The sequence below is a fragment of the Gorilla gorilla genome, chromosome 1, assembly GCF_029281585.2.
Source record: "Gorilla gorilla gorilla isolate KB3781 chromosome 1, NHGRI_mGorGor1-v2.1_pri, whole genome shotgun sequence".
NCBI lineage: Eukaryota > Metazoa > Chordata > Mammalia > Primates > Hominidae > Gorilla > Gorilla gorilla.
The window spans coordinates 49,961,311-50,084,129 of NC_073224.2; the positions used below are offsets into that span (position 1 = coordinate 49,961,311).

General features: G+C 46.6%; 2 protein-coding genes and 1 pseudogene across 2 annotated transcripts; 2 read left to right on the forward strand and 1 right to left on the reverse strand.

The window, feature by feature from the left end:
* Nucleotides 1–24,789: 24,789 nt before the first annotated feature.
* Nucleotides 24,790–29,853, forward strand: IL10 (interleukin 10). The gene is made up of 5 exons (XM_004028289.4): nucleotides 24,790–25,178; nucleotides 26,038–26,097; nucleotides 26,394–26,546; nucleotides 27,559–27,624; nucleotides 28,725–29,853. The coding sequence occupies exons 1-5, from the start codon at nucleotides 25,014–25,016 to the stop codon at nucleotides 28,815–28,817; spliced, it is 537 nt and encodes a 178-aa protein (XP_004028338.1). The 5' UTR covers nucleotides 24,790–25,013; the 3' UTR covers nucleotides 28,818–29,853.
* Nucleotides 29,854–62,828: 32,975 nt separating this feature from the next.
* On the reverse strand, nucleotides 62,829–112,176 carry MAPKAPK2 (MAPK activated protein kinase 2). The gene is made up of 10 exons (XM_031014283.3): nucleotides 111,572–112,176; nucleotides 68,249–68,388; nucleotides 67,999–68,063; nucleotides 67,623–67,702; nucleotides 67,002–67,128; nucleotides 66,337–66,412; nucleotides 65,838–65,962; nucleotides 65,379–65,464; nucleotides 65,185–65,265; nucleotides 62,829–64,529 (listed from the first exon to the last, which is right to left on the reverse strand). Exons 1-10 carry the CDS (start codon nucleotides 111,848–111,850, stop codon nucleotides 64,386–64,388), a joined length of 1,203 nt encoding a protein of 400 aa, XP_030870143.1. The 5' UTR covers nucleotides 111,851–112,176; the 3' UTR covers nucleotides 62,829–64,385.
* On the forward strand, nucleotides 100,838–105,438 carry LOC134758563 (small ribosomal subunit protein uS11-like; annotated as a pseudogene).
* Nucleotides 112,177–122,819: the final 10,643 nt, after the last annotated feature.

Consider the following 122,819-nt stretch of genomic DNA (forward strand, 5'->3'; position numbering starts at 1 on the left):
CATGTGTCACTTAACAGTGGGGATATGTTCTGAGAGATGCCTTATTAGGCGGTTTTGTCATTGTGCAAACATCATAGAGTGTATTTACACAATAAGATAGGCCATACAGTAAGGCCTATTGCTCCTAGGCTACAAACCTGTACAGCATGATGCTGTACTGAATACTGCAGGCAATTGTAACATGACGGTAGGTTATTTGTGTATCTAAACATATCTAAACATAGAAAAGGTATAGTAAAATACAGCATCATAATCTTATGAGACCACCATCATATATGTGGTCCATTATTGACAGAAACACCATTACTTGGTGTATGGCTGTAATCCTACAGGAACTCATGGGGGAAAAACAATGGTAAGTGAAAATTAACATAGTACAAGCCACCGGCCTCGTAAAGAATGGAGGATTGTGATGGCTAATTTATGGTCAACTTGACTGAATCACAGCATGTTCAGATGTCTGGTTAAGCATGATTTCTGGGTGTGCCTGTGAGAATGTTTCTGGAAGAGATCAGCATTTGAAGTTGTGGACCAAGTGAAGCAGATTGCCCCTGCCAGTGTAAGTGGGCATGGTCTGATCTACGAAGCGTTCCAGTAGAACAAAAAAGTGGGGGAAAGGAGAATTCCCCTTTTCTGCCTGACTGCTTGGACTGAAACATCCATCTTCTCCTGCCTGGGAGCTTCTGGTTCTTAGGCCTTCAGACCTGAACTAGAATCTAGACCACGGGACTCTCCAACTGGCCTTCGAACTATACCATCGGCTTTTCTGGGTCTCCAGCTGCAGACAGGTGATCATGGGGCTTCTCAGCCTCCATAATCACGTGAGCCGTACCTTATACCTTATAATAAATCATACACACACACACACACACACACACACATATATATATTTATATTGGTTCTGTTTCTCCGGAAAATCCTCATACAAAAATGAACTGAATTAATCAAAGAAGCCTTCTTCTTGGGGAAGGTGAGTTTTAAGGCTGTTAATAGAAGGAATAAAAAGAAGGGAGTCTTTGATTCAGACACAACTGATGGAACAAGAGTGGGCTATGGGGGATAACTTGAGGGCAGGCTCTGATCCAGGAGCAGGAAGGTAAACAGTTATCCATGTGTAGTATGTAGAGGCTGTAAGAAGCTCATAGCAAATCGCCCCCAAGTCTTGGGTCTGTCTGCCCATCCATAGAATGAGGAAGAAGGTAGACTAGCTAGTCTCTACAGCTCCTTCCAACTCCAGCATTCTACAGTTCACAATCCTAAAAGAGTGGGAAGGAGTCAAATGGTGAGTTGGCTTGGGTTGAGTAGAAAACAGATGGTCAGTAGGAGAGGAGTAGGCCAGGCTCTTGAGGCATCCAATCTAAGAGTAATTTAAGCATATCTGCTTGGGCTGAGCAAACTCAAACCTCATCCCTGACCAAACATCATCCAGGACTAGTTCTTATAAAGCAGCCTCAGAGCCAAAGGCAACTTGTGTATATGACAGAATACACCCAGCTGGATGCAAAGAGACTGAAATGTTCAAGAAGGTGGGCTAGGTCTAGAAAAGTGCTGCAGCTTCAAGGTGACATATCTGTCCCCTTTCACAACAGACTACTGCCCTCAGACTGTTGTCAGGCTGAACTGTACCAGCTTTGGTGGCCAGGTGTTACTCTACTTCCCAATTCTCCAGCTGGCCCTTGTGTCTGGATCTAGACTGGCCCCTATGCCTAAGCTTTTTGTGTGGAGAATGAAAGGCCCTGAAAGACACCTGGGCCAGAGCATAACAGCCAAGGTTGCTTTAGCTGGCGTGGGGAAATGGAGGAAGTGTTTGGGTGATCTGCCAGGCACAAAGCAGTTTTGGGACCCCACATCCTGCCCTGAAGGATGCACTCACTGACCCTTTTCCCTGAGATTCCAATATTTTCCATCCCACAGCACTTTTGCCAATTCACATGAGTGCCATGGGCAGAAATAGGTATGGAAAGTGGGGAGCATAGCAGGATTCCAGCTTGACAAAGCACCGGGCTTGGTACAGGTCACAAAACGTGGTCCAGGGAAATCCCCAAACAGAAGTGCCCCAGATGGTTTCCCCATTACTTTGGGTAACTTTCCATTGCCACACACCCACCCCTACCCACCTCGCAGGTCTCTTCTAAAGAACCTATTGCTCACCTTGTGACTTGTCAGGCATGAGAATCAAAAGAAGCAATGAGCCCAGTTCCTGAACTTGAGAAGCTAAAATCTACGTGAGAAGATGAAACTTACACCCATGCTACAAGTAGGGAGGACCCAACAGGAGGACCCGGGGCCAACCATAGTATAAGAGCTCAGAGAGGGGGTGTCGACGTGAGCTGGAACAGAGGGAAGAGGCTTCTCAAAGGAGGGACACGGGGTCATGGGAATCAGTGAATGTGTGGGAGGCAGGGCAGGAGTCATGGAACAGGTGACAGATAATGAAGTGTAAGATGTGACGGACCACAGACAGAAATAGAGTGAAATAAACCACCACGTATTGAGTGCCTACTGTATGCCGTGCCAGGAACTTTCCATCTGTTATTTCATTTTGTCCTCCCAATAAGAGCGGCAGTATCTTTATTCCCAAGTTGCAGGTGGGGAAACTGAAAGGTTCATATGAATTTAGAGTTGTTCTGGTGGCCAATGAGAAGTCTCTCCCAGTGACCAAACTGGGGAATAACTTGAAGGTGATGGTGATGAAATGAGATTGGCCTTGCCATGGTGTCCAAGGTACTAGAGAACATTGCCCATCCACCACCTGAAGAGCCATGACCCAGGAGCCCCTAGATGTCTTTGGAACATTAAGTGGTGGTCTCTAACTTAGGGATCTGCCCTCTTGACTCAGGTGCAGTAACACTAGCCTTAGCCCAGGCTTCCACCCACACCTCCCTGTCCCCACTCTCCTTCCCCTGCTACTCAGCCCCTCTTTCTTGTCAACAGGCACACTCCTCCCTAGCCCTTTGACCAGATGATGCCATTAATCACTACCAACAGTTAAGGAAGCCACCGAGGTGTTATAACAAGCACTCGAACTATGACTGTGACTAATCGAGTGGTGTTAGAGGTTCAGAAAGCATTAATAATTATTATAATTTTTTTTTCTGCCTTGTGTTTTTTTCTGTTGTTTGAGGTTCCAGGCATAAAATGGAGGGTGAAAGGAAGGCCCAACCTTTCTGGAGTTGAGAGGATGTGCCATTTTGTTCAGCCTCCCAACCAGCCTTGCAGTGGGCAAGGGGACTGCCTGCTGCAGCCTCTTTGACTCTCCGAGCAGCACCTTGACGGAGGTCTGAGCGATGCAGGGTGAGTCAGGCCGGCTGGGGGAATCGGAGGCATTCGACCAGAGTGCGACTGCCAGGCCGCACAGTCGGGGAATCCCTCAAGGGAACCAGGGGCCCATGCTGACCAAATCCAGCCCGTAGGAAAGCCCTGTCTTGCTACATGACCCCTGATTCATGGCTTTCCCCTCCTGGGGCCCAGCTCACATGCTGCCCCTAAAGCAGCCATCACCAGCTGCCTTACATTATTTTTAAAACTGTTACCCCCGAAGTCCTCAGAGAACCAACTCCCTGAGATGAAGAGACTGAAATGTATGAAGCTATAAAAGTCATCGGCAGAAGTCCCCGTCAGGATTTAGCTCCAGGTATAAACCTCTGAGGATGGGGCTGACCAACCCTGAGGATTGTCAGTGGCTTGCGTGGGTGTCCCACAAGCGCATTCATGCACTCAGATGCAAATCCTTCTAACTCTAATGGATCCTGAAAGCCCTTCATTCCACAGTCATTAAAATGCAAACCATTCTTGGGGCAAGGGAACTAATATTTATTGTGGTACCTTTGTGCCAGGGACCACGAAGTACTTCATTTCAGCTAATTATATGCCAATTAGTTCCCCATAGCTCTGTTAAGGGACAGCAGAGTGTGGCCTCTGCAGCCACACTGCCCAGGATTCAATCCTGGTTCTGACACTTATCAGCTGTGTAGGCCTGGATTGGGCACATCACCTCTCTGAACTCAGTTTCCTCACCTATAAGATGGGCTTAAGAGAGGTACATACATCTAGCCAGGCATAGTGGCTCACTTCTGTAATCCCAGCATTTTAGGAGGCTGAGGCGGGTGGATCATGAGGTCAGGAGATCGAGACCATCCTGGCCAACATGGTGAAACCCTGTCTCTACTAAAAATACAAAAATTAGCTGGGCGTGGTGGCATGCACCTCTAATCCCAGCTACTCGGGAGGCTGAGGCAGGAGAATCACTTGAACCCAGGAAGCGGAGTTTGCAGTGAGCCAAGATCATGCAATTCCACCCCAGCATGTGCGACAGAGCAAGACTCCATCTCAGAAAAAAAAAGGCGGGGTGGGGGGATTGTGAATGTGCTAAACCACAAAGGGTCAATCAGAGCATCATGTTTTTGTCATTACACAATTTTTTCTAGGGTGGCCCTGTCAGGGAGCATCCATCATTGCTCATAAATACAGCCTTTAATGGAGGGGCAGAGGGGTATGAGGCCGTGCCAGGTTGGGAAAGGGAAGAAAAAGATGGTTAAGGAATTTAGGTCTGCCCCTGACTCAGGACCACTCAGCAATGTTCACTCAGGAAGTGGGTGGGCAGTTGGTTTGCTTGTATACTATTTCCAGGGTAGACTTTTTATGCTGTTCCCCAGGCTTTCTCAGAATCTTGGAACCAAGAGAAGGCATCTCAGACTCAGCCTTCAGAAGCCACAAATATTACCAGGATGGGGCAATTCCAGAGAAGTGGGCATCTGCCCGTGAGTGGCACTGCCCATCTTAAATGTTGGGAAAGGCAGAAGAGATGATAAATCCAACCAGCCTGGGAAGACCCAGGGCCTCCCCACCCACACTTAAATGCACACACACACACACACATGCACAGGACCAGGAACGTTCCAATTTACTTAGACACCCTGACTGGGATATTACCAGTGAAAACTACAAGTCTTTTTCTGGGAGGGTGAGAGGTGCAGTTACAACCTATTTTTAAAAGTGTTCAGTTGGCCAGTTACCTTTAAGAAAACGGGGCTTTTACAGGGGGAGGAGAAAGGAGCCTCTGATGAGGGTGAAGTTCTTGGTGAAGGAAACCACACTGAGGCTTTGAAAGCCAAAACGCTAGTGAGAGGGCACTGGGGCTGGGCATGGGGCACAGGAAGCTTTGGGACTGAGCACAGTGTGCAGAGAGCCAAAGTCAAAACCTAGGGACTGGGCGCGGTGGCTCATGCCTGTAATCCCAGCACTTTGGGAGGCCAAGGCAGGCAGATCACTTGAGGCCAGGAGTTCGAGACCAGCCTGGCCAACATGGTGAAACCCCATCTCTACTAAAAATACAAAAATTAGCTGGGCATGGTGGCCGACGCCTGTGATCCCAGCTGCTCGGGAGGCTGAGACAGAAGAACCGCTTGAACCCAGTAGGTGGAGGTTGCAGTGAGCCAAGATCATGCCATTGTACTCCAGCCTGGTCAACAAGACCGAAACTCCATCTAAAAAAAAAAAAAAACAAAAAACCTAAGGACCTCCTGGTCATACCCAGCAGCAGAGCTGCTGGGAATTTGCCCAGCTCCATCTTGATAATGAATGACTTTCCAATTAGTCCTCTCTGTCTAACTCTACAGTTGTCCCTTGAAACAATCTCTTTCTTACCAAGAAGGGAAAGGAAAAGGTCACTCTGGCATTCTGACTGGTATCTGTTTATTGGTGGATACAACATACACGGTCCATCTTCGTATCTTGATCAGCAAATGAGGTGGTAAAACTGACCAGATGTGGGAAAGCCCCTCTGCCTAGAAATGCCTTACACACACAGGCACCGCACAACAGAGAATAACTTAGCAAAACGGAATGAAGAAAGATATCAAAGGTCATCTATCATGTCATCCTCAACTTTCTGGAATCTGTGCTAAGAGAAACAGCTATGGAATCGAGGCTCTTGCCTCCGTCCTGCCTGCACTGCCTTAGGTTGAGGCATGTGCTAAGCAGATTCTGGAGATGGTGAAAACCCTAACAACTTTCCAGCACCTCTAACTGCTTCTGCCTCAGCTAATCTGGTCCTGGGCAGTGGGGGGCAATGGGGGAAGGGGATGAGGTGTCAGAGGCCCGGACAAGTTCGTAAACCCCCAGACACCTGCCAGAGCCTTAAACTTGCGTCAGAGTCTGTCTCCACCAAAATGAAAGAAACCAAGAGTGCCACAACCAAATCACAGTAGCCGGAGTGGAAAATATAGCTCTGACACAGGCCGTTGGCTCTGGGGAAAATTCTGCCGATGAACCATACTGAGACTCAACGTTGTTTATCTTCTATAGTTGCCGAGCTTGGGTTTTTACATTTTACATTTTTTCCCTCTTTTTCTACCTGGGAGGTGCTGGGTATTTTCCTTCCCCTGCAGTAGATGGGGAAGGAATGACCATAAGCAGGCCACAATCAGAGACAGAAACAGAACATGCCATGGGGCTCAGTTTTTTTTCTGGGATACTGAGAGGATAGCACAATGAGAGGACCGTGCCCTGATGACATTTTTCAGCCTTTTAAAAATTATTGGAAGAACCACAGTGAGATACCACCTTACTCCAGCCAGAATGGCCATTATTAAAAAGTCAAGAAACAATAGATGCCGGTGTGGAAGTGGTGAAAAGGGAACGCTTATACACTGCTGGTAGGAATGTATATTAGTACAACCTTTATGGAAAAGAGTATGGAGATTTTTCAAAAAACTAAAAGCACATTTACCACTCAATCCTGCAATCCCACTACGGGGTATCTACTTAAAGGAAAAGAAGTCACTATATATATCAAAAAGACAACTAACTGCACATATATGTTTACTGCAGCACAATTCACAATTGGAAAGATATGGAACTAACCGAAGTGTCCACCAACAAATTAGTGAAAAAAAAATGAGATCATATCCTTTGCAGCGACATGAAAGGAGCTGAAGGCCATTATCCTTAGCAAACTAACACAGGAACAGAAAACCAATTGCCACATGTTCTCACTTGTGAGTCGGAGCTCATTGATGAGAACACATGGACACATAGAGGGGAACAACATACACTGGGCCTATTGGAGGGTGGGAGGGGGGAAAGGATCAGGAAAAATAATTAATGGGTACTAGGCTTAATACCCATTAGTTATTAGTAAGACAACAAACCCCCATGACACAAGGTTACCTATGTAACAAACCTGCACATGCATCCCGAGCTTAAAAGTCGAAAAAAACTACTGAAACATAAAAAAAGAAAATATGGCATATATACACCATGGAGTACCACTCAGCCATAAAAAAGTATAAAATAATGTCTTTTGCAGCAACTTGGATGGAACTGGAGGCCATTATTCTAGGTGATATAATTCAGGAATCAAAAACCAAACACCCATGTTCTCACTTACAAGTGGGAGCTAAGCTATGGATTCATAAAGGCATAAGGGGTGGTATAATGGTCACTGGATCCTCAGAAGGGCAGGGGATAAGGGATTTAAAATTACCTGTTGGGTACAATGTTTAGCAGTTTCCAAAAAGGGAACTTCAGTGAGAAGGTTCCATAGTGTCTAATGACCCTAATGGTCAGCGCATCTTCTTCAGTTCAACAAAGATCTCTCGTACTGTACTATAAGCCCAGAGCAACCTTCATGGAATGCCAGGACTTCAGATCATCAAATCACTTTCCAGTCAGTCCTCTCTATCTAACCCTACAGCTGTTCCTTGAAACAATCTCTTTCTTTCCAAGGCGGAAATGGAAAAGGTCACTCTGGCATTCTGACTGGTATCTGATTATTGGTGGAAACAACAGACACTATCCATCTTTTATATCTTGATCAGCAGATGAGGTGGTAAAACTGACCAGACCCAGGAAAGCTCCTCTGCCTAGAAATGCCTTACACACACAGGCACCACACAGCAGAGAATAACTTAGCAAAAAGGAATGAAGAAAGATCTCAAGGGTCATCTATCATGTCATCCTCAACTTTCTGGAATCTGTGCTAAGAGAAACCGCTATGGAATCAAGGCTCTTGCCTCCATCCTGCCTGCACTGCCTTAGGTTGAGACATGTGCTAAGCAGATTCTGGAGATGGTGAAAACCCTAATGCTTTTCTAGCACCTCCAACTGCTTCTGCCTCAACTAATCTGGTCCTGGGGCAGTGAGGGGCAATGAGGGAACGGGATGAGGTGTCAGAGGCCTGGATGAGGTGCACTAAAATCCTAGATTTCACCACTGTACAGTTCATCCATGTAACCAAAAATCACTTGTACCTCTAAAGCTGCTGAGATAAAAAAAAAAAAGTTAATTATTAGCGTCACATTATTTGTCTCTGCATGGAGATATGGGTAAAGGAATGAACTGATTATCAGGAGACTTGAGCCTTATTTTGCGCTACTATAAAATAGATTTAATGATTGGATCAAATATTTAGATTGTTGTAAAACTTAAAACGAAACAATATGAAGTGTCTTGTATATAGTAAGACATCAAAGAGCAATAGGGGAAACCAACTAAGACAGGTAGTAGTTTGCCACTGGCCTTGCCTGGGGTCTAGGGCTTGGGTCAGGACATGTCTTAGTCTATAGCATATGGTGGGCACACAGTATACAGTATCAGATAGCTGGCATCAGTTAGTCATAGAACAGCTGCAAAGAGTCACACACGCACACACATGTGAGCACACTCACACAACAGATAAGATTGCTCAAGCCACCTCCGGGATCGTGAAGATGAATAAGAGGTCTGCAGACCCGTGTGTTTCCCCAACCATGTCACAAGGAAGGAAGGTCCACAGGGTCCCCAGGAACTCTGGGCAGAGGGGGATTTTAGAAGGAAGCTTGCTGAAAAACACGGATTCCCATGGCTATGAATGTGGCTGGTGGAAAGGAAAGCGAGACCTGACAGGGCTGCACCACATGGTGCAGTGGAAAGGATAACGCAGCCCAGGAAAAGATTGTGTAGCTTGGTGGTTTGTGGCATGGCTGGAGAGGAGAAACTCCTGGATCCTAGTCCTACTGCTGGTTCTGAGAAAAGCCACCAGAGCCTCCCTTCTTGAGTCAAAGACAAGACCACAGAGGGGCTCTTTCATGCATTTAGCTATTTTATGGCTTTAAAGTATTTCAACCTATTGACAAATCTCTTTGATCCTCTGTAAAGCAGGAGAAAGAACTGAGGAGTCTCTCCATTTCACAGAGACAGAAATCAAGACTCACTGAAGGTGGAAGACATCTCCACAGTCACACAGAGGAAAGACCGAAACCCAGGCCTCCTTTTCCCGGACCTAGGTCTTTACCATTTGAGAATCGTAAACCTGTGCCTTAGTCAAAATGGGCAAAATATTCACACCAAGCTAGACTGCATCTCCTCTCTATCTCTGGCATATATAAAACATGTGTCCAGTCCACAGGGATGAAATACACACAATACACCCACACATATGCATATGTGCACACATGCATCCATGCAGGCAAAGACATCTCACAACTCTAAGGCAGGGTACACAAAGTACTGCCAAGGATGGTCATAAGCACTGGAGGATTTTTTTAAAAATGAAATCTCAGTGGAGTCAGGTTGTTAAAGGAAGGCTCATGGAAGAGGCAGTGCTGAATTGAAAGAATTCTGTTGGTGAAAAGGAGGGGTGGTCATTGCAGGCCAGTGAAGCCATGAGTGGAAGTAAGGACGTGGGAGAGCACAGGGCATATTCTGACAATAGTGAGAGCCCCTGTGTTTTGGTCAGAGATCTTGTGGAGAGAACCTGTGGGAAGGAAAGCTGTGAAGGCATTTGGGAGTGCAAATGTCAAGCTAGGTTGGGCTGTGTTCTGAAAGCCCTGGGCTTTGTGAGAGTGGAGTTTTGCTGATAAAATGAGTGCTTTGAAAAGTGAACCTGGCTTGGTGGTTTGGAAAAACTAAGACTTTAAGAATGCGTTCTGTTCTCTGGTGGCTTGGGGGCTGGAGAACAGAATTTAACATGTTAATTTGTTGTTCTCAGAATGTTGATGGCAGTAACTACAGCTGAATAAACCTCCATGTGGCCTTTAGCTCAGCTAGGCTGGGAAGTACTGGGGAGAAGGGTGAGGTCAATATGAAGAGCTCAGCACCCCTTGCACCATTTTCACAGGCCCGCACCTTGGTTACAGTGGCACTAGCAGCCTCAACCTCAATTTTCCCACCACTGCAGCCAATAGAGAAGCAAGTTCTGGCTCAACGTGGGCTGCTGCAACTCAGTCTCTCCTCCTCCCCTCCTGTTTACTCTAAAGCCCTCTGATTTTACCTGAAATGAAACAGCAGCCCCAGCTATGGTCACAGCGACCAGAAGCTCCTGCGTCCCACTCCACCAAGAACCTTGCCTTGTAGTCCCCAGCCAACCCTCACTCACACAGAAAGGACTGTGGGGACACTAACTCTCCCTCCACTTGCACCAGTCTTTGGATGTTCAGTCATTTCAGGAAGCCCAGAAGAGAAAGAGAAATTGTGGTGATATCAACAGTCATAGCTGTCCTGATAGTACTGGCCGTAGTAGCTGTAGTAGTCTCAGTACAGTTACAGTCATTGCAGAGTAAGCAATGGCTTGTCAGGTAAAAGTCATTGAGTGCTTGCTATAAACCGTGCACTATGACAAGCATTTTTCCCATTTTTTTCTCATAGCCAGCAGGTAAGTATCATTATGTTTTCCATCTTACAGATATGATAGGGTATCCTTGGTAAAGATGTACATGGGATTCTGGATTCCAATGGCAGAGCTTTGGTGAGGCCAGCTTGCTCATGATACCCTCTAAGGATGTCCTATATCCCTCCCCTTTCACTTCCCCACCCCAAGTCCCCGTCACCACCCCTCCCTAACACACAGTTTACATCCTGTGACCCCTTTGACCAGATATATGTTTATACACTTTGGTGCAGGTAGCTTTCCAATTTTGCACAGATGTCTGTAAGTCACTTTTTTGGAACCTGGAGCAACATCTCTGTAGAAACTCTACTTATAAATGTTGATTGATTCGCAGCCTACAAAGCAGGGGTTACACTATAAATAGCACCAAACTTAGTTCAGGTTCTTGGGAGCTGGGGGTCTATGAGATTTACAAAGGACAGCTTCTTTCTCCTACTGGACATATGAACAGCCTCAGGCAACATCTGAAATAGTCGAGGTCGTCTTGGGTCAACTTCTGTCACACTCTGCTCCCTCTCCCCGGCTGCCCTCTCTGGAGGTCCCTCTGCACTTTCCCCTCTGAGGGGCTGTAAGCCCTCCATTGAAATGCTAACCTTCTGCCCTGCTTAACCACATGCTCCCAGATGACCTACTCTCCTCCCCACCTGTCCCAGCTCACAGATCAGCCCCACAGGAACTCAGCTTCCAGGATTAGAACCACCCAGGGATTTCAGTGTCATTTTCATGGCTTCTTTCCCACCACTGTATTTGACCTCCTGATTCTCTAGAAGTTGCTGGTGATTTCGTAAAGGATTTCTCACAAGCAGGGTTAAGGAAGTGACAGTGGTTGCCACTCAAGTCCATAGAAAACAGACACTTCTAAATTGGGGGTGGTGTATGTATTCTTTTGCATTATCTACATGTTTGTGTTCCGTGGGTCTTCAGTCTACCTGAAGTCTACCTGCATGGACCCTCCTTCAAGGATCCAAGAATCTGCTGATCCAGAGCCTGCATGACCCGAGTATTCATCCACAGTGGTTTTCACAGGGGTCAGATATCCTGTTTCTAGCACTGGCCATTCCTCCCTGCCTGCTCGCCTTTTCCCATGGGATACAATGGAGGCATTGGGGGACTTTAATACTTCAAAGCCCATAGCAGCTGGCAACTCCTGGGACTGAACCAGTACCCAGACTGGCCTCACTGTGCTCTGCCATGGGAATCCAGGATCCCATGGTCACCTCTCTCAAGGGAATTTATTATCTGAGTCCCATGTCAGGAGCCAAGTACACCAAGAACACTTCCTCCTCGGCATAGGCCTGCGTCGCGCAGGCATCAACGCAACACAGACATTTTACTGCGTGGTGCAGATAATTGCTTGAGAACGCAAAGTTCTTTCTGAAAGAGATGTGAAGCGCTTTCTAGGGCTTTCCAGTAATCTTCTTTTCTCCCTGAAACAGTCAATGTGAGAAATCCACTTCCGGAAGGTGACCACCTCCCTTCCACACCCCCGCCGCCCCCAAGGCCATGCTCTTGAGGAAAAGGCAGCATCACGTCCTCCCCTACCAAGTGGAGGCTCTTCTGATTTCCACTGCTCTCAGCAGGCCTGACTCACAATGAAACTGCAACCTCAAAGTGCTGGGGGCCAGGATTGCGAGAAGGAAATACAGGTGAACACACGCAAAAGCTGCCGGAGGAAAAGGTTTTGTTTCTCTTACAGAATGGCACTTCCAGGGCTGGGCAGAAGCTATGAGCTAGAAGAGGCTGACAGGGCCTGGTCTTGTGCTGACCTGGTGGATTTGGAAAGGAAGGAAAATATGTATCAGAACCACTCATGTTCGCTCGCTCCTGCCGAGGGGAACAGAAGGGGCAGGCTGGGAGGAGAGATAGGGGAATCACAAAATTTAAGGGCATTAGCTTTGGAAGTCTTCTTAGAAAAACAACTCTGGCAAGCCCTTGGATTATTGATGCAGAAAGCAAGGCCAAGGGATGAAAAGGAACTTGTTTGGGATCTCATAGTAGAAGGTCCAGGGCTGGAAACTAGGCCTCCTAAATGCCTGAGCCAGTCAGTCTTTCTACTATGAGACTGACTTCTCTGTCTCCCTGTAACATCCTCAGAATGTTGGAGTTGAAATTGGTCTGTTCCAAGTCTTCAGATCCACGAAGAGACATACTTAGCTTTTAGCAGCTGAGTATTCCCAAGGAAAAACATCAACCACTACACTTCAGGTGGGCTGACTACTTGCTGTATGTCAAGTATTCATCCAAGCATTGTGTACAGTCACTCATTCCGCCCTTGCAACACTACGACAGCACCAGTTATCACCTCCAATTGTATATAGATACTGCTGCACAGGGAGGCTCAGAAACTTGCCCAAGGTCACACAGAAGGGAAAGGGCAGAGCTGGGTTGCAAACCCAGTCTGATCCAGGGCCCGCACACTTAACCACTATGCTCTGCTGCAAAGACAAGCCCAAAGACAGAGCACATCTTGGGGTTTCCAATAACAGAACACTTGGACCCAGGGTAGGGCTGGGGGTTGAGCAAAGTGGGGAAGGCAGTTCCAGCCTTTGCTGTCAGAGGTATATAAGGTCTGCCGCATAAGAGAGGCTCAAGTGCACAACCCTTAGCCGCTTTCGTGAAACCAGTTGACTACGTGATACCAATTTATATCCAACCCACTGCTTGAGGCACCTGAATTCAAGGTTCTTGCTGGGAACAGTCTCAGATCACCCAAAAGCCAAGGTACAAACAGATTCTCCTTAATTACTTGAAAGAATAATACTGTTTAGAAAGTATTCCCTGTATTTTAAGTATTTTAATCTTAAGAAGAATACTTTTAAAATCATCAAAAGAGTATCAGAACCTTGTTGGGCCTCCTTAAACTATTTTGAACTACATCTGAAGGTCGAGACAACTTAGGGCCTCTGGAGTTCTTAGTCCAGCACCCTGGGAAAAAGAGTTTCTTTTTCCCCTCCTTCTATAGATGGTCTCCCACAATCAGGTGGGCAACCAGGGATTGAGCTTTAATATGACCACACAATGTCTGACCCAGTTCCTAAAAGGGTGCCCTCCTTATAAAATGATTTCTAAGTTCACCAGAGCACTTAGAGCTCACCTACTGTGTGTGCCAGGCAAATTTGCATGGGATGAGAAGAGAGTGGCAAGCCAATGATATTGATTTAATTGGATAAATTCTGGCCAGCGGGGCTAGGAAATGTCTGTTTTTATTTTCAATGTTGTTCTAAAAACTGAGAAAGCACAAGAGTTGCCAAAGACTAAGCAGGGTTTTTAATGCCCCTTAGAATTAAAGAGGAGGGAGAGAGGAGAATAAAAGGCAGAAGAAGAAAGCAGAGCCCAAAATAAGCCTGCAGTACAGCCTGTCCAACAGCTCTGTGCCCCTTGACCACACCCAGCCTCTAGAACCTAGTCCTAGGCCTGGGGCCCCTTGGAGAAGGGGTTTACAGTAATGACAGGTCACTGGCAAATCAATCCCAGAACTCCCATGGGTTTTGACTTGAAACCACAAACACCGCTTGTGAGGCACTGTAGCTTCCGTGACATGTGAGAGGCTCACAGGAGCTGCTAAACTGAAAGACCACCCTGGCTATTTGGAAACTCTGAATAAAGAAGACAGCAGTGGGCTTCTCCCTTGTCTACCCAAGCCAGGTGCCCTGTGGGTACATCCTCTGCACCTGCCTCTGAGGCCACACTTTGATCATTCTCCTCCTACTTGTCCTCACCCAGAGATTTCTGTGAAACACTTACAGCATTCATTCTCTAAGGATGGTCTGAGAAACCCTGAGAGGTCTTCCCTTTTCCAGGGGAAAATTCTTATGCTCCAACTAAAACGGCATATTACAACAGACCGCATGTAGGAGCAGTTGTGAGGATCCTGCTTCTATCAAGCCAGAGAGTTAAAAAGCCTTGGAAAAAAATGCAAAACAATGCCACTCTTCTCACTAAATGTGTTTTGGTTTGGAAAATAGTTACATCTCATTTAAAAATGCCATGTTAACATGTAAGGGTTTATTATTGTTTATGACTTTAAAAAGATGTCATAGGATGTATGTTTAAAAATTTCTCAGTTTTACTTTCTAATATGATAAATGTTTACATATATATGTATATATAACCACATACATATATGTATATATAACCACATACATATATGTATATATAACCATATACATCTATATGTATGTATAACTATATACATATATATGTATAACTATATACATATATATGTACGTATAACTATATACATATATATGTATAACTATCTACATATATATGTATGTATAACTATCTACATATATATGTATGTATAACTATCTACATATATATGTATGTATAACTATCTACATATATATGTATGTATAACTATCTACATATATATGTATGTATAACTATCTACATATATATGTATGTATAACTATCTACATATATATGTATGTATAACTACATATATATGTATGTATAACTATCTACATATATATGTATGTATAACTATCTACATATATATGTATGTATAACTATCTACATATATATGTATGTATAACTATCTACATATATATGTATGTATAACTATCTACATATATATGTATGTATAACTATCTACATATATGTATGTATAACTATCTACATATATATGTATGTATAACTATCTACATATATATGTATGTATAACTATCTACATATATATGTATGTATAACTATCTACATATATATGTATGTATAACTATCTACATATATATGTATGTATAACTATCTACATATATATGTATGTATAACTATCTACATATATATGTATGTATAACTATCTACATATATATGTATGTATAACTATCTACATATATATGTATGTATAACTATCTACATATATATGTATGTATAACTATCTACATATATATGTATGTATAACTATCTACATATATATGTATGTATAACTATATACATATATATGTATGTATAACTATATACATATATATGTATATATAACTCACATAAGTGAAAGCTCTTTGGGGGTCCTCAATAACTTTGAAGAGTGTAAAAGGGTCCTGGATCCACATAGTTTGCCAACAGTTGACTTAGGGAACCGGGTGCAAGGCTGGACGCAGTTGCTCGCACCCACTCCCTTTCCCTTCTTCCTTAGTCTATGAGCTAAGAGGGGCACATGTAAATGACAGTCATAGTGGAAGTAGCATGAATCCAGGGTGGGAGGAAGCACCTGCATCTTCACGTGTGATGCAGCTGTGCATCCAAAATGCACAAAACACACGGAGTATGGGGAGGATTGAGAGTCAGTGGCACGTTTTAGAAGGAAGGACCAGAATGGGCAAGATGATGCCCTTCTGAGCAAAGTGCTCAACTTTCTCCTCTCTCTCTTTTTTTCTTTTTTTTTTTGAGACAGAGTCTTGCTCTGTCGCCCAGGCTGGAGCACAGTGGCGCGATCTCTGCTCACTGCAGCCTCAGCCTCCTGGATTCAAGCGATTCTCCTGCCTCAGCCTCACCACGCCCAGCTAATTTTTGTATTTTTAGTAGAGACAGGGTTTTACCATGTTGGCCAGGCTGGTCTTGAACTACTGACCTAGTGATCCGCCCATCTCGGCCTCCCAAAGTGCTGGGATTACAGGCGTGAGCCACCGCGCCTGGCCCCTCTCCTCTCTTTTATAAGGTTTCTGGAAGGTGTTGCTCCTGTAGGGGTACTGCAGTGGGAAGGCAGGCCAAACTATGCTTTATAACACTGTGACACTCATGGATCAGAGACAAAATAGAAACACCATTCTGTCTGAAAATACTCCAAGGCTCGAAATCTTCCCCTAAGACAAAAATATCTAAGCCACCCTCACTATCATTCCCAATTCCTAAACTTAAGGTACCCAAGGAGTACAAAATAGATTCATAACTGTTTAATGGGTGGAAACTTATTGTCATAGACTTTCAACTTCTTACCACCACAACCTCACACACTGCACACATCTTAGACAGCTGCCCCTAATTGTTGCTGCACGCCCAGAGAACCCAGAGTGATTTGATACTTACGTGAGTAAAGGAATTAGGTACTGATCTGAAAAAGAATTGCATTCAGATTCTACCTTTGCCATTAACTACCTCTAGGACCTGAGAAAGTCTTCTTCTCTAGGCCTCTGTTTGCCCATTTATAAAATAAGACACGTGAATTTGATAATGTCTAAGACCCCCTCCTCTTCTGACGTCCATATAGAATTTTAACATTCCAGCAGCCATGGAGGAGTTAACATCTGCCTGGAAGAGCACTAATTAGTAATAAGATCAATTCTTTTAAAAACTGGAAAAGCTATAATGGGTATAGGCATATAGTTTGTAAGGACAGTGGTTTCTTCAGATGAATCCATTCTCTACTTCTACTTTATAAGAGATGGAAGAACAGACATATAGCCATGTAGCACTACAAAAAGTTTAGGAAGCACATGCTCAGCCGCCCAGTCAGCCAACAAATATTTAGTGAGAACCTTGGATGTGCCCAGAACCATGCTGAGTACTGAGCAAACAACACTCATCAAAAACAGATACAGGCCCTGCCCTCGGGGTGGTCACAGTCTAACAGGAGAGACAGAGGTCAATCAAATGATCACATAGCCACATGTCTAATTACAAACTGACATAAATACTATAGAGGGGTGGGAGTAAGGTGTTCTGAGAAGATACACCCAGGGGGCCTGACCTAGACTGGGGAATGATGAACTCATTTGAGGAAGGAACATCTGAGCTGAGAGCTGAAGGATGAAGACAGGAGGAGAGCAGGAAGGGAGAACTAAATGTGCAAAGGCCCTGTGATAGGAGAGAGAGGGGATAAATCACTGGGCATAGTGGCTGGTGCAATGTAAGCCCAGCCACTTGGAGGCTGAGGCAAGAGGATTACTTGAGCCTAGGAGTTCAAAAACAGCCTGGGCAACATAGCAAGACCCTGTCTCTTTAAAAAAAAAAAAAGAAAGAGAGAGAGAGCATGCGGATCATTTGAAAAAAAAGAAGAAGAAAGTCAATGAGGCTGGAGTGCAGAGGGAAGTAGAAAGTGAAGAGTGCCGCAAGTTGAAGCAGAAGAGATAGGCAGTGTCAGATGATAAAGGAAGTTATAGAAAACATTAGAATATGAGTCCTTATTTGACCAAGAGAGGGAAAGTGGGAAGCCATGGAAGGGTTCAAGTAGTAACACAGTCATGATCAGATTGGTGCTTGGAAATAGTTATTCTCGCTACAACTTAGAGAACGGTCTAGAGAATGGATATTAGAATAACAATTTGGCATTTATTTTGGAGTCCAGGAGAGATAAGACAGTGTTGGGGTGATTAGACCCAACACTAGGCCATGGGGGCTACAAAGTCCAGCAGAGTCAAAGGAATGAGAAAAGACAAGTTAAGGGTGCATAAAATGGGTCCAGTGGGCCAACACTGGTATGGAGGCTGCAAAGGTCCCCAGCTCTGGGAGCCCACACTATTTATTGGTGATCAAACAAAGAAGCAGGTGGTGAGGACGTGGGGGTAAACAGGTGAGGGCGTGAGGATGTGGGGGTAGAAAGGTAGTGGTGCATCAAGCATAGCTGTGATGGTTTAGCATTTTCTTTGACACATATAGAATATGCTCTGCTGCTCGAGATAATGGAGAGCATGTTTACGAGCCTGGGAGAGCAACCAACAAGTCTGTGCACATTCCATCCAAGCCACGAGGGATTTTATGCCCTGGGCTTAGATTTGTGGTGCAGCAGGGCAGCCTTCTACCCTTTGGCACAGAGCTTGGTGTTCCAAAGGCCACGAGCGGTTTTAGACCCTGGACCCCGGACATCTCCCAAGACTCTTTTATATTATGACAGACAAGCCAGTCCTGCCTCAGCTCTTCTACCAACAGATAGTAGCTTGAACCAGACAGTCATTGCTGGTGATGATGGAAATGGAGACAAGTCAGTAGATTAGAGAAATGTTTATGAAGAAAAATCTGGAGGTTCTGGTGATAGATTGAACATAGATTGGCAAGGAAGAGGGAGGGACCAACAAATCATTTCTAGAGTTAATTGATAGTTCCATTTACTGAGCGAGGGTGCACTGGATGAAGGTGAAACCAGAGAGAGATGATTTTACTCTCAGATACAGAATCAACTACATAAATTGGCAGGGGAAGACAGTACAAAATAAAAATGTGGAACCCCCTGCTCAACAGTTATTGAGAATTTCAAGATGGTGGTAGCAGAGCAAGGGGAGGACTTTTTTAGTCATGGGACCCTGTGTGACTGCAGAAGTCACTTATCTACAAACCCAGCCCTGCTTGGATATGTTGGGTTGGAGGTGCCAGCCATCCAGTGGAGACTGGAGCAAACTAAAGCCCACCAGAGGGATAGTCCTGGAGCTAAAAGAATCCATTTGTGCCCCACACTCAGGAGCCCACTAGTTATCCTAGGTAGTCATGCAGACAGAGCAGAAACAACTGTGGTCCTCTGGGTGGCCAAGGCTCCAACACCTGGTGTCCTGGTCCCTGATAAGCCAAATTTCTCATATGAGAAGTTACAGAGCACAGTGTCCATCCCCTAAGGAAAATCCAAATTGCCTGATTTGGTGCCACAGTTGCACAAAGGGGAATTCCACATTGGCTGCCCAAAGATCAGCCCTTCCGCTCATCTGTGGTTTGCAGTGTCTGCCGGCCATGATCCTCGGAAGGGCGCTTAATCCGGTTTGCATAACCCTTGTTCCATTCCACCTAAGGGCCAGCCCCAGCCCGGGCTCCTCTTAAACTTCTGGCCCACCAGGCGTTTATTCTGAAGTACCCCAGACACTATCAAAGCCAATGTCAGGAGAGCCCAGAGGAATACAGTGCTCACAGACTCCTGTCTCCTTGCACCCCAAACTGGCCACACTTCGGGTGTGTGATAGGCATTGGGGTCTGTTGCAGCACAGCTTCTGAGGAAGCCTCTGTCCTAGGAGCTGAGGAAGGTTATTCAAGGGAATACTAGAAATTTCAAGCTGGCAAAGCTATTTTACACACTAAATGTCCTGGATAAGAAGAAATGAAACTCCCGTTATCAGCCTTAAAAAATAACTACTAATGGCAAACAGCAGTCAAGCCCGGAGGGGCTTCTTCATCAGGACAGTTGTCACCCATCCCCAAGATGGGCACAGTCTCACCTTCTCTGCCTGCATCGTCAACCTGCCTGCTCTCTGCCGGCTGACCCTGTTGCCCAACAAGTTGTCTAAACCCAGAGTCCAGCAAGCCCGGATCCCTGAACCTTCCCTCTGCAGCTCCAGAGCCACCCTCACAAGGCTGCTAGCCTGCTCCCCACTCTTGGGTTTGAGCTGCAGAATTGCAGTAAGGCATGGGGTAACTACACCAAGAAGGCTGCCATTTTGCTTAGCATGAGAGTAGCTGGGAGGCAGATTCTTTTTTTTTTTTTTTTGAGACGGAGTCTCGCTCTGTCGCCCAGGCTGGAGTGCAGTGACGTGATCTCGGCTCACTGCAACCTCCGCCTCCCGGGTTCACGCCACTCTTCTGCCTCAGCCTCCCAAGTAGCTGGGACTACAGGCGCCCACCACCACACCTGGCTAAATTTTTTTTTTTTTTTTTTTTTTTTTTTTTGAGACAGAGTCTTGCTCTGTCGCCCAGGCTGGAGTGCAGTGGTGCGATCTCGGCTCACTGCAAGCTCCGCCTCCCAGGTTCACGCCATTCTCCTGCCTCAGCCTCCCGAGTAGCTGGGACTACAGGCACCTGCCACCACGCCCGGCTAATTTTTTCTGTTTTTAGTAGAGACAGGGTTTCACCGTGTTAGCCAGGGTGGTCTCGATCTCCTGACCTCGTGATCCGCCCACCTCGGCCTCCCAAAGTGTTGGGATTACAGGCGTGAGCCACTGTGCCCGACAAGGGAGGCAGATTCTTTTTTTTTTTTTTTTTTTTTTTTTTTTTGTAGTTGCAAGATTTAATACAGTGAAAACAGAGCTCCCATACAAAGGGAAGGGACCCGAAGAGGGTAGCCATTGCCGGCTTGAATGCCCGGGTTTATGTCCCGATCATTGTCCCTCCCACTGTGCTCTCAGGCGATAGATGATTGGCTATTTCTTTACCTCCTGTTTTTGCCTAATTAGCATTTTAGTGAGCTCTCTTTACCACCTGATTGGTCGGGTGTGAGCTAAGTTGCAAGCCCGGTGTTTAAAGGTGGATGCGGTCGCCTTCCCAGCTAGGCTTAGGGATTCTTAGTTGGTCTAGGAAATCCAGCTAGTCCTGTCTTTCAGTCCCCGCTCTCAACAGGAAAACCCAAGTGCTGTTGGGGAGGTTGGCCGATGACTGCTCTAATGGGAGGCAGATTCTTTATAAGATCTTGTAAACTGTAGAATGCACCCTCCAAAATCTATTTGCATAAGCACACACACACACACACACACACACACACACACACACACACACCAGCAGTTCTTGCCTGCCCAGATTCCTCTGCAGCTAAAGTGATGGAACTTACTGGGCGGAGCTTCCTAAAAAGATTATTAGGGTCTCCTGGGTTGGTGTGCCTTTAAACCTTTGGACTTTACCACCTCCTATCTCTCCTATCTCCTTGCAACAAAGGTTAGGAGAACAAGAATGCAGAAAAAACGGGTCCTGGATGACATCTGAGTGCCTGTTTTGGGCTTCTTGATGAGTGAGACAGAAAATAAAATAAAATCCCCTCTTTTAAAAGCCATGCTTACTCAGGTTTTCCTTCATTTGCAGCTAAATACAGAAATGAGAGAATATTTTGGAGCAGGGATGGAAGAAGAGAGGTATTCCCCTTCCCACAACCTTCTGATTTCCCAGTACATCCCCCACTGGAAAAATTCATTTAAAATCAGTGTAATAAGCATTGATTAGATGCCTACTATGCATCTGGGCTTGAGGGCAAACCGGACTCAGGCCTTTTGGCCTCAAGAAGCTCACAGTGTGAGAGTGGCATTTGTGTCCTTTTGAAATTCACAAGACTAAATTTTGCCCAGGCTGACATTCTATCCATCCATAGGTGCCTGCCTTCTCACTTCCCTCTCTTCATGGGCTCTTGCCTTGTACCAAAATCCAAACCCAAATCTCCTCACATGTGAGTGTTGGCATTCATGTCTCAGACATGACCTATGGGCTTGGGACTTTTCCCCGTGGACCCCAGTGACTTTTCAGATGAACAGGTATCTTCAAAAACTTGAGAAATAGGAGTCCTGTTTGTTGTTCTTGTTGCTTTGTCAATATAAGGGCACAGGGTCTTTATTCAAATGTTCATATCTATCTCTTGACAGCAGTACTATGAGACATATTGATGGAGAAGCTGTTATCTCCATATGCTAAATGAGGACTTGCACCAGGGAACTTGCCTATGGTTCTCTCCAACCACTTAAATTCTGAAATTTTGAAATGAGAGTGGACAGTAATTTCAAATCAATGGGGAAAGAATCAAATCTTCAGCAAATAGCTTGAGATAATTAGCTACACATTTCAGAACAAATAAAGAAGTCAGATCCGGGCTGGGCACAGTGGCTCATGCCTGTAATCTCAGCACTCTGGGAGGCCAAGGCGGGCAGATCATAAGGTCAGGAGATCGAGACCATCCTGGTTAACACAGTGAAACCCCGTCTCTAATAAAAATACAAAAAAAAAAAAAAAATTAGCCGGGCGTGGTGGCGAGCGCCTGTAGTCCCAACTACTCAGGACGCTGAGGCGGGAGAATGGCTTGAACTTGGGAGGCAGAGCTTGCAGTGAGCTGAGATCATGCCACTGCACTCCAGCCTGGGCAACAGAGCGAGACTCTGTCTCAAAAAAAAAAAAAAAAAGAAGTCAGATCCTAACCTCAACCCTATTTAACAGATTATAGATGAAAGAAAGGTACAAATGGCTTTTACATACCTCCCTTCTCCCTGACATTTTGTATGTGTGTGTGTGTGTGTGTGTATTTACACACACATCTCATATAAGAAAATTGAAGGGAGGCTGCCTGCCTCCCTGAGTCGCTCTCCCTCTCCTTCTGAATGCTTACCTGTGCCCAGACCACCTCCTTAGCCTCGCACCCTCCAGGCTTACGGGGCACTCTTCTATGCCCATCCCAAGTATAGCTGATACCTTCCAAGGGCCAGACTTGGTGCTAAGTACCAAGTACGCAAAGATTAATAAAACAATGTCCTGTTTCAGGGAGCTCAAAGCTGATTCGGCAAGGCATGGTGTGTACATGAATGACAACCACGTAGGGTTGTAGGTTTCCTAGTGAGGTAAGCACAAGGCATGATGGGAAACAAAGGAGCCTCACCCAGAGTTCCGAACCCCTGGCCTGCCTGGTGTCCATGCTGAGTCCACTTCTGGAACACCCAGCTCAGAGAGGGGGTTAGCCCTGCAGGCTAACACAGACACAGCCCAGAAAACCCAGGAGCCGAGGGGGAAGGAGAAAGGTGCAAGCAGGGGAAACCCAGGTCCTGGTCCCCTTCTCTCTGCTTCCTGGCAGCAGAACTCAGACAGAACCCTTAAGCCAATATAAGTCTGGCAGGACCAGTAAGTTGTGAGTTAGCTCCATACTAGTTTCTAGCAGGCTCTTTCTCACTTCCTGATTCTTAGGTTTCTACACTGACACTCCCTGAAGAGTTGGGAAGAGACACCACAGTCCCCTGACCCTGATCCATAGGTCACACAGCAGGGACATCCACAGGGTGGGTGTGGGCCCTCTCATCCCTCCCTCCCACTCACTCCACGCTGGCTGGGCCCCAAGGCGTTTGCACCCCTTGCAGTGAGTGGCCTTCTCTAGTGCAGCAAGCTCAGAACCTGCTGCCACTGGAGTTGTCCCATTGCTGATGCAGAAAGGTGAAGAACTAGCAGAACACTGGAAATGCCCTCCATCTGGGTCCATGGCTACTTAAGCTCAATGCTCCCTGGCAGGCAGGAGGACAGGTGCTATTGCCCTGTTGGGACAGATGAAAAACAGACACAGGGAGGATGAGTGATTTGCCCTGACTATAGAGTGGCAGGGCCAAGGCAGAGCCCAGGCCTCCTGCACCTAGGTCAGTATTCCTCCCAGTTACAGTCTAAACTGGAATGGCAGGCAAAGCCCCTGTGGAAGGGGAAGGTGAAGGCTCAATCAAAGGATCCCCAGAGACTTTCCAGATATCTGAAGAAGTCCTGATGTCACTGCCCCGGTCCTTCCCCAGGTAGAGCAACACTCCTCGCCGCAACCCAACTGGCTCCCCTTACCTTCTACACACACACACACACACACACACACAAATCCAAGACAACACTACTAAGGCTTCTTTGGGAAGGGGAAGTAGGGATAGGTAAGAGGAAAGTAAGGGACCTCCTATCCAGCCTCCATGGAATCCTGACTTCTTTTCCTTGTTATTTCAACTTCTTCCGCCCCATCTTTTAAACTTTAGACTCCAGCCACAGAAGCTTACAACTAAAAGAAACTCTAAGGCCAATTTAATCCAAGGTTTCATTCTATGTGCTGGAGATGGTGTACAGTAGGGTGAGGAAACCAAATTCTCAGTTGGCACTGGTGTACCCTTGTACAGGTGATGTAACATCTCTGTGCCTCAGTTTGCTCACTATAAAATAGAGATGGTAGGGGTCATGGTGAGCACTACCTGACTAGCATATAAGAAGCTTTCAGCCAGTGCAGACTACTCTTACCCACTTCCCCCAAGCACAGTTGGGGTGGGGGACAGCTGAAGAGGTGGAAACATGTGCCTGAGAATCCTAATGAAATCGGGGTAAAGGAGCCTGGAACACATCCTGTGACCCTGCCTGTCCTGTAGGAAGCCAGTCTCTGGAAAGTAAAATGGAAGGGCTGCTTGGGAACTTTGAGGATATTTAGTTCACCCCCTCATTTTTACTTGGGGAAACTAAGGCCCAGAGACCTAAGGTGACTGCCTAAGTTAGCAAGGAAAAGTCTTGGGTATTCATCCCAGGTTGGGGGGACCCAATTATTTCTCAATCCCATTGTATTCTGGAATGGGCAATTTGTCCACGTCACTGTGACCTAGGAACACGCGAATGGGAACCCACAGCTGTGGGCCTCTGCGCACAGAACAGCTGTTCTCCCCAGGAAATCAACTTTTTTTAATTGAGAAGCTAAAAAATTATTCTAAGAGAGGTAGCCCATCCTAAAAATAGCTGTAATGCAGAAGTTCATGTTCAACCAATCATTTTTGCTTACGATGCAAAAATTGAAAACTAAGTTTATTAGAGAGGTTAGAGAAGGAGGAGCTCTAAGCAGAAAAAATCCTGTGCCGGGAAACCTTGATTGTGGCTTTTTAATGAATGAAGAGGCCTCCCTGAGCTTACAATATAAAAGGGGGACAGAGAGGTGAAGGTCTACACATCAGGGGCTTGCTCTTGCAAAACCAAACCACAAGACAGACTTGCAAAAGAAGGCATGCACAGCTCAGCACTGCTCTGTTGCCTGGTCCTCCTGACTGGGGTGAGGGCCAGCCCGGGCCACGGCACCCAGTCTGAGAACAGCTGCACCCACTTCCCAGGCAACTTGCCTAACATGCTTCGAGATCTCCGAGATGCCTTCAGCAGAGTGAAGACTTTCTTTGTGAGTATGATTCCTTCCTGTCCTTTCTCTCTTCCTGGGACTGCCTGAACTAGACATTCTCCTGGAACTATAAGAACCCTCCTCCTGCGCCTCCACCTCCATCCCCAACACCTATTCCCCCAAACTTAAATTCTTAAGAGAATCCTAGATCAAGCCATGGGTTTGGTGAGTTAAGCTAAGCCAGATGATACAGTAAATGTGCAGGAAAAGCTGCCTTATAAAGTAAATGCGTTCTCTCTCGTGCTGAGAAACTTATAAGATCCTGCTGGCGCTCTATACTTTATTGGCTAGGAGAAGTAAAGAAAGGTCTGATTCGAGGTGAAGATGCTCCCCATGCCTTGCAGCAGGGAAATTTAAATTGCCTCTGCTTAGAGCGTTTCCAGACCTGAAAGACCAGTGGTTTAGGGAAGCACTCTACATGAGGGAAACCTGCATTAGAAGGAGCTTCTTAATCCCTGGGATCTTTCCAAGCTAAACTGGATGTCTACAGTGGGGAGAAAGAAAAGCAGAGAACAGGACATGAGAGGGGGCTCAAGGCCCCGAAGGGTTGACATAGGTGTCCCTTAAAGCCAAATGTAGCTCCGCAGAAAGAAGACCAGGACTGAGTCAAGCTTCTGCTTTCCCTTCAAAATCGGCCAGATTTTTTAAATAACTTGACTCTGAGGAGGAGGACCTGATTTAAGTGATGGTCCCATCACTGTTGAATCCTCTGTTTTTAAAACTCCCCTTTTGATTTTTTTGGGCCAGAGCCAATTTGATTTAAAAAAAAAAAAATCTCTAAATGAAAGGGCGTCAAAAAGACCGCATTTCAGTTATTTCCCCAAACCTCAAGTTCATTCTCCTTTTGTTCTTCCTGCAGCAAATGAAGGATCAGCTGGACAACTTGTTGTTAAAGGAGTCCTTGCTGGAGGACTTTAAGGTGAGAGCAGGGGCGGGGTGCTGGGGGAGTGTGCAGCATGATTAAGGGAAGGGAGGCTCTGCTTCCTGATTGCAGGGAATTGGGTCTGTTTCCTTCGCTTTGAAAAGGAGAAGTGGGAAGATGTTAACTCAGCACATCCAGCAGCCAGAGGGTTTACAAAGGGCTCAGTCCCTTGGGGGAGGCTTCTGGTGAAGGAGGATCGCTAGAACCAAGCTGTCCTCTTAAGCTAGTTGCAGCAGCCCCTCCTCCCAGCCACCTCCGCCAATCTCTCACTCACCTTTGGCTCCTGCCCTTAGGGTTACCTGGGTTGCCAAGCCTTGTCTGAGATGATCCAGTTTTACCTGGAGGAGGTGATGCCCCAAGCTGAGAACCAAGACCCAGACATCAAGGCGCATGTGAACTCCCTCGGGGAGAATCTGAAGACCCTCAGGCTGAGGCTACGGCGCTGTGTAAGTAGCAGATCAGTTCTTTCCCTTGCAGCTGCCCCCAGAATACCATCTCCTACAGACCAGCAGGGACACTCACATCCACAGACACAGCAAAGACACAGACTGGCAGAGCTAGCTGTAAATGAGGAAAGACTCCTGGAGTCAGATCTCTTGCTCATTTCTCTTTGAGCAGGCGTTGGGGGTGGCTGCTAGGCATTTACATGTGAAATTTGCAAACAGCTTTCCTGTTATTTGTGAGTCATTTGTGGGTTATTAACTACTCCCCTCTCTCTTCATAAAAGGAGCCTAGAGCTTCAGTCAGGCCTCCACTGCCTCTTTGTAACTAGACCCTGGGCTAGGAGCTAAGGTTCCCAAGCAGAGGAAACATCATTCACCTCTTTTAATCTCAATGTTTTGAAAGCAAAGCTCTAAGAAGGGCCCAATTGACTGACAGGATTTCCCCTGACATTTTAGAAGGGACAAGGGGGCTATTCATCCCCAGGCTAGTGTCTATGAGTAATTCCTCCAGGTAATTTATTTCTCCAACTGAAATGATGCCGTCACTACTAATGGTTTCCCCTGTTCTGTCACCAATATTGGAAAATCAGTTGGTGTCTATTTGTAGGACAAGGCTATGTGAAGGGTTTGGTCCCAGTAGCTTCCCTCCTCAGATGCTTAGAAGTGTTCCTCGGTGGCTGTGACTAACGGGGAGGGACAGGATAGAGAGGCAGAAAAGGACAGGCTGAAGAATGCCTCGCTCAGCACTGCAGGAGATACTGTAGAGTTCTGGGGGAGGAAGGAATCCCAAGACCTGGGTTGTCATCCAAGCCTTGCAAACATCTTGGAGTGAGTCCTGGAGAAATACATTTAACTCCCAGGGCCATGGAACCAGGGCTCAGTTCTCTCTGGGAGCTGTGAGGCGAGGCATTTGGATAAATCTGGCCTCCTCATGATGCCACCAGCTTGTCCCCCAAGTGTGATGGACATGGAGCTGGGAGCCAGGATCACCAACACTTTCTCTTTTCTTCCACAGCATCGATTTCTTCCCTGTGAAAACAAGAGCAAGGCCGTGGAGCAGGTGAAGAATGCCTTTAATAAGGTGAGCTTGGATGGTGGCAGAGAGGGTCTGCAGAGCACAACCCATGCCCACTCCCCAACCCCAAAGCATGGAAGGTGGTGGGGACTCAATAGGCCCCATTCTTCATTGGAGAGAGTGTGGGAACCTGACAGATGGTATGACCTGCTCAGCCAGTGAGGAGCTGCTGCCTTGATTGTATTTGTTTTCTGTTAAGTGTCTTTGGGGGTTTCTAAATGACTGCTCGCTGCCTTTGCAGGCTTGCGGGTTAGGCTGGCCGGCCAGCCTGTGAACACAGTGAGCTGTGTGCTGGGGAGAGTGACAAAGGAAACAGAAAGTACAGAAAGTAGCTTGTTGGGAATCTAGGCTGAACCCACACGTGCAGGAAGCTGGCACATAAATGTGCACATACAAATACACCTGGGGGTTCAGCACAGACTCCCCAGAACTCAGAATGAGCAGGAAGCTGGATTCTCACTTAACCTGGAGTTGGTTCAAGCCTGCTTTCCATCTGCCCTTCGCACCTGCCGAGGTGCCTGAGAATGTCAGTTCCCAAACGAAATGGGGTTTCACACTTCCAACTGTGCGTGAACTTTTTCAGTCTGATTTCCCAGAAACCATGCGGCCTATGTCCTCCTCGTGGGCTGGGGACAGACACTGCACAGAGTGCCAACATCAGGGGGTGTGAATTTCTCATAGTAGGTCAGGGTGGCAGGGCAGGGCCTGCTCAGTGTGTTGGTGGGAGAACACAGACATTTAAAAGGCTCCCTCCTCTCCTCTCACCATCTTGCTTTCAAAGTGCTTCCTCTAATGTCTTTTCATCAAACTCTGCATAATCATCATGTGAATACGTGACCTTTAAAATTGTTGAAAAGGCATCATTTTGAAGACAGTGCTTTGCAAAATGAATGCTCCCCTTGCTAGGGGGAGGCCTGGAGGAGATGAAGGTCAATGCACAGCCTTTCCCAAGGCAGCTAGGCCTATCCTCTGGTTTACTTCCCAGCGTGAGGGAGAACAAGCAGCCTCTGCACTCAAGGTCATGCCCATCCATGAGCATGGGGGAGGGGAGCCTATTTAGTCCCCAGAAGGGATTTTAACTGAATGTTTCTTATCTCTCTGCACAGCTCCAAGAGAAAGGCGTCTACAAAGCCATGAGTGAGTTTGACATCTTCATCAACTACATAGAAGCCTACATGACAATGAAGATACGAAACTGAGACATCAGGGTGGCGACTCTATAGACTGTAGGACATAAATTAGAGGTCTCCAAAGTCGGATCTGGGGCTCTGGGATAGCTGACCCAGCCCCTTGAGAAACCTTATTGTACCTCTCTCATAGAATATTTATTACCTCTGATACCTCAACCCCCATTTCTATTTATTTACTGAGCTTCTCTGTGAACGATTTAGAAAGAAGCCCAATATTATAATTTTTTTTCAATATTTATTATTTTCACCTGTTTTTAAGCTGTTTCCATAGGGTGACACACTATGGTATTTGAGTGTTTTAAGATAAATTATAAGTTACATAAGGGAGAAAAAAAAAATGTTCTTTGGGGAGCCAACAGAAGCTTCCATTCCAAGCCTGACCATGCTTTCTAGCTGTTGAGCTGTTTTCCCTGACCTCCCTCTAATTTATCTTGTCTCTGGGCTTGGGGCTTCCTAACTGCTACAAATACTCTTAGGAAGAGAAACCAGGGAGCCCCTTTGATGATTAATTCACCTTCCAGTGTCTCGGAGGGATTCCCCTAACCTCATTCCCCAGCCACTTCATTCTTGAAAGCTGTGGCCAGCTTGTTATTTATAACAACCTAAATTTGGTTCTAGGCTGGGCGCGGTGGCTCACGCCTGTAATCCCAGCACTTTGGGAGGCTGAGGCGGGTGGATCACTTGAGGTCAGGAGTTCCTAACCAGCCTGGTCAACATGGTGAAACCCCGTCTCTACTAAAAATACAAAAATTAGCCGGGCATGGTGGCGCGCACCTGTAATCCCAGCTACTTGGGAGGCTGAGGCAAGAGAATTGCTTGAACCCAGGAGGCGGAAGTTGCAGTGAGCTGATATCATGCCCCTGTACTCCAGCCTGGGTGACAGAGCAAGACTCTGTCTCAAAAAATAAAAATAAAAATAAATTTGGTTCTAATAGAACTCAGTTTTAACTAGAATTTATTCAATTCCTCTGGGAATGTTACATTGTTTGTCTGTCTTCATAGCAGATTTTAATTTTGAATAAATAAATGTATCTTATTCACATCATGTTCTGGTGTCAGTTGACTCTTGTCTGACTAAAATTGTTCTCTCAAAGCTCCCAAGACAAAAGAGAGTGGGTGAATGAATTCTGCATTTCAGAGAAAGGAAGCCAGCTACCCCCTCCCAGGAGAGAGGGAAGGCTCCAAACCTGATCAGAGAAAAAGCTATTCTCACTGCAAAAGCCAATAGCAAAGACACCATGGTCTTCCCACAACTCAATCCTTTAAAGATTTGTTCCTAAATCCTTAAAGATCATGCTGATTTTCAAGGCTAACGGGGAGATTCTGTAGGTACCAAAATTAGAAAGGTAAACAGGGGAAGGTTTTTTGGATGTTGTTTTTGTTTTTGTTGTTGCTTTTCGAGACGGAGTCTCGCCCTGTCTCCAGGCTGGAGTGCAATGGCATGATCTCGGCTCACTGCAACCTCCGCCTTCCAGGTTCAAGTGATTCTCCTGCCTCATCCTCCCAAGTAGCTGGGACTACAGGCATGTGCCACCACGCCCGGCTAATTTTTTGCATTTTTAGTACAGATGGGGTTTCACCATGTTGGCCAGGCTGGTTAGGAACTCCTGACCTCAAGTGATCCGCTTGCCTCAGTCTCCCAAAGTGCTGGGATTACAGGCGTGAGCCACCACACCCGGCCAGGGGAAGTTTTTAGGGTGAATACGAATTGCCTGGGTTATCCTGAGGATTAAGATAATGAGCTAACAGGGCTTCTGGCACTAGGAGATGTTCGCAGTGCGTATAGTTGGTTGTTATTGGTCATCACAACCAAAAACTCCCGCCAAATCCTCTTTGAGCTGAGATCAGAGGCAACAGGGCTGGACCCAACAGAGTTGAAAATAAGCAAATTAGCCCACTTGAGAGGATAGCCAAGGACATAAGCTGCTGCTCTTTCTGTCCCTTCTCTGAGCCACCAGACAAATGTGAGATTGGCTTCTGACTGCGGTCTGCTGGGAGGGGCACGGTGGCTGGGGAAGCCCTACTCAAAGCCCCGTGACTTAGAGGAGAGAGGAGGAAAAAAATGGGCTGAGTAAACACTAGTCCCCCTCACGCTCTGCCTGGGCAGCCCTGGTCTGGGTAAGGCTGGGAGCGGACAGGCTGTGGTCAGTTTTTCAGTAAGACCTGACTCACTTCGGTTAAAGTAACCATAGGAAGGAAGTGGGAAACATCAAAGCGAAAATTCTGAGATGAAAGGGTAGGAGTAAGAATGGAGGTTAGCAGAAGATAAGGAGAGGGGGCCTGAAGCTCTCTACTCTGAGGCTGTCCATCCTGAACTGAAGAAGACATCCTGAGTCTGTGAAAGGAAAATCTTGGGGCCTCAAAATCACGAAGCTAAAGGGAAAAGTCAAGCTGGGAACTACTCAGGGCAAACCTGCCTCCCATTCTATTCAAAGTCATCCCTCTGTTCACTGAGATAGATGCATATCTGATAGCCTCCTTTGGAAAAGAATCAGAAACTCAAAAGAATGCAACCATTTGTCTCTTACCTACCTGTGACCTGGAAGCCCCTTCCCTGCTTTTAGTTGTCCCCATCTTTCTGGATGGAACCAATGTACTTCTTACATGTATTGATTGATGTCTCATGTCTCCCTAAAATGTATAAAACCAAACTGTGCCCCAACCACCTTGGGCACATGTCATCAGAACTTCCTGAGGCTGTGTGACAAGGCTGTGTCACGGGCACATGTCCTCAACCTCGGCAAAATAAACTTTCTAAATTAACTGAGACCTGTCTTAAATTTTCAGGGTTCACAAGTCCCCTGGCCTGGAAGGCTTAGGCCATTAGCCTTCCAGGCAATGCATACTGACTTTAGTTTGAGCCTGGCATTTCATCTGAGCGAAGTGGGCATCTGAAACAAACAGAAACTCACCTGAAAAAAAGCTGTACAGCTTATAAGATGTTAATGATAGCTACAATTTATTAAGCAACTACAGTTTATTAAGCTAGTCACTTATTTTAAGCCATTTGGTATGTATTATGTAGCAATAAGATGGCATTATTGCTGTTTTCTCCAAGAGGAAGCTGATAGTCATTTTTTTCTGTTACATTTGCTTTATTGGGATTTAATAATCTAACGTTCTGTAGATCATATTTGACAGTCAGGGTTTCTAAACAACCATATTAACCCAGCTTTTTAAATTATGAGTTGATCACAGGTTAACCTGGGAGAAAACATAGGCTCTGCACTTCCAATTTATCATCTGTTTATGTGTATAATTGTTCCAGTATACCTGATATTTATGTTAATGGCAATATGAACATTGACTAAAGTCATTTGCTGGCTACTTTGCTAAGTACTTGATATATATTAGCTCATTAATTATCAGGTAAAACTATTAGGCACTATTAATATCTCCATTTTTTCATGTAGTGAAAATGAGACCCAGAGAAGCTATATAATTTAACTTTGGTTATCCAGCTATTAAAAGACAGTCCGTGGTCTTAATGATTATCCTACACTCCTAAAGTCATTTTCACAGGTAAATTACTGCATCATTCTTCTTTCCTAATATAATTCTGTTTGTATCATGAAAAATTAAGATACAGGTTTTATAGTATATTGTGTATCCACTTTTGTTTGTCTCAAGATGTTTTTAAATTTCTCTTTTAATTTCTTCTTTGACCCACTGGCTGTCTGGGAGCATGAGAAATGTCAATCTGGCTTGGCAACATGGGTAACATGGAGAATGGAGAACTGAGTATAGAATAAAATACTTTTTGTATTAATTATCTATTGCTGTCTTCAAAATTTAGCTGCTTAAAACAACAGTCATTTGTTATCTCACAGCTTCTGTAAGTCAGGAGTCTGGGAGTGACAACTAGGAATTCCATCTCAGGATTTCTAATGAGGCTTTGTCTGAAGTACAGTCAGGGCTGCAGTCACCTGGTGGCCTGACTGGGCTAGCGGATTCATGAGTAACATGGCACACTCACAGGGCTGTTGGCAGGTGGCCTTGGTTCCTCTTCACAGGGCTTCTTGAGTGTCCTCACAACATGGCAGCTGTCCTCCCCAGAGCCAATGATGCAAGAGAGAATAAGGAGAAAGTTGCAGTATATTTTACGACCTAATTCCAGAAATTCACACCATCATTTCTGCTATATTCCGTTTGTTAGAAGTGAACCAGTAAGTCTAGCCCACATTCGAGGGAAAAGGAATTAGATTCTGCCTTTTGAAGGGAGGAGTGTCCAAGAATTTGTGCACCTATTTTAAAACAATCACAACCTTTTAAGAATCTAGAAGAAATAGTTTTGCGCTCTTGAGCTGGCAGGGAAAAGGGGAGGAGTTGGGTGGGCCTCAGTGTTCCTGGATAGGCCATCATCATGCACACTCCCACCCCCAGTCCTCTCTCATAGGCTCACTCTAATAGATTTATTCCTCTAAGGCTTAGTTTCTCATCTGGAATACTAGCAAAACGTCTTCCCAGGTGCTATGGCCTGAATGTTTGTGTCTCACCAAAATTCATATTTTAAAGCCCTTTCTCCCAGTGTGATGGTACTTGAAGTGGGGAAGTTTTCGAGATGAGTAGGGTTAGATGAGGTCATAAGGGTGGGACCCTCAGGATGAGATTAGTGCCCTTATGAGAAAGACACTAGAAAGCTTGCTGTCTTCCCCCCACTACCCCCAAGTGTGCTCAAAGAAGAGGTCATGTGAGCACACAGTGAGATGACGGCCACCTCCAAGCCAAGAGAAGAGGACTCAGAATGAAACCTGCCTTGCCAGCACCTTGATTTTGGACTTCCGAGCCTCCAGAACAGCGAGAAAACACGTTTCTGTTGTTTGAGCCACCCAGTCTGTGGTATTTTGCTATGGCAGCCTGAGCTGACCAATATACCAGGTTTGCTATAACTGCCAAATGAAATCTCAGGTATGAAGGTACATATGTGTTTTGAACAGGGAGCACAGAGATGAGGTTTTGATGGGATTTTTTTTTCAACAAGCCTTTATTCTCTAAGAAAAGCAACCATTTCCTCTCTTCCATGTCTACTCTGTGCCCTTACACTTGAGTTTGGAAAACAGTGGAGAATGAAAATCTATTTGTCTGTGATCCTGGCTTTGGAGGTAAGGAAGGTGGAACTGGTGAGAAGCCCCTGCAATCTGTGATGACAATGTGGTTACCCATGCAGCCACTGACAGAAATTAGAGAAGAAGCAAATGGGTTCTTCCACCCTGGGAGTGAAGCACAAGGCAGAAGGAAGGGGAAGAGATCAGAGATGAAAAGAAAGAAGAGGCCAGGTGCCGTGGCTCCCACCTGTAATCCCAGCACTTTGGGAGGCCGAGGCGGGTGGATCACCCGAGTTCAGGAGTTCAAGACCAGTCTGGCCAACGTGATGAAACCCTATCTCTACTAAAAATACAAAAAAAATAGCCAGGCACGAGCCTGTAGTCCCAGCTACTTATGAGGCTGAGACAGGAGAATCACTAGAACCTGGGAGGCAGGGGTTGCAGTGAGCCAAGATCGTGCCATTGCACTCCAGCCTGGGCAACAAAAGCGAAACTTAAAAAAAAAAAAAAAAAAAAAGAAAGAAAGAAAGAAAAGAACAAAGAAAAAGAACGAAAGAAAGAAGGAAGAAAGAAAGAAAGAGAGAAGAAGGAAGGAAAGAAAGAAAGAAAGAAAGAGAAAAAGAAAGAAAGAGAGAGAGAGAAAGGAAAGGAAAGGAAAGGAAAGGAAAGGAAAGGAAAGGAGAAAGGCAAGTTAGTTCAGTGGCAAAAACTTCCCATTCTGTGACATGTGTCCCCCTCAAAACACATATGAGTAGTTTTAACTGTGGAATATGGGAACCAGGTTTAGTCCTGGGGCGATTTAGGGAAAACCAGACCTAACACTCCAAGGAAATGGGAGCTGAATTGTAAGAACATAAACCCAGAATTTTAAATGATGGGAAGATCTTTCAACTTTCATAAGCGACAGAACTGGCTACAGAATGAACCAGTCAATTGCATATCTTCAGGGGCTAGTGGGTCCCAGGTGACACATGGGTTCCATTATTCAATACCCCTTCTAGGCACTAACTCACTTGGTGACTTCAAAGATTTTACTTAACTTGTCTGGGACTCAGTTTCCTGAACAATAAATAAGAAAATAGGTCTGAATCAATGGTTTCCCTTGGGGAAAACCATTCACCCCTGTGGCCACTACAGTGGAGCCAGTCGCCCCTGGGGACAAGAGTGACAGCGCTTATAGCAGGTGATGGGTAGTCTGAGCAATTTCCAAAATTTGAAAAAGCCTCATGGAAATTGTGCATTTAGCAACACCTCCTCTCATAAGTCTGCACAAGCTCATTAAAAAGCACTTCTCCCTGTCTGGATGGATTCATCCACTTTGTGTGGAAAGACAGTTTGTCCCATGCCAATCAGAGTTATATTTGGCCGTTATCTATTACATCTTTTACTTTTCTTTTTTTTTTTTTTTTTGCCAAGGAGTCTCGCTCTGTCGCTCAGGCTGGAGTGTGCAGTGGCACGACCTCAGCTCACTGTAACCTCTGCCTCCCAGGTTCAAGCGATTCTTATGCCTCAGCCTCCCGAGTAGCTGAGATTACAGGTGCCCGCCACTGCGCCCAGCTAATTTTTGTATTTTTAGTAGAGACAAGGTTTCACCATGTTGGCCAGGCTGGTCTTGAACTCCCGGCCTCCAGAGTTCCACCTGCCTCAGCCTCACAAAGTGCTAGGATTACAGGTATGAGCTAGCATGCCCAGCCCATCTATTACATCTTTGATTAAGGCAATCAGAAAATGGAATTATTTCTTTAAAAAGTTTTTAAGCAGCCAAAACATTTTAAAACAGAGAGTCTCTGGAGAAATTTAATAGCAGCAGTCCTTCAATTAAAAGCTTCAAAACTGTTAAACTAGATGACTTCTAAATTCTGTTCAAGCCTGTAGTTCCTCATTCCAGCCACTGACTCCTCCAGTCCACCAGGCCTATTCCCACTGGACTTCTCCTCCAGGACTCATTCCTGTGTCTACAGCATCTGCACTCCTAATTTTCCAGGCAGTTCCCATTTATCTGTGTATTATCAACAGCTCCCTCCCCCAGCAGAATTGAGCTGCCATTGAGCCTTTAGCTTCCAGAGGCCTCCTTGGCACCCTGGCTGGAGAGGACAAGGGGGACATAAAAGACCTAAGGAAAGTGACACAGCGTACCTCTGACTCTACAGCACAGGGTGACATGCACAGCCTCTGGAGTCTGAGCCCAGGCTTCCACTTACTTCTCAGCTACATGACCTTGAGACATTCCCTAGCTTGGTATTCTCCTCTGTAACATGGAGAGAATAATTACTCTTTCAAGGTGTCGTCAGAAAAAATAAAGGCTTGAATACATAAAAGTCTCCTGGCACAGAGTAAATACTTAATAAAAGCAGCTCTATCGCAGACATTTGGGAAAATACTCCCATCCAACCAGATGGAACAATAGGTGCCAACACCATGGAAAATAGCTGGACATGCCTTGCGCTTGTACCAATCATAGACCTGGGCTTTTCCTTACAGTGCCTTCTGCCTCCCTACCACCATTTCTGGGCGGAAAGAGTAAATGGTTTGTCCCTGCACTTGGAAGGGAAAGAAAGGAAGCAACCATTTTTGAGTGCCCACTTTCAATTTCCTGAAGGTGACCTCAGAAATGCTTGGCTTGGTGAAGTAAAGAAATACACATTATGAATTATAGCCCCTAGAGTTCTATAAATCCAGTGAACAGCTTAACATACATGCCTAACTGCCATTTAGAGCAATAATAGCTACACATACTATTAAGTATAGATTAGATTAACCATGTAGAAAGCTTATTAGATTACAGCACTGGACTTTGCTCAAATATGTTTTCTCCATCATTGCTGCTGATCTGCTAGCAATATGAAATATGAGAATTCAGCCAACTATTTTATTCTCCCTTACTATTATTCAAGAAAAAAATATTTTCTGAGGTCATGAAGCCATTGCATAACAGAGCTCATTGTGTGTCCAGTATACAACCCGGAATCTTATGCCTATTTAAAGAAGTCTTCCTGCATTACTTAGGGAAGTGGGATGTTATTTCCGCAAACTGACCCTATTATATACTCTTCACCAAGGCTGAATTAGTAACTTTGGTCAGTATGTGGCATTAAGTAACTAATTGAATCTCCCTACATAATAATCTCCACATTCATGTCTGATGATCATGACACCCAAATCGAAAGAGAAGCAGATTGCTTCTCCATAATCTGCAAAGATGGAGTCATCCACTTTGTGTGGAAAGACAGGTTGCCTCATGTCAATCAGAGTTCTATTTGGCAGTCATCTATTACATCTTTTTCTTTTTCTTTTTCTTTTTTTTTGGAAAGGAGTCTCCAAACCTCTGGCTTGGAGGCAAGCCAAGCCAGAGGTTTTACAAGATACACACTTATTCACTCAGAACCTATTATGCTCCAGGTACTATGCTGGGTGTCAAAGAAAAAGCAGTGAATAAGACAGACATAATCCTTGCCCTCGTGGATTTCTTTTAATTTTTTAAATAGAGATGGGGTCTCACTATGTTGCCCAGGCTGGATTTGAACTCCTAGGTGCAAGTGATCCTCCTGCCTCAGCCTCCCACCAATCCTGGCTCCAGCTACATGGATTTAATAGCTAGTTGAGGAAACAGGTATTATAAAGTTAACTATATAATGTTATTATAATCATGATTATTTCTATTAATTAGAAGTGTGAGATTTAAGAAAGCAACTAACCTAGACTCAGGGCTAGGGGATGCTTTCATGAGATGGTAACATTCAACTGGACATGAAGGATGAGCAGGAGCTGGCCCAATGAAGAGAGAGGTGGTAAGAAGCAGAGCATTTTGCAGATTTAAAGACCACTAAGAACAGCAAAGAATGGGGGAGAAGGGGTTTATCTCTGGAGCAAAGGTAGATTTGTACCAATTCACGACCCAGCTGGACTCTGGGCTCTCTTCACAGCTCTCTGACTTCTCCATCCCATCTCATGTTCTGAGGCCCTGAGGCAAGAAGAAACTTAAACTCTTTGAGAAACTAAAAGATGAATCACAGAGAGTAAGGGACATTATATGTGATGGGGAGAGATTTAAGATGAGCTTGAAGAAGTGGGCATGGGTCTGATCATTCAGGGATGGTAGGCTAAGGTCAAAAATTTAGACTCTAAGAGCAAAGGGAAGCCATTGAAGGCTATTAAACAGAGAGGATAATATGTACCTTCTGTATGAGACCATTTGGGAGCCATTTGCTTCCAGTCCAGACAGGAAGAAATTGTGGTCTGGACTAAGGTGGTAATAAACAGGAATTGAGAGAAGTGCAAGGTTTCAAATAGTCTGCAATTATTTAGGTCAGAATGGTGAGAGTGGGCGACGGCCAAGGTGAACCCTCATCTCTTGTCTGAGCAGTTGGGTGGAGAAGCAGCAAGTTTGAAGGGGAAGGTGATCTGGTCTACACTGGTCCTGCTGAGTTGGAGGTGCCTCTGAGACCTTAAGTGAAAATATACACGTGGTCAGGTGGACATCAAGATTGAGTCTGGAGATCACTATGTGGGGGTCATTGATACAAAGATGGTGAGTAAAATCGTGGGAGTGGGTAAGATTACCAAGGGAAAACAGTGCAGAATGGAAGAGAAGAGAGCCCAGAACCAAGCTCCGAAGAACCCAGATATTCATAAGCCAGAGCAGGAGAAGCTGTCAAAGGAACTCATTAAAGAGTGGCCTGAGCGATAAAAAGAAACACCAGAAGAGAGTGGCATCCCTGAGGACAAGGAAAGAAACTTTTTCGAGAAAGAGAATGGTCAGCTGGATCAAATGCTATCAAAACGTCAAGTAAAATCAAGACAAAAGAGCCCCTAGTGCATGGAACACATGAAAGGCGCTGTTGATTTTAGCAAGAAGAGCTGTAAGGATGTAGAGCTGTAGGGATGTAGAACGGTAGGGATGGAAGACGGATGGTTGCACATGAAATAGGAGGTGAAAAAATGGGGTGGCTCATGCCTGCTATACCAGCGTGGTGGCTTACGCCTTCAATCCCAGCACTTTGGGAGGCCAAGGCAGGCAGATCATCTGAAGTCAGAAGTTCAAGACCAGCCAGCCTGGCCAACATGGTGAAACCCCATCTCTACTAAAAACACAAAATTTAGTCGGGTGTGGTGGTGCACGCCTGTAATCCCAGCTACTCGGGAGGCTGAGGTGGGAGAATCGCTTGAACCAGGGAGGTGGAGGTTGCAGTGAGCCAAGATCATGCCATTGCACTCCAGCCTGGGTGACAGAGCAAGACTCCATCTCAAATAATAATAATAGGATGACAAGCGTGGACAACTGTTTCAAGACATTGGGCCAGGAGAGGAGAAGAAGAAGTTGAAGACAGAAGAGTGAGATGGGAGAACTGATGAAGTCAGGTTACTCAGAAAGCAGGACGGGGTGGGATGCAGGCAGAGCAAAGAACTACCTTTGAAATGAAGAGGACACCTCCTCTGAATAATAACAGGAAGAAAGTAGAGACGGTGGGTACAGAAGCAGGTTGGTTTGAAGAATCGTTGGCAGGAAGTTGAGGTTAATTTCATCAGATGACTTATATTTACTCTTAAGAGAATGAATAAGGAGAGAATGCAGGGCGGTTTAAGGAGAGAAACAAAGGTTTGAAATGATGTTTGCAGAGATACGGAAGACAAACGACTCTAGAGAAATGTAGTAGATTCCCAGGCAGTGTTGAGCCCAGTTGAGGTAGGTGATCATGAATTGAAATGGTCTGCCAGACTGTATCATATTTCTCAGGATTCTTTTGGCAGCCGGGGGAGCAATACATAGAAGGCAGAATTGTTTTGCCCCGTGAGTATAACAAAAAGACGAGGAGGAGGAGTTGAGAGTACAAGTGTACCTCATTTTATTACACTTCACTTTATTGTGCTTTGTAGATAATGCAGGGTTTTTTCATAAATTGAGGGTTCGTGGCAATCCATGACGAGCAAGTCTATCGACACTATTTTTCCAACAGCATGTGCTCACTTTGTGTCTCTGTGTCACATTTTGGTAATTCTCAGAATATTCCAAAGTTTTCATGATTATTCAGTCTGTTGTGGTGTCCTGTGATCAGTGATCTTTGATGCTAATACTGTAGTTGTTTTGGGGCACCACAAACTGTGTCCATACAAGACAGACAACTTAACCAATCAATGTCATGTGTATTCTATTTTCTTGCACAAAATATAAAATGCTTTAATTTCATCCTATAAATTGCTATCACTTATATTGTAATTTTTATCTCTTAAAGCAATATCTAGAACCATACGCTACATCTTAAATTATTTCAAAGTTACCAATTTGTTCAAGTCTCTCTACAGTTGAGATTATGGCTTGTTCTATAATGAGCAGAAAATAGGTTCTATTGAAATTAGTTTGAGGATTATTTGTGCATGAATTTTTGCCTTCAAAGTCAGAAAAATATTTTCCTTGCTCTGATTTTCTTATGTCGTATTGAACTGTCACTTTTGTTCATATGTCGCATGCAGTTTCACTCAATTTAAATAGTCAATTTTCTCTAAAATTAAAACAACATTTTAAAAAGTAAATCTATTTTTGTTTTTGTAAGCTTTTGATAACATTATTGATATAAGTGATACACAAAAACTTTATGGTAGCAAATATAAAATTAATCTAGTTTTTCACCAACAACTACAATTCACTCTTCATTTAAGGATCTTCTAATGTTTCACTTATACATCTTCTGTCTTGTCTAGACTAAGTCTAATTGCTTTAGTAGCATTATTTTAGGGGAAAAGGGAATTGTTCATTTCCCTCCATGGGGTTTAGAAAGTAATTTCACATTTCATTTATGTTGTATGTGCTCTGACTGCTCCACCAACTGCCTGCTCTTCCATCTCTCTCCTTCTCCTAGGACCTCTCTATTATTTGAGATGTAACAATATTGAAATTAGGCCAATTAATAATCCTACAATGGTCTCTAAGTGTTCAAGGAGAAGGAAGACTCACACATCTCCTACTTCAAATTAAAACCTAGAGATGATGAAGCTTAGTGAGGAAGGCATGTTGAAAGCTGAGACAGGCCAAAAGCTAGGGCTTTTGTACCAAACAGCCAAGCTGTAAATGTGAAGGAAAAGTTTCTGAAGGAAATTAAAAGTGCTACTCCACTGAATACACAGATGATAAGTCAGTGAAACAGCCTTATTGCTGATACGGAGAAAGTTTGAGGGGTCTGGATAGATCAAATCCACCACAACACTCCCTTAAGTCAAAGCATAATCCAGAGTAAGGCCCTCACTCTCTTCAATTCAAGGTCCTTGCTCTGGATTAGAAGAAGCTGCAGAAGAGAAGTTGGAAGCTATGAGTAGTTGGTTCATGAGGTTTAAGGAAAAAGAGCCATCTTCTTAACGTAAAAGTACAAGGTGAAACAGCAAGTGCTAAAGTAGAAGCTGCAGCAAATTAACCAGAAGATCTAGCTAACATCATGGATAAAAGTGGCTACATTAAAGAATGGATTTTCAATGTAGATAAAACATTCTTATATTGGAAGAAAATGTCATCTAGGGCTTTCATAGCTAGAAAGAAGTCAATGCCTAACTTCAAAGCTTCCAAGGACAGGCTTACTGTCTTGTTAGGGGCTAATGCAGCTGGTGACTCTAAGTTGAGGCCAAGGTCCTTTTTTATTTATTTATTTATTTATTTTTTGAGACGGAGTCTCGCTCTGTCACCAGGCTGGAGTGCAGTGGCACAAACTTGGCTTACTGCAACCTCCGCCTCCCAGGTTCAAGTGATTCTCCTGCCTCAGCCTCTTGAGTAGCTGGGACTACAGGCACGCGCAACCATGCCCAGCTAATTTTTGTATTTTTAGTAGAGATGGGGTTTCACCATGTTGGCCAGGATGGTCTTGATCTCTTGACCTCGTGATCTGCCCACCTTGAGGGCATTTACCATTCTAAAAATCCTAGGACCCTTAATAATTATACTAATTCTACTCTGCCTATGCTCTATCAATGGAACAATAAAGCCAGGATGACAATACATCTCTTTACGGCATGGTTTACTTAATATTTTAAGCCCACTGTTGAGATCTACTGCTCAGAAAAAAGATGTTTTCCAAAATATTACTGCTCATTGACAATGCTCCTGGTCACCCAAGAGCTCTGATGGAGATTTACAAAAAGGTGAATGTTGTTTTCCTGCCTGCTAACATCTACTCTGCAGCCCCTGGATCAGGGAGTAATTTTGGCTTTCAAGTCTTATTACTTAAGAAATGCATTGTGTGAGGCTATAGCTGCCATAATGATTCCTTTGATGGGTTTGGGAAAGGTAAATTGAAACCATTCTGGAAAAGATTCACCATTCTAGATGCCATTAAGAACACTCATGATTAATGGGAGAAGGTCAAAATATCAACTTTAGCAGAAGTTTGGAAGAAGTTAATTTCAACCCTCATGAAGGACTTTGAGGAGTTCAAGACTTTAGTGGAGGAAATCACTGCAGATGTGGTGGAAATAGCAAGAGAACTAGAAATGGAGACTGAAAATATGTGACTGAGTTGCTGCAATCTCATGATCAAACTTGAACAGATGAAGAGTTGCTTCTTATGAATGAGCAAGGAAAGTGGTTTCTAAGAGGGAATCTGCTCCTGGGGAAGATGCTGTGAATATTGTTGAAATGACAACAAAACATTTAGAGTACTCCATAAACATAATTGGTAAAGCAGCAGACAGGCCTGAGAGAACTGACTCCACTTTTGAAAGATGTTCTACTGTAGGCAAAATGCTATCAAACAGCATCACATGCTACAGAGAAATCTGTTGTGAAAGAGTCAATCAATCCAGCAAACTTCACTGCTGTCTATTTTAAGAAATTGCTACATCCACCTCAGCCTTCAGCAACCACCACCTTAATCAGCAGCCATCAACATCAAGGTGAGACCCTCCACCAGCAAAAGGATTACAACTCACTGAAGGTTCATGTGATCATTAGCATTTTTAGCAATAAAGTATTTTCAAATAAGATATGTATATTGATGTACTTTTTTAGGCATACTGCTATTGCACACTTAATAGACTACAGTCTAGTATAAACATAACTTTTACATACACTGGGAAACCAAAAAATTTGTGGGACTAGCTTTGTTGTGATATTCACTGTCTTGCAGTGGTCTGGAACCAAATCCACAATATCTCTAAGGTATGTCTGTATAGCTAAGAGCCTGAATGAAAAGATGAACCAAGCAGTCTAAGTTCAATAATGCAGGAAATAAAGGCAGGAGAGAGCTGAAAAAAGAAAAAGAAGCATGTTGATCATGAGGTCAAGGAAGAGTTGTAGTGGGAGTATCTGAATCACTAAAGAGAGGAGGCTGTGGCAAGAGAATGGAATGCTCAAATGAAGGGATTTTTGGAGGTGGTGTCATTTTGAGGAATAACAAAATCCAGGCTGTAACCGTTAGAGCAAATTGCTGTGTAGAGGCAAAGAAAAGGTCATTGGAAATATAAAAGTCACAGAATTGAAAAGTCACATTTGGATAAGTCAACCACAATGGTACTGAAGCCCGTCAGACTCACAGCAGTAGAAGGAAAATCAGTAGAAAGCAGTAGAAGGAAAAATATTATAAGTGTTCAAATCATTTGTGAATGAAGAAGAGAGGGAGAAGATATTTGAGCATCCCGGAGTTTCTGATAGATTCTAGTTTCCACATGTGTAGTATTCTTAGAGTTTCATATACTGGACAAATGATCATTCCAGATTTCTTCAAACTTTTTTTTTTTTTGACAGTCTCACTCTGTCACCCAGGCTGGAGTGTAGTGGTTCATTCCAACCTCTGCCTCCCAGGTTCAAGTGATTCCCATGTCTCAGCCTCCCAAGTAGCTGGGATTACAGGTGCATGCCACCATACCTGGCTAATTTTTCTATTTTTAGTAGAGACAGGCTTTCACCACGTTGGCCAGGCTGGCCTCAAACTCCTGGCCTTGAGTGATCCACCCATCTCGGCCTTCCAAGGTGTTTGGACTACAGGAGTGACACCATGCCCGGCTTAGATTTCCTAAATCTTAGAGGAGAATAGATTTAGATCTCTTGGGAAGACCCCGTAACACAATTGGAATTTCCTAATAAATGAAAGGACCTCTATGTTTATAAATATATCTTACCAGATTGAAGTCACTTTTATGTCATAAAAGTAACGCATGTCCAAGCGTAAACCACACACAAACTTAGAGTCACTCAGCTTAAGAAGCTTTTATTTTTGGCCAGGATGAATCATCATTCAATGACACATCCAATGGGGAAGCTCCAGCAAATCTCCAAAACAGACCTTCCTTCTGTGGCACAGGTTCTTAGTCCCCTGAGTCTCTTCTTTCTCACATATTACCATGGAGCGCCTGTAATCCCAGCTACTCGAGCGGCTGAGGTGGGAGGATCGCTTGAGCCCGGGAGTTTGAGGTTGCAATGAGTTGTGATCATGCCACTGCACTCCAGCCTGGGTGACAGAGCCAAGACACTGAAAAAAAAAGAAGAAAGAAAAGAAAGAAAGAGGGAAGGAAGGAAGGAAGGACGGACGGAAGGGAGGGAGAAAGAAAGAAGAAAGAAAGAAAAAGGAAGGAAGAAAGGAGAAAAACAAAGAAAGAAGAAGAAAGAAAGAAAGAAAGGAGGAAAGAAAGAAAGAAAGAAAGAAAGAAAGAAAGAAAGAAAGAAAGAAAAGAAAGAAAGAAAGAAAAGAAAGAAGAAAGAGGAAGGAAGGAAGGAAGGAAGGAAAGGAGAAAGAAGAAAGAAAAGGAAGGAAGGAAGGAGAAAGAAACAAAGAAAGAAGAAAGAAAGAAAAAGAAAGGGAGGGAGGGAGGGAGGAAGGAAGGAAGGAAGGAAGGAAGGAAGGAAGGAAGGAAGGAAGGAAGGAAGGAGAAATTGTTTTCTCAAGTCTAATATAAATCTCTTGAAGAAAATAGACGTCCTGGAGGATGGAGGGTGGGAGGAAGGAGAAGATCAGGAAAAACAACTAATGGGCACTAGGCTTAATACCCAGGAGATGAAATAATCTGTGCAGTGGACCCTCACGACACAGGTTTACCCATGTAACAGACCTGCACTTGTACCTCTGAATTTAAAATTCCAAAAAAGAGGCTTAACTTTCCCTGTGAGCATTTACTTTAGAAAACTTGTAATTTTAAGTTCTTTCTCTACCTGTTTGAAATTATGTAAATCTTTTTAAAAGGTAAATAAGCCTCTTGCCAGCTTTCTTCCCTTCAGGAATGTCTTTCTCAAGTACCCGGGAGCCATCTCTTTGAAATGCAATCATTAAGGAAGACAGTGCCCCTACTTCCCGTCTCCTCCGGAGAGTAGGAGCCTAACGTGGGCAGGCACCTCTCTCCAAAACTCACCTCTTGTCACAAAGATATGAAGAAATTTATTTTTCCTTTGGATAAATCCAATTAGCAAACATAGATGGTCACCCCTGCTACCAGGTGAATCTAGGATGTGTAACAAATAGTGCAGTCAAGTCGTCTTACTTGAGGACTAGTCAAGTTGAGGACTAGTCATGTTTATCTTGAGAACGTGTATGGAAAAAGGATTGTATGGGCTTGTCTGTATAGAAGGGTGAATTTTGTTTTCTGACTTTGCAATCTATGTGCAAATTGCCTATGACGAACATCCCGTTCTAGTTAATGCTTACTGAATAATAAAATTTTCTTCTTCTTCTAAAAAAAAAAGAAAAAAGAAAGGAAGAAAGAAAACAGAAGTTCCTATGAAAACAACAGGGCAAAATCTAATCTCTTCCTCTGATGTTTGCCTTAACATTACAACCAGTAATTCTCCCACTGTCACCTAGGCAGAGGCATCCAATCGTTGAATATCTTTAGTTGCAGTCCAGGGAAGAGGATGGAGGCAGAAAGCTGTCTGAATCAGTGCTACTCAGTGTGGGCTGAAGACCAGGGCTGGTCCATGATCTGTTTGTTGCCAGCTTGTGGCAAGGTAAGTACAGAAATTAAGAGTTTGGAAAATCTTATAGCAATTTGACAGATTATCTGTGTGTGTGTGTGTGTCTGTGTGTGTGTGTTATATTAAATAATTTAAAACAGGGCTTGTATTTTGTATATCTTTATTATATTTTCATTTCATTTTTTAAGTATTTCTTTTTTTATATTTTACAAAAAATTTTGATCCATAATGGATTAAAAATTTTTTAAAATCTGGCCCTTAGCCAAAGACAGTTTGATAAGTACAGGTCTAAGCCACACTCCCAGGCTTGTTCCAGACTCATGGAAGATTTTAAGTTGGAAGAAAGACATAGTGAGACATACACTGCACAAACACTTATGTTATACGTGGACTAACCGGATTTCATATTCCCACTCTCACTTACTATTGACCTTGGGAAAGTTACATAATTTTAATCCCTTACCTGAAGATAAGAATAATAATTCTTCACTTGCAGATCTGAGATGAAGATTGTAAGAGATACTGTGCTGTGGGCCTAGCACAATACCAGGCTCATGGTAAGGATCCTAAGTTGCCTTAAAGGTCATCTGGTTGAACCCACAACCTACTGCTCCAGTGAGAATCTCAGTCCCCACCAAGGAACCAACCACAGCTACCCCAGCACAGCCAGCATATCCTGACTGGGACCCCCAGCTCAGGTAAGGCAAATAGTACTGGCCAGGTCATCTCTACCCTGGTCTCCATTATACCTGAAGAACTTAGCATCCTAACTCAGGAGAAAACATGACATCCTTATCTCTCATGATAACAAATCCTGATTTTGTTCAGTTATCGGGCATCCATGTGCTTCAGGGGAAGTGCGCCCCTTCCATGGTAATTCGCCTGTCCAGTGACTGATTTAGGAATGGGTTTGTGATATAACCTGGATAACAAAACATGGAGAGAGGTCTGAGTCTCTCCAGGACCGAAGGAGTATCAGGAAATATTTTCTTACTCTTAAAAGCAAGGAAACTAGGCTTTTTTTCTGCCTCTAAATGTCCACATTTGAAGCCTGGAATTGCCAAAGTCTTCTGGGAACCATGAGGGGACTCAGCCAAAGAGGATAAATCAACATGTGGAAAGCAACAAACGAAATAACAGAAAGAAGTAGGACATTGATGTTTTTGTTAAACCCATGAATTAACCAATCCAAGATCAGAACTACCTCAGCATTTTCAATATGTAAGATAATAATTTTTCCTTTAAGTCATTGGTAATTGGGTTTTCAGTTGCTTGCAGCCAAAAGATGTACAAAATAGACACGTGAAGTCTGAGGCTATAAACTGTTGGGCACCTTTGATCCAAGGCTTCCCCTACTCCCTTCCTTCTTCTGAGCAGCTAAGTCATCTCCGACTCACCCAGTGAACCCCGAATATTTAAAGGAGTTCAGGATAGATGAGGAGTTCATTCCCTTTCACCACAGGACATGACTCCTGCATTTTAGCAAATTCTCAGGCCAGCCCCATCCCATCTTCCTCATTGGTTTTAGCTAGGGAAACCAGAGCGCTGCAAAGCCCACTGCAGACTCCGAGGCTGTAAATGAAAGGTGTGAGGCACGCCGGCTGTGTACTGGCCACGTCTGCTTCTCTCTCAGGCTCCACCATCAGCCTCTTCCTCCTGAAGTGGACCCTCCTCTCCAGCTCTTGCCCGTCCACTGTGACCGTTTTCAAGCCCCTCCTCTTCTGTGACGCCTTCCAGCATAACGCCAGACCACACTCTGTACTGAACTTTTAGACACTCGATACTCTGCAAGGTTCTGCCTTCAGATTATGAACTTGACACTGTGTCTCCAACCTGGCTGTGCACCTTTGAGCACAGGGATGAGTGCAGACCTCTGCATGTTTCCAGTGGTGCCCAGCACACAGAGGCATTACATAAATGCTTGAGTTTAAGTAGAAAGTAAAGTTTCCCCACAGCCATACAATCACAGATAAAATTTTGAGTTAGAGCCTCAAAAGCTCTCTTGTCCAGCTGCTGCCCTCAATGATCCTACAGATGGAGTTCGATCCTACAGACTTCAATCTTTGCAGTGAAGCAGAATTCATTACTTTGGGTGCCATCTGTTTCATTTCTGGACAACTCTCAGGGTTGGAAGTTTATTTCAATTTTATTATCAGGCCCCAATTTGCTTCCCTATAACCTGTCTTCAGCTCTTTTATTTATCTTTCTGGGATAAAAAAAGAATAAATGTATTCTATTTTCACATACTAGCCCTACAAATATTGAAAGCAGCTATTATATCTGTTCTAAATCTTCATTTGTCCAAACTAAATATCTTCAATTACTTAAATTATTCTGTAAGAGGGGAGGGTTCCAGAAATTTGTTTCATATTTCTTGTACACATTCCAATTAGCCATTTCTCTGTTAAGATCTCATTTATTGATTCAACAAATATTGATTGAGTTCTTACTTTATACAAGACTTACATCGGAGAATCTGACTTGGAGCTTGCAGTCCAGGAGGGAAGACAATTAAACAGTGACAGTGAGGAACAAAGTGTGCTGGCTCGTGCATTGCACCATTTCAGGGGCACCATTCACACATAATACAATGCAAATTTCACCCCTTGGAGTTGTGCAACTTGGTGACCAGGCACTGATGGGAGCAAGCAAATTGTGGGTCAGGAAAGGCCTCCCTAGAAGAAAGGACATTTAAGCTGAGACCTGAACTATGACTGTCAGTTAATTATGTAAAGCAAGGGAGGAACAGTGTGCTGGGCTGAAAGAACAGCATGTGAAAAATGTGGGGGAGAAAGCAGGGGGCAGGGGAAGTGACAGAAAGAAGAGGGAATAAAGAGAAATGAGGCTCGAGAAGTAAGTAGGGATCAGAGCTTGCAGTGTCTAGCAGGCCATGTTAGGGAGGTTGACTCATATCCTAAAGAGGGTGGGATTCCGCTGGAGAGATTGAAGCAGGAAAATAATATGATCGTATTTGCATTCAGGCTGCTGTATGGAAAGTGGATTTGAAGAGAATAAAACCAGAAGCTGGGAGACCATTTCAAAACCTGTTACAGTAATCCAAGCCCAAAAAAAAAAAAAAAATCAGAGGGTGGCCAGAAACCAAGGTAGTGGTAGTCAAAATAACTAGGACATTATGTAGACACATTTGTGAGCTAGTTCAAATGTAAAGTCAATTAGACTTGGTGACTGGCTGGATGTGAGGAGTGAAGGAAAGGAAGAAACCAAGGATTTCATAGGCAAATGGACAGATGGTGGTGCCACCTACTGAGGCTGGAAATCTTGAAGGAAGCCTAGGTTAAAAAAATTAAAAAGTGTCGGGGCAGAGGGGGTGGGAATTGGCTGGTCCAAAGGTAGTACATTATCTCGATTGATTGTTCACTATCAGCTACAGATCAAACTCCTTGTTATCCTCTTTTCCTGCTTCTCACTACTGCATTTGACTAGTCTTTAAAAAACAAAAATTAAATTAGATTAAATTAAAAAGGACTACAATAAAGAGCTCAATTTAGGCCAGGCATGGTGGCTCATGCCTATAATCCCAGCACTTTGGGAGGCCAAGGCAGGTGAATCGCTTGAGGTCAGGAGTTTGAGACCAGCCTGGCCAACATGATGAAACCCTGTCTCTACTAAAAATACGAAAATTAGCCAGGCATGGTGGTGTGCACCTGTAATCCCAGCTACTCAGGAGGCTGAGGCAGGAGAATCGCTTGAACTCAGGAGGCGGAGGTTGCAGTGAGCTGAGATCACACGACTGCACTCCGGCCTGAGTGACACAGTGAGGATCCATCTCAAAAAAAAACAAGAGTGCAATTTGGAATGTATTCAGCTGAGCTACTCTAAGATACCTAAGTAGAGATGTCTAGTTGGATTTCAGGAGATGTCTCCAGAAGATTCTGGAGTCATCAGTATATAAATAACTAAAGCCATGGGAGAGGATACCAACTCAAAAAAATATATATATATATATATATATATATAGAATGAGAAGAGAAAGTTTAAGCCACTGAGGAACACAGTCATTTAATGGTTGAGTTGAGGAAGAGATCTCAGCAATGGAAACCAAGGGGGAACATCCAGAAAGATGAAAGGGAAGATGGGAGTGTGAGGTCATGGAGCCAAGGGAAGCCAGAGGAGTCAAGTCCTGCTGACACCCCTGGAGCTGGCCTGGTCCAGGCAGCTTAGGAGGATCGTCCTCCTTCTCCAGGATCATCTGTTGTGATGCAGCCTCACCACTATCGCTGAGCCTTTAGTGGCAGCTGCACCATGTTGTTGACCATACTGGGTGTTGTGGGTTGAACTGTGTCTCCCAAAATTATGTTCAAGTCCTAACCCTCCAGTACCTGTGAATGTGACCCTGTTTGTAAATAGGGTCTTTGCAGTTGTGATCAAGTTAAAATGAGTTCACACTGGATTAGAGTGAGCCCTAATCCAATGACTAGGCCTTATAAGACTAAAATTTGGACACAGAGACATACACACATAGGAAAGACAACCACATGAAGACAGAGACAGATATTGGAATTAAACTCCCATGAACAAAGGATTGCCAGCAACCACCAAAAACTAAAAGAGGTAAGGAGGATTCTTCTCCAGAGCCTTCAGAAGAAACATGCCTGCAGGTACCTTGATGTTGTACCACTAGCCTCCAGAATTATGACAGAGCACATTTCTTTCTCTTTTTTTGAGATGGATTCTAACTGTGTTGCCCAGGCTGGAGTGCAGTGGCATGATCCCGGCTCACTGCAAACTTTGTCTCCCAGGTTCAAGCAATTCTCCTGCCTCGGCCTCCCAAAGTGCTGGGATTACAGGTGTGAGCCACTGCATCCGGCCACAAGTCAAGGCTCTGAAGTTCACTGTTCATTGGCTTCCCCATGAAAGCCTCAGGCTGTAAGTTATCACTGAATGAATCTAAAGAGGCATCACCAACCACTCTTCATGTCCTATGAGGACAAATCAAGAAGAAAGGGGTGTGGTTTCCAATGTGGCTACAGAACTCCTTCTTAGGAGTAAGTACATTCCGGGATTGGTGACTTCAATTATAGAGTTCATGGAACTCTAGTCTAGATCCTATGAAAACAATTGCAAGTGTGCTATTAGAATTGGGAAAAATAATAGAGTTCTCTATGTTCTGGTAGTGAAGACTGATGAAATGTTATCTTTTTGCAACCACAATACCTAAAACGATTCCATCCCCTTAGTTTATGCTCTATATGTGGCTATTCAGAGGTTTGGAGTCAGTATATCTTTTAAGTAAAAAGTTTGCAGGGGTGGAGCATGGCAAATGTTATGATTTGGTGATCTATGATTTCAGAAAGTTTGAGAAATAAACAAAAGTATCCTTTTGTGGGCCTCCAGCCCTGAGATTCTGTGACTCAGAAATACCCCAGAATGCCCATGTCTCAACCTACTCTTCGATATGCCTGTTTAGGGACATGTGATACTAATATAAACACAGAGAGGAATTGGGACCCCGTAAGAATTGTGACACTCCACTTCTCCTATAAGCTTGAGGACCAAGGGACATACTCCTACCCCCACAATAGGGTTGTGGCTCAGGGTTGTCCTCAGAATGGCTCATTGGAGGAGCAGGGGTCTGAACATCTAGACAACAGCAGGCTTTACTATCCGGGTTTCAGCTCCACTTGGCTCCACTGAGTGAGGGCTTTTGGTATGTATCCTCCTCTCCCTACATTCTCATTGTTATTTTCCTATTTCCTTGATTTTGTGCCACACAGAATACAATCACGCAAGCTTCCATTTGGGAAAAGTGGCATAAAATAAAATGCTAAATACAAACACATAGTAAAGTAAAAAAAAAAAAAAAAAAAAACCAGAAATTTGTTTAAATGATGCCACTGTTGTGTCTAGACAGAGACTGAGTCATTTAAATGTCTTCTCAGAGCATCTTATTTTTCTTTTTTTTTAGGGCACTGCCACCCAGGCTGGAGTGCAGTGGTGGTATCATAGCTTACTGCAGCCTTGAACTCCTGGTCTCAAGCAATCCTCCTGCTCTGCTTCCTAAAGCACTGAGATTACAGAAATGAGCCATTGCACCTGGCCTCCAGGCATCTTTTAACTCTCAGCTTTATCCATCCACTCATCCTATATTTACTGAGCATCATCTATGTGTTGGGCTTCATGACAAGTGCCAGGATGTGCATCCATGGGTTCAACCTTACTCCAAGGGCAAGCTGTCTGCTGCTTGCCCCTTCCAAGCTACACAAGCCTGTGGGCAATTTGTCTGCAGCAGCCCATACTTAGCCTGCTGGGACTGTGGGGTAAGGAATGAGATGGGCTGGAATGGTTAGTGCGGTTACCGCCACAGGACCCACTGAGGGCAGAACAAGAGGAAATGGGCAGAAAGAGCAGGAGGTATCTGGGTTTGACAGAGTGAACCCTTCCCTCTATTAGGGCAGGGGGAGCTGTCTCAGCTGATGGGGGAGCTAAAGAAATGGGAGTGCCAACTAACCTCCTCTAGGAGGGCTTCCCTGGATCTCACAGACTTCTGGGGACCTGCTCCTGGCCCCACACAGCACGTGCTGCTGTCGTTACCACAGCCCTTAGCACTGACTCATACAGCGCCTTGTGTTGTTCTCCATGAAACTGTCAAGTCAGGGAGGTTCATCTTCATTCTCTGCACAGAGTACTGGATGCCAGCAGTTTCCCACCAACCTTCAATAAGTAGCTGAGAGCTACTATATGCCAGGCACTGGGATGTGTCCATGGATAAAACAGACACAAATCCCTGCCCTTGTGGAGGTTACATGCCAGCCATTATAAACAAGTTATACAGATTTTTAGAAGGTGATCAGATCTATGGGGGAAAATTAAGTAGGATAACTGTGTGTGTGTACACAGTAATTCAATAAAAACGATTTTTTAAAATAGAGCCATGAAGGGTTATAGAGAATGCCCAGAGTGAGGAGTCAAAGGTGGGAGGGAAAATTGCAGTTCTAAATCAGACAATAAGGGTAGGTGTCATTGAAAAAGTGACATGTGGCCAAGGGGCAGTGGCTCACATCTGTAATTCCAGCACTTTGGGAGGCTAAAGCGGGTGGGTAACTTGAAGTCAGGAGTTCGAGATCAGCCTGGCCAACATGGTGAAACTCCGTCTCGACTAAAAAATACAAATAGTAGCCGGGCCTGGTGGCGGGTGCCTGTAATCCCAGCTACATGGGAGGCTGAGGCATAAGAGTCACTTGAACCCAGGAGGCGGAGATTGCAGTGAGCCAAGGTCGCACCACTGCACTCCAGCCTGGGAGACAGAGCGAGACTCCCTCTAAAAAAAAAAAAAAAGAAGAAGAAAGAAAAGAAAGAAAAGAAAGAAAGAAAGAAAGGAAGGAAGGAAGGAAGGAAGGAAGGAAGGAGGAAAGAAAGAAAGAAAGAAAAAAGAAAGAAAGAGAGAAAGAAAGAAAGGAGGAAGGAAGGAAGGAAGGAAAGAAAGAAAGAAAGAAAGAAAGAAAGAAAGAAAGAAAGAAAGAAAGAAAGAGAGAAAGAAAGAAAGAGAAAAGTGACATGTGAACAAAACTCAAAATGAGTTGTGCTGATAACTGAGGAATGTTCCACCGCAAGGACCTGGAGGATGGAAAGAGTGGCTTCTGCCCCACCCGTCCAGCTCTGCAGCTCTGTGAACTTTGCAGGTCCCTAAGCTGTGGCTTGGCCTTGAGCCTCTCTGAGCTTCAAATGCTTTCACTGCTTCCCTTTTGCCTTTGGGTGGTGTCCCAAGGAGGCGATAAACCACTGTTGAACCTCAGGGTCCTGTACTACAAAGGATTGTTTCCTAGGTACTTAATCAAGCTGAGCCTCAGTTTTACAAATCTACAAAATGGGGATAATTATTTCACTTCCCTATGGAGTCGTTGGAGATCAAAAATCCAAAAGAAAAGAAAGACTCACAAGGGGGAACTGGCAGTCTCTGAACTGAGCTGAGAGGCTCTTCATAGGGCTTTAATTTAGGAACTGGGCTAAAGGTTAACACTGATTCGCTATCTCATTCTCACAACAGCGCTATAACAAAGATGCTCTTAAATCACTGTTTTTACTAATTGGGGAATTGAGGCATACAAACACTGAGGGCTCTGAGCTGCTGGGTGCTAGAGCAAGACCATGAATCCAGATCTGTAGGAATCTAGGGTTGCAGCCTACACACCACACAACCTCTTTTGAATCTCTCAAGCCAAATTTTCTTTGGTGGTGTGAGCAGGAAGAGCCAGGTTCTAAAACCTAAACTAGACACCGCTGTTCTCACATTTCCTCCCAATCAGCCCTAATCTCTGTGGGCTCCTTTGCTGGGATACAACCCAGCGGTTTTCTCTGCCGCATTCTTAAAAGAGAACGATACCCCCCAAAGCCGAGGGCCTGATTAATTTGGGCAACTGTGGGAGGGAGAGAAGGGGAGGCATTCTTAGAACTGGGGCCTAGGCTGGGGCTGGCGGGCTCCACTTTCAGCACATTCTAGAGACCATGGGCATGGGGGTTTTGAGAGAAACCTGTGACTCACCTCGCCTCTCATGGTCTGTTTCACTCGGAAGCTCACTGTCTTCCCATCATCCTCCCTCAGCCCCCACCGCCAACACTGCCCGGCTGCCAGCACCCCTCAGTGACCCACCCACCTACTCCTGCTACCTCCCAGCAAGCCTACAGCTCAGCAGGGCAGGGGCTCCTCTCTGCGGGGCTAAAGAGCTACAAATCCACTGAGTCTGAACGTCCCTGCAGCAGACCCTTGTAGCAGCCTCCCTTCTCAGCAAAAGCCACACAGCGTTAATCACCTTTATCCCAAAAAGAGGAGTCCGGGGCCAGCCTAGGGAGTTAAGAGTAACAACTGCCACTCTTATATAAAGGGCACATGTGAGGGGATAGAGAACTCAGGAGATAGAGCAGGAAAGGGGCAGGAAAGCAGGTTTCTTGACTTCTAAATGCAGTCTCCTAAGTTAAATTAACCTGCTCACACTGGTACAATGATGGCTACAGTACCCACTACATAATGCATGAGAATATATGATAATAGTGAGTGCTAACTATGTGCCAGGCTGAGGCTTTTCCATAATTGTTTATATGATTTAACTATGCTAAGTCTTTCATATGATTTTTTTACCTGATTTTTCATTTAGTCCTCACCACCTTCTAAGGTTGGTGATAATATTGTAGTGTAGATTTTCCAAGAAGCAGATGCCAAAACAGGATTACACATACAAGGGTTCAGTTAGGGGAAATTTCTTTATGAGAGAAAATAGGGAGTGTGAAGCGAGGCTGGGGAACCACCAGTGTGTGACCCCACTAAAGAAAGAGGGAGAGGAGGATGCGCACAAGGGCCCCAGGCACAAGTGTCTATGAAGTTGCCAGGGGCAAAGCTGGCCATCCTTCGAGTCCTGGTTCTCCCAGGAACGGGTGCATCTTCACATCCCTGTTGTACTGTCATTGACTGGGAGCACGAGGAAGGAAGTGTGGCCTCCACACAAATGAGACAATGAATTTCAGAGTGCCATAGCTGGGGCCCTTGGACAAATAAGCTCCCCATAATAGGGGGACTCTGGGGCACATGTTCATGGGTGCCTCAATAATAATTCCCATTTTACAGGTTGACAAGCTGAGGCTCAGAGAGGACAAGTCATCTGCTCATAGTTGGGACCCAGCTTAGAGTAACTCCAAAGATTTATCTTGTGCCATATGCAACGGAGCTACTGACCACCACATCCCAAGCCATCCCCAAGACTGATGCCTCAGGTTCGGTACCCAGCAGAGGGCTGGGCACACAATCAGTGTCACATTGGGAGGCAATGTGGCTGAGCTCCTGTCTAGTGAGCTCCTGTATACATATATATAGTGAGACCTGCATGTGTCCTGTGTGCCCCACAACACCTACAACCCGGAGTCAAAGCCGCCTCCTCCTCCCTGCTATTCCTAACCAGAGGCGTGCCTCCTCTGTAACTTCCCACAGCACTCTGGGCCTCTCTTACAGCACCCACCAGAGTCAGCCTTATGTCACTTATGTTATGTGCACACTTGTCATCCCCCACAGGCATTTGCATGCCAGTCAGAGAAGCAGGTAGCCCGGTCAAGATCAAACACCAGGAGGCCAAACAAGGCTGAACCTCAGATTTTTGTCTTTGAGCCATTCTGCCTACATGCCCAAAATGTATGCAAATAACCATAATTGAGTGAGCAGGGCCACTGATGTGGGGAGATGTTGAAGGAATCCCCTAAACCCCTCTACATCTGACTTTTCCACTTGCCCACAATGTGGCCAAGGGTCTACATCTATCAGTTTTGGGAAGTGCTACAAATGCCCTTTTACTCTCGGCTGACTGACTCTACCCCCAGATTTGCTGCTGACAGCAAACCCTTTCGTAAAGCTCTCACTTGGAAAGCAATATGCAAAGTGCATTCATTCATAAATCGATACTGTCTTTTTGGCAGTCCCTATCAAAAACTAAAATGTGTATACCCTTAGATCTTGCCATTCCACTACTAGGGATCTATACTACAGAAATCCTTACACACATGCTCGAAGATACTGTACAAGATATCTGTGAGATCTATATAAATAGTAGAAAAAGGGGGGGAGGGTAGTCCTTCAGTGCAAATGAGGTTAAAAGACAAATAAAAAAGAAAGGAGGTGGGAAATATCCATCCACAGCAGATAAATTGTGGTACATCATACTATAAAATACCCTGCAACTATTTAGAAAAAGAATGATAGTTCTATGAGTTTGGTCATGGAAATTCACAAGATACGCTAAGTGAAAAAAGCAAGCTGTATGTTGTTTCATGGGTATGAAAAAGTTCTGTCAGTTGCACAACAATGTGAACATACTAGTGAAGTTTACAGTTAAAAATGTTTAAGATGGTAAATTTTCAGTTAAGTGTATTTTATCACAATTTTTTAAAAGCAGGTTGCAGAACAATATGCCTAATGATTCCATTTGTACTTGTTATAACTGCCAAAGAAATTTCTCAGTTGTGCTTATAAGTATATTCGTATCTAGATAAATTTTCAGAAACTTTTTGGATAAAAATTTCAAAAAAAATAAAGCTGTTCAACGAAGTTTTTTCTGGAGAGGGAATTGGCATCACTGAGGTGGAGACGTTATAAAGAGAAAGGTTCACGCCTCACTCTGTATGTCTGTATATGTACATATAATGTCGTTTGAGTTACTAAAATTACTTGTGTTAACTTTCCTTTAGATGCGTTCTTCCATCCAACAGATACTAAGCACCTACCCTGAGTCAGCTGTCATTTTCAGAGCCTGAAATAAGCCAATCAGACTGAATTTCTCGTCTACCCTTTCTCTTCCTTGCACACTGGCTCAAAGAATGCCTGGCTGTCATCCTTCCCCTCCTGCCCTCGACCCTCCTGTGGGTGGGTAGGGCTAGAGTCTCACTATGAGGACCATTTCCTTAGAATAGGTTTGTGACCAGAAAAGGAGACAGCTGAGTGCCAGAAAACCAAAGGCCCCTCTAGGTCTTACTACAAATACCAGGTCTCTCTGCACCACAGACTCCAGCTAACCAAGGTCTCTGTCTTAGACTTAGATGAGATCGTGGTTTCTTTCAAAAGTAAACCTTTGACTGGTGAATTCAGAATCACATGTCTCCAGATCAGAAGGTAAGGGCTGGGAGAACTCAGCTCATTCTGAAACTTGAGGCCTTATTACCCCAAGAGGCGGTAGCTGTTTGAGGAACAAGAGACCCACAGCTGCCTGGACGGAGGAAGGAGTAAGATCACGTTTCACACACTCGGACAGCAGTAGTCAGAGCTAATAACTGCCCGGGGCTAGGACCAGAGCCACCCAGACAGGATGCTCATTTGCATAACTTGTACAGATACTTTGCATATCAGGGTCCTGGAAACACTACTACCCTAGGATCAGAGAGGTTGAGACTAGTATTTGGTCACACAGGACCTCAGAGACAAAACCAAAACCAAGGGGGTGGGGGAGGACTTAGGAAGGGAGGAGGACTCATGAAGGGGGAAAGTGGAAAGTCAGTCCCGGTATTTCACTTGCAAATCCTGGCAGGGGTGTGGGATGGCAGTAGGAAACTTTACTGTCCCTGAGAGCAAGAAAGTTATGCAAACAAATGCATTTGCATGGCAGCCCTGGTCCCTAAAAATGACTTATCAAACACAGGTTCCACCACCTTGGCAGCCCCACCTGAAATCCTGCAGGCTTGACAGCCGAAAGACTTCCTGGCCAGAGGCTCTGGGCAGTAACTTACCTTCCAAGCAATTATGACTCCCTCTAGAGGAGACAAGTAAATTCCAAGGTAATTCTGGGTTCCAGATGGTGGTGTGTTAAAAATGGAAAGGGTGGACGCCAAGTATATTGACATTTTTGTGTGTGAGTGCCAGGGAGGCTCCCAAGGGCTCCACTTTTAAACTGAGTGGAGTAAGAACCATGAGGACACAGGGATGAGAAAGGCCTTTTAGTGGCAGAGGGAAGAGGGGCAAGGAAGCCCCTAACAATTGCTCATCCTGCTCTTCCAGGAGGGCTCTCAATTTCATGTAATGTCATCATTTTCCATGATTCATAAAGTGCCTAACTACAAAAGATCTAAGTTTAAGGTGTACCACTGTAACACTTTTTAAAAAATTTATGAATTGAGTGAAACGTGGCAAAATCCCCATCAGACCACATCCCCAAATTTTGTTTTTCAGGGAGCAAACATCATTTATGAGGCAAATCCAAGTTGGAGGGGCTGGAAAGGGAAAATGGACAGAAAACACCAAGGGCACCCCACAGAGAGGAGTAAATCAGATTTCCGTGAGCAGAACCCATGAGGGGTCAAAGGTCAAGCTAACGAGATGAGCAGACAGACAGCAGTTCAGACCAAAAGACAGGAGGGGTGAACCTGTTGGAGAAGGAAGGATCTAGCTCTTGCAGAGAGAAGTGAGAGCAGAAATGCAATGGGGAAATCTCCATCATGCTATTCCATTTTCTGCCATCAAAACTGTCAGTCAGGTGCCAGCTCAAAGGGCTGCTAGGAAGCTCTCCTGGGTCTCTAACAGAATAGCTCCACCTTATGCACTCCAACCACCTCTGCTCCTGTTCTGGAGAGCATCAGTCCTCCTTCTGTTACAGCGATGGCCGCCACTTCTCTATGCTGAGCTCCACAAAGGCTAGACCCACTTCTGGACTCATCTGTGTGTCTCCAAAGTCCTGAGCACTGGGCATGACACAGAGGAGGTGCTCAAGATGAGCTGAATGTTGAAAATGTGACATTTTTACTCTTGGATAGTGGCTGAAGGTCTTCTTTTTAAAGAGCAGCCTAGGCTGAAAAGGCCAAGGCACTGACCTGTCTGAATGGTGGCCCAGAGCCCAGGGGGCAGTCCTATCTTTCCACACGAGTTGCACTTCCCCCACCTTTCCAAGTCTTGGCACAGCCTCATTTAATCTTCACATGCCTGGGTGGGGGAGGACTGAAATCCTCCCCAACAAGGCATGGATGTGAGATCTTCTTCCAGAGGACGAGGATCCAGGGTGTGGTTTATTTTGTCATTTTGGTTTTTTCACCTCACTCATGCTCATCTGAAAACCTCTGGGGCCCTAAGAGGCTGCCCTATGCCACCTGGGCTTGAATGACACATTGTTCTCAGTCTGGAACAGCCCCTAATGTGTCCAGGCCTGTGGGTACAGGGAAAGGAAAGACAAAGCCACTTGCTGCTGCACACAGGCATTTTGTATCTCCCCAACTAGGTTCTCAAGGGCAGGAACTGCGCCCTACACTTCATTTGTTTCTCCCAAAGCACAGGACATACACCAAGTGCCTGGATTATCTAGTGGTCGAGTATGCTGGGGAGCCACACTGTTCTGACTGAGTGCAGGGAGACGACAGGGAGATGAAGTGAGCAAAAGGACCCAGGGGCGGCTGGAGCCCCTAAATGTAGGCTTCCAGAGACAGAGCCCGAAAGGAGCTGCATTCTCAGGGCTGAGGATGCAGTGGCTGCCCCTCAAAGCCTCCCCTGTCCCCACTCTGCCCCACCTGGGGAGTGCCCAGAGGGTTTGTTTATATTCACCAGTAAGTGGGCCAGCCACTTTCCCCAGCCTCACCACCCTCACCCTCCTCCCTTGAATAACTGAATTTCCTTCACACCCTGAGCAGGCCCGACATACCCGACCTACCTGCTACCCACTCTACCCACTCGTCACTCACAGCCTCCTGCATTTCCTGTCTCCAACCCAGTCAAAGGAAACCCCCAAATGTACTGTTATTGTTTACCAACCCAACTGCCTGCTCACCCCAAGGCACAGAGACCCGCCGTGAAGCTCAGGGCATGGACCAGGCCTAGGCCACTGACTCGACTCCAAGCCTGAGGCTCCCTGTGCTCCCACTGCTGAGCAGCTCACTGAGGGGTGGGACCCTCCTGGTGATAAAGGCCACCTGGCAGCTGGCATTTTAGGAAGCATTTAAATCCACCATCTAGGCTGGGCACAGTGGCTCATGCCTGTAAGCCCAGCACTTTTTGGGAGGCTGAGGTGGCCGGATCACTGGAGATCAGGAGTTCGAGACCAGCCTGGCCAACATGGTAAAACCTCATCTCTTCTAAAAATACAAAAGTTAGCTGGGCATGGTGGTATGTGCCTGTAATTCCAGCTACTCAGGAGGCCGAGGCAGGGGAATTGCTTGAACCTGGGAGGCGGAGGTTGCAGTGAGCCAAGATCACACAACTGCACTCCAGCATGGATGATGGAGTAAGACTCTGTCTCAGATAAATAAATCAATCCACCATCTCACTGAATCCTTAAAACAGCCACAGGCCTAGGACTATCACCCTCATTCTATAGCAAAGAAAACTAGACCTTCCTCAGTGGAGTGGAATCCAGCCTCATATCTCCTCTCCTCCCCGCCCCCTCTGCACTCCCTTACCAAGACGATGTCCATGGGCTTTCTTAAAGAAGCTCTAAACTTGGAAACAGGAGATCCAGGTCAGAATCCCTGACTAGCTGTGTGATGCTGGGCGAGTCCCTTTACTCCTCTGAGCTGGAGTTTCTTACAGGTAAGCTGGAGACGAGACTGACTACCTCAGAGGGTTCTGATAATGAAGAGATGAAGGGGAAGAGCCCAGCATCAGCACTTGGCAGGGGCCCGGGAGTGTCTCTATGCTCCTCTTTACATCTCACGCTACTTAAGGGTGTTCAAGAAGCACACCTGCTCCTGAACTCATGCAAGCCAGCATCTGCCCTTAGGGACAAAAGTTTCCATTGCCATCCCACCCAGGCATTTAGCAGAGGTGTTAAGCTCTCCCTAGAGACAGGGACTCGCAGGGCCATGCCAGCATGGAAGGTCAGGGACATGGGCATGGGGGTGAAAAGGTGTGGCAAGACCCCAATAACCATGCCAGACCCCTCCTGGCCCTTCGCCCCAGCCATTTTCCCTGAAAGCCAACCCCAGCCTGAATCCTTGCTGACCACAAAAGCATCCTCCTGAAATGGGCTGAGTCAGGGAAGGAAGCAAAACACAAGGGCCAACGTTGGGCATGAGGCCAAGAAGGCTGTGCAACGGGCCTCTGTGGCAGAATCCTGGCCCCCAGTGATGCTCATGTCTTGGTCCCCAGACTGTGGCTATGCTCCCTTACATGGCAAAGGGGACTTTGCAGATGGGATTACGGTTAAGGGCCCTGCAATGAGGAGATTATCCTGGATTATCTGGGTGGGCTCAATCTTATCACACCAGCTGGGTCAGAGAAGTGACCACAGAAGGATCAGAAAAATGCAAGGTTGCGGTTGAAGATGGAGAAACGGGGTCATGACCCAAGGAATGCAGGAAGGCCCTAGAATTGATAAAGGCAAGGGAACACCCTCCAAAGAGGAATGCAGCCCTGCTGAGACCTGGACTCCAGCCAGCCTAGTGAGACCCTATCACACTCCTGACCTACAGAACAGGAACATCATAAATTTGTGTTGTTTTAAGCCATAAAATTAATATGGCAGAAGCTTTGTTAACAGGAAACTAATACAGCTTCTAAAGATAGCAGAACTCTGACAACTTCCTCTCCTTCTCTCCCTGACTCCCTCCTAGCACCCCTTATTCCTCCTTCTCGGGTTATTGCTTCTAACACCTTCATAAGTGCAGACAAAATAAGTGGATTTCTCTGAAAGCAAACCCCCATGCTGGTTTGTTTTGAGCTGTGATTTTAGAGTGATGAGTAGTGTCTCAAGGCGAGAACCAACCTCAGCAACCCACTGTCATGAAGGGGAGGTCCAGGGCCTGCTGTTCCCAGGAGCTGAGGGTGGAGACATGGTCCTTCTGGCAGCAAAGGGGACAAGCAGGTCTCTCCTCCAGCGGGGAGAGGGATCTGAGTTCCAATCCCACCATGCAACTGTGGCACATCATCCCACCTTCTCAGCCACCTTCCTCACACATAAAACAGCAATCAGCAGCCACCCTGTACTGTCTCTTGCTGGCAGCTCTGAGGGTCACATAAGAAAATGCGGGTGACACAGTGAAGGATGTGCTATTTTCCCATCTGACCCGGAGGGACTGCAATGGGGCAGGTAGCCCAGTTTCTACTTTAGGCTCTGCTGCGGGTCAAGTCATCATGTGGCCCCAGCTCTGGGCTTCAGTCTTCTCATCTGTGCACTGAGAATGGGCTACAGGAACCATGAAGTCTCTTCTAGCTCCGAGGTAGAGCCTTTGGTTTCTGCCTGACCCCTATCACCGCCTCCTGGAGAGTGCCAGTACTACACTAACCTGCTCCCCTGGTATCTTTACCAGGATTTCAACCAAATTCACCAGCACGCCCCCCTTCCCTGGACCCTATACCAGCTGGCTTTTGCAGGCTAAAGGTGCCAGCACCTGGTGGTGGCTATGTAGGTCAAAGAATCATATGCCAAAAAGAGCTTGGCTCCTGATTCTGCATTTGGCAAAAGAAGATGGGCTTGAGCCCTTGCAGCCTCCCTGTCCTGCTTTAAGGATGCCCTACACACATCCTGCCCAGGTCCTCACCAATGAGGTGCTGGCTCCTGCTCGCCCAGGAGGCCCTCCGCTCCTCTCCCAGGACCCCCAACCCACACCCTCACCACCCAACAAAACCCCTCTGCACATAGAGGCGGTGGGGGGTAGGGCCTGAGCCCCAGGAAGAAAGAAAGAAAAACTCTCAACTATTAAATCTGTTTAGTAAAGACAATTTCGCTCATACAAAACAACAGTTTACAACAATCGAGTGCTGGACACACCATCTGAGACAAGGGAGGCGCTGCAGGCACCCAGCGCCTTCCCCCATACACAAAGACGACCCTGGGCGCCCCTCCACCACCTGCCCCTGAGGGAGAGGAAAGGTAAAGTATTCCTGCCACCTCTCCCTCCAAGGGAAGGGGGAGTGGGGGACCATGGCACAGACAGCCTACCCCAGCTGCTCCTCATCTGTGCTGGGGGAGGCCCCTCCCCTCACCGGCCCCGAAGCTGAGTTGTTTGGGGTGATGGCAAATGGCTGATGGGCAAGGGGGCAAAGTCAGGACATCTTTGGTGCAAAGACTCCCCGACCCACCAGGCCACACAATGGAAATCTGAGGGAAGACTTCAAAAGTGGCCCTGCCTTTGCCCACAAGGGGTAGCTGGCTGATGCCCCAGAACCCAGGACAAACACAGGAAATGCAAAAGCTCTGCCAACAGAAGCTGCCCAGGCTCACCTACATGAGCTGGGCGGTGGCCCATGGAGAAATGGCTAAAAATTTAAGGAAAATAAACAAAAATGGGTTAATAATGGCAAGAAGGGGAAGTAGAGAGGTCATTCAGTAGATGAGTGCCTCAGAGGACCTAGGACCAGCACTAAGTGGGGGGAGGGGGGCCCTGGGGGCTGGGGGTCCAGTCTTCCTGATCACTGTGCCAGTGCCCGGTCACTCCTCTCTGCCTCCCGGAACCCAGCTAATAGAGACAGGCCACAGAGGGCCTGTTTCAGAATCTGGGTGGGCTTCCCAGGCACTTTGGCAGGCTCAGTATGGGCAGGGCAGACCCAAGAAGGGAGAAGGTTCCTAAGCCCCAGCAGGGCCGTCTCCCTCTGCAGCCCTGCCTGCCCCTGGCCCCTCAAATGCACGATCCCAGGCACAGATCTGCGCACTCATACACACGTGTGCACACACACACACACACACATACACTCACTCCTATTTGTCTGGCACACTGGAGATGTCTGAGGGCTCCAAGAGAGGAAGTGCGTGGCATCCTCCTCCAAGGTGGCCTTGAGCTCCCAGAACGCCTGAGCCAGCGGGGACAACCCCAGGCTGCTGTGGAGAAACAGGGAGGGCAGATGGGACAACACAGGGACAATCCCTATGACAGTTTCCACAAATACCCTCTAACAAACCACAAGCCTTTGCAGTATCCAGAGAGGAAGGCGTCTGGTGGAGAGGAGTGGGGCAAGGACAACAAAAGAGGTTTCGTAAAAACTCTAAGTCAAATTACTGATAAAATTGCAAAATGAGCACAGGTTCAAGAGCACCTTGCTCACTTCTCTCCACAGCCTCCCAACCTCCCAGCCTCTCCCACTCTGGGGTGGCCAGAACCAAGGCAGAATTCAGTCACTGATGCAGTTCCAGGCTCCATGCAGCTGAGGAGGAGAGGAGGCAGATGTGGACAGTTCTGTGTCTCTTCGTTTAAAAAATATATTCCTGTAGAGAGTTATTGCTTGTCCTCCCGTGGGCAGGAGGGCACGGTGGCTCAGTGGGCCAGAGCCGCAGCCTCCAGGGCCCGAGCTTTCTTCCGCCTCTTCAGCAGCAGAGGGTTGGATGCATCTTCAATCTTTTTTATCTTGATCTGCTCGTAGTCAACGCGCATTGTGGCCAAGGCACTGGTCATCTCCTCCTGGGGGCACGGCAGCACCAGGAAGGGTACAGAGAGAGCCAGAAGACAGGTAGGAGAGACAGCAGAAGAGAGACGTGAGAGACAGAGACAACAAGGGCAGGGTGAGGGCGGCAGGGGTGGGAGCAGAGAGAGAAGACGGGCTGGTTAGTGGTCCATGCTGACAATGGCAGCCTCACCCCAGCGCTGGGCAGCAGAGAGCCTGGCTATGGCACTGCTGCTGTTCCCCGAGAGCCCCCCAGTGATCCCGCAGGATAGGAGGAAGAGACTTGGGCCAGGAGTCAGGAAACCTGGGTCTGGTCTGCCCCAACCAGTCACCAGCTGCGTGACCTTGAGCAGACTGCCCCCCGCCTCTGGGCCTCAGTTTCTCTTCTGCAAAATGAGAAGATGATACCAGATGGTCTTTAAGGTCCCATTAGAGACCCAGGGAATAAAAGGATTCTAAGAAACAGCACTGAGTTTGGACAGGAACACAGAATCCTCTGCTCACAACCTGGTCAGCCAAGTGGCCTGGTTGCTGTTCTTATCATGAAGACACCCCTGGGATGAGAGAGGCAGAATCAAGCTCTCCCCTACCTGCACCACGCCTCACACCTGGGCACTCCCCGCAAGCCACCCACCCCACCTGAAGCCCCTCTCACCCAGTGGTGCCCCTCACCTTGACATCCTCCCACCGCTCCTTGTCCTCCTTCAGGACCCGGCTGGTGTGCAGTGGGGTTTGAGGGACCTGTGTCGATTGCTGAGAAGAGAGAAAAGGGGTCCGAGTGAAAGCCTGGGGTAGGGTCCCGGCTAAGACTCTGTCCTGTGGAATAGTCCCGTGAGACCCAATGCTCCCCAGCCTGCCGAGCTTACCATGATCCAAGGGTGGTTCATAAACTCGGTGATGGTCATTCTCTGGGTGGGCTCTGTTTTCAGCAGATTCCGAATGAGCATCTTCACTGTGGGGTGGGACAGGGGGCAGTGACAGCTCAGGGGTCACTCTCCCTGGCCTGCTCCTTTCCCCAGTTTTCATGGGGAAACCAGGTTCAAAGAGGGGGTGCATGGAGGCAGGCTGCCGGAGCAACTGGCCCCAAGGACCATTACGGCTGTACCACTTGATAGGCCCTGCATAGCCCCACAGCCTCGGCCCTGCCTCCAGCCCTCCACACAGGCAAAATGAAGCAGGACGCACCCCGCAGGCGTGGGCATAGGTGCTAACCCACAGTTACACCATGCACATGAGATGGAGGCCCATACATGTGTCTGCGTGTACACACATACACACACACACACACGGGCTCTTCCCCTTGTCCTGAAAGCCTGGGTTCTTACCTTCCTCTGATACTTCTGACCATTCTGGGTTGGGAAATTCATACTGGCCCATTCGGATGCGAGTCTTCATGCCCGGAGAGATGGCAAGGCCATGGTTGGAGTAGAAGGGGGGATACCCACACAGCCTGCATCAACAGGAGGAAGGAAGTGGGAGACAGAACAGCTGTTACTTAGTGGCCCTCTACCAGGAACAGGAGGAGAAACAGCCTCTTCTCCTTGTAAAGGTCACAGAGAAATCAGGGCTTATTGACACAGGCACAATATACAAAGTCAAGCCTGGGGCCCGGGAATCCAGCACAGCAAGTATCTAAGGCGCACACTTTCCAGCCCATGAGCTGGTTTACACTCGCCACTTAGCTATCGGAACTGAGAGAAGGGGCACGCAGGGGACTCCCCTGTAGAAAGGGGAATGCTAACGTCTGCCTCTTCCTCTTGTCCTGGAGAAGTACAGGCCGCCCTGACTCCCTGCCCCACCCAGCCCCCTCCCCAGCACACTCACAGGATGTACATGATGACACCCAGGGACCACATGTCACAGGACTTGTCATACTTCTCTGGACCCAGCACTTCTGGAGCTGCAAATCAAAGGTCAACATGGGTGGGCCGGCCCTCAGAACCCTGTGATCCACTCAGTTTCTCTGTGAAAGATGCTCCCCATCCCAACCTTTCAGCCTATCATGAGGTGGCAGCAGTTGGGGCACAGAAGGAAGAGCCAAAGCCCAGCCCAGGGACTGGAACAGAACATCCTCCTCCACGAGGAACCTGGAACTAGGATCTTAAGATTCTAAAAATCCTGAACCGCATGAGACTTTCAGACCCATGCCGTCCATTTAATTTCACAGATGCTCTGAACACACTTTGAAAGCTTCTTCCATGCCAATCAGCTGTGGCTCCAGAACAAGACCTGAGTCCAGACTCCACGGAGAATCTGATGGAAACCATGGCTCTTCTCAGAAAGATCCCAGCAGATCCTTTCCTACAATTCCTCAACTGTAGCTTCGCTCTGACAAGCCCTACTTCTCAGCAGGTCCCAGCAGAACCAGCACCAGAAGGGGCCATACAGACACAATTCTCCTAGGATTTGCGGCCCCCCAGATAGCCAAGAGGAGGGGCTGAGAAAAGTTCTGGGAAAAGCCTAGGTCCCTGGGCCCCCTGTGGACTTACCCACATAGTATGGTGTATAACAAGGAGTGGTCAAAGAGTTGTGGCTGGTGGTTTCCTTGGCAAAGCCAAAGTCAGTGAGTTTCAGGATGGCGTTGGGCCTTTTGGAGGTGTATAAGAGATTCTCAGGCTACAGAAAGAGAGACAGAAAAATAGCAACCCTGCTGGACCTGGGAGGGGCTATCAGAAACGAAAAGGATCCTGGTTCCTCCCTTCCTCTACTCATCCAGCAACCATTTGCCTATCCCGGGCACTGCCCACCACGAGGAGTGGCAGCTCTCTATGGGCAGGTGCCTGCCTCTGCAGGGTTTCCAGAGTGCCTGGAGATAACAGACTGACACACAGAACCCGCAGTAAACACCACAGGAACAGAGAAACCAAGAGTGTGACTGGGGGTTTCTGCCTGAGGAGAACCACAGGGCTGAGTGGGGCCAGAGAATGCTTCACTACTGGGTTTAGGGGTTTGCCCATGGGCAGAGAGGGCAAGGCCCTACAAGGCAGAGAATGGCATGCTCAGGAACCAGGCAGCAAGGACGCAGCGTGGCCTGGCAACCATCTCTGGGGTGGCCACGGCCCCTTTGTTGCCCCCCACAGCACTTGGTCAGGGTTATGAACAGCTGGCACCTTGACATCCCGATGGGCAATGTTGATTGAGTGCAGATACTGGATGGCCTCACCGATGCTCTTCATGATTTCGGATGCTTCTGTAGAGGGGAGGGAAGAGTGAATGGGAAAGAAAGTCACAAAGACACATCATTAGGCTTGAAAACCCAGTGCACCGGGTCCCACCTCTGTGCAGCCTGAGGCTCCCCACAGCCACCACCCACCCCAGAAACAAAGCCACCAGGAGCTGCCCTGGTCAGCTGAGGCACCCCTTGCAGCATGCTGGAGGGGGCAGCAGCCTCAGCACCCTTCCCCAAGAGCAGGCACTGCAAAGGCCCCCTTCAGACCTCCACTGCCCTGCCTGCCTGCACGTGCTCCCACAACAGACCCTTTCTACCTCTTTCTGTGAATGCCTGGTCTCCTCGATCCTGGATTCGGCTAAAGAGTTCTCCACCATCCAAACTGAAACGAAGCCACAGTGAGATCCAGAGAACACAACAGCCTGCAGCCACTCTCCACTGCCCCCCAAAAAATCAAGTGTTTACATTCCAGGCTTCAGGCCCATCCCTGGGCTGTCCTCAGAGGGCAAGGTGCCTGAGTGAGGAGTGGGAACAGGCTGGGCCGGGACTAGAACAGTGGCTGCTTACCATTCCATGACAATCAGCAGGCACTTCCTCCCTGCGTACAGATTCTCGTACACATCCACGATCCGTACGATGTGCGGGCACTGGGAGGCCCTCCAGTGCAGCTCCACCTCCCTGCGGGCCTTGGGGCAGTCCTGAAGCATCTGCAGGCCAAACAGCTTCCTGAGTAACTGCGCTGTCACATGGGCCTGCTCTAAGCCCCTGGCCCGCATGCCCTGACATCGCCACTGACATACCACAAACCCCCCACTCCTGCTGCCCCCCCCCCCACCAGCCCCCTTGGCACATTTCCTAAGGCCTCTGCAGTTCCTTATCTGCTCTATATGAAATCTCACGATGACTCTCTTGGGGCCTTGACAGCTACACTGAGATCAGCCCTCAGGCCATTCGGTCCAGCTTAGACCTGTCTCCAGCTTAGGCCATGAAGTCTACTGTGGAAGGCAGGCAGCACTCAGGTACTGGGAAGCAGGGGGTGAAGGGGCTTCGGGGAGAAAGACAGACTGAGAAAAACCAATACAGTATTGGAAAGGGGGCTAGAGAGAAGAGAGACTCCAGAGTCCATAGGAAAAGGCCCCTCAGCAATTACTCAGACCCAGCACAACAAATCCAGAGCAATATTCTCTCTACCTCTGTAGTTGACTTCAACCAGGCAACAGATGGCCTTGGAAGTCAGCCGGATGCCAGTTTGAATCCAGTTATTACTAGATTTCCAAGCTTGAGCAAGTTACTTAACTCGTCGAACCTCACTGATGCCCCTTCTTCTCCCTGGACCAGTTGGCTAGGGGTATTAAAGGAGGCTGGCTTCTCACCAGCCTCAGGGGTTCAATCTTGACCTGTCTAAGCCAGTCTCATTAATTCCAGTCCCTTTGCTAGTGACTGGCTTGGGAACAAGCCTACAACTCAACTGGCCAAGAGCCTTGTAATAAATCTGCTGCCGGGTACGGTGGCTCGTGCCTGTAATCCCAGCACTTTGGGAGGCCGAGGCAAGCAGATCACGAGGTCAGGAGATCAAGACCATCCTGGCTAACATGGTGAAACCCCGTCCCTACTAACAATACAAAAAAAATTAGCCAGGCGTGGTGGCGGGTGCCTGTAGTCCCAGCTACTCAGGAGGCTGAGGCAGGAGAATGGCGTGAACCCTGAGAGGTGGAGCTTGCAGCGAGCCGAGATCACGCCACTGCACTCCACTGCACTCCAGCCTGGGCAACAGAGTGAGACTCCATCTCAAAAAAAAAAGAAATCTGCTAAGAGGCTTCTTAAAGGGAGCACAAGAAACCTACATCATCTCTCCTGCATATGGCACCTGGGACCATGACAGTCACATTATTACCAGTAAGGGGGGCCTAAGAGGATAAACCAATGCACTGAGGAAGGCAACCAGGAGAAATGGCAATCACCTGGATCCTCACTGCCATCACCAGGGATCCCTCAGTACTTCTTTTTGACAAGATAATAAACTCGTCTTACGGTTTAAGCTGCTTTTCATGAAATTGTCTATTGCTTGGAGCCAAAAGCATCCTGATCTACCCTTCCTTTGTAAAGTGGGGATGGATAATGGCTTCTGTTTCACAGACTTGTTGTGAGGATTAAATGAAATATTTCCACAAAGCACCTCACAGAGTATCTGACATGCGCTCACTAATAGCTGTCATTTTTATCACCAATTGTCTAAGTGCAAGCGCAGGTGCCAAAATAATTAAGACAAGGACACTCACAGATTTAGCATCTTCATGGGAAGTCAAGATGAGCCCTACACAGTCCACACTCCAACTGCTTTGGACATTCAGAGGGCTGGGGTGTCCAAGAGACATGCTGGGAAGGAAATGGACAGGCAGAGGGAAGGCATGCAGGCAGAGCGAAACGTGGCAAGCAGGTGCTGACTGACCGAGATGGAGTGGAGCTGGGGTGATACAGCAGGGAGGCCTAAGAACCTGCTGGAAAGTGTCTGAAGCTTGCAAATAAGATCAGATGGCCATGATGGAGCCAGCTTGCAGAGGGAAGGGAAGGGCAACCGAGTATTTCCAACAAGAATGCTGGCATACATGTATGCTATGGCCCATGATATGTTGGGTTTTTCCTAACTGTACATTTGCCATTTTACAGGATGGGGAAGCTGAGGCTCAGAGAAGTAGCATGCCCAAGGCTCAGTTTCTGAGAAAAGGCAGAGCCAAGGTTGGAATCCAGGCCTGGTAGACTCCAAAGACCAAGTCTTTCCACCACACCACCCAGCTTTTAGAGGAGGCTGGAAGCCAAGATTTCTCAGACTGACTTTGCAGAGGCAATTCCCCAAACAGGTGACTAGAAGTAATCAATGACTAGATAACTCGTTCTCTCCCATGGAGTAACAGGTGGCCGGAGCCAATAGTTGCAGGAGGCAAGGTTCCCAGGAGGTCACACTGCCACCTTGTGGCCATATGAGGACACCGCATGGGTCTTGAGTTCTGCCACTTTCAACTTCATTAGGGTTTGTTTGTTTCTGAGACAGGGTCTCGCTCTGTTGCCCAGGCTGGAGTGCAGTGGCACAATCTTGGCTCACTGTAACCTCCGCCTCCCGGGTTCAAACAATTCTCCCACGTCAGCCTCCTGAGTAGCTGGGATTACAGGTGTGAGCCACCACGTCTGGCTAATTTTTTGGTATTTTTAGTAGAGACCGGGTTTCGTCATGTTGGCCAGGCTGGTCTTGAACTCCTGGTCTCAAGTGATACCCCACCTTGGCCTCCCAATGTGCTGGGATTACAGGTGTGAGCCACCATGCCCAGCCTTCAACTTCATTCATTTGGATGTACCAGGAAAAAAGTTTACTTTTCCATGCTCTAAGGGGAGCAAGAGAAGGCACTGGCCAATTTCCTTTGTATATAATTCAATCCAGCAAGCATTTACTGAGCTCCTACTATGGGCCATGCATTGCACTGAATGTCAAAACCAAATAGAGCAGTCCTGATCTGGAAAAGCCTAGGCTAGTGGGGGGCAGAAGAAGATATGAGGGGAGACACAGAAAATCCTTAAAATCCAGTGAGATTACATGCTGTAAGAGTGCTAAATTCAAAGGGTTCAGGAGGAACAAGGTTTCCAGAGCAGCCAAGCAGAAAGAACCTCGATCGCCCCCTACAGGCACACAGGAACTGGAGCCCAGAGGAGAAGAATCAAAGTTGTCAGATTTACTCAGAAGCAATGCCTGGTTGTAGAGTTACAATCAGGGAAGACTTGGCCCGGTATGAAATGTGTCAATTTCTTCTTGCACAGCCTCACAGAGAGGTCTACCTTTCAGAGCCTGTGCCACATGCATTTAGGAGCAATGATACCTGCCTAGCCTCCCCCTCATAGAAACATTATGAGCATCTAATGAAATAATACCTCTAAAAGTGCTTTATTATCAGAAAGGCATTCATCACTGTCAACCAGTACCATTAATGCCACAGTACAGGGGGGTTCCTCCGTCACCACTGAGTTGAGCTTGGAGCATGCAGATGTAACCAGCACAAGTTATCACCAAGATTGTAGGCTGGGTTTCTGTCTTCAGCCCAGTGACGACCACCAGGACATCTGCCAACCAGAGCTGTGCTAAGTGAGGATGCACCAAGATCCAAATCTAAATGCATGCTCCTTAGCACCCCCTGAATTCCAAGCGCTCACTGCAACTTCCCCACTTTCTGCCCTAAACACATTAGGAGTGCATGGCACAAGGCAAAGGAGAGTTTGTGCAAGAAGGGCTAGGTTCACATCACACTTCCAGACTTGTACAAACTCTCTACCCATTAGAGGAGATGGATGTAGCACAGTGAACCTAGGCTTTGCAATCGCATGCATTTTGAATCCCAGTTCTGCACTTCCTAGCTTGTGTCACGCAAGCCCACCTATCTTTCTGGAAAGGGTTTCCTCATTTGTAAAATCAGATGCAACTTCGTGAAATAATATCCTTGAAGGTGCTTCAGAAACTCTATATAGGGTAGTTTTCACTTTGAAAAAATTTACCATTTTGCATATTTATGCCTTATCTGCCCAACCTAACTGAGTTTCTAATGGGCAAGATCTAATTTGATTTCTGTTTACTCCCTCCCCTCTTCCTTCCCTCACCTAGTGGTTAGGAACTTCTGAGCTAACACCCCCTCATTCTGTTGCTTCTTCTCCCTACTAAACTCTCTCCCCGAGTGACTGAGGGTGAGCTGTCCTTTCCATCCTGAAATAAATTGGAAAAGGTAGTATTTTAAATTTCTTAGAGAAACTTAGCAAGAATTTCCCATGAAGACTGGTCATTGCACATCCTGCATTTGTATTCCAGAACTTAAATTAAATTAAAAAAAAAAAAAAAAGACTGCTCATTGACATCCATCCAGGCACATGTTTATCAGAAATCCCTGACTGGATAGGAAAATCAACCCAAGCAATGAAAGCCCTTCAGATGGGCGAGGCAGGCTGGCTGATGTCCTGGGGGCACAGCCCTGAAGTGCCAAAGTGGCTCTGTGGACAAGTGTGGAGCGCAGAAGGCCTGGAGAGAGGAAACCAAGAATGTGCTAATCTGGAGTACAGGGCTAAGTAAAGAACAGCAGGGGAGGTGGCCTGCACTCCAAGCCAAAGAAGAGACAGCGAAGGAAAGCAGGACTCCTAGGGCACTGCCAGAGGCCACCAGCAGAGCGAGGCGGCAGGTCCACCCAGAAGCCAAGGCCCCTGCTCCTTGGGCATGGGCATGGCCATGGGCAGTGGAGGCCAACAGGCCCTGAACCACGCTCTGAGGACTGGAGACTAGGAGAAGGAAGGGTCTTCCCACTAAAAAGCCACAGATCATTAGTCAAGGAATGCCTGGAGGAATTGTGAAATATTTTAAGCCCAAACTAAGCCTCGGTCCAACATTGTGACTCACCTCAGCCCCACACAGTTTGTGCCTGAAATTCTCTTACACGTAGAAAAGGTTAATGATTGCGTGTGCTCAGCTGCAACACAACAGGCAAGGCCCCCTGCCAACTGTGGCAGGGGCAGGGGGCCAAGCCACAGAGCCCATTGCCTGGGAAGGAAGCTCTAGGACAGCGGCAGTGAGGGAGCTGCGGGAGCTGCCTAAATACAGTCCCATGCCTCTCTGTCTCTTCCAGAACCTGAGGGGAAGAAGGACAGGACCCCTCCCCCTATTCAAGGTATGTATGGTTCCCCTCATCTCCTCCTGCGAGTCTGCCATTGTGGAGCCACGTGGAAAGACTCAGGAGTGGTCAGCGTTAGAAGCCTGGCTGAGCCAGAGGACAGGAAAGCAGCCGGCACCCAGGGCCTGATGTGCCACTCGTCAGCAAGGTGGACATGAAGACAAGACTGGGAAGGAGCAGGCCCCAGGCCCTCAGGAGGACCCCCTTCACAAGCGCCACTGCTCACTAGCTATGTGAACTGGGAAAAGTTTCCAACCCCTTTGTGCCTTATCCATTAATAGGACAGTAATAGTCCCCACCTCATGGGCTTGCTGTACGAGATGAGTTAATAGATGTGCATGATGTAAATAACTAAGAATAACGCTTGGCACATAATAAGTACTGCATCCGTGTTTGCTATTATTATTCTGCTCCCCACTCCCCATGTGTTGGAGTCCCACTGGGGTGGGCAACTGGGATTCCATTACACCCATTTCAATGAAGGTGTTATTAATAGCTCTGGGCACTGGACAGACGGGGGACCCCAGGACACCGGGAGGAAAGCAGGCTGTGGCATCCCAGCCCTGTACACTCCCTCACTACACCACCTAAGCTGGGCGCATGTAATGAGAGAAGGAAGACATCCCTCCCCAAGACAGACTCTGATTCAGCGCCAAGAGCGATGCAAAAGGCTGATTCTGGCACCAAGTGTGTTGTGGGTGTGTGGTGCGGTATGTGGTGCATGTTGTCAAACAAGACCTCCTCTTCACTCCCAGGAGGCAGCTGGGGGTCGGGGGAAAGCCACGTGTGTCACACACTAACCCACCGTGCCTCCAGGCCAGGGCCACCCACTTTGGTTCCTGGACCACCGGCGCCTCTGCTGCACCAAATGGAGGATGGCTGGCCCCGGTGCTCTAAGGGGTGTAAAGGAAAGAGGGCTCGGGAGGGCAGCTGCTGCAGGTGAGCCTCAGCAACCTCTTAGCAAGGTGCTGGAGCAGGCTGCAGGCCGAGGGGGGCTGGCAGTGCTCTGTGCTAAGTGGCTGCTAAGTACTGTTGGCCCTTGAACAACCCAGGTTTGAACTGCGTGGATCCATTTATACAGGGATTTTCTTCCACTTCTGCCAGCCCTGCAGCAGCAAGACCAACCCTTCCTCTTCCTCCTCCTCTTCCTCAGCCTACTCAAAGTGATTTTCTTAACGATGCTTATTTTCTTTAGCTTATTTTATTCAAGAATAAAGATATAATACACGTAACAGACAAAATATGTGTTAATCAACTATGTAATCAGTAAGGCTTCGGGTCAACAGTAGGCTATTATTTAATAGTAGTTCTAGGGGAATCAAAAGTTTTCTTTTGTTTCTTTGTTTTGTTTTTGTTTTTGTTTTTGAGACGGAGTCTCACCCTGTTGCCCAGGCTGGAGTGCAGTGGCACGATCTCCGCTCACTGCAAGCTCCGCCTCCCGGGTTCACGCCATTCTCCTGCCTCAGCTTCCCGAGTAGCTGGGACCACAGGTGCCCACCACCACGCCTGGCTAATTTTTTCTATTTTTAGTAGGGACGGGGTTTCACCGTGTTAGCCAGGATGGTCTCGATCTCCTGACCTCGTGATCCGCCTGCCTCGGCCTCCCAAAGTGCTGGGATTACAGGCATGAGCCACCGTGCCTGGCCTTTTTTTTTTTTTTTTTTTTTTTGAAATAGAGTTTCACTCTCATTACCCAGGCTGGAGTGCAATGGTGCGATCTCGGCTCACCGCAACCTCCACCTCCCGGGTTCAAGTGATTCTCCTGCCTCTGCCTCCCGAGTAGCTGGGATTACAGGCGTGTGCCACCATGCCCGGCTAATTTTGTATTTTTAGTAGAGACAGGGTTTCTCCATGTTGGTAACGCTGGTCTCGAACTCCCAATCTCAGGTGATCTGCCCAACTCAGATCAAAAGTTTTATGTGAATTGACTGCTCAGGGGTCAGTGCCCCAACCCTTGCATTGTTCAAGGGTCAACTGTGCTTCAAATGGGTCATCTCACCCACTTCACCCCCACCCTGGGAGGAAACATCCTATTTTATAAATGAGAAAACTCACTGAGTCATTAGTTCACGACCTTTTGGCCAGTTGTCCCTGGCAGGGCTGGAGTTTGAACCCGGCTCTGGCTGCTCCTAAAGCCTCCTTTCCACCACCCCACAGTAAGGCAAAGAGTTCAAAATCTGCCCAAGACTGTCCACAACAGCAACAGCCAGAAATGGAGGCTGAAAATGCCTTAAAGTGCAAACCCTTTGATATTAAAATTCTACTTTTAGAATTTCATCCTCAGGTATTAATCATAGATGTATCTTTAAGAAAATATACATCTCAAGAGTTATTTACCTTTACTAGAAATAGCTAACAAACTTATTAGTCTACTTTGCGTTGCTATTAAGAAATACCCGAGACTGCGTAATCTGTAAAGAAAAGATATAAGTAGCTTATAGTTCTGCAGCTGGTACAAGCTTGGCACTAGTATCTGCTTTTGGTGAGGCCTCAGGAAGCTTACAATCATGGTGGAAGGTGAAGGGGGAGCAGGGATGTCACATGGCAAGAGCAGGAGCAACAGGGGCGGGGTGCCACCCACTTTTAAACAACCAGATCTCCTAAGAACTCACTATCTTAAGAACAGCACCAAGCCATTCACGAGGGACCTACCCCCATGGCCCAAACACCTCCCACCAGGCCCCACCTCCCACACTGGGGATTACACTTCAACATGAGATTTGGAAGAAACAAACATCCAAACTATATCACAAACTTAAGGCCCAGAGATAAGTAACAGAGGTTGTTTTATGTAAAAGTGAGTTTAGCTACACAATCTACAGCCACTAAAATGGTGTTTCAGATGAATATTAAATGGGGAAATGTGGATTCCTGAGTGTCTACTAGATTCTCAGGTATCATCACTGTCATTGTCTAGAATACTATCCTATTTTTTCTTTTGCATCCCAAATCCCAATGTGTACTTTCTTTAAATTTCATTATCAAAACATGTCTGATGGTAAGTGAAAGTTACAAACCCTTATGTACAGCATAAACTCAGTGCTATATGGATATTTATTGGATCTGTATATCAAAAAAATAAAGGCATAGGGGCTGGCCATAGTGGCTCACATCTATAACCCCAGCACTTTGGGAGGCCAAGGGGGGCAGATTACTTGAAGTCAGAAGTTCATGACCAGCCTGGCCAACATGCTGAAAGCCTGTCTCTATCAAAAAATACAAAAAAATTAGCCAGGCATGGTGGCACGCACCTGTAAGCAATCCCAGCTACTTGGGAGGCTGAGATGGGAAAATCACCTGAACCCAGGAAGCGGAGGTTGTAGTGAGCCTGCACTCCAGCCTGGGCAACAGAGTGAGACTCTGTCTCAAAAACAAAACAAAACAAAACAAAAACAATAAAGGCATTAAGACTCAATGAGTTGTTAATGGTAATGATCTCTGAAAGACAGAGTCACAGATTTAATTTCCTTTATTACGTCTGTATTTTCTAGGTGATTTACAATTAGTATATGTTACTTTTTAAAGAGACAAGCTTAGCTCTCTGAATTTTAATCAGAGGGCAGCCATCCACGCCTCAGGCCCTATGGCCATGGAGCATATCTCTGGGGCTTCCGGAAACTCTGCCAGGTGGAAGATCTGGAGCCAGAGAGGGACACAGGAGGAGACACATGAGCACTTGATCCCATCCTAACAGAATGGATCACTCAGTGAAACCCCGGAGTGCCTAGCATGTGCCACACACTGGTTTAGAGGATGCCAAGGGTATAATAGAGAACATGACAAATAAGCCCCGTGACCACCACAGAACTTAACATTTTAGTGCAGGAGGTACACCAAAAACAAGCTCAAAGAAGATAGTTTTAATTATACACTGTGATTTGTGCTGCAAAGGAAAGAAATAAGATGCTGCCACAAAAGCAGCAATGGTTTAAGGGAGAATCCTTCTCATCTCTCAAAATTACAGACAGCTGCTTATAGGCTGGAGCAAGATGTCACACTTCTCAATTGGCCCAGCTTGGAAGCATAAGAGGTGGCAGATAGAGCAATCTTGGCTGAACTACTGACGTTCCTCTACATTGATTGGGGAAGAGAGTACGTCCTCCTTTCAGAGCCTCTGCAAAGCTCAATGAGGAGTGACGATGGTTCTCCCCTAGAACGATGATCTAAACATAAATCTAACAACAGGTTTTAAAAGCCTTAGAAGGTTGATGAGATAAAGATACCACACAGACCCTTCACGTGGGTGCACACATTCCCAAACATTTGGTTGGGAGGCAAAAGCAAGTCTCTATTTGTTATTAATGTTCATTAACATGATGGGGAAAAGTCCCTACCCAAAACAAAGCTAAAACTTACAACGGGGAATCCCAGTACCAAAAGCCTTAAAACAATTACGCGTCACTGCCCAGAAGATGGGGCCTGGCTTGACTGCGGGCCACTGTCCCTGTCGGCACCCTCTCCAGAGCTGTCACAGGCAGTCACAAAAGCCTAGGGCTCAACAAAAAGTCAAGAGGCCTAAAAATCGCACTGTAGATGACAAATCTTTAAAATATTTCCAACACATGATGGATAAAAGGCTAACTTAACTCAGGCAAATCAATTGTTGAAGATCAACAACCTAATATAAAAATGGCCAAACGATAAGAACAGGCAGTTCAAAGCAAGAAAAACACAGATGGCTGAATGGAAGACACTCAGTGTAGCTCAAAGAGAAATGTTTATAAAAAAGATAATTTCACCAGACTGGCAAAAAAAAATTTTAATGTTTGACCAAAATAAAACTCCCAGGTTTATGCAAAGATCTGGGGAGGAAAGGCACTCTCTTACACATTCAGTTGGTAGAGAAATAAACTAGTATTTTTGGGGAGGTATTTGGCCATGTCTATCAAAATTGTAAATGTTCAAACCTTGGACCCAGTAATTACCCAGCAAGAAACCATCCTACATATTATATTCATAAAGCATTTTAATGGCAAAAAAACTGGTAATAACCTAAATGCCTACCAATAAGAGGGTGGTCAGATAAATGAAATGACAGCAAATCCATACAATGGAAAACATGCGGTGTCGTAGAAGAAAGAGGCAGCTCCCCATCCACGGCGATGGGGAGAGCAGGATGCTATTAAATGGGAAAGCAGATAAGAACCAAGATGATACAATACTTTGGCTTTATCTTTAACATACTAATTTTTTTTTTTTTTTTTTTTTTGAGATGGAGTCTTGCTCTGTCGCCCAGGCTGGAGCTGCAGCGGCATGATCTTGGCTCACTGCAAGCTCTGCCTCCCGGGTTCACGTCATTCTCCTGCCTCAGCCTCCCAAGTAGCTGGGACTACAGGCGCCCACCACCATGCCTGGCTAATTTTTTGTATTTTTAGTAGAGACAGGGTTTCACCATGTTATTCAGGATGGTCTCGATCTCCTGACCTCGTGATCTGCCCGCCTCGGCCTCCCAAAGTGCTGGGATTACAGGCGTAAGCCACAGCACCTGGGCAACATCCTAATTTTTTAAACAGAACTGCTTCCGCCTTACTTAAGTAGCTTTTAAAGTATATTCATAAAGACAAGAAGCAAACACACCAAAAAGTTAATTAGTGGTTAATTATAAGTGGTAGTAATATGGATGATATTTTCTTCTTTTGCATATTTTTTAAATTTTCAAAAACAAAAAAGTACTGAACAGAATATATAGCATAATCCCATTTGTATAGTTTTGTTGTTACTGTTTTGTTTTTTAGGGAAGAGGGGAGAGGATATATGAAACTGTAGATGTTTAAGTTTTTTTCTGGAGGAATTTACCTCCCCCGCAAAAAAAAGGTAGCAGTGTTGACTACTGGGGAATAGGTACTAGAGAGAGGCATGTATTTTTTTTTCTTTCTGTTTTATATCTCTATGTATTGTTTGAACCTTTACCATCTGAATGAAATTTTTTTAAAAAAATTAAGTGAAAGGGTTTGGGTTCTGAGGTGCAGTATGATTCAGGTCTTATATTTGAACCCCTGGCCTGAGACAGTGACACAGATGTGCCCCAAATGTAGGCCAACCTTCCTGCTAGAGGCAGGAGAGCACAGATGAGAAATTTCACACTGGCCACAGGAGGAAGAGAGGCCTTGCATAACTCTAGGTCAGAGGCCACACTTGACCAGGCCTGGCATCTTCCCAGAGGATGTAACCCTAAGAATTGATAAGGAGCGAGCAGAGGCCCCAAAGCCCCAAACCACTGCTGCAAACCACTTCTGACTTATATGGACATGAACACTGCACACAGCAGTGATGTCAACCACACGGGAGTCTAGGGTAGGAAACTGAAAGATGGGGACAGAGATATTTCTGTTTCTTCCAGCAAACGGCATTGAAAGAGAAAGAGGAATTTTCATTTCAACCGCATCAATCATGTACCAGGTGCACTTTATATATAGCAAATATTGCTATATTTAAGCTTCCTAGCAGCCCTACAGAACAGGATCCATTGCTGACTCCATCGTACAGGTGCGGCAACCAAGGCCCAAGGAAGTATTAATAATTTGCCCAAGGCCACATGGCTAGTAGGTAATAAAGCCAGGACTCAGACCCAATTCAGATCTAACCTTTTATTCACAACAAAGGAGGCTTTGACAAATAAACCCTGAGCTGGTAATATTAGTTTACCGCTGGCCTCTCTCGTCCCCTCCTAAGTGACTCGTCTTTGCTCTGTTCACAGGCCTGCCCTATTCGCATCAGGCCTGGGGCCAGAGCCCAGTAGAGAAGAGTCACAATAAACACTTACCAATTAAATGGGCAGACTGTACACCAGAACAAGATACAAGGCATCTTTCCCTAGGAGACCAGGCAGACAGTGGTAGGAAGGAAACACCCTAAATGTTCCAAGTTGGCTTTAAGCTAAAATCCAAGTGGCAAGAAGAAAAAGATCATGTTTTTAGTAGTATCTAGGTATCTAGTATCCACTTTAAAAAATCCACAGAGATGGACAAACTAGCAAGAGAAAGTAAGACGGAAGGAGGTCAGGAACACTGCGCCTCTGGCCTAAGCAGCCCCCATGCTTATGACCCTGTGCGGCTGCCAAAGCAAATCTAAAATTTTACTTTGAAGCGACAAAAGCAATCTCACCTTCATCACCCCAGCTGAGCAGAATGAGATTCACAGCAACGTATACCTGAGTCCACAGATCTCACAGGGGGTGGAGGAGAGTTGACAGAGAATGTGGAGGAAGAGAAGGATCCTACAAATCAAGAGGGCAGCCCACACACACACATCCCCCACCCAGTACACAATTCCACACGCCTAAGACTGGAGACAACTGGGTGAGGAGAGAAGGAAAAAGAACAGGAAGATAGATGATTGTTGTGGTGACACACAGCAGACTACATGGCCAGGGAGAAGACAGGAACCACTCTTTCCTACACAGTGAGAGAAATGGCCCAGACACAAGAGTGAGTTCAAGCCACCAACACAAACACAAGGTCACTGTGAGAGAGAAGTCGAGGTCATGCCTTCTGCTACGAGCAGGGCACCTGATAAATAAATTCTCACTCTACATCACCTCTCACACAGCTGAAGATACAAGGAAGGGAACTATTACCCTGAACTTACTTCTGACCAGGAAGAAAAACCTAGTAAATTATGTTTAAAAACAAACAAACAAAAAATACTTCAGCTAGCAAAAACAATAATAACAAGAACACCACATTGGGAGGAAGTAAGCTTGTCAATTCAGAGTTCAAAGGAGGGAAATTAAAAAAAAAAAAACTGAGACAAAAACAGTTGTTTAGCCTAGACTTCAAAAAAACCAATATTCAGGTCAGGCGCGGTGGATCACACTGAAATCCCAGCACTTTGGGAGGCTGAGGCAGGAGGATGGCTTGATGACTTCTTAGTCATCAAGGAATACAAAAAGGAGAAGGAGGAGTTCAAGACCAGCCTGGGCAACACAGGGAGACCCCGTCTCTATGAATAATTTAAAAAATTAGCGGGGCATGGTGGCACTAGCCTGTGGCCCCAGCTACTCAGGAGCCTGAGGCAGGAGGATCACTGAGCCCAGGAGGTCAAGGTTGCAGTGAGCCAATGATCGTACCACTGCACTTCAGCCTGGGCAACAGATTAAGACCCTGTCTCAAAAAAAAAAGAAAGAAAGAAAGAAAAAGAAAAAAAAAACCAATATTTAGATGTTGAGACCAAGGAGTATGATGGGCAGAGATCCCAAAAGGGAATGCATTTTGAAAGACAAGGTCCAAGTCTCTAAAAAGTGAATTCTGATCATCTAAAACACAATAATCACCTAAAGAAGAAACCAGGAGGAGGCACCCACAAATGTCAGGGAGAAGTGAAGAGCTGAGACAGTAAAGGATGTGTGCAAAGACACGACGAGCAACTGACCATGAGCCAGGACAGGCCCGAAGGGAGTAGTCTGTGCTCACTAAACACAACAAGCAGAGCTTGTGAAAATGCAAGAGCTACTAGGAGCATGTCTTCAAGCTACATCCAAAGCCGTAAGAAGAACCAGGGAGGAAGTGGCCCTGGGATGGGGACACAGACTCTAACACACAAAATGACAGAGAATGGGGAATTTTCATCTCCAGTATTTCCCATCTTTTCTATGAAGGAGAATGCTCCACAGACTAGAACAAGCTAAACATTTACACACATGCTCTCTCTCAAGAGAAGCCTCAAATCTAAGCTAGACCATAAACCAACTTACAATCACCCAGAATTACATCCCAGGATGCAGAAGGAAAGTACAGGTTGATTCCAGAACCACTGCTGGCAGTGGTTCAGGAGCTGAGGGGAGAGGAGGTGGCAAAGATCTGCTTTCTGGCAGCACACATTCTCTCGAAACCTGGTACCCACAATGCTCCAGGCACTAGACCAAGCTCACAGGGCTTCAAGGTTCACAGTCTAGCCAAGAGGGAAAAAGAAGCAATATGTAAACAAAACTGTTAATAAACTATAATGACTAAGAGGATATAAAAAACTGGGGGGTTGGCACTTCTTTTTTTTTTTTTTTTTGTGACGGAGTTTCACTCTGCTACCCAGGCTGGAGTGCAATGGTGCGATCTCAGCTCACTGCAACCTCCACCTCCCAGATTCAAGCGATTCTCCCACCTCAGCCTCCCGAGTGGCTGGGATTATAGGCTCCCACCACCACACCCGACTAATTTTTTTTTTTTTTTTTTTTTTTAAGTAGAGACAGGGTTTCACCATGCTGGCCAGGCTTAGTTTCGAACTCCTGACCTCAGGTGATCTGCCTGCCTCAGCCTCTCAAAATGCTGGGATTACCGGCATGAGCCACTGCGTCCAGCCGGCACTTTTGTTTGTTTAAAGGGAAGGGGACAAATTAAGGATAAACTCCTCAACATCTGCCTCTGGAAAAGCTCTAGAACAAATCATAATCTGAACCATCACAAGCTACCCTGGGTCGCTTAAGAGGCCACAGCAAGCTAGTCTCGTTTCCTTTTTAGCAGAGTTTACTGAATTATAGACCAAAGGAATGCCAGATACAAGGGGTCTGGACCTCTATGAAGTATATGAACACAGTCTCCTGCCCAAACCTTAGGGATGACAAAGGAGGAGGCAGTGAGATGACAAAGCATTTAGATAATATTTGCAGTTGTTATAAATGGCCAGTAATAAAGTGCTGTTTGGTGGATCTAGGACAGGCTGCTGAACACGCACCAAACTGAACTCATGGCCCCCTTGAATTTGCTCCCGGATCTCAGTAAACGGCAATGACATCACTATCTAGCCAGGCTCCCAGATATAAATCTTGAGTACTCATCCTCAGACTCTCTCCCTCCGTCACCCACAGAAGCAATCCAATTTTGTCTCTGGGAAGATCTCCCAAATCCATCTTTCCTTTTCCAGTCCTGCTGTCGCTTACTGGGTTGCAGCCCCCTTTTCTCTTGTGTGCTTTCTCTTTTTGAGACGGGGTCTCATTCTGTCCCCCAGGCTGGAGTGCAGTGGCATGATTTCAGCTCACTACAAACTCTGCCTCTTGGGTTCAAGCAATTCTCCCACCTCAAGCACCTGACTAACTGGGACTACAGACATGCACCACCACGCCTGGCTAACTTTTTATTTTTTGGTAGAGACAGGGTTTCACATGTTGGCCAGGCTGGTCTCAATCTCCTGACCTCAAGTGATCTGTCCACCTCGGCCTCCGAAAGTACTAGGATTACAGGCATGAGCCACCGTGCATGGCCTACTCTTCTGTGTTTTCTAACTGGTTTCTAGAAGGGAGACTTACTCCATCCCAGTACATCTTGGGTCACATGCTGAAAGGCAAAGCTGAGCAGGACATTTTCCTCCTTAAACATCTCCACTGGCTGACATGATAAAATCCAAATTCCCTAACTTAGTCTTCCCTAGCTCCTATCCACATCATCGCTACCCTAACCTCCCAACACTCCCCCTATATTGAAGCTACAATGCACTTCCTGACCTCAGGCAAGCCGGGCCTTGTCATGACTTCACGTCTGTAAGAACCATGGCAATGTCACCTCCTCTGTGAAGCCTCTCTGACCACTTCCAGGCAGAGTCAGCTCCTCTGCCTCTCTGTGCCCACAGACTCTTGCTAAACTCCTACTTCAGCACTCACCAGTGGGATTTATAAAACGGTTTCTCTTCTCACTGTGGACCATGTACCTCTTGGAGGCTGGGACAATGTCTTGTTCATCTTTTGATTTCAAATCATAGACCCGGTACATGGCATTTAGGAGGTGTTCAATAAGTATCTACTTGTTGACTAAACCCAAAGAACAACTTCAGTGGCAAACCTATTAGTGTGTGTGTGTGTGTGTGTGTGTGTGTGTGTGTGTGTGTGTGTGTGTGTGTGTGTGAGATGGAGTCTCACTCTGTCGCCCAGGCTGGAATGCAGTGGCACGATCTCAGCTCACTGAAACCTCCACCTCCCGGGTCCAAGAGATTCTCGTGCCTCAGCCTCCTGAGTAGCTGGGACTACAGGTGCCCACCACCACACTCAGCAAATTTTTATATTTTTAGTACAGATGGGGTTTCACCACATTGGCCAGGCTGGTCTCAAACTCCTGACCTCAAGTCATTCACCCACCTCGGCCTCCCAAAATACTGGGATTACAGCAGGCATGAGCCACCACACCAGACTGGCTTTGCCTAGTATTAATATTTTACCAACAAGCTGACTAAAGACATAGTGGGCAGTAAGCTTATCAAACTTCCAAGTGACACCCCCTAAGAAAACAATGGGAGAGGCAGTCTGTGCTAGGTAGCAGATTTTTAAAAGATTACAGTAGGAGAAAATATACGCCAAAACTAACAACAACAACAACAAAAAACCATCTTCAACAGCACAGGATGAAAGAGACTTTTCTCTAGTCATATCTTTATAACATGAATGAGAGCCAAGGTTCTGAAGCCAGGCTGCATGGGGGCAGTCCCAGCTCCTCCATTAAACAGCTGTGGGCCCTGAGCACCTTTCCTAACCTTCTTATACCTCCGGTTTCCTTCACTGTAATACAGGGATAACAACATTATCTAACTCGCAGGTTGTTATTTAGTGAATAATAACAATATAATTGCACTTAGAATTGTACCTGACTCAGTAAGATCTTTTTTTTATTTGTTGTCGTTGTTAAAAGCTGCTTCTAAGAACAAGGAAGAGAAGGTGTAAAGCATTGTGATTAAAAGCAAGGGCTCTGAAATTACACTGCCCCAAGTTCAAACACCAGCTCTAAAGCTTAGTAGCTGCCTGACCTTAGCCAGTTACTTCACATTCTAAATCTCCATTGAACTCATCGATTAAATGGAGTTTATGATAGTACCCATCAAAAATATTCACTTTAGCATTATTTCAAATTAGGGGACAGAAGGAAATAAACTAAACACCTGTTAATAGACAACTGGGCCAGGCACAGTGACTCACACCTGTAAACCCAGCACTTTGAGAGGCCGAGGCAGATGGATCACTTGAGCCCAGGAGTTTGAGACCAACCTGGGCAACATGGCAAAACCCTGTCTCTACGAATAAAATACAGAAAAAACTAGCTGGGTGTGGTGGCACAGGCCAGTAGTCCTAGCTACTTGGGAAGCTGAGACATGAGGATCACTTGAGCCTGGGAGGCAGGGGTTTCACTGAGCAGAGATCACACCACTGAACTCCAGCATGGGGGACAGAGTGAGACCTGTCTCTAAAACATTAAAAAAAAAAAAAAAAAAAGAATGAAGTAGATTAAGACACACTGAAATCAAAAGTTCTTCAAAAATACATTCTTCTGGCTGGGCACAGTGGCTCACACCTGTAATCCCAGCACTCTGGGAGGCCGAGGTGGGCGGGTCACTTGAGGTCAGGAGTTCGAGACCAGCCTAGCCAACATGGCGAAACCCCATCTCTATTAAAAACAGAAAAATTAGCTGGGTGTGGTGGTACGCACCTGTGGTACCAGCTACTTGGGAGGCTGAGACATGAGAATCACTTGAACTCCGAGAGGTGGAGGTTGCAGTGGGCTGAGATAGCGCCATTGCGCTCCAGCCTGGGCGACAGAGAGAGATGGTGTCTCAAAAACAAACAAACAAACAAACAAAAAAACTTCCATGAAAAAAGCAAGTTGTAATTTGATACATATAGTCTGATCCCATTTTGTAAAATGTTTTAAAAAGAGAAAAAGCATGGTGTGTGCATGTGTGCATGTGTATTCACCCACACTTTTTGTAAATACAGGCAGCTCTTGCTTTGCACAGTAATGCGGAACCATAAAAATGACCATGCAAAGCAACCCTAATCACCAATGAGGAAAATTATGATTTTTCCACGACATTTAAAAATTTCTGTCAAAACATTAAAAATTCTCTTGCTGTCAAATTATAAATAAGGAAATGAGAAAACAGTAAAACTATTTATTGTGTATACTCTAAAACATTAGAGTCACTGAGAATGAGTGTTTTATTGCTTTGTAAAAACCTTATCCAGAGTAATTTGAACAGCACTTGCCTTCTTGTTGTTTAACATCCAATATGGAATGAGTATCTTTCGTATGCCTTTGCAAATTGTCATACTCCTTTCTAAGTTTGGATCTGTTTCTAACATTTTATCCTTTGCACTTTCAATGTTGTGAAATATCTTCAAGGTGCCTTTAATGTGAAGTTTCCTTCTGCACTGTCACCTCCTCTGGGACCTCTTCATCCTTTTCATCAAACCACTTTCCTCATTTATGCTGACATGCCACCTTCACTGAGTTTCCCAGGCTGTATATGTAGTCTTGAACAGTGACAGTGTTGACATTCCCACAGTCAGCTATTTAGTCTATATAATTCCATTACGTTTGGCTTGAAATTCACTACCAGCATTACCACATTTCATTTGAAATTTCATCTTTCTTGGCCAATTCCCTCATCAATTGTCCATTTTTGTAAAATGTCACGTGAGTTTCTCACTAGGAGACAGGGAGGCAACACAACTACACACTTTCCTGTCTGCGTGTGAAGTGAACAGATAGGCAGTGACCAATCACCAAAAGACTCTTCAAGAAGAAACATGATTAGTCAGTGACCATGAAGAGCATCTGTTATGTACATAGTGATCTGTGGACTGAAGAGCTAACAGCAAAGTTTGTACTGCATGCAGTTACTTGTAATACATATATCCTGGCAACTCAAATTTGAGCCAAATTCTTCGAGGACTGATGTTATTTAACAAAACCATAGTAACTGAAATTCACGCAGATTAGAACCATGAAAAATGAGGACTGTCCATAGAAAGAGCATAATCTGTAAGTATATATGCTAAAGAGCTGGCAGTGATTACCTTTCAGGAAGAGCTATATTGTTTAAATTTTTTCTCAGTGACTAAGCTCTACACCTTGGGAATAGTTCTCAACCTGGTGTTAATTTGCCCCCCAGGGGACGTTTGGCAATGTCTGAAGGCATTTTCTGTTGTCATAACTTGGGGGCATGGGTAGATGGTTGCAACTGGCATCAAGTGGGTAGAGGCCAGGGATGCTGCTAACTCCTACAAAGCACAGGACAATCCCCCACAACAAACAAAGGCTTATCTGGTCCAAAAGGTCAACAGTGCCAAAGCTAAGTACCCTAGTTTTAAATCAAGGAGTTTTTATTAAGCTAATTTGAATAGTACCTTTCTCACCAAGTGGTAGGCAAAAACTAAATGACACAATGGCAAGTAGAAAGTTCACAATAAATGCCATTAGTATCAGAGGCTCGGACTGACTTCAAGCTGAATGGATATCTTAATATGACCTTAGATTTGTGGTATTTTTACAAACATTAACTCATCTGATCTGATGCCACGACGTGGCTGCCAAAAAGTTAATATTTCCTTCAGCTCATAGATCAAGTACCTAGCTCAAGACAGGGATCCAAATGCACCCACACTCTATATTTCTCCCATACCTAGAATCCACATGTAGATCACATCGAGCAGCGAGAACTCAGTTCTGGGCAACACATCTGTAAAAGAGTATTATACTTCCAGAGGAGGACAACCAGGATATAAAAGATCTGAGGAGCATAACATAAGAGCAACAGTTCAATAAACTAGGGTGATTTGCCGGAAGAAGAGAAACCCTGAAGGAGCAACTGAGGGACTGGATGTGATAACAGTCCTAAAATAATTGGGTGCACAGTACAATGAGAGGGCAGGGCAGAGAGTCAGATAGGAACAATAAGTAACAGCCTCCTGTAACCCGGCAATCACACTCCTCGTTGTTTACCCAGGAGAAATGAAAACATTACGTCCACAACAAGACTTGTGCAAGAATGTTAACAGGAGCTTTATTCATCATAGCCCAAAACTGGACACAGCCCAAATGTCCATCAGCAGGGGAATGGAGAAGCAAATTTTATCATATCTATACAATGGAATACTGCTCAGCATAACAAACTACTGATACATGTCACCATGCAGATGAAATTCACACAAAAGGGAGAGTTCATACTGATTATCCCATTTATATGAGGTTCCAGAAAAAGCAAAACTAATCTACAGTGAGAAAACATCAGAACTGTGATCACTTGCGAGGGGGTATGTGTTGGGATGATTGGGAAACAACACGAGGGAATTAACTAGGTAATAAAACTTTTTGTTCTATAGTTGACAGAGGTTTGGGTTGCACAGATAGAGGCATTTATCAAAGCTTATCAGGTGATACCTTAAGAGTTGTGCATTTTTCACTGTTAATATAAATATTATCATCAAAAAAATGCATGAACAAATATTGAACTCAAATTAATGCCTATGTATGCTGAGATGTTTCGGGGTAAAGTACATTGATGTCTGCAATTTACTACAAAATGCATCCCCAAAATAAGATGGACTGGTCAATGGATAGAGAGATTGAAACATGTAGAGACATGATAAAGTAAACATAGTAAGAGGCTAATGGTAGAATCTCGGTGGTTTGGTATAATCATGTTCACTGTACAATTCTTTCCAGTTTGCTGCACATCTGAAATGTTTCATAATAAAAAGTTGCGAGGAGGAATAGGAAGTAACAACAGGTGGGGAACACCACAGGGGAAACAAGAGGTGGCTGGGAGGTCACAGGAGGAAAGCGCAAGGGGAAGAAGAGGGCTGGTTTCAGCCAACACAGAGGCCTGCGGAGGGCAGAATTGCAAAAGGCCAGGGTGACCTGGGAACAGACAAACTTAGCCAACAGGGAATCTTAGCATATGTGAGGCTGCTACCCAGACCTTTACTGTTGTTAGTTCTTGTTCTGACTGTGTGATCAGCGCAAGTAAGTCCCTGCCCCTCTCTGGCTTTGGTTGAAGGGATCAATGTACAATGTAGGGATCTGTTTAAAGGATCCCTACTTAACGCTTTCCAGCTCTGTCAGTCTATTCTTCACAGCATTTGTGGAAACCATTTTTTTTAGACAGGAATCAAAGAATGTAGAGACACAATTACAGCTTCAGCAAAATCCAGCTGGTTTCACACAGGCAAAATGCAAGAAGTCTCCTGTTACATCACTGTATTCTCAAAGAAAGGACCTGGGTGCAAGTAGCTCTCAACTGTCTGCATGTGGACTGTCCACTTTGTAGTTTAGCCACAGCAAATGCTAAATCAGTGAGCGGGAGCCCCATGCCCTACCCCCAAACCCCCACACACACCCAGCAGGTCTCTGGGGCACAGAATCTGAGTGGAGCCAACATGTTCCCCACCCTAGGCATCTTGGCGGAAACTAAGGTGCAGAGTTGCAGGCATTTTACCAAGGTTACACAGTCCATTAACACAGTGAGGGCTACAACCCAGGGCCCAGGGCAGACCATGTGGATTCCCCAGAAAAGTGCTGGGATCCAGAGAATCCTCCCCAATTTCAGTGCCTACAACCAGCCCCTTTTTTCTCTACCTTTGCTGCTCTGGTTTCCAAGGAAACCAGAGTCTGGTGCTTCTGGCTTCACATCTTAAAGAAGAGGGAGAGATGTATGTTTCTCAAACCAAAGTCTATTACCTCACAAACCAAAAACAACCTCTGGCAGAACTTCCTTCCCACCATTCTCCATGGGGGGGAGATGGAGTTGGGGACAGACTACTTAGTGGGGGCCTGGAGGAAGTCTCTGGAGTGCCTGGGGGTGGGGGAAGTCCTGCTCCCACCCTGGAATGACTGTGGTCATCACCTAGGGGAAATCTGGGATCCTCATCATGCAGGACAACAGGATACCCCGTCTAGGTCCAGATGTGCCACAGCTGCAAGCAGGGCCCTGACAGGAAGTGGAGGCCCAACAAGAAGAAGACCTGTGGGAGAGAGAAGAGCGCGGCTGCAGTGTCGTTCCCTCCTCCAACTACATGCCTACTAAGCTCCAGCTGGAGCCGCAAGGCTGCCAAGCTGTTCGGGGCTGATGGATGGAATGACTGGTGAGGGGAGAGAATGAATGAGGGGTAGGGAAGGGGCTCAGACACTGCCCTGCCTTCTAGCCCCGAGGGGTAGGGAAGGGGCTCAGACACTGCCCTGCCTTCTAGCCCCAAGGGGCTGCAGGTAAATGCTCAGCACTCAAGCCAGGACCTAGAAAGAGCACATCTGAAGCCACTTCTCAACAAGTAAAGCCCCACCCACGGGCAAGAAAAAATTTCCATCATGACCGATTTGTCTAGAAGTGGCCTGAACGTCTTCCCAGCAGTGGTGATGCATACCCAGCTGAGGGGAAGGAGGGAGTCATCTGCACACTTCTGCTCCCCAGGCCTTCTCCATCCTTACCCCATACCCGCCTCGGTGAGCTCAGAGGATCTTGGCAAGGGCTTGCTCCCTGGGGACCACAGCAAGCCCATGGGGGTCAGAGCTGTTGGTCCCCTCCAGAGAGCCTGGAGCCTGGGAGTCGGCAAGTACAAGCCCAGTTGGCAGCTGCAGCTAACACTCCCGATTCCCAAACCAAAGCCCGGCCCACCCAGACGTCCTGCAGGGTGGTGGGGATAACTGCAGAGCAGCATCTGCCCTTTCTCCACTAACAAAGGGGCAATGATCAGAGGGACTGGCTTTGCTCCTCCCCCATCTGAGTGACTCTGGGTCTCTGTGGCTGTGGCCAGGGAGAGGGCAAGAAGGAATGGGAGATGAAGGACACCTCCCCTAGCTCCTTCTGGGAACAGACTAACTCCTGTCCCTGTGGGAAGACCAGGAGCGGAAAAGCAGCCTTTTAAGATTAAGCAAATAAATAAATAAATAAATAAGAGATAGGAAATCCTGACCCCGCCTTAATTACACTGGAAGTGTATAATCCTCAGGAAGAGTAGCTGATTCCCACCCCACACTCCCATTTACTCCCAGTTGCCAGTTTCCTGAGAAATAACCACTGCCTCACAGCGAAGCTGCACCAGAAGGGTGTTGAGGTCTGCAACAGGCTCCGGGAATTCCCTAAGCCTGGGTTTGTTCCAAGTGAAAAATCCAGTAAGGCCTCCCAGTCATTTCTCAGGAGTCGGCCATCTGCAGGACCCATCATTCATATCCACCTCCGACCAACGTTCCAAGCACAAGTCCAGCCAGGACTCTCGAATTTTCAAACTCCACAAACTTCCATAAATCCAGTTCACAATTCTGAATTCCTCCTTGAATTTAACCCAAAATGCCTTTGTCTCAGCTCCCCTGGGTAACGGAGAGCTAATCGCCTTTCTGTCCTGGTCCACCCTCCAGATGCCCTTGGGTTGGTGAAGAAAGGAGAAAGCATCCAGCCCACCTGCTTCTTCCTGGCTGTCCCTCAAGGGTCAACACAATTGCACCCATCGGAAAGGAGAAGGCAAAGAGATAAGGAAGCTAAATCTTGTTCCCCTCTGCTTCCAGGATTAGCAAGCAGCTGCCTCAGAATCACCAGCCTCTCCCTTGTCCGATACCCAGGCACTCTCGGCAGCCTGGCCCTCCAGCAGGAGTGTCTACTCCTGCACCCCCATGCTGCACATTGCTGCTTCCCAGGCACGACAGATGCAGCTGCTATTCAGTGTTTTCATGCCAGGACAAAAGCTTCTCCAGAAGCACAAAGCCAACAGGGAGGCAGACAGAGCTGACTTCAATAGAAGCCACCTGCCGGGGCCCCTCTTCTGCCACACCCCTCCCCCCAACCCACCGTACATACACATGCAAACATACATACACCTTTTTCAAACCTCTCCAACTTGTGCTGACCCAGAGTCAGGTGACTTTTGCTCTGAATCACTGAACAGTTCTCCCAGAGAAGGGGGGCTGTTGCCATTTCTCAAATAGTATTCCGTAGGATGTTAATAAGTGCTAAGTAAAAAGGGGTCGTATAGATGGCAGAAGCACTAGGTTAAACAAAGTTAAACAGATTCTTTCACTGTAGAACTTCTCAGAGCTTTTAATTCAGTAATGTGCATTGCAGACTGTTCCCCAGTTTAGGTGATCAAAGAGTGTCTCGGCACTGGCGCTGCACTTGGAGAAATGGGTGGCTCCTTCTTCCAAGTTCACCCAGTTCCCTGAACGTAGCTCTCCTACCACTTGAAGTACACAAGAAATACCTTGCTTACATGTTTCTCCCTCAATAAGCCTGCAGTGAACAGATGAATGGACAGATTAAGAAGTGCACACACACACTTGTGGTGCACTCATCTTCACTTATTCAGTTCAAATGATGATGAAGCTTCTGGAAGGACCATTAGACTTCATAAAAGGGACTGAACCCATGCACACCCTCAAGTCAACCTTGACTGCAGATCATTTGTGCTAATGTCACCACGGACAGATATCAGCCCCTAGATGAGCCGGCTGGTTTTATTCCCTCATCAAGTCCTCCCCCACCCTGGACCTCAGGCACTGTTTTGTATCTGGCTATAAAGGAAGTTGGGTGACTGCTTTCAATGTACTGTACACATCAGCAGTCAGTGAGAAGTCACCACCATAACCATCACACATGGTCTGGGTGAGCTGAGCCACCACCACCACTAATTCCAGCAACCTGAAAGGAAAAGCAGGATGCCCGCCAAGCTTGCCCAGCAAGGGGACCCTGGGAGACCCCATCCGACCTCCTCCATCCGTGGGCCAGGTAACAAATGGACAGGTAACAACGAGTGAGAGACACTCAGACAGGCGTAAATCTTCAACATTTCCCAGAAAGTCTAGTGCGTTCATATTCAAATGACATATCTCAGATTTTCTTTTGGATCTGAAAGTAGGACCCCTCCCCAACCCCAGGAAAAACTATCAGATAGACCCTCACTTTGGATTGGAAAAATATAGCCTGTGTACCCTGGGGTATACCCATCAGCCTCTGTGATTTCCTGGGATAGGCTTTTTGCTTCATTCATAATGAAGCAGACCCTGAAACGGTGTCTCCCACTGACTTCCGCAGGCAGCTGAACCCAGAAGCAGATGCTCACCTCCCCCAGGATGGGGTGCAGGGCACTCTCAAGCTCCCCGCCCTCACAAGAAGCCTCTGCCTCTTTAGCAGGCTGCCCCTGCTCTGAAGCCACTGACTGTTCCTGGCCTGCATGTTTCTTACAACGCCTTCAGCAGAGATGGAGATTGTGGTTAGTGTCTGGGTACCTCAAGGGGCTGGGGAATTCCTCATGCTCTGGTTGTGATCTAGAAGGGAGGAGGCTCTGATGTCAGCTCTCCCCTCCTGCCCCCAGAAGCATCAGAAGAAAATACAATGAGATATTACCAGGCATTACGGAAAAGTCTCTATCGCTGAATACAAGTGTGTGCTGCATCACCTTAGGATAAATGCCAGGGTTGATGCCTACCCTCTGTTTCCCAATTTTTCTTGCTTGCTCACTTGGCAAAACTAGTCCAATCTATAGAAATTCGGAATGGAAGAGAACACAGACAGCCCTTTCTAAGGAAGCACCTCCCACCTGCTCTCCAAGCAGCCCCAGCCCCATTCCAGAGAAAAGAAATATGAAGGCCCCTTTTCCAATCTCCTGCCAATACGCCACCCAGGCCTCTTTCCCCTGGACTCTTCTCAAGGCTAGAGAGAAATCTTTGGTTCCACTCATTATTCCATTTGTCTTCTCTAACTGGGCAGGATTATGTTTGGAAGTAGCTGCTTCTGAAGCTGACACTTTAATGCTTGATTTTTAAAAACCTTATTGTTTAAATACCAGTTTTGCCTCTGAGGCAGCCAAACCTCACATCCTGTCTGTTAATTATCAGCTGCTAAGTAGCACTTTTCTCATTGGAGCTGATGAGCTCTGGGCCACTGAGGGTAAGAATGCCAATGCAGGAAAAGGAGGCTCCAGCACTGGTGCTTGCTTGCACTTGGGGATATCAAGCAAGTAAGACATAGTTCTTGTCCGCAAGGAGCTTGGTCTAGCAGGGAGGGCCTGGCAGGGGGCTGTAATTCGAGTGCATAGCAGTCATGCAGGCAGAATGAACCCTCACTAGGGCAGAGGAGGGAGGCAGTTCTGCCTGGAATTGGGCAGGGGAGTAAGGGGGTAAAATCTATTATGAGCCTTGAAGGATAAATACAGTTCTACCAGAAAAAACTGAAGATGAGCAAATGTAAGATCCAAGAGAAGATGTGGAAGCAGATAGATGCACGGCAGAGCGGGAAGGAGTGCTCTCCTGGAAGGCAAAGTGTGGAAGGCAGGACAAACCAGCTTGCTTGAATGCCACGTTCAGGAGTTTGAATTTTACACTGGAAGTGAAGGGAGGCTACTGAAGGTCTCTAAACAGAAATGACATCTGTCATTACCGGGAATGGATGGCTGAATCTCTCAATGCCTCTGAAGAAAACCAGGTCGGTGTTAACAAGCGCTAACATGCAAAGAAGCAGGGACTCTTCCCTACGGAGCAGGATGCAGAGAGGCAGACACACACATGGCCCTCACCGGCTGGATGGCCCTTGGGCTGTCCCTGTAGGGCTCCACTGAGATTCAGACCTTTCCTCTGGCTCCCAGCAAGGCCTGACAATTGGAAGGATCCTGGAATGATGTTGCATCTCTGCATCTCCCTAGAGCCCTTGGCAGATCAAGCACTCTGACGCGTGCCATGACTTGGAGTGGCAGGGACCACACCACAGCTGCCCTCAAATATCTGCTGCAGACTGAGTGCAAGGATGAAGATGATGGTTCTGCGAGGCTCTAAAGATGCAATGAGCACCAAAGGATTTCATGACCTCAAAGAACCAAATCTCAAGATTCGAAAAACGTAGAACTTTAACAACAGCAAATTTTTCCTTAATGGTAAGGTTTTCTTGAAAAGGGATAAGCTCCTTACCATTGGAAGAATTTAAGCACAGGTATGATAGGTTGGTGGTTGCCAAACCCAGATAATTATCACTTTGGGAGCACATTAAAAATGCACATTCCAGGTTACCTCCTCTGAACAGTCTTGGATTCAACTAGACACAAAGAGTGGTGCCCAGGAATCTGTATCTTGAAATGCTACCCACAAGTGAGTCTAACAATCATCCTGGTTTGGGAGCCACTGGGCCAGGTGACCATCTCTTAGGATGTAGTCCTCAACAAGATGAACTCCTCTTTTTTTTTTTTTTTTGAGACAGGGTCTCATTCTGTTGCCCAGGCTGGAGTGCAGTGCAATAACGGCTCTCTGCAGCCTTGGCCTCCCAGGCTCAAGTGATCCTCCCACCTCAGCCTCCTGAGTAGATGGAACCATGTGTGTATGCCACCACGCCCGGCTAATTTTTGTATTTTTTGTAGAGACAGTGTTTCCCCATGTTGCTCAGGCTGGTCTCGAACTCCTGGGCTCAAGCAATTTGCCTGCCTCAGCCTCATGAACTGCTGGGATTATAGGTATGAGCCACTGCACCTGGCCCTACAAACTAAATACTTTTTAAGATCCTTTTCTAAATGAATACCTTCTACTTGCCCTCTCACCTGGGCTTCAAAACCTCTCCCTGTACCCTTCCTCAAATCCCCTTCCAGCTAAGTGTCTACCAGGATTAGAAAAATTATCTCAGAATCTTGCATTGTCTAAGAGACTATTCTGTGATGATAAAATGTTCTCTATCTATGCCACATAAAACCGTGGCCACTAGCTAACCACTGAGCACTTAAAATGTGGCTGGCACTACTGAGGAACTGAATTTTAAATTTTATTAATACTTAATTTTAATTTTAATAGTCACATATGGCCAGTGGGTACCACAGAGGCCAGCACAGCTTCTCGTGAAAGAGAGCTTCTGTATTCTCAGTGGGATCCAGGCAAACAAGTAAATTCTGGCCCCACTCCCTCCATCACTCCTCTGGGCTCACCTCCAGTCTGAAGAGATGCACCGGATCACAGGGAGATTAAATTCAAAGAAGACTGCAGGAAAGGAGGGGCTCTGCAGCAGCTGTACCAGAGGCAACAGGTACAGGGAACACAGTGCCTAAACAAAAACTCTCACTCCCAAGGACTTAACCCTGTTCTGCCCAGAAACGTAATTAACACCAGCAGCTGTCATCCCATCCTGGGCAGCAGGGCCTGACACCTGGTGCCATTTCCCAGCTTCCCCAGAGCAAGCAGCCCTCGTTCTCAGGGATGACCTACAACATCCCTTAGTCGACTAATGCTGGAGTCTCAAAACTGGTTTGTACTGGAACTTTTGGCTCTACTAGGGTATAGAAGTCCAAGGGAGAGAAATTGAATCTCAAAAGAGGGAAAGAGAGAAAGCAAGCTATGTTTATTCCAGACCTCAAAAGGTTTCATCAGGAAAATAGATCATCTGTACATTTCCAAACACAACTGGCTTCTTGCCCAGCTATAGCACACAGGCCAAAATCAAACCTGACCAAGTACTCCAGATTAACATGTGTGGTCTTCTAGCCTTGATTTCTACCTCCCACACACATTCTGGGCCCTTTTTTCCCAGCATCTGCCTTGACACAGACACACACTGAATCTACCAACAAGGTGGTTATCTGAGTTGAGAAGTAAGTATTCCCTCAGCCTTCTGAGACACAACACAGACCTGTGCAGCAGCAAAAAATGCCAGGTGGGAATCAGGAACCACCTGTCAAATTTAAACAGCTCTCAGTGTCCAGCGAGAGGAGACCAGAAACCTTCCAGGTGTGAGTGGATGCAACAGCTCTGTCACCTGGAGGACAAAGGAGAGGATTCTCTCTCAAGGTTCCCTCAGTCCAAGCACTGACTACTTCCCTTTGGAGACATAGCTGGCCTGCTGCAGAGACACAATCTCTCAGAGGAAAGGAGAGTGGAAAGTGTGGATGGGAAAGGAAGGACAAAAGAAAAACTACACAGGAAAAGCATTGCAGGGGGAGGGGCAAGAACCACCCATCACAGACCAGATATTCTTTCTGGCATTTTCTGGAAGATGGTTTTACCTGCTTCTTTCTTTATTTAAAAAAAAAAAAAAAAAAAAAGTAAGGAAGAAAGAAAGAGAAAAAAAGAAGAGAGAGAGAAAGAAACGAAAAGAAAGGAGAAAAGAAAAAGAGAGAGAAAGACAGACAGACATGTTGCAACTTCCTTTGTCACAGGACATGCTCAGGAACAAACAGACCCGACCCATTGCTTCACTTTCCCATCTGCACTAACGGTCAGCTCCATCCCAAGCCCTGACCTCTGTTCTCTCAGCTCCTGAGCTGAAGGACACAAACACGGCCTCCCTGTCTCCCTGCATGCAGTCTGCCCACTCCTTCACCTAGAAGGCTAAACTCAAGAAGGATGAAATTCTTCAGACCAAAAGAGAAGCCATATGAGGGCCCAAAGGAGGATAAAAAGGGCTCTGCCACAGCTTTAGCCCAGCCGTTTCTTTCTCTTGCCTCCTTCGTGACTTCTCCTGGCTCTATGTGACGCGTTGGTTCACACCAATCTCAAGCATTGCCTATTACCAGATTCCTGGAGAGGCAGCATCTCTCCCTCCTCAGCCAGACAAAATACGGAGCCCCAGTGGAGTCCCTCACACTTCTCCTTAGAAACCATCCCATTGGACGCATTTTCATCTGCACCGTCCCCTGGCTGTGTCACAGGTATATGTCCATGAAGTATCCTCTGCCCATGCCAGGCAGTGATCCCACCCTCTACTCCCTCCCACCTTGAAGAGCCCATCATGTGTCTCTGCATCCTTTATTGGCCACCCTGGTGCCCAGACACTTACCCCTCACCCACTCCCTGAAACTCTTCCTTCAGATACAAAATGAGGAACCACACCATCTGGCCTACAAGGGCCAAATGACAAAAATGCAAGAAATGGTAAGATCTGGATTTTGAGAGGAAGTCTTCTTTCATTCATTTTTATACACACGGGTGTTCGTTCCTCTAAACTGTATGTTTCCAAAGGCAGGGCCTACAACTTATTCATCTCATCGTAGCAATTTGCACAAAGTAAGTATCCCATAAATACTGGATAAACTTAAAATTGCTAGGTCATCTAAGTACCCAATTATAATGGAGTCACAAAGGACCATTAGACAGGCAATACTGTGAGCTGGAGGGAGCCTAGGTTTTAGAGTTAGACACACTTAATAAGCCTCAGGCTTTTGCCTTTGCACTTGCTATTCCTCTACCTGGTCCCCTTTCCCACCCCCCAAATAGCTTTTTTGTTTGTTTTATATACTGATGTATATCCAGAGCCCAAGATAATGCTTAGCACTTAGTAGGTGCTCAATAAATAATTGCTAAGGAATTATTCTGTACATGAACATGTTTCTTCTGTAAAATGGGGACTTTCACTTTGCAGTAAAAGGGTTATTTTAAGCATTAACAAGAATGTAAGTAAAACACCTAACACAATGCCTGATACATAGTATCTGCTCAATAAAGACTTGTTATTAATCTGGGAAACCTTCACAGAGTTGCTAAGTTTCCTACAGTGATCTGAATAATATAAATTTGTTATATTGTATCAAAGTCTATCTGCTGTTTTGAGCTATCCTTAGGGGAGCTGTACAAGTCACTCTTGGCATTGCTAATTAATTTTCTTGAGTAGTAAGTTGCTTTGGATCTCAAGGGTATAGAAGGCACCCACAGGCAAATCCTGCTTAGAAAGGCAGGGGTCTAGTCTAAGCTGCTAGAAGGAATCAATGTTCTAAATTCTTCTCATCTCATATAGCAGAGGTATTAAAGGGGTCTAAACCCAAGAGGATGACCCTTGACTGTTCTGCCATTCCAAGCTAATCCTGCCATCTGGGCCTCCTGATGGCCAGTCAGCAGGGAAGACAGGAGGCAGGCATGGAGAACAATAAACATTTATAAACATTGGCTGAATGAATAAAAACACTGCAGCCAGGAAAAAGGTGAAGTAACACTGTCCTGCAGAAACTGAGGACAGAGATGATGGCTCTTAGTCCCTGAGGCTCCCTGGGACCCAGGCTGACCACTTGTTTCCCAGCATCAGGTTATTTTCCCAGCAGTGCGGATGCAACAACAGTGATGAAAGGCTTTCGGTGCAGGAGTCCTTCAAGGCCAAGTCTAGTCCTGTTGATTTACAATGAGGAAACTGAGTGAGGCCCAGACAGGTCTTAGGACTTGCTTGGGGCCACATAGGTAGAGTTAGTAGCCAGGTCTCCCAGATTCCAGTCTAGTGTCAGGTTCTCTTTCTTGTGTAAATCTGTTGTAGCATGGAGTTAAGCAACCCCATGAGGTTCAAACCTTTGACCTCAGTCCCAGCAACTGGATACTTGATATAGTTTAGATATTTGGCCCCTCCAAATCTCATGTTGAAGTATGATCCCCAGTGTTGGAGGTGGGGCCCGGTGGGAGATGTTTGGGTCTTGGGGGCAGATCCCTCATGAATGGCTTGGTGCCCTCCTTGTGGCAGTGAGTTCTCGCTCTGAGTTCATAGAAGATCTGGTTGTTAAAAAGAGTCGAGGGCCTCCCCCACCCCCATGCTCCCTCTTCTCGACATGTGACATGCCTGCTCCCCCTTCAACTTCCCCCATGAGCAAAAGCTTCCTGAGGTCCTCACCAGAAGCAGATGTTGGTGCCATGATCCTTGTACAGCCTGCAGAACTGTGAGCAATAAACCTCTTTTCTCTATAAATTACCCAGTCTCAGATACTCCTTTAGTGCAACACAAAATGGACTAATACAGTGTTTAACACTGGTCCCTCTTGCAACACACAGGAGCAGGACCAGCAGATAGAAAACCATGGACTGCATCTGTGTGTCTGTAGCTAACTAGAAAATGCCAGGAGCTGTAGGAAAGTTGGCAAGCTCCACATCTGTCCCTCCCTCAGTTAAAGTTCTCCAAAGGGCAAAAGGGTCATCTCCATGACTGAACAGGAATAGGAGGGGCCCTGGAACAGGGAGAAGGAGGAGAGGCATCAATGAGAAACTGTGGTCAGGGTCCTTGTAAGAATGAGAACTCTGTAAGCAGAAATAGAAGGTGCCTGCTTGAGTCTGCAGATCCAAGTGGGTAGAGGGAAGAAATGCTCAGAAGACTGTCTAAGAGCAGCTTTTCAGCAGCAGAAGAATGAGAACAGACAATGTGAGAGATCATCACTCTACCCCAGCTCAGTATCAGAGAGCACAGCCCAGTACTATCCCACTCCCGGGGCTGCCACAGTCCCTGACTCTGAGGATTACCTCTAGTACATCACATTTAATATCGGTGGCATCCACTATTACTCAGTTATCACACCTTCATTCAGCAGCTAAGTATAATGCATATAATGCACAGTGCCAAAATACTCTAGGATGCTTTTTTCAGAGACAGGGTCTCGCTCTGTCACCCAGGCTGGAGTGCACTGACATGATCATAGCTCACTGTAACCGTGACTTCCTGGGCTCAAGTGATCCTCCCACCTCAGCCTCCTGAGTAGCTGAGACTATGGGTATGTGCCACCACAGCTGGCTAACCTTTTTAATTTTTTGTAGAGATGGGGTCTTGTTATGTTGCCCAGGCTGATATCAAACTCCTGAGTTCAAAAGATCCTCCCACTTGTCCTTCCAAAGCACTGAGATTACAGGCGTGAGCCACCATGCCTGGCCTGAGTTTTTTAATGAGGACATACGGTCACTACATGAAAATAAGAGGACACAAAAATAATGAAGATGTAGGTTTTCAAGGGACTTACAGTCCAATCCGATATCTAAAGAGGTGCCTTGCTTTCCTGTGCGGAGTCTGGAAACAACATGCAGAAATGGCACCTTGAAAGGGGAAGGAAAAGAAGGAAGAACAGGTCATCAGCCTCAGACCTCAGGTGGCTGAAGGAGAGAATGTATTTGGTGTCTGCCATATCTTTGCATCCTTCAATGACACTTTTGTCCATGTCACTGATCTTTCTGGCAAAGAAATCATCTGCCGTGTGACTGGTGGAATGAAGGCGAAGGCAGGCTGAGATGAATCCTCACCACATGCTGCTATGTTGGCTGCCCGGGATGTGGCCCAGAGCTGGGTATCACTGCCCTACACATCGAACTCCGAGCCATAGGAGGAAGTAGAACCAAGACCCCTGGACCTGGGGCCCAGGTGGCCCTCAGGGCCCTTGCCCGCTCAGGTATGAAGATCGGACAGATTGAGGACGTCACTCCCAACCCCTCTGACAGGACCCGCAGGAAGGGGGGTTGCCATGGTCACTGTGCACAGGACTCCTCAAATATTTTCCATTAATAAATTGCCTTCCTGTTAAAAAAAAAAGAGAGAGAGAGAGATGCCTTGCACATGGAGAAATGCACTTAAACAGAGAAATAAAAGGTAAGAGTGTATCAGCAAGTTTGATGGGGAAGGATGGGAAGACCCACTTTTGGTGTGAAAGGCTCTGGAAAAGCAGCATCTGTGCAGGGTGGAACAGGTAGACATAGACAGGACGGGGGACAGGCACGGTACAGAGAAGATGCAGATGGATAGATGCTAAGGTGTGGGGATGGAAAGCACAGTTCTGTTAAAGAAACAACATATACAAGCCACTTAAGCTGGGGAGAAAAAAAAAAGCATGTGTTCCAAAAAAAAAAAAAAACAGATCAGGGCCAGATCTGGGAAAGATGTGGATATCTCACGTATTCTGCAGGCAAAGAGACCCACTGAAGGGCTTAAGCTGGGAAGCTACATGATCAGAGCTGGGCTCTGGGCAAACTAATCCCCCACTGCACGCCGAAGAATCATGGGGGCAAGACCTTCCTTCCATAGCTGAGGGTTCTCAGAGTTAGCCACATGTTTCAACCACCCATCCCACCCCCTACTACTCTCTATTCCTTCCCTCTCTGGTTACACCTCAAACCTAATTTTATTTTCTTTTAAAGTATCCAAGCCCAGGTAGCCAAATCAAATGCATAAAGTCAGGAGAGTTTGAGACCCAGGAGAGCGGGCACTGCCACCCTTCCTCCTCCTCTCTGTGAGCACAGGTCACTAAAGCACATCAGGGGAAGAGAACGCAAAGGGTATGAAGTCACTAAGAGTCCCAGGTGGGCTCTGCTGGAAAGGACATGATGCTCGTGAGCCTGGCAGTCAAAGGGAATGACAGCACTTGGCGTGTCTGCAAGCGCAAGCATTTCCAGGGCAGGTTACTACATATGCTCATTTTCTCCCTGTGGCCTCCCCATCTGCCAGAGATCTGGGTGTCTGTAAGGATGGAGAAGGTATGGGATGACCCCTTGCTGGGCTGTCCAACTCAGCTGTGCAGCCAGGCTGCTCTGAGCTGCAGGGCACATGCAGCCTCCTCATCAGGTCACCTGCATTCCTAGGATTCTCCAAGTTCCAGACACACGGCCTTTAGTGTCCAGGGCTCTCCCCGCAGGACCCTTTGAGCTCTGCAGAAGCCAAGCATGACGAGCAACCTGAAGAGTCCTCACTTAGAGAAGCTACCCTTCTCCAGCTCCCGTGAAGCCTGGCCTTTAAAATCCTACTAACCTTCTTCTAGGAATCACAGAAGCCAAGGAAGGCAGTCGGGATAGGGAAAGACAGAGGGTATGGCTATTCTGAGGACAGGGGCTCCTTCTGTCAGAGTTAAAAATAAACACTTAGCAACTATGCCCAACTCTTCCCCTGCACAGGCCAATGGGCCCTGGCAGATAAATCTTTCCTTGCAGAGGAAATGTGGCCCCAGGGGAGAGGTGGGAGAAGGAGGCCATCGACACATGGTCAGAGTATGTAACTCTAGCTGAAGGCAGTGGGTTCCTCAAGTCCTATGTCTTGGTTGTCGTTGCCATCACTCTCCACCATACACCCCTTCCCCCAAATAAACCATAATTCCTGAAAGCAGACATGGAGCCCTCCTAGGCCACGATTAGTATCAACACCTGTCTAGGGATTAGAAAAAATCAGAAAGAATACTAACGCCACGCTGAAGAACAGAATGCCAATGTCAGACTCTGCCCAGTATCTATCAGCTAAGCAAATACTCTAGCTACCTGAGCCCCTTTCCTCATCTTGCTCCACAAGTCTCCAGGATCCCTGGGGAGTAGAGGAAGAGGTCACACCTCCATGGACACACATCAATACTGCAGTCAAGAGGTAGAAGAAACCCATGCACTCGGTGACATTCTGCATGTGGCTGAGCTGGAAGGGCCAGAGGTGCCATGGCCTGACTCAGGAAGGAGATCCTGAGAGCCAGGGCCCAGTTATTCTTGGAAGCTGAAAAGATGAGGTCACACTTTTGAATGTGGTAGCCCAAAGCCTCACACTGCGGAGGTGGAGAATATAACGTAGCAACAAGGCAGGAGTACACAGTAGGTAGCATGCTCAGTGACAGGGCAGTCGGGTTGAAGGCCTGGGGCAGACTGCCCATGTGGGGCTGTCCTAGCATATAACTATGGTAACTCTGTTACCATAACCAGGTAACTCTGGCAAAGAGGCCTGCTTGGAGGTAAAACTGGAGGAAGCCAGGGCTGGAGGCGAGCACAGTAGAAGGTCTGATCCACTCTGATGAGCTTGGTCACTCTCCTTTTTGTCTAACCCCTTCCCTACTGGGGAATAAGCAGGACAGCTTCACAGAGCTTTCGTACACACAAATCTAGACACCTGAAGACATAAAAACCATAGCACGTCTCCCAGCACTCAGAAGAGTGAGTTAGCCCCAAATCACCTACCAAGCTCAGGCTGGAAGAGAAAGGGGCAAGCAGGGAGAGTATCAGCAGAAAGTGAGAGAAACAGGTCAGCGGTGTGGCAGGAAGCACTGGGACAGCTAACAGGGCCTGGCTGTGAGGGGAGACTGCAGCAGTGGCAGGTTTATTTTTAGCTGTTCGGCAAAGGGGCTGAGTAACAGTTCTGGGCCCTGGGCAGGAGGCCAGGCTGCTAAGGTCCGGTGTGTACTGAGAGCCTCCTAACAATGTGGATCATTAAAATGGCAGCAAACGATCAACTCGATCTTCTCCCTGTAGACAAGCAGGAGGATAAGGAGCCCCACCAGAGGACGAAAGTGGAGGAGTCGGCAGGGGGACAGTCAGTAGATCTCCTGTTCAGCCCCTCCCCTCAGAGAGACTTCACCTTTGCTTCTGGTTCAAAAGAATCTTCATGGAGATGAGCCAGAGAGAAGGCATCAACAGTACAGCCCCCTCAGCTCCCTCATATGCTCTGAAACAGAAAAGGCTCCCATCGGGTGGCCACTAGCTTCCGCCTCTGGCCACCACTCTTCACCTCTAAGATGAGTCCTGGATGGACAGTGGCCACAGAGATGCTTGGAAACGTCCCTCAAGAATAAGATGCCCTTTCATATGACCCTTTTGGAGGGCTCAGGTTCCCAGCAGAATGAGCACACAGCTTGGCTGGTCTTGGAGGAGAACACCAGATACAAATATGGGCTGACCTTGGGGCCCTGTCCCAGCTCATTCTGGCACACAGAGGTGTTTACTGATCAGAGAATAAAGACCCCAAGAACCTTTCACTGCCAGAGGCCCAGCCCAACTTTATGTCTCCTTCTACTGTGGCTTTCTTCCTCCTCCCACCAAACCTGACGGCCCAGCACACAGGACCCCACAGTCCAAACCTCCGGGGCTGAAACAGCTGCTCTAGCCTTGCATGGGCAGGAAGAGGAGGAAAGAGAACAGACATCACCAGGCAACCCCTTTTCCTCCTGCTTCCTTGGATTCCTGATATCTCTTCTTACTCAGCCCGGTCTGAGGGGCTGAGGGTCACCTGAATGTAAATCCTAATTTCCTCATCAGCTCTGTGAATCAGTCCCCAACTCTAACCTAAGAACAACTCCTAATCCATAACCATACCTTTGGTGAATTAGAAGGCACTCCTTTGAAAGAACCCAGCCACACACAAAGACAAAGCCAAGCAAGGAGACAGTGGCTAGACTTCAGCCTTCGCTTAGCTCCTCAACCAGATCCCTGTGCACAGGGCACAGCCTGCACCAGAAATCACAGTGGCCTTCAAATGCCCCATAACTTGAAATGAGAAAGGAATCTCAAACAGGGAATAGAGTTCCTCATCTCTACTTTGCACCACCACTACACTGTGATTCTTCTGATTTTAAGGAAAGAGAAGATGCACACCCTGCTAAATTACATAGTCTATCCTCTCTGCCGAGTCACCAGCTAGAACACTTTCTAAGTCTTCACACAAGAGAAGGAGCAGCTGGTCAGTGATGATTATTCATTAACTGGACACAGGCTGCCCTGGAGCCCGGCACTAAGCTTACGAAAGGGCATCTGTGCTGACCCAGATACTGCTGATGGTCAGACCCGGAGCAAGTCAGCAAGCTATCCTGCCTGCCCTCCACCTCTGGCCTGCAGCACCGCCTTCTACTGCCTCACCCTGCCGGTGCTCAGGAGCTGCTCGAGCCGACCCTCTGTGCAATGAGGCCTGGAAAGTTTAACTGACCTATTCAAGGTCATGTAACTTGTTAGCAGCATACAAACACTGGAAGCTCTCTATTTATGTATGTACTTATTTTTGCTTTCTTATCTAGCACATAACCCATGGTAACAAGCTCATCTCTACATATCTATATCTGTGTGTATATATATATATCTTAAAATACAAAATACCAGTATTTTCCTAAAAACTAGAAAAGGTACACAGCAATCTGATTTGGGTTCTATAACTGCCATACATTATTACACTGTCCAGTGACATGGCCCCTTCTCTTCACCAATGCCCCCATTTACAAGGTAACCCATGTGGAAAGATCCTAGCTGATGCATTAGTGGAGCTCAGTTTTGTTCCACCAGGTCTACAGTCTTCTAGCAACCAAAAAACCAAAGGGGCCCAGACCAAGAGCAGGTCCCAGGGAACCAGGTCTCAAGATGTGGCTCGGATGCTGACACCATGTAAGACCTTGGACATGCCACTGAACCTTTCTGCACTAGGCCAGCTTCTTCCTCAGTGATGTGCAAGGAGTCAAGAAAGATGACCAGGGAGTGTGGGTTCTAAGTTACTATGAAGTGTGGGTTGCTTTGCCACTGGGCCTTAAACCATTACCAAGAAAAGCTGCAGTCCCTGCAAAGAACAACTCTTCTCTGCCCATCCACCTCCCTCCAGGACGCAGAACCATCTGGAAAGATACAGTGCAGGGAAAAGAGGTGGAAAAGAGACCTCACATGACACTTGGCAGGGCCTGAAGTAGAGGAAAGGTAGGAGAATAGAGTGAATCCTGCACCACAGACATCACGCCACCAGGAAGAACCCCAGCTCAGAGCATGGCAAGGCTGCTTGGGAACTGGGCAATGGCTCAGATGCAGACGACTGTGCCCTGCTCTTCCCCATCTTGGCTGACATTCCTCCTGGCACCCACTCAGCACACTCCTGGGCTCTGGGTAACAGGAGCTTTGGCCCCTCCTCTAGCCCAAGGATTAAGTTTGCCTCCAGCAGTTCTGAGGCTGGGCTCTTCCAGGCCCTCCTCCCAATCCCCTGTACCTGCTTCATAAGAAAAATCATCAACTATGGATGGCCCAACCTCTCAGGTCCCAAGTAGCAGAAACATCACAGGTCCCAATACCTTCCTCCTCCCACAAAGGGGTTCTTTTGTTTCCTAGACACCCACCAATATTTGGCCCTAAGGCCCAGGGACTGCTTGTCTCTCCCCTCCTGTCAGCCACTGATCCCATATCTTAGCTGGAGATTGTCTCCAAGCTCAGTCAAAGCCCAGAATTCACAAGTAAAAAAGGACAGTGAGCTGACCCAGCTTCGATCTTGCCTCAGTGGATGCCAAGGGCCCTGCTGCAGGAGCCAGGGGTCAGGGCTAGGGCCAGGAGGGACAGGATCTCTGAAACCACAAATCTGACCCTTCCCTCATAATTCTGTAAGCCCATCTTCAATGATTCCTAACCTTTGTTGACATCTTCATGCGCCTCAAACACTTTAAAGCCTGCTTTGACACAAGATGAGTTAGCTTCAATTTTGAGCCACCAACCCCTGACCACTCTGACCTCCTGTTCCTCCCCTCAGTTCTAGCCAGGCCAATGTCACCACACCTCTCACAGACTTGCTCACTCCTCAGAGGCACAGCCATGTCCCACTGACCCCAGCTGGAGCCTCCCTTAGCTCCTGGAGTCACCACAGATTCCCCTCTTTCAAAGCTCCTCTATTCCCAGCCACACGATTTAGCTCCCAGACCAACAAAGTCTAGGAGAACGTTCTGCAAGGATGAAAATGTTCTTCTGCATTGTTCAATTCAATAGCCATTAGCCACATGTTTACTGAACACTTGAAGTGTGGCTAGCAACTGATTTTTCAAATTTAATTTAGTTTAATCCATTCATGTTAATTAATTTTAATTTAATTAGCTATGTGAGGGTAGTGGCTACCAGATTGGACAGTGCAGCCCCAGCCTAGATGTGTTAATTTCACCTTCTCTAAATAAGTTTCTTGACTCCAAATTTTACAGGCCATTTTTTACATGTGTATCCTCCATGCAACTAAGCTTATGATAGACACTCAGCAAACTGTTACCTACCTGTAACCATATTGCATATAAAAGAGGCTGGCTTGGTCAATGAAATTTTCCTAAACTTGTGACAACTCCAGCAAACTCCAGTTTAGGACACTGCCTCTCACCTAGCCACACTAACTGTCTTGCCCTCCACAGGTACACAGTATGAGGTGTGTTAGAAAGGAGATGGTGCCTGTACTGTGGGGATGTGGGAGCTCTGGCATTTCCCTCCAACAGCATCCAGAATAATCATGAGAGGCTCCAATCATCTCCCCTTCACCAGAACAAAGGAAGCCACATCGCAGTGGCACTTCCATGACCTAGGGAGAGAGGACTGCTGGAGAAAGGAAAGGAAAAGAAACTACAGGACCTTGTTTTCTCTAATCCACGCAATGGAAAGATACACAGAGATAAGTTACGACAACATTCTATATTTTATAAAGCAGTAACATGCTTCACCTAATCAGAGTTGCACAGCAGAGAACAACGATACAGTCTTTAATTAAATTTGTTGAGCTAACACCTAAGGGTCACCATGACACAGTGAAGCGGCAAGCAGCTGAGGAACCCTCTCGGGGAATACAACTAATTAATACACAAGTGGGTTGAGACTAGGTGTCCTTATCAAAGAAATAATACAGGCCGGGCGCGGTAGCTCACGCCTGTAATCCCAGCACTTAGGCAGGCCGAGGCGGGCAGATCACGAGGTCAGGAGATCAAGACCATCCTGAATAACACAGTGAAACCCCATCTCTACTAAAAATACAAAAAATTAGCCAGGCATGGTGACGGGCGCCTGTAGTCCCAGCTACTCGGGAGGCTGAGGCAGAATGGCGTGGACCTGGGAAGCAGAGCTTGCAGTGAGCCAAGATCGTGCTACTGCACTCTAACCTGGGCGACAGAGCAAGACTCTGTCTCAAAAAAAATAAAAATAAAAATAAAAATAATAGAATGCCCATGTTCTTGTACAAAAACATAGTAAGTAAGGTGTCTATCAAATACTCTCTTAAAAGGGGGAGGGAGTGGTTAAAAAAAATGCATGAAGCTACTGTTGAAGTCCCCTCCAACTTTGGGGACTGTTCTCAGGAGCAGCAAATACCCACCCAGCCCCCTTCGCTGACCTCCCCTCTTGTCAGTCAGGGCCTGAGGTGACAGAACAGCTCCTCAGGCTGGAGGCACCCTGGAGCAGCAGGCGGCCATGTGCCTGAGCCCGTGGCTCAGTTAGGAAGTAAGTGGGAAGAAGCCTGAGACTGGGAGTCAGGCAACCTGGGTTCCAATCCTGCCTCTGCCAAGTGAATGGCTATGGTACCTTGAACAAGTCACTCCCTCACTCTGGGCCTTGGTTTTCTCTTCTGCAAAATGAGGGGGCTGGACAAAATGACCTCTCAAGTCCCTTGCAACTCTGACTGGAAGCATGACTCAGAACTTAGCAAAAGCAGCCAGGAGAGATGGTGAGGTGAGGTCAAAGCACCCACCAAAAGCATTTAAATGGGAGCTCTCTGAGGTGGAGGGAGAGAAGCAGCAGGGTGAGCTGGGACTCTTTTTCAAATGCTGATTTCACTTAACAGGGCTAAGAGGTCACCGACTATAGGCAGAGAGGAGAGCATCTAAGCAGCTGCCAGCTCCCATCAACTCTCAGGGCTGCAACATAGCAGACGTCTGAACCCCAGCAGAGGCTGGGCTCCTGCCCTCCAGCTCTGCCCTAGCCCCCCAGCATTGCCCTCGGCACACTGTAGAATAGAGGTCTCCTCCCCTTTTCTCAGGCACCTTCCCAAGGGGGTAATCCCTCTTGCCCCACTCCATCTTCCTCTCCTGCTTTATAATCACTAGACTTCCAGTTTTGAAAACCATTTCACTACTCAGCACCTGAGGTTAATCAAAATTCAAGATCTAGAAATCTCTTTGGTGTGTGTCTCTGGAACAGCGTTCTTTGAACCAGATTCCCCCCACAGCTGTAATTATGTCTCAGCCAATATTTGGATATGGAAGTGCTGTTAACACTGCTGTCAGTCTCCAAATGCCTTGTCTCTCCTTTCTTCCTCCATTATTAAGTTTTAACACAAAGACGTGTGTGGGAAATCCACAATTTAACAGTTGAGTCAACTTAAAAGATCTGGGAGCAGGCTGCCTGTCAAAACAGACTGACTTCACTCTTCGCCCACTTCTAACCTGAGAGGGATAAACTATGAGTGTTATTTAACACGCTGCTGGATTTTTCCTTCCAAAACTATTCAAAGTAGAAAAATATGTAAACCTCTCTCTCGTTAGTTACAAGAGAAATCTGAATTGCCACTCAAAAGCATTTTATAGGATGATTTTGTGCGTGTGTCTATTAAACAGAATACAGAGCAGAAGTTGGGAGCTTTTGTTCTGAAGTCTTTACATAATATTCCAAATATCCAAGAGAATGAACAGCCAGTGTCCCCAAACTACTAATGGGTGAAGGCAGATGGTGTCTCAGAGGGGACAGCAAACACCCCTGTAAAGACCGTCTGTCACTTCCTCAATGATACAGGTTAACTGTGGTCAAACTGTATTCACCCAACTCCAGTCCCCAAGGTCAGAGCCATGCTCAATCCAAACAACTCCTCCTCCTCCTTTCCCTTCAGTTATGAATAGGGAAAGAGAAGTCTAAGACACAAATGTTGAAGTGTTGAAGATACTTATCCCCTCTCCAACAGTCAACACTAAACAACAACCGAGATCCCAGAGCAATAACTTACAGTAGAAAGCAAAGCACTGTGACAGGGTTGAGTATGAGAGCAGCAGGAAAACAATTCTAGAGGCCTTAAAATCTAGAAATGGAACATGCTTGCCCCGTACAACCCCGAAGTACTGGTGTTTTTTTTAAAACACCTCATCGTATATTCCAATAGTTCCACCCATACCACATTTCTGAGTTTTGTACTTGATAACTGAAATACAGCTCGCTGTGGGGGCTGAAGGGGAAGAGAAAAATATAACACAGGAAGTATTTTTCTCCTCCTCCAATCACTGAGACACCCCAGGGGAAACAGACCTGAGGTGTCACCTTTAGAGATTGGTTTGACCCGAAACCCCTGTGAGAGGAAAACCTTGTTGGTGACCCTGCAAGACCGGCTCACACTTCCCTGCGGACCCACCCATCTCATGAGACCTCCCAGTCCATTGTGTTTAACTTCTGAAGTCGATATTCTCACTTGAATCCTTATTCTCCCCACCACCACACCCCTTAAAGAAAGAAAAGGGATGGGCTCCCCCGACTCAAGGATAATGTTTCCTCAGACTGCCCATCACGGCGCGAGTCCAGGACAGCAAGTGGCCCTCTCTAGGAGGCGGAATCAGCACGGGCCCGGCCGCGGGTTACAGACTGTTCACAATGATCAGCCAGCCGGGCCGCGGACACCGCCGGCCTCTCCCCGGAGCCGCCCCGCGCGGGCGTGGGAGGGGGCCAGCTCCGGGATCCAAACAATCCCGCCCCCGCAGCCGGGGAACACCCAGGACCCTCCCGCCGCACACCTCCTGGCCGGCGCGCCCCAAGGCGGCCCGGCTGCCCTCGCGAGGCTCGGGGAAGTGAAATCACACATTCCGGCTCCCAAATAAGGAGCGAGGCTAAATAAACCTCTGCGATCCGACTTCTCCAAACCAACCGACCAACCAGCTCAATGAGTAATGGGCCTTTTGTGGCCGCAGAGAGAGAAAAAGGAGGGAGGAGAGGACGGGGAACCACCACCCCCAAAATCACTTCCTTGAGATGGAGTGAAATTAGCAGAAGTCCCGAAGCCAACCGTTCTGACTCGGCTGGATCCCGCTCAAACCCCAAAATGGCAGGGTCCCCTGAGTCCCCAGGAGCGGGTCCCAGGGCTCCCGCCCGGGAGCGGCCGGAAGCGGTCAGGGAGGCGAGGGCGCTGGGACCCGCCGCCCGCGCCGCACTCGGCACCCCCGGCCCGGCCGCCCCGCCCCGCCCCGCCGCGGCCACCCCTCCGCCCCGCGCCGCGACCCAGGCCGGGGCGGGCACCCGACGCCGTGGAGCTCCAGGGCCCGGGACCGGCCCCGCCTCCCCTCCCCGGGCCCCAGACCTACTTTGAGGGCGAATTTCTCCTGGGTCCTCTTGTTGAAGATCTGCAAAACTTTGCCGTTGATGCCCAGCCCCAGGACCTGGCTGGTGACCTTGTAGTCATCGATGATGGCGTTCTTCTTGATCTGCAGGCCGGACTTGACGTGGAACTGCGGGAACTGCTGCGGGGGCGGCGGCGGCGGCTGCGCCGGGGGGTGCGGCAGGGCAGGGGCGGGGGGCTGCGGCGGCGGGGCCGGGGCGGGGAACGGCACCGGCGGGCTCTGGCCCTGGGAGTTGGACAGCATGGTGCCCGGGGGCGCAGGGGCACAGGCGGGGGTGCCCGCGGCCGCCCCCTCCTCCGGCTCCGGGCCCCCTCCCCGCCGCCCCCCGACCGGCTGCGAAGTTCGCTCCGGGCTGGAGCCGGCTTCCCCGACCCGGCCCGGCTCCAGGCTCGGCGGGTCGCGGGGCTCCGTGGGTCCCGCCGCGCGCCGCTGGCGCCCACCGGCCCGGCGCCCTCCCTCCCTCCCCCCGGGGGCCTGGCGCTCTGGGGACCGCGGAGCGGCGGGGGCCCGGCCGGGGGGAAGCGGCCGCGCGACAATGTACCCAGCCCCGGGCCGGCGGCCGCGTCACAGCCTCGTCTGCGTCCGGGGCCGGTCCTTAAAGGGGAGGGGCGGGGGGCGGGGCCTGGGGAGGCGTGGCGTGGGGGGAGGGGCGGGCCTTAAAGGGGAGGACGCGCGGTGCCGGGAGCTGGGAGGATCGCGGAGTAGGCTGGGGGCTGCTGCCTCGGGGACAGTGAGAGGGGACAGGGAGAGGGGACGAAGAAATGCTAGTTCTTAACCAAGGCTATGCAAAGGGAGAGGGGAGGCATGTCAAAGGAGCTGCATAATTCAGATGGAAAATCCACTCCTCTCCAATTGTCTGGGCCTCTTAGCGGCAGCGAATTGGGAGAGGGGTGTATTTCCAAGGAGAGGGATGGCTCGTAGGTATCCAGCTAGATGAGACCTCGGGGGGGTGGGGGGGAGCTGGAATCACAGGGGTCATTCATCCCAGGAAAAGGTGTGAGCCAAAGGCGGGCGTATTAAATATTTCCCTAACTTCAACATTTTCCTCTGAGGTTTTTTGCATCTCTTTTCTCATTAATTTATTGTTTTTCAGTAAAGACGTATTATTGTGTAACCAGGAGCACTTTAGTAATTATACCTTTGAACATGTTTTCATGTAAATAAACTAAAAAGGATACAGGGTGGGAAGAGGATGGGTTGAGATTGGGGCCACCTGAATTCCCGCCATCCTTTGCCACGGATTGGCTGTGTGAGGCTGAGCAAGCCTTGCACCTCTCTCTCCGTGGGAAGAACAGCGAGACCTTTTCAAAGGTTGTGGGCAGAGTCAGAGGAGATAATGAAACTGAAGGGGAGGCCCTGGGGAATGGCTTCTGATTTCCGATGTGGAAAAATTAATCCGTAAGAAGTGGGTTAGCCCCGTGCATCTCAGGAAAAGCCCAGGGATCTAGCTGGACCCTGCATAGAAGCTGCCAGGAGGCCTCCACACACATTCTGATGGGGTTCGAGATGACCAAGTACATCCCTGCCGACCTCCTCCCACCTCTGACTGGCAGAACATTTGAGAAATGGCAAGCGACCCAGACAGGTGAACACAAAACCTCAGCTTAAGTCTTGGTAAGGCCAGTTAGAGAATGAGGCTTGACCTATGGCCACACATGCCCCCTAATAGGTCCCCCAAAACTCCAGAGAGAAGACAACACCCCCAGAAGTGGCCACTGGGGATAGAACTTAGGTAGGTAAGGGACAAGTGCAAATGTCTCTTCCCTCATTCACCTTTCCCAGAAGATGCTTGTGGAGGCAGGAATGAGGGGGAGGAGTGAGGGGTGGGAGTTACCCTCCCAACGCTGTCCTTTCCTGGGGCAGGCAGGGCTCTGTGGACCAAGGAGAGACATGGTTCCCCCGACACAAACATATGCTCTTCTCAAGCAGCATCTGCTTAGCTCCATGTACAAGGTGCCGTGCTCAGCCCTGCAGCGGTGGATGGTGTTATCTGGTGGGGAAGAAGACAGATAACAGTGGCACAGAGAGGATGGCAGACACCTTCCTAGGAGCCCGAAGCACAGGGATTCTCTTCTGTCTACAGCAGCCAGCAGCTTCCTCCTGAGTCTACAGGATAGATATGGTTAGACAGCTCCCCAGATGCCCCTGACTCTTCAAAGACAAAGACACTATCTAAGGCCACGGGGATGGGAAAACGCCTTCACTCCACCACTTCTATAGCACTGCTATCACCTCCCCGAAGCACACACAGGAGATGCCCAAGGACAAGAGGAACGCAGGGGTGGGAAGGTGGAAGGCTCCAACTGCTCAGGCTCTGGTGGGGCTGCTCTGGAGTCTGAGTTGGTCTTTTTTTTCTTTGCAGAGTCACTGGAGGCTCCCTATGGCTTGGTGTTGAGGTATCACCTGCTTTTCTCCACAAAGCTAGAAAGAGAATAACTTCCTTCTGCCTTTTCAGAGGCAGCAAGGCACAGTGGTAAGATGACAGGATCTAGAGACAAATGAGCTGAAGCCAAGACTGTCCTCCAACTGGGTTACCTTGAGCAAGACATGTAACATCTCTCAGTATCTGAAAAAGAAAAGAGAAAAACAACAAAATCTACTTTCGGGGCTGAGAGAGAATAAAATGAAATAGTAATTATGAGAACACATCCTAAAGCATAAACTATACATTATGATGAAATATTAAATATCACCATTATTTAGACATTGCTGGCTTGCTCCTCTGCTCTGTGCTCATGGCCTACGGATCTATTCCTGATATCAAAGCTGCTTTCCTACCTAGCTGGAGCTCCAGGGAGATGGTGAGGCCCAATGATCTGGGAATAACAGGACAACTGAATTCCCACCTGAGAGTCCTCCCGGAGCTGCAAGAGCCAAATAGGCCTAGGGGGCACACAGGGACTCTGAGGGTACATACATAGTGGATAGAGATTATATGAACTGCACACACAGCACCAGAAAACACACACATATATGAACACAGCACATAAGCACAGCATGCCATGTAACAGAATAAACGCCTAGTGGATGAATAATTGAGGAGTGAGATGTGCTAAATGCAGAAGCACTGGCCAAGAGATCCTGAGTCTTAAGTTCCATTCTGATACTGACTCGCTATGTAACCTCATGAGAGCCCCTTGCTCTCTCAGTTCCTTCCTTCTCATCTGCAAAATAGTGACAATAACATCTGCCTTGCCTACTTTGTAGGGCTTGTGCAAGGATAAAATAAAAACTTTCCTACAGGAAGCAGTCCAAAGTCCTATTTGTGTAACACCAGGCTCTTAGCCATCTGTAATGAACTACTTAATAAACAGTTTTTATGGATGTGTAAAAGCGCTTCAAAACTTGAAAGTCTATGCAAATAGAAAGTACTATTTTTATCTACTATTAACATGCAAACACATATGCCATGCAATATAGTACACACAAAGACAATTTAAGGACCTCAGGTACATAGAAATGGATTAATTATAATCCTTGATTCATGACACACTCTCGTCATTGGATCATTGATCCATGCAGCTCCACTTTTATTGTTAGTTAATAATTATTTTTAATAATGCAGTAAGCACTTGTGACTCCATTACCCAAAATAAAAACTAGAACTTCGACAATAATTTACATCTAACTAGATGATTCCTCCACACACACTCCCCCAACCCCTCCATTTTCATGGCCCAAGACCCCATCATCCTGAGTCCTATGTTCACCTTTCCCTTGCTTTCCTTTTTATATAGTTTTGTTTCATGAAGGCATGTTCAAAGGTATCATAAAAGATGAAACTCAAATCACCTTAAAAGGGAGGTGGCCAAGGGTGATGTTAGCAGCAAGACCAGGTTAAAATAAGAAAATGCCTTGTCATAGTTTCAAAGTATTCCTCACCTTCTCATGATGATGGTGATGATGATGTTGATGATGATGATGATGATGATGACAATGTTTTTTGAGTGCTTCCTGAGTGCCCAACACTGTGCTCATCCCTCTACCTGCATTGTCTCATTTAAATCTCATGACGATCTGTGGCTGAGATTGCTAGTTGGGTGGGCTAACACCTTTTTTTCCTCTCTTTGATAGTAAAGAGCACCCCATATTTAGCTAAGCACAAGACTGCCTGGAATAAAAATTACATTTCCCATTTGAGCAGCCTCCATTATAGCCGGTTACATTCATAAGATTAAGTTATAACCAATGACTTGTAAATGGAAGTGGTTTATGGAAAGAAGTATGTCCTTCTTCTTCTCCTTCTCTTTTTTCTTTCCTGCTGACTGGAATAAAAATTTCACAGCTGGAGCCATCTTGGATGGTGAAGTGGAGGTTACAGGTTGAGGAAGACAGAACAAAAGGACAGAAAGAGTCTGTATACTGGTGAACCTGGGTCCATCATATCAGCAATGAACCACCTACCCAGACTTTAATATGAAAGAACAATAAATGGCCTTCTTGTTGAAGTGACTGATGGTCTATGTTTTCTATCATTCACAGCCAAGCCTTATCCTACTCTTACATAGCCCTATGAGGTCTGTACTGTTATCCTCACTTATCTGTTGTATAAACAAGAAAACTGAGTCCCAGAGAAATTAAATAACTTTCTCAGAGTCATTCCACTAGCGAAGCACAGGACCCAAGTCTTTCTGACCCAAAGTCCATGCTCATGGTCCTTACTATAGATCCTGAGCAGACATACACTCACATATCCTTCTTAATGTCAGAAATATGATATCTGCTATTTCTGGGCAGGAATTGCCTGAAGAGGTATGGGCTATTCTTTCCATTTTAGAGCAACATAAATTTTCCACACCTCAATTTCCTTCCATCTTGGCCTAATCTGTTACAGAATATAGGTCTATGTTAATTTGCACGACTGGGTTATATGATAGGATACATTGTGACAATCTTTTTCTTCAAGATTCCCCCACACAGCCTTCACACCATCAGGGAGTAAAAGTTTCCTGTTTTACTGTGACGTGGCATTATGAACGAGTGACAGAGGGTGGAAATTTATGGAGGTGAATCTCTTGGAAATTTTCAGCTAACACTCTCTTGATGAGAGAGGATCATCCACAGGCTGGCGGATCTGCGCATGAACACAGATAAAAAGCAGCCTTTGTATCCACTGCTAGTACCGCAAACAAAATATTGCAAGAAGGAGCATGATTTACAGAAGAAGCTCTGTCCACTAAAAACCCACTCTTGGAAAGAAAAATGGCTTAGAGCCAGAGAGAAATAGTCTTCATGTCATAGGCTAGTATTTCTGTGATAAAATGAGAAATTCCCCCAAAGCAAAACTGACAGATATATATACATAAGACTCAGTCACAAAAATTTCTGACCCAGAAAATGACCTCAAAATATTGGTCAGGATGGCCTCTATCATCCCTTCTATCTTAGCTCTCTCTGAAGGTGTTAACGGCTGCCTCACAGAAAGGAATTCTACCCATAGCAAGTGCCATTGGTAATGCCCTATTTAAGACATCCCAGAGGGGAAAAATCCTTCCCCCACCCACGGTGCCCTTGGTGCCCTCCGTGCCCTCATCTGCACTTCATCCTTTGACAGTTTAATGCCACGGCAGGGAACAGCTGGGGCAGTGGCAAAGAATGTGAATAGAAAGAGAAAGAAGGAAGTACCCAAAGGGGAACAGAAACTTCACCTCTGCACATCAACAGACATAATATGGTCCAAAGGGACTACAAATGAGAGTAATTAGGACTACAGTATGCCTAATTCTTTTTTTTTTTTTTTTTTTTTTTTTTTTGAGATGGAGTCTTGCTTTGTTGCCCAGGCTGGAGTGCAATGACATGATCCTGGCTCACTGCAACCTCCGTCTCCCGAGTTCAAGCAATTCTCCTGCCTCAGCCTCCCGAGTAGCTGGGATTACAGGCAACTGCCACTACACCTGGCTAATTTTTGTATTTTTAGTAGAGACGGGGTTTCACCATGTTGATCAGGCTGTTCTCGAACTCCTGACCTCAGGTGATCCGCCCGCCTTGGTCTCCTAAAGTGCTGGGATTACAGGCGTGAGCCACCGCACCTGGCCAGGATGTCTAATGCTAAATCCACAGTCTACAATGGGAAATGTAGGGAAGAGAGGCAAATATCCACCTGTATTCAAGAAGGTTTCCAAGGCTGTTGTCCTTGTATTAAAAGCATTGCCCTCCAACCTAGCTTATATCTGGCATATCAGTTGCTACTTAGATGAGTAACAGCCTGGACAATGATTGGGAAAGGAGGAGAGGAAAGGGGGAACTATCTAGGAACACAGTCAAGGTGGGTCAACCAAAAGGATCATCAGGTTCTTACCTGGTGACCTGGTGATGCCTGGATTTTTCTCCCTTGCTTAAGATAAGTAAATGGAAGTGGAAGGGTAGAAAAGGTAGGGGAGAGATATACACATGTTTATGTGGAATGGGTAGAGATTTCCTAAGGGTATAATGATCCATAGCTTCACATGAGAACATAATTTTGAGGCAGCAGAGCATGGTGGAATCAAATCCTGTTCTAATCCCACCTCATTATTCACTACTATACTTAACTGCACTTCATTGTACTGTTTGTATAATGAAGGATGGAATAATATTCCCTAGATTAAATACAGGAGTAACATTTTCAATGGTTTCTGGCACATAGTACTTGGCCTCTATAAATGTGAGCAGTTACTATGCAGCAGGTACTTTCATACTAACCATCTCATTCAATCTTCTCAACAATGCTCTAAGTAGTAGTATTTCCGGTATTTTGATCAGTGAAAACGTGGCTCAGAAAGGTTAAATAACAGCCAGTCATCACACAACTAGATGGGGAAGATCTGTTTCCACATGTGTCAAAGCCTATGTTCCTAAATGCTCTTGAAAGTGGTCCAGCTAGCTGACACCTGCCAGGCCGACCTGGGGAAGCCATCCCAACCTGCGTGCATGGCTCAGGAGAAGGAGACAGTCTGCAACTGCAACTTACTCAGAGCTTCCAGAGACTGTCGCTACCACTAAGACAGACAGTTAAAGGCAATGAATAGAGTCATTTGAGCATTAATGGGTTTGGAATCTTAGCATTTGTAAACTTTTGAGGAAGTACCTAAATATTTGAGGTATATGTGAGATAATTTATGTAGCAAATGTGTATTGTATATACATATATATACACACACACTATATATACACACACTATATATATACACACTATATATACACATATATATACACTATATATATATATACACACTATATTTTGTTTTGTTTTTGCTCATTCCATGACAGATCGAAGTAGGACCTAATTTTTCCTCCCACATTGCTTATGAAGTGGTGAAAACTACAACATTGTAGAGACAAAAGGGACATGTACAGATCGATCTGTCCCTTTCCTCCAAAGACCACCTCTACACCATCATATAGACAGGTAGGTGTGTGACTTTAAAAACTAGGCTCTTAACCCAGGTGCAGTGGCTCACGCCTGTAATCTCAGCACTTTGGGAGGCTGAGGCAGGTGGACCACTTGAGATCAGGAGTTTGAGGCCAGCATGGCCAACACGGCAAAAAGCGGTCTCTACAAAACATACAAAAATTAGCTGGGCGTGGTGGTGTGTGCCTGTAGTCTCAACTACTAGGGAGGCTGAGGCAGGAGAAATCACTTGAACCCAGGAGACGGAGGTTGCAGTGAGTGGAGATCACACCATTGCACTTCAGCCCTGGTGACAGAGTGAGACTCCATCTCAAAGAAAAAAAAAAGAAAAAGACAAACTAGGCTCTCAGAACTTCTGGTGCACATTTATTGTACCACGAGAGTGTACACTGGGTGCAGTGGCTCATGCCTATTATCTCAGCACTTTGGGAGGCCAAGGCAAGAGGATCACTTGAGACCAGGAGTTCAAGACCAGTCTGGGCAAAAAAGCAAGACCTTGTTTCTACAAAAAAAAAAAAAAAATAGCTGGGGATGGTGGCAGGAGCCTGTAGTCCCAGCTACTCAGGTGGCTGAGGTGGGAGGATTGCTTGAGCCTAAAAGGTTGAGGCTGCAGGGAATTGTGATGGCTTCATGATTGTCCCACTTAATGGACAACAGGAGCCCTCCTGACCCAGGGAGGTCAACAGGGGCAGGCCCTCTGTGCTATTTGGTTAGCCTTGTATTTGGGACCTGACAGGGAGGGAATGGGGCAGTGCCAGCACCATGGGTACCCAAGATTCTCCTAGATGAATGCCAGACACTACTTCCATATTGTGTAATACACAACAGGCATTGTGCATTGATCTTAGTACTTTTGTTTCTTTTTTTGAGACTGAGTCTTGCTCTGTTGCCCAGGCTGGAGTGCAGTGGCATGATCTCAGCTCACTGCAACTTCCGCCTCCCGGGTTCAAGCAATTCTCTATCTTGTGCCTCAGCCTCCCAAGTAACTGGGACTACAGGCGCATGCCACCACACCAGGCTAATTTTTGTATCTTTAGTACAGACAGGGTTTTACCACGCTGGCCGGGCTGGTCTCAAATTCCTGACCTCAAATGATCTGCCTGCCTCGGCCTCCCAAAGTGCTGGGATTACAGGCATGAGACACCATGCCCAGCCACACTTTGTTTCTTTAAAAACATTTCTCTCCTTTGTATTCTAAATTCTTATATTTATAAACTGTGTTGAAGTTTGCACAACACTTTCACATACATTACCAATAGCTCCCTATTGACCAGAGTCCAAAGCCTGAGAGGAATTTCTAGCCCTTAAATCTGCCTCTAGCCTTACAACTTGACACCCTCCCCTACAAACCCTATCTTCTTGCTGGTGCTAACCACCTGCTGCCTCTAAACAGGCCATGCAGTTTCTTGTCTCTCTCCGTTCCTTTTTTCGTTAAGCCTTTCTCCTATGTGGTTTTCCTCCTCCACCTGGAGAATTCTTGCCCATGCTTAGAGGCCCAGGTCAAATGTCACCATCTAGATGAGGGCTTCCTGCATATATCTCTCCCATTTATGAGCCCCAGGGCACAATGCTTAAACCTTCTCCAGGCTATCCCCATTGGAATGGCTATTACTAAAATAAAAACAAACCCAGAAAATAAGTGTTAGCTAAAACATGGAGAAATTGGAACTCTTGTGCACTGCCAGTGAGAATGCAAAATGGTTCAGCTGTTGTGGAAATAGTATGGCAGGTCCTCAAAAAATTAAACACAGAATTACCATATGATTTAGCAATTACACTTCTGGGGGATACACCAAAAAGAATGGAACAGATATATATATATATATATATATATATATATATATATATATATGTACACCACTCCAGCCTAGGCAACAGAACAAGACTCCATCTCAAAAAAAAGGAAATTCTGATACACGCCATAACATGGACTAACCTTGCAAATATTGTGCTAATAAAATAAGCCAGACACAAAAAGACAAATATTATATGATTCCACTTATCTGAGGTACCTAAGTAGTCAAATTCATAGACACAAAAAGTCAAATGTACTTCTAGGCCTGGACAGAAGCTCAGGCCCATCCTCCTTCCTCCAGAACCATCACACTCAGCAACACTATCCTCCTCGTGCAAGATTCTAAGTCATTCGGATGCTCAGAAAATCTCAAACCCAAGTAGCCACCTGCCCTTGTCAGCCCCTTCTAAGCCTGAAGTCTGACCCAAATGAGGCCTTTTCCACACAACTATCCCACTCTCCCTTCCACCATGAGGACAGGGGCCAGAAATTCTCTATATCTGACATACAAGAGGTTTACAAGATCACAGAATTCTTTTTTTTGAAAACTTTTAATACATTCACATGGTACAAAATGCAAAAGCCCTAAAGGGCATCTTGTAAAATGTCTCCCTGGCCAACTAAGCCCTCAGCCACCCAAGCCCTCAGCCACCCAGTTCTCCACCCCAGTTTCTTGTGTATCCTAGAAGTATTTAAGCCAGTTCAACCTTCCATCTAGGAACTAGCAAGAACTGTGCTTGGCCTAAACATCCGGGAGACCTGATCCTACACTCAGAAGTCACATTGTGAAGATGAAGGCCCTGGACCAGTTTTGACAGCCTGTGGGCCAGTGCCCCTTCAGGGCAGCTTCATTCCCGGGTGCCCAGGATCAAGGCCTCTGCACAGGAGCCTAAGGCTTCGACTGGCATTGGTGAGGGACATGCATGATTCTCCCTCAAGAAGGAAGGCACAGGGAGTGCAGGATGACAGCCAAGGGTGGGAGTCAGACACATGAGTAGGGGAGAGGGTGGGGAAAATCCTGGAAAAGGAGAGGTGATGGAGGAACCTAGTCTGGTTGGGAGATTGGGGCTGATGGTTGCCCACTTGTGTCTGCAGAGCCAATTGGTGCCAAGGCCCCTGTAATTCAGGCCAAGAATGACTAGAAGGGTAGCAAAGAGGGACACATGGGCAGCTTCTCTCCTGGGCCTTCTCCAAGCAGGCCAAGGCCGAGCAAGAGGTGTTTCTTCATGTCTTGGTATAATCACAGCTGCCTCAGCCACAGAGCTCCTGCCTACGTCACTCCCCAGGAATCTGGTTCTTGTTTACCATGAAGAAGTGTGGTTATTACAGGGCCTAGTGGCCCTCTTCCAGCTTCCCCAGAGATCTTGTGGGAGAGCTGAGGGCCTGGGAAGGGGAGCCTGGCCCAAGAGGGATTGCTGAGTGAGAGAAGCAACAGGCTTCCCTGGGGACCAGCCCCTCCCAGGGCTCCCTCACCAAGACAAGTCCTAGAAGAGCCTGGCGGGATTCCAGGGACCTTCCTTGGCGGAGACACCTGGGGCCTATCTTCCTACAGAGTTGGGAAAGAAAGAGCAAGGAAGCAGAAAAGGCAAATGGAGAGAATGGGTGAGGAACAGGACCAAGGAACAGTGAAAACTGGGTTCAAACTTGTTATGTATTCTGCTCTGGATTAAGAAATAAGAGAAACCTGGGGAGGATAAACCCTCTGACAAGATTTATATTCTGCTTTGTGTCTATCCCTGGTGACTTGCCCAGCGCCTGTCACAGAATATGGCATTTGTATTTTTGCTGGATGGATGAAATGGAGGATGGTGAATGGCACATAGACAAAGACAAATTTAAAAGGTCACGGTAATAGCTCTCTTTTAGTGAGCACCTATTATGTTTCTACAATGCCTGTGATTCCAGGTGTTGACTCAATCAATGCCCCATAACAACCCTGCAAGATAGGTGTTACTAATATCCTTCCAGGGGCCCAGATGAGGAAACTGAGGCCCAGTGAATTTAAGCAACTTAAAGTAAGGTCTGGA

Excerpts from the sequence above, each read along its gene's own strand:
- IL10 (XM_004028289.4), top strand. The coding sequence starts at position 25,014 with ATGCACAGCTCAGCACTGCTCTGTTGCCTGGTCCTCCTGACTGGGGTG. Across the intron at positions 25,179-26,037 it reads GCAGAGTGAAGACTTTCTTT|CAAATGAAGGATCAGCTGGA; the intron begins GTGAGTATGATT and ends TTCTTCCTGCAG. Across the intron at positions 26,098-26,393 it reads CCTTGCTGGAGGACTTTAAG|GGTTACCTGGGTTGCCAAGC; the intron begins GTGAGAGCAGGG and ends TCCTGCCCTTAG.
- MAPKAPK2 (XM_031014283.3), bottom strand. The coding sequence starts at position 111,850 with ATGCTGTCCAACTCCCAGGGCCAGAGCCCGCCGGTGCCGTTCCCCGCC. Across the intron at positions 67,703-67,998 it reads CCAGGCATTCACAGAAAGAG|AAGCATCCGAAATCATGAAG; the intron begins GTAGAAAGGGTC and ends TCCCCTCTACAG. Across the intron at positions 67,129-67,622 it reads TTGCCCATCGGGATGTCAAG|CCTGAGAATCTCTTATACAC; the intron begins GTGCCAGCTGTT and ends CTCTTTCTGTAG.